At 38.5% G+C, this 144,179-nt stretch overlaps 2 protein-coding genes and 5 long non-coding RNA genes across 17 annotated transcripts in view; 2 read left to right on the top strand and 5 right to left on the bottom strand.

The window, feature by feature from the left end:
* Positions 1–21,695: 21,695 nt before the first annotated feature.
* LOC26514330 lies at positions 21,696–24,131 on the bottom strand. The gene is made up of 2 exons (XR_004310233.2): positions 22,585–24,131; positions 21,696–22,520 (listed from the first exon to the last, which is right to left on the bottom strand). It is a non-coding gene; the product is annotated as an uncharacterized LOC26514330 (long non-coding RNA).
* A 2,165-nt stretch (positions 24,132–26,296) lies between these two features.
* On the bottom strand, positions 26,297–27,999 carry LOC116655086. Its single transcript, XR_004310242.2, has 2 exons — positions 26,474–27,999; positions 26,297–26,409 (listed from the first exon to the last, which is right to left on the bottom strand). It is a non-coding gene; the product is annotated as an uncharacterized LOC116655086 (long non-coding RNA).
* A 2,214-nt stretch (positions 28,000–30,213) lies between these two features.
* LOC6501801 (polyamine-transporting ATPase 13A3) lies at positions 30,214–116,144 on the bottom strand. 11 transcript variants are annotated; one of them, XR_004310239.2, is made up of 10 exons: positions 115,844–116,131; positions 87,459–88,677; positions 69,811–70,099; positions 69,653–69,753; positions 50,538–50,899; positions 49,975–50,478; positions 49,706–49,906; positions 48,032–49,640; positions 30,391–30,653; positions 30,214–30,326 (listed from the first exon to the last, which is right to left on the bottom strand). XR_004310239.2 is itself a non-coding variant. In XM_044717664.1 (10 exons), exons 2-10 carry the CDS (start codon positions 87,874–87,876, stop codon positions 43,725–43,727), a joined length of 3,930 nt encoding a protein of 1,309 aa, XP_044573599.1. In that variant the 5' UTR covers positions 87,877–88,677; positions 115,844–116,130; the 3' UTR covers positions 43,239–43,724. The 11 variants fall into 11 exon arrangements, 9 of the variants coding, with proteins under 9 accessions (XP_044573599.1, XP_001967398.3, XP_032308044.1 ...); XR_004310240.2 differs by lacking the exons at positions 30,214–30,326; positions 30,391–30,653 and adding exons at positions 43,239–43,840; positions 43,905–44,180 and having other exon boundaries at positions 48,045–49,640; XM_044717664.1 differs by lacking the exons at positions 30,214–30,326; positions 30,391–30,653 and adding exons at positions 43,239–43,840; positions 47,638–47,703 and having other exon boundaries at positions 47,768–49,640; positions 115,844–116,130.
* Positions 35,420–37,867, bottom strand: LOC123257735. Its single transcript, XR_006507838.1, has 2 exons — positions 36,070–37,867; positions 35,420–36,005 (listed from the first exon to the last, which is right to left on the bottom strand). It is a non-coding gene; the product is annotated as an uncharacterized LOC123257735 (long non-coding RNA).
* LOC26513720 lies at positions 39,337–43,079 on the bottom strand. Its single transcript, XR_004310241.2, has 2 exons — positions 40,003–43,079; positions 39,337–39,938 (listed from the first exon to the last, which is right to left on the bottom strand). It is a non-coding gene; the product is annotated as an uncharacterized LOC26513720 (long non-coding RNA).
* LOC123257736 lies at positions 105,326–105,978 on the top strand. The gene is made up of 2 exons (XR_006507839.1): positions 105,326–105,465; positions 105,606–105,978. It is a non-coding gene; the product is annotated as an uncharacterized LOC123257736 (long non-coding RNA).
* A 17,631-nt stretch (positions 116,145–133,775) lies between the features above and the next one.
* The window catches only part of LOC6501808, an 11,450-nt gene continuing 1,046 nt past the window's right edge, over positions 133,776–144,179 (top strand). The window contains exon 1 of the mRNA XM_001967364.4: positions 133,776–134,080. Within this exon, the coding sequence (XP_001967400.1) occupies positions 133,936–134,080 (145 nt within the window). The 5' untranslated portion in view covers positions 133,776–133,935. The remainder of the gene's footprint in view (positions 134,081–144,179) is intronic.

A 144,179-nucleotide genomic window follows, 5' to 3' on the forward strand; every position in this document is an offset into this window, starting at 1 on the left:
TGCAGTACTCCCTTTGTTCGAATGCATTTCGGATTTCTAAAGTTATGCGATTGACTTGCTCGATGGTTCCATATTTTTCTCGAAAACCGAATTGATGAGTCATTTTGTTGTGTGTTCTGAGATATGGGGTAATATGTGCCAAGAAGCATTTTTCGAAGAGTTTTGATAGACACGTTAGTAAACTAATTGAACTATATGATGAGGCAATTATGCGGTCTTTGCCAGGTTTTGGTATCATTATGATGATCGACTTTTTTCATCTCTCTGGGAAGTATTTGGATTTGAAGTATCATGTCTCGTTATTGCATTGAAGAGCTGGCAAATAGCTCGAACTGCACAGAGAGGAAGTTCAATAATCATTTTTGGTGATGTTAGGTCGCATCGTAGAGATTTTTTTGGGTAGAGTTGTTCATGTATGATTTTGAGTAACTTATTTAGTTTAAATACAATTGGTGTTGATATCTAATGTTGCTGGCAATGAGATCCCGCTTGATGCTGTATTGGGCTGTATTGGGCTGAAATACATTTTGAAGATGTTCTGCAAATCTCTCGGCTTTTTCTCCGTCGCTGCGCGCCCAGTTGCCTTTGGATGTCCTTAATGGCCATGCAAATTCTAATGGTGCGCTGAGTGATGAGTGTGCTCTCCAAAGTGGTAACTTGGGGTTCATTGGGGATAACTGCTCTATGTAATGTTTTTGGAACCTTTCTTCTTCATGACGTAATGCAGCTGAGAGCCTCCGTGTAGCTAATTTAAACCATTGTTTTGCAGATGGTGATCTGTTGGATTGCCAGTCTCGCCGTGAGCGTCGCTTTGCTAGAAAAATCTTTTCTATTTCATCGTTCGTGAATCTATGATTGTACGATGTTTTTTGCATTTGTGCAGTTGACATGCGAGCTGCTGCGACAAAGACGAATTCAAGAGTGTTTGTGGATAAGTTGATATTAGCTTCGTCATTCAAACGTGGATTCAACTCAATATGCGAACTTACATAATTTTTTTACTTAAGCCAGTTGGTTTTATTCGTTGTTAGTCTGAATGTTTTATCTACCGCAACTGGATGTAGATTTAGTTGGAGGAGTACAGGCGAGTGATCAGACGATAAATATGATAAGGAGTTGGCGCTTATCTAGTTGCGTGGAATTTTTTTTTGACTACAAAATCTTTCAAGTCTGGCAGTTTTCTGGGATCTGTAGGCCAATATGTAGGTGTCTCAGGTGACACACAATCTAGCTTGTTGCTTGGTTTTATTATTGCATTGTACAGCTGCCTTCCCTTTGGAGTCACAAGTCGATATCCCCAGTGCGAATGCTTGACATTAAAGTCTCCTGCTACCATAAATTGTTCGCTCAGAGAGTTGATATAGTCCATGAATTGGGATTCGGATATTGTAAACCGAAGAGGACAGTATACGGCGGCACGGTTTAAGGAACGGTGATCCATCTGTACATCTATAGATGTAGCTTGCATGTAGTTAGTGGCAAAACTATTGAGGAAGCAGTGCCTAATGCGATTTCTAATCAGAATCCCGGTGCTTTCCCGTCTGGGTGATTCGAGTTATAGAAGATGTAGTCTCAAATTTGGAAATTGTATTTATTTGTATGATGAGTTTCTGCGAGTAGCATTAAATCGATATGGTTATTATTAAGGAATTAAGTTAACTCGAGTTTGAGCTCTGAGACGCCGTTGGCGTTCCACAGTGATATACGGAGTGGAGCCATTGATTACTTAGCCTGGTTTTGAGCAAAAAGGAGCTCAATCTAAATGTTTTGATTTTGCATATGAATGAAATTAAATCCATCATACTTTATTGAAGATTACATATTATTGTTTCAGTTTTGTTCGTAGCCTGTTCTCCTGATTGATGAGGGAAAACTGATGATCGGTGCTTGGTGGAAGCGATACTTTTCAGACCCATTATTAGAGCAGTTGCAAAGCTCTCGGGTTTGTCGGTGAACTCTTTATTAGCTGAAGAATAACGGCTGTAGGGGGAAAGACATCATGCGTAGATTTCATAGTTGTTATATGTGAGCGAGCAGTGGTCACTCTTTGGTGTGTACGACTTTTCAGTTCCTTGTAGACTGGTGTAATATGCACATATATGCACTATTAATATTATATATATATCGACCACCCACTGTACCAAGAGTACTTAAAGGGTACACACTGTAACACTTTGTCGCAGTGTTTATGTTGTCCAAGGTCTCGGTCATAAACCTAAGTGCACCGAAATATGAGTCGCCCGCTGTGCCTTTGCTGCAGGCCGAAAAGTGCATATGTCCGCATATACGTAACACGAGTGGACCTTATGCATGTCCACATACCTCCGCCTAAGCGAACCTAACATAAATATATATTCATATATAAATATTTAAGAAATACATAAACGTCTCTCCGCTGCCGCTTTGAGCAGCGCAGCTACGAGACTTTAGACCTCCTTAACTCATAAGTATAATTGTAAATCCAGAAACTCCCATGAGCTCGGAGCGGCAACAACGGCTGCTCCGAATAACTAAACATTGACACTGAATAAAGCAAACCAACAACCCAACTCAAATGATGTGCCTTATACTTATTGCAACATTACAACAAATCTGGGGAGCCCTTTGATGGAACACAACATGGCGACCGTGACAGGACTCTAAGGACATCAGAGGATCCCCTAACTGATATTTCTCTACTGGACACCATATCAACACATCCAGGATCAACAACATCAAAAAAAAACCATCGACGGAGACAAAAAAAAACAAACAACAACACACACAGCAGCAGCACCCTTACATGGAATTCCTACAAAAAAAAATATAGAATATCGCAGTAAGTAGAGTGTGATGTGTGCTAAACGTAGTGGCGTGGTTAAACGTTTAAAAGCCAGAAAGGCTGAATTACTGAAGCTACTAAATAGCGGAAGTAAATTAGAGTGGAACAACTCGGTGAAAATACATGCCGAAGTTGAACACATAAAAAACTTATTAACGCAAAGAAGCAATAAAACCACAGCCACTCACACATCCACCTACACTGCAATACCGAATAAATGCAAAGACAAAATAATATTCAAACCACCACCGAAACAGGAATTACCAAAATTAAAAAGGAAATGCCCCAATGACTGCAGAGGACCCATGGAATCACCGTTCTGTGAGCATACCTGTGCCAGCACCGGTGCCCCAACAACCAACTAGGAAGGAAAGCCTGTGCAGCCAGCACCGGCCCCGCTTAGCGCTCCAAGCTAAGCCCGGATCAGTGAACCGACAGCGCTACCAAGAGCGCAATATTTTTTTTCCCATGCACTGCGTTGCATATTTTTTTGTATTGCACTGCGATGCATATTTTTTTTCTTAATATAAAGAATCATTTGTAAAATTGAGCGACATTAAAGTTGCCCGATTAGCGTGTGGCCTGAAAACCATACAAAAAAATAGGCAGGTTTCTATGTAAAAAAAAAAAATAATGAACAATACAAGCCACGAGAAAATACGAGAAAAACAACTAATATATAAAAAAAATTATAGGCAGGTTTTATAAAAAAAAATATATATAAATGAACGCAATATGCATATAGCCAAATAAGACAAGTCCTTAAATGAGCCAAATTGAATGGCAAATAAATAATAAATTAAATAATACAATTTACAGAAAAATTTATATACCTATTCAAGAGAAAATACCCAAAATGGGGTTAGTAGATGTAAAACAAGTGGACTCCACAGCAAATGTAATAAATAAAATTGAGTCCAGCACTACTAACACCGAATTGACAAATATCCTTCTATCAATTATTGTATTTATTTTGATTGCATTCATTTTGTATAAAGCATACATTTTTCACAATAAATGTATAGCAAAAAGAGCGATTAATAAAAGCCAGGCTAACGATCTGGACAAAATATAAAAAAAATATAACGAAAAAAAAAAATAAAAATTAATTTTTATACGAGAAAAAAATAATAAAAACGCTCCATGCCAAATGCTGATATATTAAGAATGCACCTATGTTATATACAAAAAAAAACAAAAAAAAAACGATTACATATGTCTATGAATAATCCAATGTCTATGAATAATCTGTCTTTAGGTACAATGAAAATAAAATAAAAATAAATAAAATAAAGAAAGTTTAAAAGAAAATAATTCAAGTATGAGTACCCAAAGAGCTATAGAAAAAACATATGAAAAGGACCCCAATTTCACAGAAAGAATCAGGCAGTTAGTATCGACAACCCCAGTTAGTGTGTATGAACTAGAAATACTTTATATAGAAACATTTAACTGCCATGTTTCACCATTGTTTCACTGCACTGCAACCCAAAAAGGAATAGTATTAACAACAATTCCGGGTGTGCTAGTGAAATCAAGAATAGACGAGCATCTACTTTTAGGTAGAACAATTGTTATGATGGTTTCAAGAAGATAATCCACATCCATAATATAATGGAATGGAATGAATTATCAAAGGAACTATCAACCATTAAAGCAGAATTTGACAAATCTCATAAGTCACTAACACAAAATAGACCGATACAAAAAACAACGGTCAATAAACACGTAGAAATATTAGTCAAATGCTTTAATGAAGCTCGAATATTAATATATGAACACAGAGAAAAGTTAAATCCAGATCACTGGTCTCGAGTATCAAAGTTTTTGATCAGACTAAGATCTAATCTAACTTCTGTTAAAGAAAGGTTCAAGCTCGATATTTCAATACCTACTATTCTAAATACTTCAATAACAATTGAAGCTGGTGACGAACCAGAATCAAAAGAAGTTATTGACCAACAAGAAATAGAAGAAAGCGATATTAACAACCTTACAGTTCCGGCAATCCTTATTCAATCTGAATTATCAGACCAGGACTTGTCCGACTCTGAATTTAACGACAGCATTGTAGAATTAAAACCAACCACAATGACTGACGAGAGCATTGCCCAAAGGGCATACATTAGGGAAATATCGAATGCCATCCCTGAATTTAACGGGCAAAGGTTACACCTTCAAAGATTTATAACAGCTTTGAGGTTAGTTAACCTAACGAAAGGTACATTCGAGAATTTGGCTGTAGAAGTAATTAAATCCAAAATAATTGGATCAACTTTATACAGAGTCCAAAATGAACAGACAATAGAAGCAATAATCAAAAAACTACAAGACACTATAGTCGGAGAAACCTCTGACATAATTAAAGCCAAAATGGCGAAAACAACCCAGAAAGGCAAAACAGCAGAAAAATTCACGACGGAAATAGACAACCTAAGAAAGCTCCTAGAAGCTTCGTACATTGACGAAGGCCTATCGGCCGAACACGCTGACAAATTCAGTACCAAGGAGGCCATAACCACAATGGTTAAAAACTGTGAGCATGGCCGCCTCAAAACAATATTGGAAGCAGGCACTTTCATAACTATGAATGAAGCCGTCACAAAGTACATACAATGCAGTACTGAAATGACAGGTAATGCCAATTCAATATTGTACACCCAACGAGGAAATAATTATCGCGGTAATAATTTCAGAAACAATTATCGCGGTAGAGGTAATAATCGAGGTAATTATAATAATACCAGATATTACCAGAATAACGGTTATAATCAAAACAATGGCTACTACAGAAATAACAGTAACCAAAATAACAGTTATTACACAAACAACAACCGCGGCGGAAATAACCGTGGTGGAAACAACCGCGGCGGAAATAGCCGTGGGGGAAACAATAATAATAATAATAATAATAACAACCAAAATAACAATATAAGGATAGCCCAAACGAATTCGGAAAACTCCCAAACACCTTTAGATACACGTCAGTAAAAAATAACAAGATTCACACTATAAATCTCAGTCAAAGTACATTCGTTAGTTTCATAAACGCAGCAACAGGAAAAGAATTAATTTTTCTACTAGATACAGGTGCAGAAATTTCCATATTAAAGGAAAATTCTGATAATTTTCAAAACATTCAAGATGATCATATCATAAACATACAGGGTATAAGCCAAGAGGTTACCAAATCAAAAGGCATAACTTCTATTGAAATTCAGACTTCTAAATACATCATCCCACATGATTTCCATATAGTAAATGTGCAATTCGCTATTCCTTGTGATGGGATACTGGGAATAGATTTTATCAAAAGGTACAATTGCCAATTGGACTTCAAGCCTTCTGAAGACTGGCTTATAATTAGACCAAATAATCTAAAATATCCAATTTATGTTCCGATAACATACAGTTCTGGTAACAACTCCCTAATTCTGCCAGCGAGATCCCAAGTCATCCGGAAAATTAAGATAAATTCCGAAGAAAGTAGTGTATTGATTCCGAATCAAGAGATTCATAATGGTATCTATATAGCAAATACCATAGCAACAGTCCAGAATGCATATGTAAGACTATTAAATACCACAAATATAGATCAGGTAGTTGATATTAAAAATATTCATCATGAACCACTTTCAAATTACGATGTAGTAAAAACAGACCCCGAAAATCGTAAAAAAACTGTCTTATCCCAACTTACAAAAAACTTCCCGCCTCAATTCAATGATCAACTTACAAAATTATGCACCCAGTATAGTGATGTATTCGGACTAGAAACCGAAGCGATCACTACAAATAATTTCTATAAACAAAACCTGAGATTAAGTGATGATGAACCAGTATATACAAAAAATTACAGAAACCCTCATAGTCAACAAGACGAAATTCAAAGACAAGTTCAGAAACTCATTAATGATAAAATAGTAGAACCCTCTGTATCACCTTATAATAGCCCACTTTTGCTAGTACCCAAAAAGTCACTTCCAAATTCAGAAAATAAAAAATGGCGATTAGTAATAGATTATCGTCAAATTAATAAGAAACTCTTATCTGATAAATTTCCACTCCCTAGAATTGATGACATTTTAGATCAACTAGGTAGAGCCAAGTATTTCTCATGTCTCGACTTAATGTCCGGTTTTCACCAAATTGAACTCGAAAAAAATTCACGAGATATAACATCCTTTTCAACGAACAATGGTTCATATCGTTTCACGCGATTACCATTCGGTTTAAAAATAGCACCAAACTCCTTTCAAAGAATGATGACTATAGCTTTCTCTGGATTGGAGCCTTCCCAAGCATTCCTTTACATGGATGACTTAATAGTCATAGGTTGTTCCGAAAACCACATGCTCAAGAACCTAACTGATGTTTTCGAGAAATGTAGGAAACACAACCTAAAGTTACATCCCGAAAAATGTTCATTTTTCATGCATGAAGTCACCTTTCTAGGACATAAATGCACAAATAAAGGAATCTTGCCCGACGACAAAAAATACGACGTCATTCAAAATTACCCAGTCCCACATGATGTGGACAGCGCTAGACGATTCGTTGCATTTTGCAATTATTACAGACGTTTCATAAAGAATTTTGCAGAATACTCCCGTCACATAACAAGATTATGTAGGAAAAATGTAAAATTCGAATGGACAACAGAATGTCAAAACGCTTTCGAACATCTAAAAACAGCATTAATAAACCCAACTCTGTTGCAATACCCAGATTTTAGCAAAGAATTTTGCATAATCACAGATGCTAGCAAATACGCTTGTGGAGCAGTACTAACTCAGAATAAAAATGGATTACAGCTTCCAGTTGCATACGCATCAAGATCCTTTACTAAAGGTGAAAGCAACAAGAGCACTACAGAACAAGAATTAGCAGCTATTCATTGGGCAATAACATACTTCAGACCATATATTTATGGTAGACACTTCACTGTCAAAACAGACCACAGAGCACTCACCTATTTATTTTCAATGATAAATCCCAGTTCAAAACTAACACGAATGAGACTTGAATTAGAGGAATATAATTTTACAGTAGAGTATCTAAAGGGTAAAGATAATTATGTAGCCGATGCGCTATCCAGAATAACAATTACGGACTTGAAAAACATAAATTTAAATATTAAAATTCTGAAAGTCACTACCAGAAACCAAAGTAGACAAAAATCCTGCGCAGGAAAAGAAAAAATAGAATTGCATAAGCAATCCATAGAAAAAGCTTCAAAGCCCAACGTATATGAAGTCATTAATAATGATGAAGTACGTAAAGTAGTGACCTTGCATGTAAATGACAATATGTGTTTATTTAAGCACGGAAGGAAAATTACAGCAAGATATAATGTTAGCGATTTGTATACTAATGGAACCCTTGACTTAGGTCAATTCTTTCAAAGGCTTGAAAAGCAAGCCGGTATGCACAAAATCAGCCAACTTAAGGTGGCACCGTGGGAAAATATCTTTGAACATGTTTCAATTGATAATTTTAAAAATATGGGCAATTATATATTGAAATCATTAAGAGTAGCGCTACTCAACCCGGTGACCGTAATAAAAAATAATAAAGAAAAAGAAGCTATATTGTCTACATTTCACGATGATCCAATACAAGGTGGTCATACAGGCATTACTAAAACCTTGGCCAAGGTCCAGAGGCACTATTACTGGAAAAATATGTCCAAATACATAAAAGAGTACATAAAGAAATGTCTCAAATGCCAAAAGTCAAAAACAACTAAACACACTAAGACCCCATTAACTATAACTGAGACTCCACAAAGAGCTTTCGATAGAGTAATTGTGGATACGGTTGGTCCACTACCAAAGTCCAACAATGGAAACGAATATGCAGTAACACTCATATGCGATCTAACCAAATACCTGGTAGCGATACCAATACCAAATAAAAGTGCAAATACGGTAGCAAAAGCTATATTTGAAGATTTTATTCTAAAGTACGGTCCAATGAAGACGTTCATTACGGACATGGGAACGGAATATAAAAATTCAATTATTGAAAGTCTATGTAAAAATTTAAATATTGAAAACATAACTTCTACTGCACATCATCACCAAACTGTAGGTACCGTGGAGCGAAGCCACAGAACACTCAATGAGTACATTCGTTCATACATCTCAGTTGACAAAACAGATTGGGATGTATGGCTACAATACTTCGTCTATTGCTTTAATACGACCCCCTCGATGGCACATGACTATTGTCCATACGAGCTAGTTTTTGGTAAAACTTCAAATTTACCTAAGCATTTTAATAGCATAGAAAACATAAAACCTCTTTATAATATAGAAGATTATGCTAAGGAATCAAAATTCAGATTAGAACAGGCATTTAAGAGAGCCAGACTAATGCTAGAAGCTCATAAAATAAAACAAAAAATTATTTACGACAAAACTAGTTTAGATTTTGAGTTAAAACTAGGAGATAAAGTCTTATTAAAAAATGAAACAGGACATAAGCTAGATTTTAAATATACAGGCCCCTATAAGGTAGAACAAATAGGAGATAGGGATAATATAACTATAGTAGACAATAAAAATAAAAAACAAATAGTACATAAAGATAGATTAAAACTTTTTATTTCATAATCAATCAACATTCTATAAATATATCACGTATGGCCATACATAAAAAAAAAAAAAAAAAAAAATAAAACAAATAAAAAACAAAAAAAAAAAGAGAAAAATAAGCATACCAAATATAACACCAAAAAAAATTATTGTTAACATCATTTATTAAAGTTTGTACAATCTATGTTAGAAAATAACTTCATTATATTACGTTATTTTTCAAAAGGAGGGAGATGTAATATGCACATATATGCACTATTAATATTATATATATATCGACCACCCACTGTACCAAGAGTACTTAAAGGGTACACACTGTAACACTTTGTCGCAGTGTTTATGTTGTCCAAGGTCTCGGTCATAAACCTAAGTGCACCGAAATATGAGTCGCCCGCTGTGCCTTTGCTGCAGGCCGAAAAGTGCATATGTCCGCATATACGTAACACGAGTGGACCTTATGCATGTCCACATACCTCCGCCTAAGCGAACCTAACATAAATATATATTCATATATAAATATTTAAGAAATACATAAACGTCTCTCCGCTGCCGCTTTGAGCAGCGCAGCTACGAGACTTTAGACCTCCTTAACTCATAAGTATAATTGTAAATCCAGAAACTCCCATGAGCTCGGAGCGGCAACAACGGCTGCTCCGAATAACTAAACATTGACACTGAATAAAGCAAACCAACAACCCAACTCAAATGATGTGCCTTATACTTATTGCAACATTACAACAAATCTGGGGAGCCCTTTGATGGAACACAACACTGGACAGCCCCTGTAGTTAGCCGTATGGTTACCTTCATAGTTTCCACACTTTTTGCTGCTGGGATCCTCTTTATTTTTTGGGCATTTGTGGGAGTCATGAAGGTCTCTGCAAACAACGCATAGTGGACGAAGCGTGCAGTAAGACCTTGTGTGGCCGTATTCCTGACAATTATTACACTGCGCCAGCCCATTTCTTTTATGCGGCTCTTCTACGGTTATTCTGCGGTGTAGTAGGAACTGGAGAGTAAAAATTTGAGGCACTTCATTTTTTTCAGAGGCTTGGATTTGGTTTTGGGTTCAAGTTCTACCTTGAAAAGAGGTTGAAGCTTTCTTTCTCTATTCAAAATTTTAAAAACATTTTTTACATTAAAACCTTTCTCCTTCAGTGCTCCTGTAACTTCAGCTGGTGATACTTCCGGTTCAATACCTTTAAGTACTACTTGTACGTTTACAAGTTTTTATTGTTGTCATTTAAATACTTCGAAAAAATGTTGTAGTTTACTTCCGTATTAGTCTGAACTTTTGTTTCGGGAATATTTCCCTTTGTAAATGGAATTATGTGGAAAATGTCTGGTCCAATAAGTTTCAGTATTGAGTGCATATGCGAGGGCATTGGAACTTTTCTCTCGAATGTAAATCGGCGGCGGCTTAGGCTTTTTATTGTCCCCTACGATGTATTCAGGAGGTATATCATCGGATTAATCTGCCAAAATAGCAAGTCTGTTTGCTTCTAAGGGCTTCTCTGTTGTGGAATTTTTTGAGGTGCCGCGAGTTATTTTAGCAGAATTACCAAGTCTAGAGTTCTGCGAGCTGAGCTTACTTTTTATTTGTATATACCGAAGAGAGCGCTCTGGTGCTGCATTATTTGCATGCACAGCGCATTTCGTTGTTACAGTAGAAGGTATTGCGCGAGCAGTCGATACTATTGTAGTTGTTGTAGAAGTTGCCGTTGCAGTTGCTAGTGACGTCACTGTACTGGACACCGTGACTAAGCAGGTTGGTATGAGGGAAGGGTTTTGTGCGCTGGAGAGCAAGAGCGCGCCCTGCCTAGCGTTGTTGGATTGAGTTCATTACTCGGGCTTGGGGTTAATGATCGCGGTTGGTTAGTTTTTGATGGGTTTGCGGTCGCGTTGTCTTGCATCAACACAATTGAATGTATGCGTTGATACGTTGCAGAGAGAGCCGACGGTCGCCTTGCTGACGTTGGAGCACCGTATGAGTGTCGAATTTGCTCATAGCTTAATGTTTTAGATTTTCTTCTTGTTTATTTCACAAAAAGTACGAAGTTCATCGCACTAAGCGTCTTTTCACTGTGTGTTGTTGTTTAGAGCTTCGCTGCTTTTATTTAAATTTTCGTTGACGATAAGAAGACAGGAAAAAAACACGTGAACACGGGAGCTTTGGAAGATCTTCTGCGCCAAAGCTCTTGTTCTTAATTGTTATTCGGCATTGTTTTGGATCAGCCGCTGCATTTGTTTTGGGGTTAAATTGAACCAAAATAAATATTGAAATAGAAATTAAACCTCGTCTATTTAATTCGACCGCTATCCAAACGCTGACAGCGTTACATTTGGTGAAATTATGCTGCAGAGAAGATCAGAGGTGACCGGCCAGGAGTTGGAGGCGCTGCATCATAAGGTGAAGGCTGCGGCGCGAAATGAGGATTGCACTCCACACTTATTGACGGTGCCGTTGTCTCACCAATGCCATACAAGCCAGCCCCCTCCTTCCCACCGTTGCCGATGCTAACATTCAGCGGCGGCTATGCCGACTGGCCAGATTTCTACGCCCTTTTTGAGACTACGTTTGACGGCCATCCTCACCTAAAAAAAATGAAAAAGGTGGCTTATTTCATGCCTGCGGGAGTCAGCCTTGGAGACGGTGAGAGCGCTGGAAAGCACTGACGCGAACTACGAAGTGGCCCATGACCTATTGGGCAATCGTTTTAGTAATCGGCTTTTAATATTCCAGTCTCATATTAATATTATACATATACATATTTGACCTTGCGGGAGCTATCGGATCGGTTTAATGGGATCAGCTGCCGAGATCCAAGGGTGCTTGCTCATCCAGATTGTCCTTCAAAAGTTGGATCCGGAAACAACGACATCCGTCTTGGGAGTCCATGGCAATATTCTTGGAGCAAAAGTGCCGGACTCTTGAATGCGTCGACTTTTCTTTGACTGCGTATCCACCAGCTAACCAAGTGTGACGAGGTACATCTTCGAATAACCCATCTTCGTGAATGATTATTAACGCCCGTCCAGCTCTATGCGCCCTGTGTGGTGTTTTGGCCCACGCGTTTCCTACTTGTCCAAGCTTCATTGCCGTGCCAATTAGTTAACGGTACGGCGAAGTGCAACGACTGACCCGCTGTTTTGTATGTTTGGAGGATGGCCATTTTGCACGTGGATGTTCAGCTTCCCGTTGCCCAACGTGCAATCGCCGACGTCATGCCTTTTTGAACCATTGCAACAGTTTCTCATATTGCAATCATCTGGCCCAAGGGGGCCATGAGATTAAGCCAACATGGCAGGTGCTCACGTTAAACATATCAGACTTTCATGTCAGCCCAGCCTTAAAATTGATATTTGGCTGATTCCAACTTCCATAAACCGCAGGGTGTGAACCTGCTAATTGGAGCCAACCTATTCTTCAACCTTTTGTTCGTTGACCAAATCCATTTAAATAACACTATTTGGATGGGTGGTTTCTGGACGCAATGGACTACCGCGGGACAACAGCTTGGCAGTTTGGTTCAGCAGACTGTGCACCACAACTGATGCCAATCAATCGCCTGGTTCGTATATAAGCGGGGAGGCTGGATTGCCCTATACAGAAGGATAACCAGAGAATAATCAACGTTCTGGACCCCCTGCACTCGTTACGAGAACTCGATTCCCACATTGGTCTATTGGGGGGAACAATGCATGGTCAAAGGTCTTGAAGAATTTGGTGTGCCTGGTTCGCCCTGCACAATTCCTAGATTGGACGCATACTACTAATTAAATCTTCTTAATGAAACTACGCAACCCGTTGAATAATCCATTACAAGATGTGTCTAGTGCCCTTCCAGAATTGTTATTAAAGGCCCACCTTCAATAGGGGGGATGATGTTGGGCTAAGCAGCCACTAATAAAAATTTATTTAAAACAAGAAAGGAAAGCTAAATTCGGGCGGAGCCGAAGTTGATATACCCTTGCAGTTGTGCCATTTCCGATCGTTCAGTTATATGCCCGTTATTGGATATAGTTGGCCGATCCCTATGAAATTTGGCAGAACAGATTATTTTGTCCAAAATGGAAATGGAAGTCCCATCTTTCTAACTTAAAAAACAGCAAAGTTATGCCAATTCCGATTGTTCAGTTATATGGCAGCTATAGGATGTAGTCGGTCGATCCTTATGAAATTTGGCAGAACAGATTAGATTGCAAAAAGTGGAATCCGTAGAAAGTCTCATCATTCTAGCTTAAAAGACACCAAAGTTATGCCAATTCCGATCGTTCTGTGACAGCTATAGGATATAGTCAGCCGATCCTTATGAAATTTTGTACACAAGATGCGAATCTGGGAGAAACAAAGAATATGGAACAGCTGATAACGGGCAATTGGTGGACCGCTGCGGCTAGTTACACTGAGAGAATTAAATAGAAATAATTATGATATTTGATGCTGGCACAAGTCCCAACAGGCAGCTATAGGATATAGTTATATACTACCCGCAAGAAAAAGAAGGACGTGTGCAAAGTTTCAACTCGATAGCTTTAAAACTGAGAGACTAGTTTGCGTAGAAACCGACAGACAGACGGACCGACGGAAAGACAGACAGAAGGACATGCTTATATCGACTCAGGAGGTGACCTTGATCAAGAATATATACACTTTATAGGGTCGGAGATGTCTCCTTCACTGCGTTGCACACTTTTAACCAAAATTATAATACCCTCTGCAAGGATATAAAAAGATGGCCTAGTCAACTTTGAACCCGGGCCCATTGGGAATGCCCAATTCTTTGCTGTTCAGTGTTGCAAATATTCATTACACCCTAAAAATCTGTATTTGTTGAGAAAAAAAACATTTTTAACCATTAATTTAAAAATTGCAAGGTTGTGCCATTTCCGATCGTTCAGATATTTGGCAGGTATAGGATATAGTCGACCAATCCTTATAAAATTTGGCAGATCGGATTAGATTGGCCAAAATGGAATCTGTACCAAGTACCATCTTTTCAACTAAAAAAACACCCAGGTAATGGCATTTCCGATCAATCAGTTATATGAAAGCTATAGGATATAGTCGGCCGATCCTTATAAAATTTTGTAGGTAAGATATTCTAGCCAAATATAACATTTATGAAATCCTAACCCTTTAACTTAAGAAACAATAAAGTTGTGGCATTTCCGATCAATCAGTTAAATGGCAGCTATAGCATATAGTCGACCGATTCCGGCCGTTCCAACTCACAAACTGCCGGCAAACAAAAGAAGGATGTGTGCAAAGTTTCATCTCGATAGTTTTAAAACTGAGAGACTCGTTTGCGTAGAAACAGACAGACAGGCGGACAGACGGACATGCTCATATCGACTCAGGAGGTGATCCTGATCAAGGATATATATACTTTATAGGGTCGGAGATGTCTCCTTCACTTGTGACCAAAATTATAATACCCTCTGCAAGGGTATAAAAATGCACATGATAACTTCTTTAATACATTTATTTTAAAACGTCCATTCCAAATTCAGATAAAAGAACTTCACATTACCTTTAATCTATTTAATCATTCCATTTATATTATTTTATTTATAACCAAAAAACAGAACTTTTGTACATCATATCACCATGACCGAAGTACAACTAATTGTACTTCTGCTAGCAAGAATAATTTATGTGCATTGAAAGTTTTTAGTGCGCTTTTTTATACAATAAAATTTATATAATATACACATATTTCATTCGCAGCAATTTATATATAGAGTATAACAAAATTGTATACTTTAAATTATCTAAGCGACGATTCAAAAACCTGGAAATAAAGTTTTCTGCGGATCGTGGTTTTGTTCCGCCATTAAACTAATATATCTAGGCTGACCTTCTTCCCATGCAGGCGATTCGATCGGTTCATATTTTTCAGTTATGGGCGGCCAATTTCCAATTTGGGTAATATCATACTCCAAACGAATACATTTTTGTTTCGATGTAGTCCAACTTTGTTCACGCTTTGCTTGATACTTTTTGAATATCAGATATTCAACCAGATAAGACTCGACAAAAATATGGCATGCGAATGCAGCAATACCGTAAATAACTATAATATATCGAAATTTCATTGCTGGAGGTACTATGAGTTGAAAAAAATTTGATACCCATTCGCTGGGATAAATTGCCAAATAAACTGTGGTAATAAGATTAACAATAAATTCTAAGCACAGCGAAAAGTTTGACCACAAGGGTTTTCTGTAAGGGGCACCTTTGGAAAAAACAAACGCCAGAATTATGTACTGAAAACTAGATATGCAAAAAAAAGCCTTTAGAGCGGCGCAATCATTAGCCCCGTCACCACACATAGCTACACAGTAGTCAACATTTTGGAGTTCCATAACTAAAGCTTGTTTCTGCTCAGGGGACATACGTGCATAAATTGATCCGCGTGTTAATATAATTCCGAGTTCCTCGGGAAAATGATCTTTTACGTTTTGCCAGGTGTTTCCATCCATTGCAAATGTATATTTTTGCTGCCATTTACTTTCTTGCATAATGATTGTTTCAAGTTCTACGTGAACATCTGTTGTATCATTGTGAGTCCACGTATCTATGGTCTCTACACTTGCCGAACTATTACTTAAACGTACAACGCTTTCATTATAACTTTTATAAGATTCATTTTCGAAGGAATTATTTGACGTTATACGGGGAAGATTCATCGTACTCTCGGCGCTGCAGTTACTTGCAGTGCTTTCTTGTAAAAAAAATTACCATTATTAGATAATTGATGTGAAGCACAAATATTACTGCCCGTATCTAATGTGTATTGTAACTGGTATTGTCTATTCTGGTCGCTACTCATTTTAATATTATGACGGTTACTATCATCAGAATTGTGTTCAGATCTGTTAACCGGATCTGCATGGACAGTAATCACAGCTTGAGATGAGTTAACTATGCCACAATCACCAGTTCGAATCATTATAGTTCGAATCATTATAGTTCGAATCATTATAGGTCGAATCTTCGCCGCATTTAATGTACTGATTACTTCAGTTGTGTCTGGTTTTAAACGATTCTCCAGTATAACGAAACCAAGAAATTCAAGATCATTTTCCACATCTTCACGGGAAAACCGCTGAATTTTTGTGAAGTTAACTTTTGGGTCAAGAGCCTTGAACGCAATCGCAATAATTCTATATCCTTTCTTTGCAAATATAGACAATTGTTGCGAGTATCCTTCTAAAAAATACTTCTAAAAATCACTGCGTTGCACACTTTTGACCAAAATTATAATACCCTCGGCAAAGGTATAAAAATCGATTTCTTGAGCAGGCCACACGGGATGAGCCACATAAGCAATAAATAGACGAACAATGTAAAAACGGGTTTGTTTAATTATTTAATAATAGTTATAAATGATAAAAACATTTCATAAACAAGAAAGAAAAGCTAACATCGGGCGGAGCCGAAGTTGATATACCCTTGCAGTTAAGGTTGTTCCATATCTGATTGTTCATTTATATGGAGGCTATAAGGTAAAGTTGGCCGATCCTTATGAAGTTTGGCAGATCTGATTCGGTTGCCCAAAATGGAATCCGTAGAAAGTCCCATCATTCTGGCTTAAAAAACAGCAAAGTTATGCCAATTCCGATCGTTCAGTTATATGGCAGCTATAGGATATAGTCCTTATGAAATTTGGAAAATCAGATTATTTTTTCCAAATAGAATCTGTACCAAGTCCCATCTTTCTAACTTAAAAAATTCCAAAGTTATGCCGATTCCGATCGTCCTATGACAGCTATAGGATATAGTCGGCCGATCCTTATGAAATTTTGTACATAAAATATTTTAGTCAAATATAACATGTGTGGAAAGACACAACTCTCTAACTTAAAAAACACCAAAGTTATGGCATTTCCGATCAATGAGTTATATGGCAGCTATAGGATATAGTCGACCGATCCCGGCCGTTCCGCCTTATATACTACCCGCAAAGAAAAGAAGGATGTGTGCAAAGTTTCAACTCGATAGCTTTAAAACTGAAAGACTAGTTTGCATAGAAACCGACAGACAGACGGACCGACGGAAAGACAGACAGAAGGACATGCTTATATCGACTCAGGAGGTGACCTTGATCAAGAATATATAAACTTTATAAGGTCGGAGATGTCTCCTTCACTGCGTTGCACACTTTTAACCAAAATTATAATACCCTCTGCAAGGATATAAAAAGATGGCCTAGTCAACTTTGAACCCGGGCCCATTGGGAATGCCCAATTCTTTGCTGTTCAGTGTTTCAAATATTCATTACACCCTAAAAATCTGTATTTGTTGAGAAAAAAAACATTTTTAACCATTAATTTAAAAATTGCAAGGTTGTGCAATTTCCGATCGTTCAGATATATGGCAGGTATAGGATATAGTCGACCAATCCTTATAAAATTTGGCAGATCGGATTAGATTGGCCAAAATGGAATCTGTACCAAGTACCATCTTTTCAACTAAAAAAACACCCAGGTAATGGCATTTCCGATCAATCAGTTATATGAAAGCTATAGGATATAGTCGGCCGATCCTTATGAAATTTTGTAGGTAAGATATTCTAGCCAAATATAACATTTATGAAATCCTAACCCTTTAACTTAAGAAACAATAAAGTTGTGGCATTTCCGATCAATCAGTTAAATGGCAGCTATAGCATATAGTCGACCGATTCCGGCCGTTCCAACTCACAAACTGCCGGCAAACAAAAGAAGGATGTGTGCAAAGTTTCATCTCGATAGTTTTAAAACTGAGAGACTCGTTTGCGTAGAAACAGACAGACAGGCGGACAGACGGACATGCTCATATCGACTCAGGGGGTGATCCTGATCAAGGATATATATACTTTATAGGGTCGGAGATGTCTCCTTCACTTGTGACCAAAATTATAATACCCTCTGCAAGGGTATAAAAATGCACATGATAACTTCTTTAATACATTTATTTTAAAACGTCCATTCCAAATTCAGATAAAAGAACTTCACATTACCTTTAATCTATTTAATCATTCCATTTATATTATTTTATTTATAACAAAAAAACAGAACTTTTGTACATCATATCACCATGACCGAAGTACAACTAATTGTACTTTACTGCTAGCAAGAATAATTTATGTGCATTGAAAGTTTTTAGTGCGCTTTTTTATACAATAAAATTTATATAATATACACATATACACAAAATTGTATACTTTAAATTATTTGAGCGACGATTCAAAAACCTGGAAATAAAGTTTTCTGCGGATCGTGGTTTTGTTCCGCCATTAAACTAATATATCTAGGCTGACCTTCTTCCCATGCAGGCGATTCGATCGGTTCATATTTTTCAGTTATGGGCGGCCAATTTCCAATTTGGGTAATATCATACTCCAAACGAATACATTTTTGTTTCGATGTAGTCCAACTTTGTTCACGCTTTGCTTGATACTTTTTGAATATCAGATATTCAACCAGATAAGACTCGACAAAAATATGGCATGCGAATGCAGCAATACCGTAAATAACTATAATATATCGAAATTTCATTGCTGGAGGTACTATGAGTTGAAAAAAATTTGATACCCATTCGCTGGGATAAATTGCCAAATAAACTGTGGTAATAAGATTAACAATAAATTCTAAGCACAGCGAAAAGTTTGACCACAAGGGTTTTCTGTAAGGGGCACCTTTGGAAAAAACAAACGCCAGAATTATGTACTGAAAACTAGATATGCAAAAAAAAGCCTTTAGAGCGGCGCAATCATTAGCCCCGTCACCACACATAGCTACACAGTAGTCAACATTTTGGAGTTCCATAACTAAAGCTTGTTTCTGCTCAGGGGACATACGTGCATAAATTGATCCGCGTGTTAATATAATTTCGAGTTCCTCGGGGAAATGATCTTTTACGATTTGCCAGGTGTTTCCATCCATTGCAAATGTATATTGTAGCTGCCATTTACTTTCTTGCACAAGAAATGCCATGTATCATTGTGAGTCCACGTATCTATGGTCTCTACACTTGCCGAACTATTACTTAAACGTACAACGCTTTCATTATAACTTTTATAAGATTCATTTTCGAAGGAATTATTTGACGTTATACGGGGAAGATTCATCGTACTTTCGGCGCTGCAGTTACTTGCAGTGCTTTCTTGTAAAAAAAATTACCATTATTAGATAATTGATGTGAAGCACAAATATTACTGCCCGTATCTAATGTGTATTGTAACTGGTATTGTCTATTCTGGTCGCTACTCATTTTAATATTATGACGGTTACTATCATCAGATCTGTTAACCGGACGCATGGACAGTAATCACAGCTTGAGATGAGTTAACTATGCCACAATCACCAGTTCGAATCATTATAGTTCGAATCATTATAGTTCGAATCATTATAGGTCGAATCTTCGCCGCATTTAATGTATTGATTACTTCAGTTGTGTCTGGTTTTAAACGATTCTCCAGTACAACGAAACCAAGAAATTCAAGATCATTTTCCACATCTTCACGGGAAAACCGCTGAATTTTTGTGAAGTTAACTTTTGGGTCAAGAGCCTTGAACGCAATCGCAATAATTCTATATCCTTTCTTTGCAAATATAGACAATTGTTGCGAGTTTCCTTCTAAAAAATACTTCTAAAAATCACTGCGTTGCACACTTTTGACCAAAATTATAATACCCTCGGCAAAGGTATAAAAATCGATTTCTTGAGCAGGCCACACGGGATGAGCCACATAAGCAATAAATAGACGAACAATGTAAAAACGGGTTTGTTTAATTATTTAATAATAGTTATAAATGATAAAAACATTTCATAAACAAGAAAGAAAAGCTAACTTCGGGCGGAGCCGAAGTTGATATACCCTTGCAGTTAAGGTTGTTCCATATCTGATCGTTCATTTATATGGAGGCTATAAGGTAAAGTTGGCCGATCCTTATGAAGTTTGGCAGATCTGATTCGGTTGCCCAAAATGGAATCCGTAGAAAGTCCCATCATTCTGGCTTAAAAAACAGCAAAGTTATGCCAATTCCGATCGTTCAGTTATATGGCAGCTATAGGATATAGTCCTTATGAAATTTGGAAAATCAGATTATTTTTTCCAAATAGAATCTGTACCAAGTCCCATCTTTCTAACTTAAAAAATTCCAAAGTTATGCCGATTCCGATCGTCCTATGACAGCTATAGGATATAGTCGGCCGATCCTTATGAAATTTTGTACATAAAATATTTTAGTCAAATATAACATGTGTGGAAAGACACAACTCTCTAACTTAAAAAACACCAAAGTTATGGCATTTCCGATCAATGAGTTATATGGCAGCTATAGGATATAGTCGACCGATCCCGGCCGTTCCGCCTTATATACTACCCGCAAGAAAAAGAAGGATGTGTGCAAAGTTTCAACTCGATAGCTTTAAAACTGAAAGACTAGTTTGCGTAGAAACCGACAGACAGACGGAACGACGGAAAGACAGACAGAAGGACATGCTTATATCGACTCAGGAGGTGACCTTGTTCAAGAATATATACACTTTATAGGGTCGGAGATGTCTCCTTCACTGCGTTGCACACTTTTAACCAAAATTATAATACCCTCTGCAAGGATATAAAAAGATGGCCTAGTCAACTTTGAACCCGGGCCCATTGGGAATGCCCAATTCTTTGCTTTTCAGTGTTTCAAATATTCATTACACCCTAAAAATCTGTATTTGTTGAGAAAAAAAACATTTTTAACCATTAATTTAAAAATTGCAAGGTTGTGCAATTTCCGATCGTTCAGATATATGGCAGGTATAGGATATAGTCGACCAATCCTTATAAAATTTGGCAGATCGGATTAGATTGGCCAAAATGGAATCTGTACCAAGTACCATCTTTTCAACTAAAAAAACACCCAGGTAATGGCATTTCCGATCAATCAGTTAAATGGCAGCTATAGCATATAGTCGACCGATTCCGGCCGTTCCAACTCACAAACTGCCGGCAAACAAAAGAAGGATGTGTGCAAAGTTTCATCTCGATAGTTTTAAAACTGAGAGACTCGTTTGCGTAGAAACAGACAGACAGGCGGACAGACGGACATGCTCATATCGACTCAGGAGGTGATCCTGATCAAGGATATATATACTTTATAGGGTCGGAGATGTCTCCTTCACTTTTGACCAAAATTATAATACCCTCTGCAAGGGTATAAAAATGCACATGATAACTTCTTTAATACATTTATTTTAAAACGTCCATTCCAAATTCAGATAAAAGAACTTCACATTACCTTTAATCTATTTAATCATTCCATTTATATTATTTTATTTATAACCAAAAAACAGAAATTTTGTACATCATATCACCATGACCGAAGTACAACTAATTGTACTTTACTGCTAGCAAGAATAATTTATGTGCATTGAAAGTTTTTAGTGCGCATTTTTATACAATAAAATTTATATAATATACACATATTTCATTCGCAGCAATTTATATATAGAGTATAACAAAATTGTATACTTTAAATTATCTAAGCGACGATTCAAAAACCTGGATATAAAGTTTTCTGCGGATCGTGGTTTTGTTCCGCCATTAAACTAATATATCTAGGCTGACCTTCTTCCCATGCAGGCGATTCGATCGGTTCATATTTTTCAGTGATGGGCGGCCAATTTCCAATTTGGGTAATATCATACTCCAAACGAATACATTTTTGTTTCGATGTAGTCCAACTTTGTTCACGCTTTGCTTGATACTTTTTGAATATCAGATATTCAACCAGATAAGACTCGACAAAAATATGGCATGCGAATGCAGCAATACCGTAAATAACTATAATATATCGAAATTTCATTGCTGGAGGTACTATGAGTTGAAAAAAATTTGATACCCATTCGCTGGGATAAATTGCCAAATAAACTGTGATAATAAGAAAAGTTTGACCACAAGGGTTTTCTGTAAGGGGCACCTTTGGAAAAAACAAACGCCAGAATTATGTACTGAAAACTAGATATGCAAAACATTGTATATTTTCATAACAACCTAAATTTTCCTCATCAGTTTGTTGAAAAGGTGTGAACCATGGTTGTTGTTGTAGGTGAAACCAACCTAAAAAGACGAACAAATAAATATATTATATCTTATTAAATTAAAAGAAACAAAGGGCACCTACCCGTCACCTGAAAAATCTTGACGGCAGCAAGGTGAAGTAAAAGCGAGGCCAGGGGTGTCGTAGAAATTAAAGAGCTAAGCGGCACTTGCTTTACTAATTTTCCATCAAAAAAGATTCCGTTTTTCCAAAAAAAAAGGCAAATATCGAAATTAGCCCAAGGTCAACATAGAGATACTGTTTATCTGCCAAGTTAGAGTCGATTGAATACAATATCATTACAGATATGAACTGGACAAGCGAATAGGCGGCCATGTACTTAAAAATACCAAAAGATGTTACCAATGCAGCTCGGCCTTCTTTAATAACATTTATAACCGCTGAAATCGTAGAATTATGGGAAGTAAATGGGGATGCAATAGAGGATTCAGTTTCGCTAAGCGAAATACCAGCATGCGCAGCCTTTAGAGCGCCGCAATCATTAGCCCCGTCGCCACACATAGCTACACAGTAGTCAACGTTTTGGAGTTCCATAACTAAAGCTTGTTTCTGCTCAGGGGACCTACGTGCATAACTTGATCCGCGTGTTAATATAATTCCAAGTTGCTCGGGGAAATGATCTTTTACAATTTGCCAGGTGTTTCCATCCATTGCAAATGTATATTGTTGCTGCCATTTACTTTCTTGCATAATGTTCGTTTCAAGTTCTACGTGAACATCTGTTGTATCATTGTGAGTCCACGTATCTATGGTCTCTACACTTGCCGAACTATTACTTAAACGTACAACGCTTTCATTATAATTTTTATAAGATTTATTTTCGAAGGAATTTCTTGACGTTATTCGGGGAAGATTCATCGTACTCTCGGCGCTGCAGTTACTTGCAGTGCTTTCTTGTTAAAAAAAATTACCATTATTAGATAATTGATGTGAAGCACAAATATTACTGCCCGTATCTAATGTGTATTGTAACTGGTATTTTCTATTCTGGTCGCTACTCATTTTAATATTATGACGGTTACTATCATCAGAATTGTGTTCAGATCTGTTAACCGGATCTGCATGGATAGTAATCACTGCTTGAGATGAGTTAACTATGCCACAATCACGAGCAACACTGTTGTCGTGATAGCTGTTGTCACCAGTTCGAATCATTATAGTTCGAATCATTATAGTTCGAATCATTATAGTTCGAATCTTCGCCGCATTTAATGTATTAATTACTTCAGTTGTGTCTGGCTTTAAACGATTCTCCAGTATAACGAAACCAAGAAATTCAAGATAATTTTCCACATCTTCACGGGAAAACCGCTGAATTTTTGTGTAGTTAACTTTTGGGTCAAGAGCCTTGAACGCAATCGCAATAATTCTATATCCTTTCTTTGCAAATATAGACAATTGTTGCGAGTATCCTTCTAAAAAATACTTCTAAAAATCACTGCGTTGCACACTTTTGACCAAAATTATAATACCCTCGGCAAAGGTATAAAAATCGATTTCTTGAGCAGGCCACACGGGATGAGCCACATAAGCAATAAATAGACGAACAATGTAAAAACGGGTTTGTTTAATTATTTAATAATAGTTATAAATGATAAAAACATTTCATAAACAAGAAAGAAAAGCTAACTTCGGGCGGAGCCGAAGTTGATATACCCTTGCAGTTAAGGTTGTTCCATATCTGATCGTTCATTTATATGGAGGCTATAAGGTAAAGTTGGCCGATCCTTATGAAGTTTGGCAGATCTGATTCGGTTGCCCAAAATGGAATCCGTAGAAAGTCCCATCATTCTGGCTTAAAAAACAGCAAAGTTATGCCAATTCCGATCGTTCAGTTATATGGCAGCTATAGGATATAGTCCTTATGAAATTTGGAAAATCAGATTATTTTTTCCAAATAGAATCTGTACCAAGTCCCATCTTTCTAACTTAAAAAATTCCAAAGTTATGCCGATTCCGATCGTCCTATGACAGCTATAGGATATAGTCGGCCGATCCTTATGAAATTTTGTACATAAAATATTTTAGTCAAATATAACATGTGTGGAAAGACACAACTCTCTAACTTAAAAAACACCAAAGTTATGGCATTTCCGATCAATGAGTTATATGGCAGCTATAGGATATAGTCGACCGATCCCGGCCGTTCCGCCTTATATACTACCCGCAAGAAAAAGAAGGATGTGTGCAAAGTTTCAACTCGATAGCTTTAAAACTGAAAGACTAGTTTGCGTAGAAACCGACAGACAGACGGAACGACGGAAAGACAGACAGAAGGACATGCTTATATCGACTCAGGAGGTGACCTTGTTCAAGAATATATACACTTTATAGGGTCGGAGATGTCTCCTTCACTGCGTTGCACACTTTTAACCAAAATTATAATACCCTCTGCAAGGATATAAAAAGATGGCCTAGTCAACTTTGAACCCGGGCCCATTGGGAATGCCCAATTCTTTGCTTTTCAGTGTTTCAAATATTCATTACACCCTAAAAATCTGTATTTGTTGAGAAAAAAAACATTTTTAACCATTAATTTAAAAATTGCAAGGTTGTGCAATTTCCGATCGTTCAGATATATGGCAGGTATAGGATATAGTCGACCAATCCTTATAAAATTTGGCAGATCGGATTAGATTGGCCAAAATGGAATCTGTACCAAGTACCATCTTTTCAACTAAAAAAACACCCAGGTAATGGCATTTCCGATCAATCAGTTAAATGGCAGCTATAGCATATAGTCGACCGATTCCGGCCGTTCCAACTCACAAACTGCCGGCAAACAAAAGAAGGATGTGTGCAAAGTTTCATCTCGATAGTTTTAAAACTGAGAGACTCGTTTGCGTAGAAACAGACAGACAGGCGGACAGACGGACATGCTCATATCGACTCAGGAGGTGATCCTGATCAAGGATATATATACTTTATAGGGTCGGAGATGTCTCCTTCACTTTTGACCAAAATTATAATACCCTCTGCAAGGGTATAAAAATGCACATGATAACTTCTTTAATACATTTATTTTAAAACGTCCATTCCAAATTCAGATAAAAGAACTTCACATTACCTTTAATCTATTTAATCATTCCATTTATATTATTTTATTTATAACCAAAAAACAGAAATTTTGTACATCATATCACCATGACCGAAGTACAACTAATTGTACTTTACTGCTAGCAAGAATAATTTATGTGCATTGAAAGTTTTTAGTGCGCATTTTTATACAATAAAATTTATATAATATACACATATTTCATTCGCAGCAATTTATATATAGAGTATAACAAAATTGTATACTTTAAATTATCTAAGCGACGATTCAAAAACCTGGATATAAAGTTTTCTGCGGATCGTGGTTTTGTTCCGCCATTAAACTAATATATCTAGGCTGACCTTCTTCCCATGCAGGCGATTCGATCGGTTCATATTTTTCAGTGATGGGCGGCCAATTTCCAATTTGGGTAATATCATACTCCAAACGAATACATTTTTGTTTCGATGTAGTCCAACTTTGTTCACGCTTTGCTTGATACTTTTTGAATATCAGATATTCAACCAGATAAGACTCGACAAAAATATGGCATGCGAATGCAGCAATACCGTAAATAACTATAATATATCGAAATTTCATTGCTGGAGGTACTATGAGTTGAAAAAAATTTGATACCCATTCGCTGGGATAAATTGCCAAATAAACTGTGATAATAAGAAAAGTTTGACCACAAGGGTTTTCTGTAAGGGGCACCTTTGGAAAAAACAAACGCCAGAATTATGTACTGAAAACTAGATATGCAAAACATTGTATATTTTCATAACAACCTAAATTTTCCTCATCAGTTTGTTGAAAAGGTGTGAACCATGGTTGTTGTTGTAGGTGAAACCAACCTAAAAAGACGAACAAATAAATATATTATATCTTATTAAATTAAAAGAAACAAAGGGCACCTACCCGTCACCTGAAAAATCTTGACGGCAGCAAGGTGAAGTAAAAGCGAGGCCAGGGGTGTCGTAGAAATTAAAGAGCTAAGCGGCACTTGCTTTACTAATTTTCCATCAAAAAAGATTCCGTTTTTCCAAAAAAAAAGGCAAATATCGAAATTAGCCCAAGGTCAACATAGAGATACTGTTTATCTGCCAAGTTAGAGTCGATTGAATACAATATCATTACAGATATGAACTGGACAAGCGAATAGGCGGCCATGTACTTAAAAATACCAAAAGATGTTACCAATGCAGCTCGGCCTTCTTTAATAACATTTATAACCGCTGAAATCGTAGAATTATGGGAAGTAAATGGGGATGCAATAGAGGATTCAGTTTCGCTAAGCGAAATACCAGCATGCGCAGCCTTTAGAGCGCCGCAATCATTAGCCCCGTCGCCACACATAGCTACACAGTAGTCAACGTTTTGGAGTTCCATAACTAAAGCTTGTTTCTGCTCAGGGGACCTACGTGCATAACTTGATCCGCGTGTTAATATAATTCCAAGTTGCTCGGGGAAATGATCTTTTACAATTTGCCAGGTGTTTCCATCCATTGCAAATGTATATTGTTGCTGCCATTTACTTTCTTGCATAATGTTCGTTTCAAGTTCTACGTGAACATCTGTTGTATCATTGTGAGTCCACGTATCTATGGTCTCTACACTTGCCGAACTATTACTTAAACGTACAACGCTTTCATTATAATTTTTATAAGATTTATTTTCGAAGGAATTTCTTGACGTTATTCGGGGAAGATTCATCGTACTCTCGGCGCTGCAGTTACTTGCAGTGCTTTCTTGTTAAAAAAAATTACCATTATTAGATAATTGATGTGAAGCACAAATATTACTGCCCGTATCTAATGTGTATTGTAACTGGTATTTTCTATTCTGGTCGCTACTCATTTTAATATTATGACGGTTACTATCATCAGAATTGTGTTCAGATCTGTTAACCGGATCTGCATGGATAGTAATCACTGCTTGAGATGAGTTAACTATGCCACAATCACGAGCAACACTGTTGTCGTGATAGCTGTTGTCACCAGTTCGAATCATTATAGTTCGAATCATTATAGTTCGAATCATTATAGTTCGAATCTTCGCCGCATTTAATGTATTAATTACTTCAGTTGTGTCTGGCTTTAAACGATTCTCCAGTATAACGAAACCAAGAAATTCAAGATAATTTTCCACATCTTCACGGGAAAACCGCTGAATTTTTGTGTAGTTAACTTTTGGGTCAAGAGCCTTGAACGCAATCGCAATAATTCTATATCCTTTCTTTGCAAATATAGACAATTGTTGCGAGTATCCTTCTAAAAAATACTTCTAAAAATCACTGCGTTGCACACTTTTGACCAAAATTATAATACCCTCGGCAAAGGTATAAAAATCGATTTCTTGAGCAGGCCACACGGGATGAGCCACATAAGCAATAAATAGACGAACAATGTAAAAACGGGTTTGTTTAATTATTTAATAATAGTTATAAATGATAAAAACATTTCATAAACAAGAAAGAAAAGCTAACTTCGGGCGGAGCCGAAGTTGATATACCCTTGCAGTTAAGGTTGTTCCATATCTGATCGTTCATTTATATGGAGGCTATAAGGTAAAGTTGGCCGATCCTTATGAAGTTTGGCAGATCTGATTCGGTTGCCCAAAATGGAATCCGTAGAAAGTCCCATCATTCTGGCTTAAAAAACAGCAAAGTTATGCCAATTCCGATCGTTCAGTTATATGGCAGCTATAGGATATAGTCCTTATGAAATTTGGAAAATCAGATTATTTTTTCCAAATAGAATCTGTACCAAGTCCCATCTTTCTAACTTAAAAAATTCCAAAGTTATGCCGATTCCGATCGTCCTATGACAGCTATAGGATATAGTCGGCCGATCCTTATGAAATTTTGTACATAAAATATTTTAGTCAAATATAACATGTGTGGAAAGACACAACTCTCTAACTTAAAAAACACCAAAGTTATGGCATTTCCGATCAATGAGTTATATGGCAGCTATAGGATATAGTCGACCGATCCCGGCCGTTCCGCCTTATATACTACCCGCAAGAAAAAGAAGGATGTGTGCAAAGTTTCAACTCGATAGCTTTAAAACTGAAAGACTAGTTTGCGTAGAAACCGACAGACAGACGGAACGACGGAAAGACAGACAGAAGGACATGCTTATATCGACTCAGGAGGTGACCTTGTTCAAGAATATATACACTTTATAGGGTCGGAGATGTCTCCTTCACTGCGTTGCACACTTTTAACCAAAATTATAATACCCTCTGCAAGGATATAAAAAGATGGCCTAGTCAACTTTGAACCCGGGCCCATTGGGAATGCCCAATTCTTTACTTTTCAGTGTTTCAAATATTCATTACACCCTAAAAATCTGTATTTGTTGAGAAAACAAACATTTTTAACCATTAATTTAAAAATTGCAAGGTTGTGCAATTTCCGATCGTTCAGATATATGGCAGGTATAGGATATAGTCGACCAATCCTTATAAAATTTGGCAGATCGGATTAGATTGGCCAAAATGGAATCTGTACCAAGTACCATCTTTTCAACTAAAAAAACACCCAGGTAATGGCATTTCCGATCAATCAGTTAAATGGCAGCTATAGCATATAGTCGACCGATTCCGGCCGTTCCAACTCACAAACTGCCGGCAAACAAAAGAAGGATGTGTGCAAAGTTTCATCTCGATAGTTTTAAAACTGAGAGACTCGTTTGCGTAGAAACAGACAGACAGGCGGACAGACGGACATGCTCATATCGACTCAGGAGGTGATCCTGATCAAGGATATATATACTTTATAGGGTCGGAGATGTCTCCTTCACTTGTGACCAAAATTATAATACCCTCTGCAAGGGTATAAAAATGCACATGATAACTTCTTTAATACATTTATTTTAAAACGTCCATTCCAAATTCAGATAAAAGAACTTCACATTACCTTTAATCTATTTAATCATTCCATTTATATTATTTTATTTATAACCAAAAAACAGAACTTTTGTACATCATATCACCATGACCGAAGTACAACTAATTGTACTTTACTGCTAGCAAGAATAATTTATGTGCATTGAAAGTTTTTAGTGCGCATTTTTATACAATAAAATTTATATAATATACACATATATTTCATTCGCAGCAATTTATATATAGAGTATAACAAAATTGTATACTTTAAATTATCTAAGCGACGATTCAAAAACCTGGATATAAAGTTTTCTGCGGATCGTGGTTTTGTTCCGCCATTAAACTAATATATCTAGGCTGACCTTCTTCCCATGCAGGCGATTCGATCGGTTCATATTTTTCAGTGATGGGCGGCCAATTTCCAATTTGGGTAATATCATACTCCAAACGAATACATTTTTGTTTCGATGTAGTCCAACTTTGTTCACGCTTTGCTTGATACTTTTTGAATATCAGATATTCAACCAGATAAGACTCGACAAAAATATGGCATGCGAATGCAGCAATACCGTAAATAACTATAATATATCGAAATTTCATTGCTGGAGGTACTATGAGTTGAAAAAAATTTGATACCCATTCGCTGGGATAAATTGCCAAATAAACTGTGGTAATAAGATTAACAATAAATTCTAAGCACAGCGAAAAGTTTGACCACAAGGGTTTTCTGTAAGGGGCACCTTTGGAAAAAACAAACGCCAGAATTATGTACTGAAAACTAGATATGCAAAACATTGTATATTTTCATAACAACCTAAATTTTCCTCATCAGTTTGTTGAAAAGGTGTGAACCATGGTTGTTGTTGTAGGTGAAACCAACCTAAAAAGACGAACAAATAAATATATTATATCTTATTAAATTAAAAGAAACAAAGGGCACCTACCCGTCACCTGAAAAATCTTGACGGCAGCAAGGTGAAGTAAAAGCGAGGCCAGGGGTGTCGTAGAAATTAAAGAGCTAAGCGGCACTTGCTTTACCAATTTTCCATCAAAAGATTCCGTTTTTCCAAAAAAAAGGCAAATATCGAAATTAGCCCAAGGTCAACATAGAGATACTGTTTATCTGCCAAGTTAGAGTCGATTGAATACAATATCATTACAGATATGAACTGGACAAGCGAATAGGCGGCCATGTACTTAAAAATACCAATGCAGCTTTTATAATATTTATAACCGCTGAAATCGTAGAATTATGGGAAGTAAATGGGGATGCTATAGAGGATTCAGTTTCGCTAAGCGAAATACCAGCATACGCAGCCTTTAGAGCGGCGCAATCATTAGCCCCGTCACCATACATAGCTACTCAGTAGTCAACATTTTGGAGTTCCATAACTAAAGCTTGTTTCTGCTCAGGGGACATACGTGCATAAATTGATCCGCGTGTTAATATAATTCCGAGTTCCTCGGGGAAATGATCTTTTACGATTTGCCAGGTGTTTCCATCCATTGCAAATGTATATTGTAGCTGCCATTTACTTTCTTGCACAAGAAATGCCATGTATCATTGTGAGTCCACGTATCTATGGTCTCTACACTTGCCGAACTATTACTTAAACGGTCAACGCTTTCATTATTACTTTTCAGATTCATAAGATTCATTTTCGAAGGAATTATTTGACGTTATACGGGGAAGATTCATCGTACTCTCGGCGCTGCAGTTACTTGCAGTGCTTTCTTGTAAAAAAAATTACCATTATTAGATAATTGATGTGAAGCACAAATATTACTGCCCGTATCTAATGTGTATTGTAACTGGTATTTTCTATTCTGGTCGCTACTCATTTTAATATTATGACGGTTACTATCATCAGAATTGTGTTCAGATCTGTTTACCGGATCTGCATGGACAGTAATCACTGCTTGAGATGAGTTAACTATGCCACAATCACGTGCAACACTGTTGTCGTGATAGCTGTTGTCACCAGTTCGAATCATTATAGTTCGATTCATTATAGTTCGAATCATTATAGTTCGAATCTTCGCCGCATTTAATGTATTGATTACTTCAGTTGTGTCTGGCTTTAAACGATTCTCCAGTACAACGAAACCAAGAAATTCAAGATAATTTTCCACATCTTCACGGGAAAACCGCTGAATTTTTGTGAAGTTAACTTTTGGGTCAAGAGCCTTGAACGCAATCGCAATAATTCTATATCCTTTCTTTGCAAATATAGACAATTGTTGCGAGTATCCTTCTAAAAAATACTTCTAAAAATCACTGCGTTGCACACTTTTGACCAAAATTATAATACCCTCGGCAAAGGTATAAAAATCGATTTCTTGAGCAGGCCACACGGGATGAGCCACATAAGCAATAAATAGACGAACAATGTAAAAACGGGTTTGTTTAATTATTTAATAATAGTAATAAATGATAAAAACATTTCATAAACAAGAAAGGAAAGCTAACTTCGGGCGGAGCCGAAGTTGATATACCCTTGCAGTAAAGGTTGTTCCATATCTGATCGTTCATTTATATGGGAGCTATAGGGTAATGTTGGCCGATCCTTATGATGTTTGGCAGATCTGATCCGGTTGCCCAAAATGGAATCCGTAGAAAGTCCCATCATTCTGGCTTAAAAAACAGCAAAGTTATGCCAATTCCGATCGTTCAGTTATATGGCAGCTATAGGATATAGTCCTTATGAAATTTGGAAAATCAGATTATTTTTTCCAAATAGAATCTGAACCAAGTCCCATCTTTCTAACTAAAAAAACTCAAAAGTTATGCTGATTCCGATCGCCTATGACAGCTATAGGATATAGTCGGCCGATCCTTATGAAATTTTGTACATAAAATATTTTAGACAAATATAACATGTGTGGAAAGACACAACTCTCTAACTTAAAAAACACCAAAGTTATGGCATTTCCGATCAATCAGTTATATGGCAGCTATAGCATATAGTCGACCGATTCCGGCAACTCACAAACTGCCGGCAAACAAAAGAAGGATGTGTGCAAAGTTTCATCTCGATAGTTTTAAAACTGAGAGACTCGTTTGCGTAGAAACAGACAGACAGGCGGACAGTCGGACATGCTCATATCGACTCAGGAGGTGATCCTGATCAAGGATGTATATACTTTATAGGGTCGGAGATGTCTCCTTCACTTGTGACCAAAATTATAATACCCTCTGCAAGGGTATAAAAATGCACATGATAACTTCTGTTGGGCCAAGCAGCCACCAAAGATTGCATATAAAATGATAATAATATGCTAAGCTGCAGCTGTTGTTATCAGCATGTTTCGTCTCTGTTTTGTCCTCAGTTTCGCATGCGCTTTATTGTTTTTTGTAGCGTATGCGCTTTCTTTCGCTGAGCTTCTGCGGAAGCTCTTGGTTTGGCGTTTTGTTGTGATTTGGAGTTGATTGGAGCCGCATAGATTTGGGTTAAATTGAACCAAAAATAAATATATTGAACCCTGATTTGAAACGCGTGTATTTATTCGGCTGCTATTAAAACTACTAATAGCATAACATTGGTGACCCCGACGTGATCTCATCCCGGTTTAATATTGTGATCAGCATTAAAAGTGCAAAGAAAACGCCCTTGTTGTTGTTGCTACAAGTTGCATTTTAATTGAAGAATGGAGTCTGGAGCTGAGATTATTAGAGCTGCTGCAGCAAACCGGGAAAGGATGCTGCGGAGAAGAGCAGAGGTGGCCTGCCAGGAAATGGAGGCGCTGCATCATAAGGTGACGGCTGCAGCGCGGACTGACGATTCTTCCATTATGGCGCTGGAGTCGGTGGAGAGGCGTTTGCGTGAGCGGTTCACAGCGCTTCAAGAAGAGTTGGAGGAGCTTAATTTTAGCGAGATCGGGAGTGATCTGTATTGGAAATTCTCGCAGCTGGCGACTGAGGTGGAAGTGGAAATTCAGGTGGAGGTTGCCAAGCGCTCCATTAGAATCGCTGCCCACTCCACACTTCTCGACGGTGCCAGCGTATCGCCAATGCCATACAAGCCAGCCCCCTCCTTGCCACCGTTGCCGATGCCAACATTTAGCGGCGACTATGCCGAGTGGCCGGATTTCTGCGCCCTTTTTAAGACCACGATTGACAGTCATCCCCACCTAACGAAAACGGAAAAGCTCCGGTGGCTCATTTCATGCCTGCGCGAGTCAGCCTTGGACACGGTGAGAGCTCTGGAAATTACTGACGCGAACTACGATGTGGCCCTTGACCTATTGCGCAATCGTTTTAGTAATCGGCGTTTAATATTTCAGTCTCACATTAATGAGATCCTGCAGCTTCGTGTGGTCGAGCCAGGGTCTGTTGCTACGTTGCGGGAGCTATCGGATCGGTTCAACGGGCATATGCGGGCTCTTATGAGTTCCGGATCAGCTGCCGAGATCCAAGGATGTTTGCTTATCCAGATTATCCTGCAGAAGTTGGATCCAGCCACAAGGGCCAAGTGGGAAGACACTCTTGCCGGAAGCAACGACAGCCTTCCGTCTTGGGAGTCCATGGCACGATTCTTGGAGCAAAGGTGCCGGACTCTTGAATGCGTCGACTTTTCTTTGGCGGCGTATCCACCAGCTAACCAAGTTGGCCGTGGTAGATATTCGAATAACCGATCGTCGTGCATGGTTATTAACGCCCGTCCTGCTCTATGCGCCCTGTGTGGTATTTCGGTGCACGAGCTTCCTTCTTGTTCAAAGTTTAGTGCTTTGACAATTGAGGAACGGTACGACGAAGTGCGGCGTCTGGCTCGCTGTTTTGTTTGTCTGGAGGATGGCCATCTCGCTCGCGGATGCTCAGCTTCCCGCTGCTCGACGTGCAATCACCGTCATCATTTTCTGTTGCACCCTCGCGGGCAGGTTTCACCCGAACGAGTCTCACGTCCCATCGGTGCAGTTGCTGGTGGGAACCCATCCCGCTCAATTAACACTGTTGTGACCCAGGATCGCAATGCCGAGCTAGTGCTCCTGCCAACAGCAAATGTACTCGTTCGTGGTCGATCTGGAGATTTCCTGCCTTGCCGAGCGTTATTGGATTCCGGTTCACAAGTGCATCTCATCTCGTCGCGGCTGGCGAATGAACTTCAGCTTGGCCGCTCCAAATGCTCCACAACGGTGGCCGGTTTCGGCGGCGCTGGATTTGAAACAGATGGAGCATCCGTTAATGTGTGCTTGAAGTCCCGCATTAGCACATATTCAGTGGAAATTGAGGCTGTTGTGGCTTCACATATAACGGACTATCAGCCTAGCCAGGACATAGATGCTTCGGGCTGGAAGATTCCTGGCAATATGGACCTAGCTGACCCCAACTTCCACAAAACGCAGCGAGTGGACCTGCTGATTGGAGCCGGCTTATTCTTTGACCTGTTGTCGGCTGGCCAAATCCAGTTAGGTCACGGACTCCCAGTTGCTCAGAACACTCGATTTGGCTGGGTGTTTTCTGGCCACGGTGGACTATCACGGGATGTGTCGGCGCTCTGTGGTAGGGAGGACAACCCATGGAATAACCTCTGCAATAATGTGACTGCTGCCCCTTCCAAAATTCTTATTGAAGGCGCACCCTTCAATGGGGGGAGGATGTTGGGCCAAGCAGCCACCAAAGATTGCATATAAAATGATAATAATATGCTAAGCTGCAGCTGTTGTTATCAGCATGTTTCGTCTCTGTTTTGTCCCCAGTTTCGCATGCGCTTTATTGTTTTTTGTAGCGTATGCGCTTTGGGGAGCTTTGGCTGAGCTTCTGCGCAAGCTCTTGGTTTGGCGTTTTGTTGTGATTTGGAGTTGATTGGAGCCGCATAGATTTGGGTTAAATTGAACCAAAAATAAATATATTAAACCCTGATTTGAAACGCGTGTATTTATTCGGCTGCTATTAAAACTACTAATAGCATAACAACTTCTTTAATACATTTATTTTAAAACGTCCATTCCGAATTCAGATAAAAGAACTTCACATTACCTTTAATCTATTTAATCATTCCATTTATATTATTTTATTTATAACCAAAAAACACAACTTTTGTACATCATATCACCATGACTTAAGTACAACTAATTGTATTTTACTGCTAGCAAGAATAATTTATGTGCATTGAAAGTTCGCTTTTGCGCTAGTGCGCTTTTTTATACAATAAAATTTATATAATATACACACATTTCATTCGCAGCAATTTATATATAGAGTATAATAAAATTGTATACTTTAAATTATCTAAGCGACGATTCAAAAACCTGGAATAACTATAATTATCGAAATTTCATTGCTGGAGGTACTATGAATTGAAAAAAATTTAATACCCATTCGCTGGGATAAATTGCCAAATAAACTATGATAATAAGATTAACAATAAATGATAAGCACAGCGAAAAGTTTGACCACAAGGGTTTTCTGTAAGGCGCACCTTTGGAAAAAACAAACGCCAGAATTATGTACTGAAAACTAGATATGCAAAACATTGTATATTTTCATAACAACCTAAATTTTCCTCATCAGTTTGTTGAAAAGGTGTGAACCGTGGTTGTTGTTGTAGGTGAAACCAACCTAAAAAGACAAACAAATAAATATATTATATCTTATTAAATTAAAAGAAACAAAGGGCACCTACCTGTCACCTGAAAAATTGTGACGGCAGCAAGGTGAAGTAAAAGCGAGGCCAGGGGTGTCGTAGAAATTAAAGAGCTAAGCGGCACTTGCTTTACTAATTTTCCATCAAAAAAGATTCCGTTTTTCCAAAAAAAAAGGCAAATATCGAAATTAGCCCAAGGTCAACATAGAGATACTGTTTATCTGCCAAGTTAGAGTCGATTGAATACAATATCATTACAGATATGAACTGGACAAGCGAATAGGCGGCCATGTACTTAAAAATACCAAAAGATGTTACCAATGCAGCTCGGCCTTCTTTAATAACATTTATAACCGCTGAAATCGTAGAATTATGGGAAGTAAATGGGGATGCAATAGAGGATTCAGTTTCGCTAAGCGAAATACCAGCATGCGCAGCCTTTAGAGCGCCGCAATCATTAGCCCCGTCGCCACACATAGCTACACAGTAGTCAACGTTTTGGAGTTCCATAACTAAAGCTTGTTTCTGCTCAGGGGACCTACGTGCATAACTTGATCCGCGTGTTAATATAATTCCAAGTTGCTCGGGGAAATGATCTTTTACAATTTGCCAGGTGTTTCCATCCATTGCAAATGTATATTGTTGCTGCCATTTACTTTCTTGCATAATGTTCGTTTCAAGTTCTACGTGAACATCTGTTGTATCATTGTGAGTCCACGTATCTATGGTCTCTACACTTGCCGAACTATTACTTAAACGTACAACGCTTTCATTATAATTTTTATAAGATTTATTTTCGAAGGAATTTCTTGACGTTATTCGGGGAAGATTCATCGTACTCTCGGCGCTGCAGTTACTTGCAGTGCTTTCTTGTTAAAAAAAATTACCATTATTAGATAATTGATGTGAAGCACAAATATTACTGCCCGTATCTAATGTGTATTGTAACTGGTATTTTCTATTCTGGTCGCTACTCATTTTAATATTATGACGGTTACTATCATCAGAATTGTGTTCAGATCTGTTAACCGGATCTGCATGGATAGTAATCACTGCTTGAGATGAGTTAACTATGCCACAATCACGAGCAACACTGTTGTCGTGATAGCTGTTGTCACCAGTTCGAATCATTATAGTTCGAATCATTATAGTTCGAATCTTCGCCGCATTTAATGTATTAATTACTTCAGTTGTGTCTGGCTTTAAACGATTCTCCAGTATAACGAAACCAAGAAATTCAAGATAATTTTCCACATCTTCACGGGAAAACCGCTGAATTTTTGTGTAGTTAACTTTTGGGTCAAGATCCTTGAACGCAATCGCAATAATTCTATATCCTTTCTTTGCAAATATAGACAATTGTTGCGAGTATCCTTCTAAAAAATACTTCTAAAAATCACTGCGTTGCACACTTTTGACCAAAATTATAATACCCTCGGCAAAGGTATAAAAATCGATTTCTTGAGCAGGCCACACGGGATGAGCCACATAAGCAATAAATAGACGAACAATGTAAAAACGGGTTTGTTTAATTATTTAATAATAGTAATAAATGATAAAAACATTTCATAAACAAGAAAGGAAAGCTAACTTCGGGCGGAGCCGAAGTTGATATACCCTTGCAGTTAAGGTTGTTCCATATCTGATCGTTCATTTATATGGGAGCTATAGCGTAAAGTTGGCCGATCCTTATGATGTTTGGCAGATCTGATTCGGTTGCCCAAAATGGAATCCGTAGAAAGTCCCATCATTCTGGCTTAAAAAACAGCAAAGTTATGCCAATTCCGATCGTTCAGTTATATGGCAGCTATATGATATAGTCGGCCGATCCTTATGAAATTCGGCAGAACAGATTATTTTGCCAAAAATGGAATGTGTACCAAGTCCCATCTTTCTAACTTAATAAACGGCAAAATTATGCAAATTCCGATCGTTCAGTTATATGGCAGCTATAGGATATAGTCCTTATGAAATTTGGAAAATCAGATTATTTTTCCCAGATAGAATCTGTACCAAGTCCCATCTTTCTAACTAAAAAAACTCCAAAGTTCTGCCGATTCCTATCGTCCTATGACAGCTATAGGATATAGTCGGCCAATCCTTATGAAATTTTGTACATAAAATATTTTAGTCAAATATAACATGTGTGGAAAGACACAACTCTCTAACTTAAAAAACACCAAAGTTATGGCATTTCCGATCAATCAGTTATATGGCAGCTATAGGATATAGTCGACCGATCCCGGCCGTTCCGCCTTATATACTACCCGCAAGGAAAAGGAGGATGTGTGCAAAGTTTCAACTCGATAGCTTTAAAACTGAAAGACTAGTTTGCGTAGAAACCGACAGACAGACGGACCGACGGAAAGACAGACAGAAGGACATGCTTATATCGACTCAGGAGGTGACCTTGATCAAGAATATATACACTTTATAAGGTCGGAGATGTCTCCTTCACTGCGTTGCACACTTTTAACCAAAATTATAATACCCTCTGCAAGGATATAAAAAGATGGCCTAGTCAACTTTGAACCCGGGCCCATTGGGAATGCCCAATTCTTTGCTGTTCAGTGTTTCAAATATTCATTACACCCTAAAAATCTGTATTTGTTGAGAAAAAAAACATTTTTAACCATTAATTTAAAAATTGCAAGGTTGTGCAATTTCCGATCGTTCAGATATATGGCAGGTATAGGATATAGTCGACCAACCCTTATAAAATTTGGCAGATCGGATTAGATTGCCCAAAATGGAATCTGTACCAAGTACCATCTTTTCAACTAAAAAACCACCCAGGTAATGGCATTTCCGATCAATCAGTTATATGAAAGCTATAGGATATAGTCGGCCGATCCTTATGAAATTTTGTAGGTAAGATATTCTAGCCAAATATAACATTTATGAAATCCTAACCCTTTAACTTAAGAAACAATAAAGTTGTGGCATTTCCGATCAATCAGTTAAATGGCAGCTATAGCATATAGTCGACCGATTCCGGCCGTTCCAACTCACAAACTGCCGGCAAACAAAAGAAGGATGTGTGCAAAGTTTCATCTCGATAGTTTTAAAACTGAGAAACTCGTTTGCGTAGAAACAGACAGACAGGCGGACAGACGGACATGCTCATATCGACTCAGGAGGTGATCCTGATCAAGGATATATATACTTTATAGGGTCGGAGATGTCTCCTTCACTTGTGACCAAAATTATAATACCCTCTGCAAGGGTATAAAAATGCACATGATAACTTCTTTAATACATTTATTTTAAAACGTCCATTCCGAATTCAGATAAAAGAACTTCACATTACCTTTAATCTATTTAATCATTCCATTTATATTATTTTATTTATAACCAAAAAACAGAACTTTTGTACATCATATCGTACAACTACTTGTATTTTACTGCTAGCAAGAATAATTTATGTGCATTGAAAGTTCGCTTTTGCGCTAGTGCGCTTTTTTATACAATAAAATTTATATAATATATACATATTTCATTCGCAGCAATTTATTTATAGAGTATAACAAAATTGTATACTTTAAATTATCTAAGCGACGATTCAAAAACCTGGAAATAAAGTTAAATGCAGCAATGCCGTAAATAACTATAATATATCGAAATTTCATTGCTGGAGGTACTATGAGTTGAAAAAATTTGATACCCATTCACTGGGATAAATTGCCAAATAAACTATGATAATAAGATTAACAATAAATGCTAAGCAAAGCGAAAAGTTTGACCACAAGGGTTGTCTGTAAGAGGCACCTTTGGAAAAAACAAACGCCAGAATTATGTACTGAAAACTAGATATGCAAAACATTGTATATTTTCATAACAACCTAAATTTTCCTCATCAGTTTGTTGAAAAGGTGTGAACCATGGTTGTTGTTGTAGGTGAAACCAACCTAAAAAGACAAACAAATAAATATATTATATCTTATTAAATTAAAAGAAACAAAGGGCACCTACCCGTCACCTGAAAAATTGTGACGGCAGCAAGGTGAAGTAAAAGCGAGGCCAGGGGTGTCGTAGAAATTAAAGAGCTAAGCGGCACTTGCTTTACTAATTTTCCATCAAAAGATTCCGTTTTTCAAAAAAAAAGGCAAATATCGAAATTAGCCCAAGGTCAACATAGAGATACTGTTTATCTGCCAAGTTGGAGTCGATTGAATACAATATCATTACAGATATGAACTGGACAAGCGAATAGGCGGCCATGTACTTAAAAATACCAAAAGATGTTACCAATGCAGCTTTTATAATATTTATAACCGCTGAAATCGTAGAATTATGGGAAGTAAATGGGGATGCTATAGAGGATTCAGTTTCGCTAAGCGAAATACCAACATGCGCAGCCTTTAGAGCGGCGCAATCATTAGTCCCGTCGCCACACATAGCTACACAGTAGTCAACATTTTGGAGTTCCATAACTAAAGCTTGTTTCTGCTCAGGGGACATACGTGCATAAATTGATCCGCGTGTTAATATAATTCCGAGTTCCTCGGGGAAATGATCTTTTACGATATGCCAGGTGTTTCCATCCATTGCAAATGTATATTGTTGCTGCCATTTACTTTCTTGCATAATGATTGTTTCAATTTCTACGTGAACATCTGTTGTATCATTGTGAGTCCACGTATCTATGGTCTCTACACTTGCCGAACTATTACTTAAACGTACAACGCTTTCATTATAACTTTTATAAGATTCATTTTCGAAGGAGTTATTGATGTTATACGGGGAAGATTCATCGTACTCTCGGCGCTGCAGTTACTTGCAGTGCTTTCTTGTAAAAAAAAATTACCATTATTAGATAATTGATGTGAAGCACAAATATTACTGCCCGTATCTAATGTGTATTGTAACTGGTATTGCCTATTCTGGTCGCTACTCATTTTAATATTATGACGGTTACTATCATCAGAATTGTGTTCAGATCTGTTAACCGGATCTGCATGGAAAGTAATCACTGCTTGAGATGAGTTAACTATGCCACAATCACGAGCAACACTGATAGCTGTTAAAATGTTGTCACCAGTGATCATTATAATTCGAATCTTCGCCGCATTTATTGTATTGATTACTTAAGTTGTGTCTGGCTTTAAACGATTCTCCAGTATAACGAAACCAAGAAATTCAAGATAATTTTCCACATCTTCACGGGAAAACCGCTGAATTTTTGTGTAGTTAACTTTTGGGTCAAGAGCCTTGAACGCAATCGCAATAATTCTATATCCTTTCTTTGCAAATATAGACAATTGTTGCGAGTATCCTTCTAAAAAATACTTCTAAAAATCACTGCGTTGCACACTTTTGACCAAAATTATAATACCCTCGGCAAAGGTATAAAAATCGATTTCTTGAGCAGGCCACACGGGATGAGCCACATAAGCAATAAATAGACGAACAATGTAAAAACGGGTTTGTTTAATTATTTAATAATAGTAATAAATGATAAAAACATTTCATAAACAAGAAAGGAAAGCTAACTTCGGGCGGAGCCGAAGTTGATATACCCTTGCAGTTAAGGTTGTTCCATATCTGATCGTTCATTTATATGGGAGCTATAGCGTAAAGTTGGCCGATCCTTATGATGTTTGGCAGATCTGATTCGGTTGCCCAAAATGGAATCCGTAGAAAGTCCCATCATTCTGGCTTAAAAAACAGCAAAGTTATGCCAATTCCGATCGTTCAGTTATATGGCAGCTATATGATATAGTCGGCCGATCCTTATGAAATTCGGCAGAACAGATTATTTTGCCAAAAATGGAATGTGTACCAAGTCCCATCTTTCTAACTTAATAAACGGCAAAATTATGCAAATTCCGATCGTTCAGTTATATGGCAGCTATAGGATATAGTCCTTATGAAATTTGGAAAATCAGATTATTTTTCCCAGATAGAATCTGTACCAAGTCCCATCTTTCTAACTAAAAAAACTCCAAAGTTCTGCCGATTCCTATCGTCCTATGACAGCTATAGGATATAGTCGGCCGATCCTTATGAAATTTTGTACATAAAATATTTTAGTCAAATATAACATGTGTGGAAAGACACAACTCTCTAACTTAAAAAACACCAAAGTTATGGCATTTCCGATCAATCAGTTATATGGCAGCTATAGGATATAGTCGACCGATCCCGGCCGTTCCGCCTTATTTACTACCCGCAAGGAAAAGGAGGATGTGTGCAAAGTTTCAACTCGATAGCTTTAAAACTGAAAGACTAGTTTGCGTAGAAACCGACAGACAGACGGACCGACGGAAAGACAGACAGAAGGACATGCTTATATCGACTCAGGAGGTGACCTTGATCAAGAATATATACACTTTATAAGGTCGGAGATGTCTCCTTCACTGCGTTGCACACTTTTAACCAAAATTATAATACCCTCTGCAAGGATATAAAAAGATGGCCTAGTCAACTTTGAACCCGGGCCCATTGGGAATGCCCAATTCTTTGCTGTTCAGTGTTTCAAATATTCATTACACCCTAAAAATCTGTATTTGTTGAGAAAAAAAACATTTTTAACCATTAATTTAAAAATTGCAAGGTTGTGCAATTTCCGATCGTTCAGATATATGGCAGGTATAGGATATAGTCGACCAACCCTTATAAAATTTGGCAGATCGGATTAGATTGCCCAAAATGGAATCTGTACCAAGTACCATCTTTTCAACTAAAAAACCACCCAGGTAATGGCATTTCCGATCAATCAGTTATATGAAAGCTATAGGATATAGTCGGCCGATCCTTATGAAATTTTGTAGGTAAGATATTCTAGCCAAATATAACATTTATGAAATCCTAACCCTTTAACTTAAGAAACAATAAAGTTGTGGCATTTCCGATCAATCAGTTAAATGGCAGCTATAGCATATAGTCGACCGATTCCGGCCGTTCCAACTCACAAACTGCCGGCAAACAAAAGAAGGATGTGTGCAAAGTTTCATCTCGATAGTTTTAAAACTGAGAAACTCGTTTGCGTAGAAACAGACAGACAGGCGGACAGACGGACATGCTCATATCGACTCAGGAGGTGATCCTGATCAAGGATATATATACTTTATAGGGTCGGAGATGTCTCCTTCACTTGTGACCAAAATTATAATACCCTCTGCAAGGGTATAAAAATGCACATGATAACTTCTTTAATACATTTATTTTAAAACGTCCATTCCGAATTCAGATAAAAGAACTTCACATTACCTTTAATCTATTTAATCATTCCATTTATATTATTTTATTTATAACCAAAAAACAGAACTTTTGTACATCATATCGTACAACTACTTGTATTTTACTGCTAGCAAGAATAATTTATGTGCATTGAAAGTTCGCTTTTGCGCTAGTGCGCTTTTTTATACAATAAAATTTATATAATATATACATATTTCATTCGCAGCAATTTATTTATAGAGTATAACAAAATTGTATACTTTAAATTATCTAAGCGACGATTCAAAAACCTGGAAATAAAGTTAAATGCAGCAATGCCGTAAATAACTATAATATATCGAAATTTCATTGCTGGAGGTACTATGAGTTGAAAAAATTTGATACCCATTCACTGGGATAAATTGCCAAATAAACTATGATAATAAGATTAACAATAAATGCTAAGCAAAGCGAAAAGTTTGACCACAAGGGTTGTCTGTAAGAGGCACCTTTGGAAAAAACAAACGCCAGAATTATGTACTGAAAACTAGATATGCAAAACATTGTATATTTTCATAACAACCTAAATTTTCCTCATCAGTTTGTTGAAAAGGTGTGAACCATGGTTGTTGTTGTAGGTGAAACCAACCTAAAAAGACAAACAAATAAATATATTATATCTTATTAAATTAAAAGAAACAAAGGGCACCTACCCGTCACCTGAAAAATTGTGACGGCAGCAAGGTGAAGTAAAAGCGAGGCCAGGGGTGTCGTAGAAATTAAAGAGCTAAGCGGCACTTGCTTTACTAATTTTCCATCAAAAGATTCCGTTTTTCAAAAAAAAAGGCAAATATCGAAATTAGCCCAAGGTCAACATAGAGATACTGTTTATCTGCCAAGTTGGAGTCGATTGAATACAATATCATTACAGATATGAACTGGACAAGCGAATAGGCGGCCATGTACTTAAAAATACCAAAAGATGTTACCAATGCAGCTTTTATAATATTTATAACCGCTGAAATCGTAGAATTATGGGAAGTAAATGGGGATGCTATAGAGGATTCAGTTTCGCTAAGCGAAATACCAACATGCGCAGCCTTTAGAGCGGCGCAATCATTAGTCCCGTCGCCACACATAGCTACACAGTAGTCAACATTTTGGAGTTCCATAACTAAAGCTTGTTTCTGCTCAGGGGACATACGTGCATAAATTGATCCGCGTGTTAATATAATTCCGAGTTCCTCGGGGAAATGATCTTTTACGATATGCCAGGTGTTTCCATCCATTGCAAATGTATATTGTTGCTGCCATTTACTTTCTTGCATAATGATTGTTTCAATTTCTACGTGAACATCTGTTGTATCATTGTGAGTCCACGTATCTATGGTCTCTACACTTGCCGAACTATTACTTAAACGTACAACGCTTTCATTATAACTTTTATAAGATTCATTTTCGAAGGAGTTATTGATGTTATACGGGGAAGATTCATCGTACTCTCGGCGCTGCAGTTACTTGCAGTGCTTTCTTGTAAAAAAAAATTACCATTATTAGATAATTGATGTGAAGCACAAATATTACTGCCCGTATCTAATGTGTATTGTAACTGGTATTGCCTATTCTGGTCGCTACTCATTTTAATATTATGACGGTTACTATCATCAGAATTGTGTTCAGATCTGTTAACCGGATCTGCATGGAAAGTAATCACTGCTTGAGATGAGTTAACTATGCCACAATCACGAGCAACACTGATAGCTGTTAAAATGTTGTCACCAGTGATCATTATAATTCGAATCTTCGCCGCATTTAATGTATTGATTAGTTCAGTTGTGTCTGGCTTTAAACGATTCTCCAGTACAACGAAACCAAGAAATTCAAGATAATTTTCACATCTTCACGGGAAAACCGCTGAATTTTTGTGTAGTTAACTTTTGGGTCAAGAGCCTTGAACGCAATCGCAATAATTCTATATCCTTTCTTTGCAAATATAGACAATTGTTGCGAGTATCCTTCTAAAAAATACTTCTAAAAATCACTGCGTTGCACACTTTTGACCAAAATTATAATACCCTCTGCAAAGGTATAAAAATCGATTTCTTGAGCAGGCCACACGGGATGAGCCACATAAGCAATAAATAGACGAACAATGTAAAAACGGGTTTGTTTAATTATTTAATAATAGTTATAAATGATAAAAACATTTCATAAACAAGAAAGGAAAGCTAACTTCAGGCGGAGCCGAAGTTGATATACCCTTGCAGTTAAGGTTGTTCCATATCTGATCGTTCATTTATATGGAGGCTATAGGGTAAAGTTGGCCGATCCTTAAGAAGTTTGGCAGATCTGATTCGGTTGCCCAAAATGGAATCCGTAGAAAGTCCCATCATTCTGGCTTAAAAAACAGCAAAGTTATGCCAATTCCGATCGTTCAGTTATATGGCAGCTAAATGATATAGTCGGCCGATCCTTATGAAATTCGGCAGAACGGATTATTTTGCCCAAAATGGAATGTGTACCAAGTCCCATCTTTCTAACTTAATAAACGGCAAAATTATGCCAATTCCGATCGTTCAGTTATATGGCAGCTATAGGATATAGTCCTTATGAAATTTGGAAAATCAGATTATTTTTTCCAAATAGAATCTGAACCAAGTCCCATCTTTCTAACTTAAAAAACTCCAAAGTTATGCCGATTCCGATCGTTCTATGACAGCTATAGGATATAGTCGGCCGATCCTTATGAAATTTGGCAGAACAGATTAGATTGCACAAAATGGAATCCGTAGAAAGTCTCATCATTCTAGCTTAAGGGGACAGGATGGTTTCAGAGGCTGAAGAAAAGCAGATTTTTTTTTTCATTCCTAAGTGAATATAATTATTCAATTATTTTACACGATACATGGCTATATTTGGAGAGTATCTGGGAATTATTTTGTTAAGAAATAATTATTATTTATCCCATGACGGGCAGTCGGCCGGAGTCGCTTCAAAAAATTATTGTCTTGCGGTGCGTAAAGTCTGGCCTTACAGTGTTATCGGAAATAAAAAAATTGAATTGATTTACTTAAAATATTAGTTTCTTGAACGAAACCATTTTTAAAAATATGCGATTTTGAATTTTTGGCGCGGTTTTAAAGTCGGAGGTACCATTTTTACATAAAATTCCGGCATTTCCGATCAATCAGTTATATGAAAGCTATAGGATATAGTCGGCCGATCCTTATGAAATTTTGTAGGTAAGATATTCTAGCCAAATATAACTTTTATGAAATCCTAACCCTTTAACTTGAGAAACAATAAAGTTATGGTAACAATAAAGTTATGGCATATAGTCGACCGATCCCGGCCGTTCCAACTCACAAACTGCCGGCAAACAAAAGAAGGATGTGTGCAAAGTTTCATCTCGATAGTTTTAAAACTGAGAGACTCGTTTGCGTAGAAACAGACAGACAGGCGGACAGACGGACATGCTCATATCGACTCAGGAGGTGATCCTGATCAAGAATATATATACTTTATAGGGTCGGAGATGTCTCCTTCACTTGTGACCAAAATTATAATACCCTCTGCAAGGGTATAAAAATGCACATGATAACTTCTTTAATACATTTATTTTAAAACGTCCATTTCAAATTCAGATAAAAGAACTTCACATTACCTTTAATCTATTTAATCATTCCATTTATATTATTTTATTTATAACCAAAAAACAGAACTTTTGTACATCATATCACCATGACTTAAGTACAACTAATTGTATTTTACTGCTAGCAAGAATAATTTATGTGCATTGAAAGTTTTTAGTGCGCTTTTTTATACAATAAAATTTATATAATATACACATATTTCATTCGCAGCAATTTATATATAGTGAATAACAAAATTGTATACTTTAAATTATCTGAGCGACGATTCAAAAACCTGGAAATAAAGTTTTCTGCGGATCGTGGTTTTGTTCCGCCATTAAACTAATATATCTAGGCTGACCTTCTTCCCATGCAGGCGATTCGATCGGTTCATATTTTTCAGTTATGGGCGGCCAATTTCCAATTTGGGTAATATCATACTCCAAACGCATATATTTTTGTTTCGATGTAATCCAATTTTGTTCACGCTTTGCTTGATACTTTTTGAATATCAGATATTCAACCAGATAAGACTCGACAAAAATATGGCATGCGAATGCAGCAATACCGTAAATAATTATAATATATCGAAATTTCATTGCTGGAGGTACTATGAGTTGAAAAAAATTTGATACCCATTCGCTGGGATAAATTGCCAAATAAACTATGATAATAAGATTAACAATAAATGCTAAGCACAGCGAAAAGTTTGACCACAAGGGTTTTCTGTAAGGGGCACCTTTGGAAAAAACAAACGCCAGAATTATGTACTGAAAACTAGATATGCAAAACATTGTATAATTTTCATAACAACCTAAATGTTCCTCATCAGTTTGTTGAAAAGGTGTGAACCATGGTTGTTGTCGTAGGTGAAACCAACCTAAAAAGACAAACAAATAAATATATTATATCTTATTAAATTAAAAGAAACAAAGGGCACCTACCCGTCACCTGAAAAATTGTGACGGCAGCAAGGTGAAGTAAAAGCGAGGCCAGGGGTGTCGTAGAAATTAAAGAGCTAAGCGGCACTTGCTTTACTAATTTTCCATCAAAAGATTCCGTTTTTCCAAAAAAAAAGGCAAATATCGAAATTAGCCCAAGGTCAACATAGAGATACTGTTTATCTGTCAAGTTGGAATCGATTGAATACAATATCATTACAGATATGAACTGGACAAGCGAATAGGCGGCCATGTACTTAAAAATACCAAAAGATGTTACCAATGCAGCTCGGCCTTCTTTAATAACATTTATAACCGCTGAAATCGTAGAATTATGGGAAGTAAATGGGGATGCAATAGAGGATTCAGTTTCGCTAAGCGAAATACCAGCATGCGCAGCCTTTAGAGCGCCGCAATCATTAGCCCCGTCACCACACATAGCTACACAGTAGTCAACATTTTGGAGTTCCATAACTAAAGCTTGTTTCTGCTCAGGGGACATACGTGCATAAATTGATCCGCGTGTTAATATAATTCCAAGTTGCTCGGGGAAATGATCTTTTACAATTTGCCAGGTGTTTCCATCCATTGCAAATGTATATTGTTGCTGCCATTTACTTTCTTGAATAATGTTCGTTTCAAGTTCTACGTGAACATCTGTTGTATCATTGTGAGTCCACGTATCTATGGTCTCTACACTCGCCGAACTATTACTTAAACGTACAACGCTTTCATTATAACTTTTATAAGATTCATTTTCGAAGGAGTTATTTGACGTTATACGGGGAAGATTCATCGTACTCTCGGCGCTGCAGTTACTTGCAGTGCTTTCTTGTAAAAAAAAATTACCATTATTAGATAATTGATGTGAAGCACAAATATTACTGCCCGTATCTAATGTGTATTGTAACTGATATTGTCTATTCTGGTCGATACTCATTTTAATATTATGACGGTAACTATCATCAGAATTGTGTTCAGATCTGTTAACCGGATCTGCATGCACAGTAATCACGGCTTGAGATGAGTTAACTATGCCACAATCACGAGCAACACTGATAGCTGTTAAAATGTTGTCACCAGTGATCATTATAGTTCGAATCTTCGCCGCATTTAATGTATTGATTACTTCAGTTGTGTCTGGCTTTAAACGATTCTCCAGTATAACGAAACCAAGAAATTCAAGATCATTTTCCACATCTTCACGGGAAAACCGCTGAATTTTTGTGTAGTTAACTTTTGGGTCAAGAGCCTTGAACGCAATCGCAATAATTCTATATCCTTTCTTTGCAAATATAGACAATTGTTGCGAGTATCCTTCTGGTAAACTTTGAGGTTTGCATAACTGTTTTATCATCTCAGGAGAACCTTTGGTGTACACGTTAAATAAATTAGCACTAAGACATCGAGTGATAACAGACATTCGTTGTAAAGTCGATGTAAAGGGAAATTCTCGAACAATTCCATGATCAAAATGCTTCTGAGCTTGTGTGAGACCAACTGTGGCAAGTAAATCCTCTACAGAAGATTGTCGGGAAATTTGATGTCCAGTACTAACGTTTAATTCAGGAATATTATATATACAACTCTTCGGTTGCCGCAATATTATTGGATAAATAATTCCATATTTTTCTTTTTCTGGAATGTTTTTTGAATCTTCTAGACTCCATCCTGTAGACTGAAATATTTTGAGGTCCAGCGGATCACCCATCATTATGCCATTAAGAATGGTTATTGAATGACATGTTACCATACCAAAAAGAAAATGATCATACGGAAGACGAAGGACATCTCTCAATGGTATTTGAAATTGATTTGTAGACGATTTTGGAACAACACCCCACATGTCAAGGCCATCTTCGGTAAGTGTTCCTGTCTAAAATATAAAATTGCATAACTAATTTTAAACCTATAAATTATAAATAGGAAATATATCCTAACCTTATCAAAGCAGCAACAATTGATACTCCCAGCTACATTTATTGATCTTGGAGAAATGCAAAATATATTATTAGCCTTCAAACGCTTTTGTGCGTAGAAGCGACCAACAGTCATTGCCGCCGGAAGTGCTGGTGGTACGACAATTGTGATAAGATCCAAAGACTCTACAGCTATTTTAACAGGATCCGTTCCACGCAGTATCTAATATAAAAATAATAAAGCATGTCTTAAAGTACCAATTTTACTTAAGCAATATTTTTTCAATTTACCTTTGATATCAATGTATAAATGAACCCAAAACAAGCTATTATTGCCAGAAATTGTATAAATTTATACGAATCTTGCTCAAACTTGTAATCCACTGGTGGGGGATAAATAATAGACCGTATTAGTTCGCCTTTTGCTGTAATATTTCCTGTGTTGATAACAAATGCTAATACTTTCTTGGATCCAATATAGCGAGTCTGAATAACTTTCGTTCCGCAAAATAGTGTATGTCTAGCATGCTCTTTCTTGTCAAAAATTAAATCACGTTTCGATGGCAGTGGCGTTTTTGTAATCGGGACACTTTCTCCTGTAAGCATTGATTCATCTATTATGCAGCTGCCTGACAATAATACTGCGTCACATTGCATAGTACATCCTGATGATGGTATTTCGATAATATCGCCAGGCACTAATGCTTGCGTTGGGAATTCACTGGATACGCCTTTATTGTTAATAATCCAAGCTGTTCCTGTGTTGGAAACAGTTTTATACAGTACGTCTTGATTCTAAATCACAAAAAAAATATTATTTTTTTTTTATTTTTTGTTCAGTGTATGTATGTTACCTTTTTAGTTTGTAAAATTGAGACAGTAATTCCAAAGAATGACATTAGAAGTATAACACAAGCATAATAGTAATAGTCATAAGCGAACCACAGGATAACCGAGAATATTTGGAAAACATAAAACGGGTTCAAAATTTCTAAAAAAAGCAAGGTTTTAAAATCACGTAACGGAATAGTTATTTGATTGTCTCCATATACAATGCGCCTTGATATTTGATCATTTGAACTCAATCCGCGTTGTTGGTGATAATATGCACATGGAATATTTACATCCAAGCCATTAATTTTTTTGAAAGAATGAAGGGAATTATCCCACGCATATACCAACTGTTTGCACCGAAAAATTCGTATAGATGAACATTCTAAAAAGAAAATAAACAATTAAGTATGAAACATAGGTTACATTTTTTACTATAATTTTTTCTGTGATTTTCCATTACACATAAAAAGCTACAAGGGAAAAAAAACATGAAAGGAAGATCATTCTAACTTCAAAGTAACATCATTCTTATTAAAAAAACACCAAAGTTATGCCAATTCCGATCGTTCAGTTATATGGCAGTTATAGCATATAGTCCTTATGAAATTTGGCAAATCAGATTATTTTGTCAAAAATAGAATCTGTACCAAGTCCCATCTTTCTAACTTTCGATCGTTTTTATAACAGCTATAGTTTTTACGAAATTTTCTACATAAGTAATTTTGGCGAAATATAACATGTGGAAAGTCACAACCCTCTAACATAAAAAACACCAAAGTTAAGGCGTTTCCGATCAATCAGTTATATGGCAGCTATAGCATATAGTCGACCGATCCCGGCCGTTCTAACTTAGAACCTGACTGCAAACAAAAGAGGAATGTGTGCAAAGTTTCAACACGATAGCTTTAAAACTGAGAGAGTCGTTTGCGTAGAAACAGACAGACTGACGGACATGCTCATATTGACTCAGGAGGTGATCCTAATCAAGAATATATATACTTTATAGAGTCGGAGATGTCTCCTTCACTGCGTTGCACACTTTTGCCCAAAATTATAATACCCTCTGCAAAGGTATAAAAAAAAGGGAAACACGGATGGGACTTTTTTAGTGAAAAAACTTGAAAAACTTTTTTTATTTGGGAAATTCTTTTTTTTTTCTTGAATAACTTTTGAAAGAAATATCGGATGGTTGGGATACCAATCGATGGGAATTTGGGGTCGGAATGTTTATAAAGAAAATTATCTCCCTATTATCCCCCATTTGGTGAATCAAATGTTTTTTTTAATTACACAAATTTCTCCCAAGCCGTTTGGCTTTGGCAAATGTTTAGATACAATTTATCTGATAAAAACAACACCTTTCATTTTGTATATCATAGACTTCTCCACGAATGTACTCCATTTTATGTCACAAGAAGAAAGCACATTTTCAGTGTGCTCACTTCTAGTGATAACAGTATATGGTTGTACTTTTCGTAAGTGTACTACATTAGTGTTTTTTTAACACTTAGTACTGCTTGTGTCATGGATTTCTTGGAATCATGGATTTCAAGGAAAACGACGCTCGTGCAATAAACGCACAAGCGTTCATATTCTTTCTATGACATATTTACATACAAACAATACATGAACTATATATGTTTGTATGTACCAGTAATGAAGTTTCAATCACTTTACAGTATATCAACAGTACACCAAAACACTGTACAGTTCTTTGACTACTGGACATGAATTTTGCTGTACTCATAAACAGCTGTACAACTATCGAATGATTAAGAACACTGTCAATTCTACCCAACTCATTCACACCAAAATATACTGTACAGAAAAAAAAAGTGTACCCACTTCTAGAATAAGTAATTCATTTGTCGTTTTGGATGCATTCATGCAGAAGTCTAGTATATCACTCATTCAGATCGAACGCAACCAGAAAATTTTGTATTCTTCGGCTTTATATAGTGTCTTCCCGCGCTAGCTACAAGGTAAGGCAAGAGTGTCGACACCTAGCAGTCTGCCGTCATTTAAACAAAAATTATATACAAACAAGCAGTGCCATAGAAGATGCTCGACAGTTTCTTCCTCTTCTTCGTCCCTGCAGCTGCGGCAGTAGTCATTGTGGCGTGAGTTCATTTGCCTAGCATGTGTTCCCACTAGCAAGTGCGTCGTGATTACTCTTATAGACGTGCTGATGCCGGCTCTGTCCATACTAAGTAATAGGGCCTTTCTATGAGATTTTGGGTTGGAGTTGGCGGGCCAACCGGAAGATGGGGACGGTGTCCCAGCTGAGCTGGTTTTCTTTCTTGTTGCCTTCCCTAAGTTGGAGCTTGTATGAGGCTATTGGTACACCGGTACCCTCCAGTTCTTCCTGCAGCGGTATGGTGGTGACCCAGATGAGACTTACTGGTTAGCCATCTCGTGGAGAGATGATTGGCAGTCTGACACTGTTTTGGAGTTACTGGTGACCGATCTGATTGATTTTATAGCAGCTGGGCTATCACTGAATATGTTGATTCTTTTTTGTGTGTTGTGGTATTTTAGATATTTTTAGGTATTTTAGTGCTTTCCTTATAGTTATCATTTCAGCTTGAAATACGCTGCAGTGATTGGGTAGTCTAAAAGAGGCTTTGATACCTTGTTGTTTAATGTATATTCCTCCTCGTACTCTATTGTCTAGTTTGGAGCCGTCAGTATAGAAGCTTAGTGCGTTCTCTGCGCCATGGTGCTCCATTGCTGGGTTTCCCTTAGGCTGATTGCCGCTAATTTTGCTAGTTCTATTCCAGCTAGGCCTGTATTGAATATGCTTACTATGGCATTTAGGGTTTCGTTTGGGATAGATCGTAGTGTGGCGCTGATACATAGTGCTGCTGCTCGCTGTATTTTTTCTTAAGGGCGTTCTTCTTTTTGAGGGCTGGCCACCATACCAGCACTCCATACAGTAGTATGAGTCTGCCTATGACAGTGTAGATCCAGCTTACAATATAGAGGGACATGCTCCACTTGATTCCTATGGCTTTCAGAAGGTGAAGAGGGCTACAACAGCCTTTTTTGACATTTCTTCCATGTTGGAGTTCCACTTTAAAACTGTTTTCCAGTTCCAGTTTTAGCCAATCCAAAATAAGCCCTATGGCGCTATGGCTGAAGGAGGGTCTTTGGATGTTTAGTCTAGGGGGGGACGATTGGCGGGAATTTGTATTTCCTGTTGAAAAAATCCAGATTGAAATAGTTTACCATCAAAACTTCATTGGGCGTGGGTATATAACAAACAAAACAATCCCTTTGCCGGGTCGAGCATCCACCGGAAAGTTAGGCCGCAATAATTTATTGAATTTGTTTATCTTTTCTTTATCTTTGTCTCTATTCGGGTCGCCCGCTCTCTTGCATTTGATCGGCCACCTGCATCTGCCGTCATACGCTATCGTTGTCTCGCTCTCTCGCGGTATCTCTTGGTCGCTCCGCAGCATCAAGCGTTGAGCCGCGCTCCCGCGTCTACTATTCTAATTCGGTCAACCCTACGCAATCACATACATATGTCATATGTTCTATATATAAACCAAATAATATAAATAAATTATAATCATACATAGAAATCTAAACGTCCTTTTTTTTATAAGGCCTAGATTTGGAACATTAAATAAAGCTCCCTAAAACTCTCTTCCTGCAGCTCTACCTTGGTAACTGAACACCCTTATATTTTGTAATTGTCGCACTGTCTCTCTCCTTAAAAATTTTTATAAATTCGCAAATTTTTATAAGAGCGCAAACTTGCGAATAGGTCTATACCACGTTTTTGTCTAAAAATGTATATGCCAGCTACAGGATAAGTCGTCCGATCCTTATGACATTTGGTAGATCGGATATATTGCCCAAAAGGGAATCTGCATGAACTTCGAATATAACGTCTTAAAAAAACACCAAAGTTGTGTCATTTTCCATAGTTTACTTATATAGCAGCTACAGGATCCTTATGAAATTTTGTAAATCTGATACATTTTACCAAAAGGGATTCTATATAAAGTCTGAACATTCATTCTGAAAAAACACTTAAGTTATACCATTTCCGATCAAACAGTTATGTATATGACAGTTATGAGATTTAGTCAGCTGATTCCTATGAAATTTTGTAAATATTTCATAGAATTTTTTTCAGCCAAATACATTTCAGCATATACTGAAGCATGTGTGCAAAGTTTCAAGTCGATAGCTTTAAAACTGAGAGTCTAGTTTGAGTAGAAGCCCAATTTCTTGGTCTCAAGTTATTAAATGAATCTCCAAGGAGAAAAATTCCGAACAACAACCCGATGGCGGCCAATTTATTGGGCACCCCTGCTTCTCATGCGATTCATTCGGATACATTTTTAACGCCTAGTACTTCATCGCCTACTGTTCTTCCTGAGGCAGTGATCCATTCACCAAGACAGCCAATGGAATCGTCAAGGTGTCTTGGTCCACCTTTTGTCTTGGATCCTCCATCGTTGAAAAACCTGCAGGTTCCTGTGGCACCGTCTCCTAGGCGTCTCACTGGTGTGGCGACTGAATTAAGATCCTCTAGGCTTTCGCTTAGAGCTGTTGCACCTCGTAAAGCTATATTTGTATCCCGCCTTATGCCAGATGCCACTGTGGATGATGTCAGGAGTCACCTCTTAAATCATCTTAAGAAAGCTCCTAATGAATTAGCGGTCTTTAAGTTTAATTTTAAACAGAGGCGTAGCATATCTTCTTTCAAAATTGGAATTCCGGAATCCTACTTTGAAAAAGCACTTGATCCGTCAGCCTGGCCTGAGCACAGTATTATTCATGCATTTTTAGCCAAAGACTCTCTAAATCCCAATGCAGGGATCTATGCCGATGCAGCTCCAAAAAAACTAAGTAATAATGTATTTTCTTGCTGCTGAGCCAATTTTTTACTAAGAGTGCTTCTTTTGATTTTGATGCTATTGCACTATGAAACCTGGCTTAATTCCTCTGTCTCTGATTATGGAATTTTTGTTCCAAAGTACACTGTGTTTCGAATGGATAGGTCACCATTCGCAGGCGGTGTCCTCATTGCTGTTAATAATAAATACTCAGCTGAACTAATCTTTTTCCCGAATCAGTTTGGAATCGAGTTCATCGCTGTAAAAATAGCTGTTGGTCCGTCTTATATTTTCCTGACCAGTTCCTATATACCTTCTTCGGTTGAGGATACTGTATATTTTCCACACGTGGAGGCTATTAAGTTCGTTTTATCAATAGCACAGGCCAACAGCAAAAAATCTCCACGCATAATTTCACCTGCTCCATAACCTTTAAGCTCCACTGAACCAAAGTCTAGAACAAACATAGGTTCTATCACCCACAGTTTCCGCGGTACACCTATGAGAAGAAATTGATCAAATTTTACCATATATTGAATTATGTAGGCCGCGTAATGCCGATGACCATCATTGTTTCTAGTACATATTATTTTTGAAATGTATGTGTACCAACTAAAATTAAAAAATGGTATCTAGCAGTTACCATATCTTTGGAATACTCATCCAAAGTTGAAATCTCAGATTTTCTACATTAATTTTTGGTCTTCTATGATTTTTCCCCAAACATTTTTCTATGGAAGATTTTTATTTTCTTATTGAAATCAGTAGATCATACCATGTTTTAATTTTGGATTTAAGGAAAAACTCGAAATAGTTTTATTGAAATTATTATAGGTGGTTAAACAATATTTTCTTTTAGTAAATTGGAGTTTTTAATCTCATATTTTCTAAAAGTCATGGCTATCTACAACTTCTGTAAAGCTTTACGAAACAAGCTGAACCTGCAATAGATACGTTTTGAACAAAGAAACAGTTTCAGATAGCCATGACTTTTAGAAAATATGAGATTAAAAACTCCAATTTACTAAAAGAAAATATTGTTTAACCACCTATAATAATTTCAATAAAACTATTTCGAGTTTTTCCTTAAATCCAAAATTAAAACATGGTATGATCTACTGATTTCAATAAGAAAATAAAAATCTTCCATAGAAAATTGTTTGGGGAAAAATCATAGAAGACCAAAAATTAATGTAGAAAATCTGAGATTTCAACTTTGGATGAGTATTCCAAAGATATGGTAACTGCTAGATACCATTTTTTAATTTTAGTTGGTACACATACATTTCGAAAATGATATGTACTAGAAACAATGATGGTCATCGCCATTACACGGCCTACATACTTCAATATATGGTAAAATTTGATCAATTTCTTCTCATAGGTGTACCGCGGAAACTGTGGGTGATAGAACCTATGTTTGTTCTGGACTTTGGTTCAGGGGAGCCTAAAGGTTATGGAGCAGGTAAAATTATACGTGGAGAAAAAAAAAAGTTGGAAATTGTCGGCCTGTGTAGTCAATGACTCTGATTTTGTCCTAATTATGGTCTGATTTTGTTCTATTTCAACCTTCCCCAAATCTCCTGCATCCCGTATTCAGATGACAATTCCTTGCATGCCAGTTGTCACAACGGCTTTATTGATGAATTAATTGAAATTGCTCTTTTCCCAATTAACCCCATCCTTAACACACTTAGCATATCTCTAGACCATATTTTCTCTAATATGATATCCTCTGTGACTGTAAATCGGTGTTCACCACTATCGCTTCCTGAGGACTTACACCATCCTACACTATTGGTTTCTGTGTTAATTGATGTCCCTAATATTCATGCTAACTATAAGGCTCAGCATCTTACTAAATGTTTCCGATAATCGGATTACAATGCTGTTCGCAATCATTTAGCTGGAATTGACTGGGAATATCTTTCATCTTTTAACTCTATCGATGCTGCTGCTGATTCTTTTTATGATGTAATCCACAACGAGTTGGACAAATTTGTTCCTGAAGTTTCATTGTCTTCATCAACGAAACCGCCTTGGTTTAATAAACACATTTCTAGACTTAAGAACAGGAAATCAAGAGCTTACAAAATGTTTCTTAAGTCTGGATCTTTGTTTCATAAGACAAACTTTCTTTACATTGGCAACCTTATTATTATTTTTAATAATCAACATTATAAGCCTTACATCGTGAATTGTAAATCAAACTTCCGAAATGAAATCAAACTTCAATATGAAACGTAAATACAGTCTTTTTCCGCCTTCCCTAACTTATAAAAATAATTCTGGTTCTTCAGAACAAGGTATTGTTAATCTCTTTGTCTTATTTCTTCAATCAACTTATTCGTCCGATTCTTATAATTTAAATTCTACATACCTTTATAAAATTCCGTATATAAAAAATATTTACTTGTCTAAATTTAATCATCTCGATGTTTCTAATGCTCTTTCAACCTTGGATATCTCATTTTCTGCTGGTCCTGATAATGTCCCTAGCTGTATTCTCAGGCACTGCTCCGATATCCTATGCTACCCTCTTACTACCCTATTCAATTTATCTTTGGACCTTTCATGCCTTCCCAAGAGATGGAATGAATCTTTTATTATTCCATCTTTTATTATTCATAAGAAAGGTTCTAAAATATTTATAGAAAACTACCGCGAAATTGCTAAACTTTCTGCGATTCCCAAGCTGCTGGAGAAACTGGTTCCGTCGCAACTGCAACATCATTGCAAAAGCATAATTTCCTCCACCCAGCATGGTTTTGTCGAGCATCGTTCTACAACAAACAATCTGCTGGAATTAACTTCGATCGTCCACAAGGGTTATATAAAATGAATGCAAAGCTTTCGATTGTGTTAATCATCGTCTCCTTCTCCGGAAACTATCTTATGGGTGTTCCTCTTAATATCATACAGTGGATGACTTTATATCTATCGAATCGTACGCAGCGGGTTTTGTTCAAGAACATCACATCTCATGTTATAAAAGTTACATCTGGTGTTCCGCAAGGCAGTCACTTAGGACCCCTTCTGTTTATCCTCTTTGTTAATGACTTACCTAGTGTCGTAAGCTATGCTACTACACTTATGTATGCTGATGATGTCAAGCTCTGTTTTTCTTTCGCTGACCACTTCCTTCATATACATCTGCAATTTGACCTTGATGAAGTATTCTTGTGGGGCTCTAATAATCTCCTCTCACTAAACTGCTCAAAATGCAAGGTTATGACGTTTAACCGTAGCACGCCTCATGTCATCTCGTACTCACTTGGGAATCACTTTTTAGATAGTGTTTCCTTAATGAATGATCTTGGAGTTCTTTTCGATCACAAGCTGTCGTTTAATAAACATATTTCTGTAAAAGTTAATAAAGCCAGAGGAGTACTTGCTTTTATCAAGCGTTGGTCAAAAGAGTTTGATGATTCCTTCACCACTAAAACGTTGTATTATATATCTCTTTGGTTCGACCGATCCTGGAATACTGTTCATGCGTTTGGAGTCCGCAGTATATGGTTTATAAAAGAAGTATTGAATTGAAGCAGTTTCTTTTATTTGCCTTAAAATATTTAAACTGGGACTCTGATGGTCTCCTTCCACCATATCGTACGTCGTACTTGTGCTGGAGCCATGCTCCCATAAAATCATTCTCGGTCAAGTTGACTCGAAACTTTAACTGGAAAAGATACTTTGTTATGTTCCAACCAGGTCCTTCCGACCATTTGGTTATCAATTTGTGATCTAATTTTGCGGATCATGATCCTTTTCGCGTTATCTGTAAAAATTATACCTATTGTCACATTTATTTTCCTCTGAATTAACCCTAGATGTACTAAAATCTAAATTTATTGTTTTTCTATTAGGAAAATTTAGTCTAACTCTTAATTATAATTAATTGAAAACATTTAAAAAACAAGAAAGGAAAGCTAACTTCGGGCAGAGCCGAAGTTTATATACCCTTGCAGTTCAGTCGCAGTCCGATAGGTGGCGCCACGCATCTATATTATTAGATATACAGCGGATCGTATATAGTCGGCCGATCCTTATGAAATTTGGCATATCGAATTATTTTGACCAAAGAAGCATACATTGAAAATCCCATCCTTCTAACTTGAAAAACAACGAAGTTATGCCATTTCCGATCAATCAGTTATATGGCAGCTATAGGATATAGTCGACCGATCTTTATGAAATTTGGCAGATCGTATAAGTTGGACCAAATAAGAATCCATAGAAAGTCCCAACCTTCTAACTTGAAAAACAACGAAGTTATGCCATTTCCGATCAATCAGTTATATGGCAGCTATAGGATATAGTCGACCGATCCCGGCCGTTCCGACTTATGTACTACCTGCAAAGGAAAGAAGGGTGTGTGCAAAGTTTCAACTCGATAGCTTTAAAACTGAGAGACTAGTTTGCGTAGAAACAGACAGACAGACGGACAGACAGACAGACGGACAGACAGACAGACAGACAGACAGACAGACGGACAGACGGACAGACGGACAGACGGACATGCTTATATCGACTCAGGAGGTGATCCTGATCAAGAATATATATACTTTATAGGGTCGGAGATGTCTCCTTCACTGCGTTGCACACTTTTGACCAAAATTATAATACCCTCTGCAAGGGTATAATAACAGTTAATTGTTCTCAACTCAACTTAAATAATAATTATTCAAGACGGAATTGAACGATTTTTTCTCAGCTTATCACTGCTGGCTTTGTGAAAACGTTAAGCATGCAAAATGTACCAGGCTTACGTTTTGAATTCCTGTAGCTCTGGTTTGCCTTTTTGTTGTGTTGGTAAACGGACTATGCAGGACGAAATGAGATTGTTTATGAGACAAACTAAAAACGGATTTAATTCCGAATAATAACCAGTTTTTTAACTTTTTTTAACCTTCATTGCTTTACAGGGTATTCAGTAACAGTTTACAGTTACACAGTTTAGAGGGTAATAAAGTTTACAATGTTTCCACCTAACACAATTATACCCTTACACTTTTAATATCCAATCAGCCAACCTTATACTTTTGACACTTTTGACCAAAATTATAATTCCCTCTGCAAGGGTATAACAAAAACAAAACCTTTAATTCTCGTTTTGGCTCCATTTTACAAAAAAAAACTTACAACAGAATAGAGTCTAGAATATGTTGGACCCACTGACAAACTTCATCCTCCTCGGTTACAAAAACTAACTTCTTCATTAAACCTTTGCTATACGACAAAATACTGAGGTTTTGCGTACCGACCCCCCTAAACTGTATTCAGTTATTTCTCTTCATCCCACATTCCACATGTTCTTTACAAAAACCTGGTTAAGGCCGAAGATCTTGAGCTCCGAAGTTTTCCCGGATAAGTAACTGCTAACCTTAAGACGCAACCGACGGCAGCGCATGTGGGAAGAAATTCAAATTTCTGTAGGATCCGCTTCTATTTTTTTTTAGGTTACTGTTGGGACTATTTGAATATATGTTTGGCTTTTATTTGGACAATTTTCTTCTTTTTCCAACAGTATGTTAAGATCCGTGGGGATGTGAGTGTTGCGAATGTATCAGGACGTTGCGCTTATAGTCCTTAGAGCATTTGACTGTGCTTTAGTGGTAACCGTAGTGGGTGATAGTTTATTAGCCAACGTAGATTCCGGGGTATGCTTTAATTGTTCGCGCTTCGCTTCTATGTGATTATTTTGGGTGAGGCGTCTGCCTAGTTTCTAACCTTTCTCCGTAACCATTTGGCCTCTACGGTTCGAGCACTATATAGACTTTTTGCTAATAGTCTTGAAAAAGAGCCACTCCAGCCACACACTTTTTCAAATGCCTAAGAGACGTCTAGGAAGATAACACTGCAGTACTCCCTCTTTTCAAGTGCCGCTCGAATTTCGGAAGTTATTCGATTCTCTTCATCAATGGGTTATCTACCAGTTGGTGATCTTGGTTGATGTTGCGTTCTGTTAAATTTGGCATAAGATGTTAAGGAATTAGTATCTCTAAAAGCTCTCTATAAGCTTGGGAGGAAACTAATACATAGATCTGTATAACCACTAACTATAAATTTTTGCGTCCATTTTCGTTGTATGAAATGAGAAGTATATATTGTATGATTAGTGTATAACGAAGCCCAGTCAAAACATTTGTTCTGGTACTGCCTTCGGGATCATGATTATTTCATACTTCTTCACTTTTCTAAAAATTTTAACTAAATTATTGCACAAGCAATATATTATTGCACATTATTGCAAAATTAATTAATACGTTTTCTGGTGAAACTTATTGCCCAAGAAATACAGCTTAGGAGTGATTTGGTCTAACCCAGGAAACTTATTTGGCTTTAGATGTTCTTTGATGACCTTGGAGAATTCAGTGTTCTGGAATGAGATCTTTGTGGTGTGATCTTTGGTTGTTGATTCGTTTATGGCAGGTACTGTGAACGAGCCTACAGCTCCATTTGGTTTGAAGACGTTGTACTGGTGTTTCGCAAGATCCATCTTGATTTCGCAACGGTATTTCAACTGGAATCGGTGAGCTTATATAAGAAAGAGCAGAAAGCTGGTCGGACGGACCAGCTAATATCGACTAAACACGCCCCGAAACTTATTATGCGATTGCGCCCCTCGGTCGGTTTGGCGAGAGGGGGCAATGCTAAGAGTTCGGCTGGAAGAACTGAAATGACTGGTGACAGATATTAAGGCCATACATAGGGAGCTTGCTAAACTATAATCTAATGAAGCTCAGGAGCGAGTTGTTCATTAAATTCAATGGCTTGGCAAGGGAGGTGAGATTTTTCATTGACGAGTAGGTAATCCTTCGCTCCACTTTTCTGCCCTGTCACTCGACGGCAGTGAATGCGAACCCCGCAAATAATTCAAACACATTCGACCGCAGTTTCCAAACTTTGCCGCTGTTGCGACTTCCTACATTTAGCGGAGTCTTCGCCAAATGGCTTGAGTTCATGTCAATGATTTTAGCCATTGTAGATACTAACCCATGGGTCAGGTTTAGAAACTTCAGCGCCTTCGGTCCTGCTTGCGGGATGCCGCATTAGAAACTGTGCGCTCACTGGAATTACGAATATGAATTATGATGTAGCTTTGAAACTCCTAAATAAAAGGTTCAGCTAGCGCTCTGATTTTGGGATCTGCCAGAGGCCCATCTACGGGAGCTGTCTAACAAATTCAACTCGCATATGCGGGCCTTCGGTAACATGGGCACCGCTCAATTAATCGCCAGATGCATCATTTCACAGGTGCAGCTGCAGAAGGTGGGCCCTCCTACTCAGGCTAAACGGAACGAGATGCAGGCTGAACCGGAGGCGATGTTTCTTGGAGCACGTCCACCCATGTGGAAGTCCAATATCCTGTTGCTATCCTGTTAAAAAGCTATGGGAATTTTGTTCTCTATCGAGCGCTTCTCAATTCCGGCTCTCAGGTAAATCTTATAAACCAAATCGCCGGTGTTCCTATCTGGAAGCGGTGTCACTGGAATTAAAATAAGCGGCCTCGCGGTAAACCTCCATCTACAGTCACAAATGTCCAAAATACTCCATCTGGAAAGAAATGGGATTCTCCGCGAAGAAGAATCTCAGTCTTTCGAGGTGGAGTATTTGCCACCTAGCTTGCCAGTTAATAAGCAGGGCCTGCTTTCCCTTCGAGAATATGTTCAAAATCCAGTATAATTTAGAACAAAGATAGGGTGCCGGGTATTGTAGCCATCTATAACTAGGGCCAACTTAAACCAAGCAATGCTACAAAACAAATTGCAGGCAAATCGGAATTTTTAGAGGAATTATAGACTTTTTGCTTATCTACTAGACTGTTTGAGTTATTTCAAAACATGCATACATGAAAGTATGCAACACAAAATTTTCTATATGACCAAATATTTTTTGAAAGGTTAATTTTAGTTCGTTTCATTTCGTGAATGATTTCTTTCAGTGTAGCATGTTTTATTGTAATATGTTGCTGTTTGAATTTTGGAGCTGGAAGCTCGATTTTATGGTTATCCTTGTTGTTCGTAAATATTGTTTGGAAGTGGCAACGGTATCAGCTTTCTTTTTGTTTCTTCTTGCCCACTGTACCTTATTTTTATTGGAGGGTTGTGTTTTTGTGAGTTTCGCTTTCTAGAGGCAGTAGTTTAAGTCCATTTTCATTTCGAGGCTGCTCAGGTGAGTTCATTTGTTGTTGTGTATAGTTTATTTTTTTCGCCTGGATGTTTAGAGATTTTCCATATTTTCCTCAGATTGTATTTTTGTTTTATTTTATGCAGTCAGGAGATTTATTAAGTATTGAGTTGTTAACTGTTTGTGTTTGGCAACTGATTTTATTACTTTATTGTTAAGGTTGCAGAGTTAAACTATTGCAGAGTTAAGATTCGTAGTGAATTGAGAAGGGGTCTCTTGTTACCATGAAGGATATTATGATATAGTTTGTTTACCTTTGGTAGTAGTTATCCTGTCCTCAATGAATTTTAAAGAAATCTAGGTATTGATAATTTGTGTAATTAAATTTGGGGGGGCAATAAACAGAAGAAATATTTCTTGATCCAGCTGATGTTGTGTTTCCTATTGTAGTTTCCATGGCTTGTTTTATAACTCCTTTTCCATACTTTTTATACCCTTGCAGAGGGTATTATAATTTTCAAAAGTGTCAAAAGTGTGCAACGCAGTGAAGGAGACATCTCCGACCCGATAAAGTATATATATTTTTGATCAGGTTCACCTCCTCAGTCGATATGAGCATGTCCGTCTGTCCGTCTGTCCGTTTCTACGCAAACTATTCTCTCAGTTTTAAAGCTATCGAGCTTAGACTTGGCACACACCCTTCTTTCTTTTGCAGGCAGTATATAAGTCGGAACGGCCGGGATCGGTCGACTATATCCTATAGATGCCATATAACTGATTGATCGGAAATGCTATAACTTCGTTGTTTTTCAAGTTAAAAGGATTGGACTTTCTATGGATTCTAATTTGGACGTATTATGAAACGTATACGATCTGCCAAATTTCATAAGGATCGGCCGTCTATATCCTATAGCTGCCATATAACTGATTGATCGGAAATGCCATAACTTAGAAGGATGGGAGTTTCAATGGATTCCTCTTTGGGCAAACTAATTTGAAATGCCAAATTTCATAAGGATCGGCCAACTGTATACGATCCGCTATATATCTAATAATATAAGATGCGTGGCGCCACCTAGCGGACTGCGACTCAACTGCAAGGGTATATAAACTTTGGCTCCGCCCGAAGTTAGCTTTCCTGGTCTCCACTTTTTCTGTGACGGTTGTCGTACTGTTCGAACGAAATGGGATCGTTAATGAGGCTGACTAAAAGTGGATTGAAGGAGTTGATTTTTAGTAGTCTTCAACATTTTAGGAGTCTTCAAATTAGTCTCCAAAGCGTAAGAAATCCTCTTTTAGTGATGTGCTTATTGCCAGCCTGCTCAGCCGACAACTATGCAGCCGCTTATATCTCTGGCCACCCCAAAAGCCGGACCTGACAAAAATTCGGCTTCCGAATATCTTAGAATTAAGGAGCAATTGTCAGATGTGGCTTCGCTTCAAGTGATCCCAGACCCAATAATTCAAACCCCCGTAACAGTCGCCAAAGAGGGTAATCAACCGTCCGGACCCCCGGTACGTACTGATGCCGCAGTATTAGTTATGGCGGCACCAAAACCTCTGCAGCTGATCCTACCATCGAACACATTTTTGTTTCCCGGCTTGGCCCTGATACTTCTGAGATTGATATCTCGGCTTACATCAAAGCCAAAACAAAAGTCGACATTAAGGTGGTGGATATTAAAAAAATTGAAATATTAATACACCAGGCACACGTCATCTTTCAAAATACGTGTGCCCTTGCAGATGTTCAAGACGATTTGTTCCGCCAGCTTTCGGCCAGAGAATATTTTCGTCCAAGAACATCAGCCAAGTACGGTGAAAAAAAGGATGGGGTGTAAAACTCCAACATTCCCACAACTCCCAACCTTCCACCTCATATTCCTCAGTTTCAAAAAACTAATGTCTTCACTAACACTTACCTATCAGAATACAAGAGGGTTACGTAGTAAACTTCCCAAACTGTATTCTGATATTTCTTTCTTTGCATCTCACATTATTGTATTTACAGAAACTTGGTTAAAACCGGAGATCTTAAGCTCCGAAGTTTTTCCTAGTAGGTACACCACTTTTAGATGTGATAGAACTCTGCGAAGAGGAGGAGGAGTGTTAATCTCTGTAGACTCCAAACTCGCTTCTGAAGAGGTAAAATCACAAGAGTTTGGTGACATTGAATTCCTTTGCATCAAAGTCACTTTGTCCGATCAATCTTTGTTCGGACGAAGGTGGTATGTAAGAACAGGTAACATTACATACCACCTTCGTCCGAACCGCCAACATACTGGAAACATTTGTCCGCTATTCGTTTGGTTTTCGATCGTCTGTCTGATGGTGACCAGCTGATAGCTCTGGGTGACTTTAATATCCCAGTCAAATGTTAAAAATTCACCGTCTTTACAGCTTAACTCCCACCACGACTTCCCTGTGGGCATGTTTGACATGTCACTCGGGCTGTTAAACTTATGTTTCATTTCTGATCCTGATGGAATTACTCTTTCCAGAACTTTGCCCCTTTCTGACCTTGAGGATCCATATCATCCCACTCTTGAGCTTTCAATTGAAAACAACTCCTTAATTCTCCTTAAGGAGTCCATAATTCTCCTCAAACTACGTATTCACCTAGCAGCAGCTCAGCTCAGCCCTACACTTATGATATCCAATCAGCCAATCTTATATTTCGCCCATCTTTCGATCAAAGTGGTGTGTTATCGAATCTTCTTAAAGTCAAGCCCGTGTATTCGCCAGGCCCTGAGGGAGTACCAGGCTGTGTTCTGAAGAACTGCGCCGAGGCACTGTGCAAACCACTTGTTAAACTCTTTAATCTATCGCTTGAAACTTCGATCTTTCCCCTTATGTGGAACGAATCTTTCATTATTCCGCTGCATAAAAAAGGGAAAAAATCCGACGCTGCAAATTATAGAGGCATCTCTAAATTTTCTGCAATTCCAAAGCTTTTTGAAAAACTTATCACTCCACATTTGCAACACCTATGTAGTTCAATAATAACTCCGTGCCAGCATGGCTTCATGAAGCGCCGCTCCACCACTACCAACTTATTGGAGCTAACATCTTTTATCACGCGTAGGTACCGGAATCTCTTAAAAACAGATGCCATTTACACTGACTTCAGTAAAGCATTCGACTCTGTTAACCATTAGCTTCTTATAAGTAAACTCAGTCTTTTGGGATTCCAAACTGATTTTCTTATATGGATTTCGAGCTACATATCTGGGAGAGCCCAACGTGTCTTCTTTAAAGATGATACCTCACGTTAATCCCGCGCCACATCTGAGGTGCCCCAAGGAAGCCATCTTGGACACCTACTTTTTACACTGTTTAGTAACGACTTGCCCCTTGCCCTAACTAATTCACTTGTACTTATGTACGCTGATGACGTTAAGCTATGCCTTCAGTATAAATTCTCTAGCGCCAAGTCCAGACTTCAATCCGATTTGGATAAACTTCAAAATTGGTGTTTAGCAAATAATCTAAAGCTTAGGACGATTAACTCAGGTTAACGATATAGGTGTCCTATTAGATTTGACACTTAAATTTACCGACCATATATCTACCATGGTTAATAAAGCTATGGGTGTGCTTGGTTTTATTAAAAGATGGTAACTAAAACGTTATATACATCATTGGTCCGTCCGATTCTTGAGTATGGATCGTGTGTCTGGAGTCATCAATACGAAGTACATCAAGATCACATTGAATCTGTACAAAACGACTTCCTGACTTTCATTCTTAGGGGACTTAATTGGGATGCAAATCTTTACCTCCCCTCTTATCGTAGTAGACTTTTACTAATCAACTTAACATCATTAATAAACCGTAGAACGATGCTGGGTGTCATGTTTCTATATAATCTTATTTATGGAAATGTAGACAGCCAGTATTTACTAACACGCTTAAGTTCCTAGTAGAAGGACTAGAAACTTTCGTCCTCTACTCCTTATCCATTGTAGTTCGACATCTGCCCAACACGAACCGTTCAGGGTATTATGTGCGGACTACAATGGTCTACCACATCTTGTCACTTTTCTCTACTAACAATCTTAAACCATTCCTGGTGATATCTTTCTCCTACTCGTCGCTATTCTCTATTATACTCGTCGCCGCGATTCGAGCCGTAAGTTACGCGGCAGTCTCCCTCACTCGGTTGGACGGGAGGTAGGCTGTACGTAAGCAGTGTGAACCGCGCAAAAAAAAAAAAAAAAAAAAAAAAAAAGTACTTGTTAAGCTGTTCTTGTTATATTAAGGATATATATTTTTATATCGAACGTGTTTTATATGTTTAGCTAAAGTTTTAGTAGCGACTCCACAAAAATCACCAATTAAATTGTATACCAATGTGTTCGCCTGGCTCTAAAGGTAATACATGTGTACAATTTTATACCAAAAATTTGTACATGTGCTTAAAATTGTAAAAATTCGAACACCGTCTTACCTTTTTAGAGTCAGTTTTGCACTACAAACATTTGTTTTCGCTCGTGAGCTTGTTGTTCTGTTTCTTTGTCTTCGTCTTTTGAGTTTGGGACTATTATCGACTCAGGAGATGATCCTAATCAAGAATATATATACTTTATAGGGTCGGATATGTGTCCTTCACTGCGTTGCACACTTTGGACCCAAATCATAATACCCTCTGCAAGGGTATAAAAAGAAGTGAAAATCTGATTTTTGGGACACCTTTTTGCAAAAAAATTCAAATTGTGATAAAATTTGTTAAACATTTTTTTTTTATGATTTTGTGATCAACGAAAAAAAAATCTTTCTCGATACAAATATGAGTAAACATCAATTTTTGCTTATTCTTAGTTTTGATAATAGTAAGACTTTCTGCAACTTACTACCAAGATACGAAAAATTTCTGGCGGGGATTACATATGTGAATTATTTGTGGATTACGATTTAGCCAACGATTGTATTAAGAGGTCAAATATTTAATTTAGTCTAGGAAAAAATTATTTTATGAATAGGCGCGTCTTTTCCGTTTGTATCAGAGCTGTACAATACAATTTTTTACAGTGTGTTTAGAATATTTTTATAGAATTGGGCAAAATTTCATTGCGATGTCACCACAAGAAATATTTTTGGCCGCGGCTCCATACCCAACCACTGTGGTATGGTGGCTAAAAATGTGAAGATGCTGTTTTAATAATTTATTTTCGCAGGTTCGAATCCTAGCCGGATGAAAAATTCATTGCTAAATTAAACAAAATACAAATAACGATGAATTTAACAACAAATAGATAAGAAAAAATTTAGTCATAAATAAAGATATAAAATGTCCTCCGAGCTCTATCCCAATGGTCTACCACTCTACCACAAATTGGGGAAACAATTTGAACGACTATTGGACAACAATAGAAGTAACACAAAAAAAATTAAGAAGCAGAGCAGAGCTATGCTTGGAAGATAATTATAAAATGTATTAATTTACCTCCAAATATACCACTGCCCTCGCGAATCTATACGAATATTTGGATATAAAAAATTGATTTAAAAATATATATACAAATATAAATAAACATGGGTTTGTTTATAAGTTATAAAACAATAAGATTCAATAACGAGAAAGGAAAGCTAACTTCGGGCGGAAATTCATATACCCTGCAGTTAAGGTTGTGCCATTTCCGGCGGCTATAGGATATAGTCGGCCGATCATAATGAAATTTGGCAGAAAAAATAAGATTCCAATCATTCTAGTTTAAAAGACACCAAAGTTATGCCAATTCCGAACTTTCAGTTATATGGCAGCTATAGAATATGGTCGGCCGATCCTTATGAAATTTGGAAGATCGGATTACATTGGCCAAAATGGAATCCGTAGAAAGGTGGACGCTCGAGGTCAGGTATAGGCAGAGCGCAAAACCTTAAAACGCGCTTTTCTCAAAATTATGTTTTCAAATTCAAGATTTCGCGTAAGGCCGTTTTTTGCCCCAGGAAACCGCTGTAACACCTTAAGTGTTTTTGGCCATATTAGCTTGTAGTACATAGTTGAAGTTTAATTTTAACTAAAGCTCCTGACTAATAACATTAAGCTTCAACTGAAAATATAGAATTATCATTGTTATACGAATAAACATTGAATTCAAAAATAACCATATTAACTTAATTTACGGCACATAATATAAAAATATACATACTTATAAATTTTCCTGAATTAAAATGAACTGACAGTTGTAAACCGTGATCATTAATTCCTGGATTTATGTTTTTTAAATCTGTTTCCATAAGGCATAGTGATCTGTTATTAAAAAACGGTAAGATTATTTTTTCTTTGACACATTAAACGTATAAAAACCTTGGATTATTCACATTTAAAGCACAGATATTTTTTACGTAATACTGCTTGTGCTTCCCTTCAAAGTCTTCTGTAACCAAAACCTTTTCTGCCTCATCTAAAGGGCATTGACAGCTAGTAGCAAATAAATGCCAATGACGCCACCAATGCAGGACGAGGCGTAATATACCACCTGTCAGGCAAATACAAGTCCAGCAAATTATGCATCGTAAATAAGAATGGCGATATCCTTTTATAGTCATTTGGTCTTCCTGATCTGGATTTAAAATTCCAGTACATGGTTTAGCATCTGCAAAAAGAATTAAGAAAATTTTGTTTAGAAAAAACACAAAGATCCTTTCATTTAAATAAAAATGCGTACCCTTTGCATCCGTGCAATTTATCATTACTGTTACAATTTTATAGAATTTCTTCAGAAAAGCTTGGTTAGGTTTAACCTTGATTAAATAAATTTAAAAAAAAAACCTAATTGCTTATCCTTGACGTACCGAAGTTTAAAGTCATCTAAAACTGTAGGCAATTTTATTTGAAACGAGGCGTCATTGAACGAGTACTAACAAAACAGATGAAGACTACTTCAACGGGCTGTAGTGGTCGCCACGAGCTTGAAACTCACTACACATGTTCGTGCACACAAACATATGTATACATTTATGTACTTAATCGACAAGCAACATCTATAGATAAAAACAGTATGATAAGGCCGCGGACCTTAAACTTATACTTGTTATTAATAATAGTTCATAACAGCTGGAATACATACATTTGATTACAATATCCTTTGTTTAATTTTTCCAAAAACAACCTCGTTTTTAAGTAATTCAAACATGAAAATTAAAGAATATTTATGATTCTTTATTTTATATGTACATTGTATGTGTATTATTAATTATTTTTTACACGACCAGTAACTTAATTTTAAAATTTATACATACATTTGCACTATATGTATTTAATGCATTTATGTAATGTACATATTTGGATGTGCATATGTATGTATGTATGTACATGCTTATGTAAATATCAACGATCGTATTTATATGAACATAAAAATCATGATGAAATTATCTACATGGTATATGTGTATGTATGTACATATATATTTCTTATACCTTTTTTAAAAAATGTGCATACATAAATACATACATACAAATGTATACTTATTTGTGTTCTTAAACATACACATATGTATGTATGTTCGTTTGAATATGGATATTCTTAATGGCACTGTATACAGTATAAATATACAGTATACAGTATAAAACGTGATTAAGAGTTCACACGTACATATGTATGTATATATACACATACATACATATGTACGTGTGAACTCTTAATCACGTTCTGTTTCCATTAAAAACAAGAAAGGAAAGCTATCTTCGGGCGGAGCCGAAATTCATATACCCTTGCAGTTAATGTTATGGACATAGTCGGCCGATCCTTTGGCAGAACAGATTAGATTGCACAAAATGGAATTCGTAGAAAGTCTCATCATTCTAGCTTAAAAGACACCAAAGTTATGCCAATTCCGATCGTTCTATTACAGCTATAGGATATTGTCGGCCGATCCTTATGAAATTTTGTACATAAGATATTTTAGTCAAGTATAACATGTGTGGAAAGACCCAACTCTTTAACTTAAAAAACACTTATGGCATTTCTGATCAATCAGTTATATGGCAGCTATAGCTTTTTTCAACTTGATATCTTTAAAACTGAGAGACTAGTTTGCGTAGAAACAGACAGACGGAAAGACGGATGCTTATATCGACTCAGGAGGTGATCGTGATCAAGAATAAATATACATACCTTATAGGGTCGGAGATTTCTCCTTTAAGGCGTTGCACACTTATGACCAAAATTATAATACCCTCTGCAAGGGTATTAAAATCCCAACCCTGAACGTACATACATACATATGTATGTTAAAAAATTAAATAAAAGGTTTTTTGTTATATATGTATGTATATGGATGTACATATATGTATGTTGGATTACAAATACACTAGTCAGCAAACAAATAATGAAACCTTATATCTATTGATTTTACTTAATCTTGAAAAAAATGCAAAAACTACGCGAAAAGCAAAAATGTTCTATATATTTGGCTATCAAAGGTCCCCTAGGTAAAATACCGATCCCGTAAACAACGCGCAAAATATTTGGTCAAAAGTATTAATAAATACCCTGTGAAAGGGTATAATAAATAAAAGTAAAAATATGTATTTCATAATCGAAAATTTATCCATGGTATTCCCAAATTCACTTCCCAAATGAAAAAGTTGTCTAGTTTGTCCATATATGTGTTTGATTTGTTCAAATTAAAAAACTCATAACTTATAACTAAAACAATAAAACTAATTATACATTCTTCACATTGTTGGTTTTTCATATCTTTACCACTGTCCTTTAGACTAAACATATATGTACATAAATTGTAAGAAAAAAAATACACAGAAAAGAAATTTTTTTAAATAGACTTAAACGAATTGATTATTTTTAATTTTGGAGATAGCCTTTGAGATACCGCAACTTTAGATATATCGTTTATATCTGGAATATATCGCTTACTGAAGATGTCGCTTACTGAGTGCAGCAACCACTTATCACTCAAATTAGTTGCGGGAAAAACGCACATGTGTGTAACATTTGCGTAAGCAGCGAAAAACAATGAGATTGATACAATGAGACGTATATCTGGAATAATCCGCTTATTAAATATATAGCCTAGATGTCTGCACGAATGCACTTAATTTTCGGTTACTTGAGTTGTTTTAGATATATGCGAAATGAGTGAAATTTAATCAAAAGCGTAATGGATAGAATGAGTGAATGCAGAGTAAAGGTTTTGAGTACTGGGATGAAATTTTGGCATTCTCGTCGTTCATGGCTTGCAGAGCAGAAGCATGAGCTGGGGATCTTGCAGGAAAGAGCATTTTCAGATGCTAGAAATTTTATTTCAGAAGAACGATTTATTATTGCTAACAATACAGATACAATACACAAAATTATGTTTCTTTATATAAATTATATAATTTCTGCATTTAGTCATTGAAAAATAAAATAAATTAATTACATATATACATATTTATATGTAATGTCTGCGTAATAATTATGTATATTTAATAATTAATCCGTGTCATTCTATTTTTCTATGTCTTGTTTTGAAAAGCAAAAGAAAACGAAAAAAAAAACACGACCAGTTTGACGTCGATAATGCACACTTAACCGAGTACACGTTCGTGAAACTCATTCGTGCTTTGCTTTGTCGTTCGGATACGGTAAATTTTTTACTCATACCTTCACCACATTTGCCAAATCCGTTTTACGCAATGTCCACTCAGTCAGTGCGAACTTTGAGTGAGAGTACAAAATACTGCTTTGACTGTATTCATGCACCTCTAAGTCTAATATAGTCTGATAAGTGAACTTAGCCATTTTATGCAGCCGCCTGCGAACTGCTTGGCGTTATATGCACTGCTTGATGTTTTAATTATATTTGACGTGTTCTTTTCAACATGAATTGGATATTAGGCGAAGGTTTACTTTAATCTTTTACATATTCATATTAAAGTTTTTATACCCTTGCAGAGGGTATTATAATTTTGGTCAATAGTGTGCAACGCAGTGAAGAAGCCATCTCCGACCTTACAAAGTATATATATTCTTGATCAGGATCACCTTCTGAGTCGATATGAGCATGTCCGTCTGTCCGTTTCTACGCAAACTAGTCTCTCAGTTTTAAAGCTATCGAGTTGAAACTTTGCACCCATCCTTCTTTCCTTTGCAGGCAGGTACATAAGTCGGAACGGCCGGGATCGGTCGACTATATCCTATAGCTGCCATATAACTGATTGATCGGAAATGCCATAACTTTGGTTAAGTTAGAGGGTTGGGACTTTCCACACATGTTATATTTGACCAAAATATCTTATGTACAAAATTTCATAAGGATCGGCCGACTATATCCTATAGCTGTCATAGAACGATCGAAATTGGCATAACTTTGTTGTTTTTTAAGTTAGAAAGATGGGATTTGGTACAGATTCTATTTTGGGAAAAACAATCTGATTTGTCGAATTTCATAAGGATCGGCCAACTATATCCTATAGCTGTCATATAACTGATTGATCGGAAATGCTATAACTTCGTTGTTTTTCAAGTTAGAAGCATGGGAGTTTCAATGGATTCCTCTTTTGGCTAAATAATTCGATATGCCAAATTTCATAAGGATCGGCCGAATATATACGATCCGCTATATATCTAATAATATAAGATGAGTGGCGCCACCTAGCGGACTGCGACTCAACTGCAAGGGTATATTAACTTCGGATCCGCCCGAAGTTAGCTTTCCTTTCTTGTTATACCCTTGCAGAGGGTATTATAATTTTGGTCAAAAGTGTGCAACGCAGTGAAGGAGACATCTCCGACCCTATAAAGTATATATATTCTTGATCAGGATCACCTCCTGAGTCGATATGAGCATGTCCGTCTGTCCGTCGGTCCGTCTGTCCGTCTGTCTGTTTCTACGCAAACTAGTCTCTCAGTTTTAAAGCTATCGAGTAGAAAATTTGCACACACCTTTTTTTCCTTTGCAGGCAGTATATAAGTCGGAACGGCCGGGATCGGCCGACTATATCCTATAGCTGTCATAGGACGATCGAAATTGGCATAACTTTGTTGTTTTTTAAGTTAGAAAGATGGGATTTGGTACAGATTCTATTTTGGGAAAAACAATCTGATTTGTCGAATTTCATAAGGATCGGCCAACTATATCCTATAGCTGTCATATAACTGATTGATCGGAAATGCTATAACTTCGTTGTTTTTCAAGTTAGAAGCATGGGAGTTTCAATGGATTCCTCTTTTGGCAAAATAATTCGATATGCCAAATTTCATAAGGATCGGCCGAATATATACGATCCGCTATATATCTAATAATATAAGATGCGTGGCGCCACCTAGCGGACTGCGACTCAACTGCAAGGGTATAACAACTTCGGTTCCGCCCGAAGTTAGCTTTCCTTTCTTGTTTTTAAATAAAATACTGAATTATTTGGGAAAGAATTACATGATTTTTGTATATATTTATGGTTTGTGGTTTTTTGTTTGGTTCAACAAGGGCACACTTTTGACCAAAATCATAACACCCTATGCAAGGGTATAAGAAGCTAAAAAGACTAGCGTTAGCAAAAAAAAATATCTGGCCAAGTCAAAGAAAACTTGAACGAGGATTTTGTCGACAAACGAAAGCTTATTTCAACAAAAAATACATTATACTTCAGTTCCCAAGGATTTAAAAGAAAAAACGATTCCCTGCGTTTGAAAGGCTTTCTTCGTTAAAGCTGTAATTATAATAGATGCTTTTCGATACAATTTTAGTTGATCTTATTAAACTCTCCCAAGCTCCTTTCATGTGACCGCCTGGAGTGTTTTTTTTTATACCCTTGCAGAGGGTATTATAATTTTGGTCAAAAGTGTGCAACGCAGTGAAGGAGACATCTCAGACCCTATAAAGTATATATATTCTTGATCAGGATCACCTTCTGAGTCGATATGAGCATGTCCGTCTGTCCGTTTCTATGCAAACTGGTCTCTCAATTTTAAAGCTATCGAGTTGAAACTTTGCACACACCTTTTTTTCCTTTGCAGGCAGTATATAAGTCGGAACGGCCGGGATCGGTCGACTATATCCTATAGCTGCCATATAACTGATTGATCGGAAATGCCATAACTTTGGTGTTTTTTAAGTTAGAGGGTTGAAACTTTCCAAACATGTTAAATTATATTATACCAAAATATCTTATGTACAAAATTTCATAAGGATCGGCCGACTGTATCCTATAGCTGTCACAGAACGATCGAAATTGGCATAACTTTGGTGTTTTTTAAGTTAGAAAGATGGGATGTGGCACAGATTTCATTTTGGAAAAAAAATCTGATTTGTCGAATTTCATAAGGATCGGCCGACTATATCCTATAGCTGCCATATAACTGATTGATCGGAAATGCTATAACTTTGGTGTTTTTTAAGTTAGAAGGATGGATTCCTCTTTTGACAAAATAATTCGATATGCCAAATTTCATAAGGATCTGCCAACTATATACGATTCGCTACATATCTAATAATATAAGATGCTTGGCGCCACCTAGCGGACTGCGACTCAACTGCAAGGGTATATAAACTTCGGCTCCGCCCGAAGTTAGCTTTCCTTTCTTGTTTTTTTAATTATTTTATTAAGTGCAGAATCTGTACATCAAATAGGTACCTTAACATCATAAGAAATTTATATACAATGTAAGCCTAACAAAAATATAATACATATAACATTATGAATTTCTAATGTCTGATTTATGTTCTAATTAAGTCGCGCAAGTACCAGGGACAGCCTGTTATGGTTCTTAGCATTCGGTTCTTTAACACCTGAATGCGTTTATAGTTCGATTTGGCTGCGATACCCCAAATTTGTATACCATAAAGACACATTGGCAGGATGCAATGAACATATACGGCCCTTTTGCATCTTAGCGGCATGGTGCTTCTTTTACTTATTAGCCAACGCAGCTGCTGAACCCTTACCTCTAGTTTCCCTGGCTTGTGGATCATCATAATCGCAGCCAATTTCCAAGCCAAGCCATTATGATGATCCACAAGCCAGGGAAACCAGAGGTTGATCCTGAGTCATATCGTCCAATTAGTCTCTTACCCTATTTGCCTAACTGTGGGAGAGTGCAAATCGGGTTAAAAGGATTATGATTGAAAACAATATCTTGCCAGATCATCAATTCGAGGCTTTCGAGGAGGACACGGCACCGTGGAACAGGTACACAGACTGGTGCAACATATCTTGCAGGGGAACATTTGGATCCTAATAAATGCTATGAAAAGGATCGCTTTTGTAGGCAAGGCATTAGCCTGCTCCATTTTTTTTTTTTGCCAGTTCACCATCAGGACATCGGACTGAACTTGTCTAAAAGGTTGTCGTTTAAGCGATTTTGTGCACTTCCATAGTGAGTAGTTTGCGTCAACGGTATAGTCCATTGAGGACAATTTTTTCTCGAAAAAATCGCTTCGGAGTTCATCTAAAACAGTTCGTAGTTGCCTCTCTGCCTGGTGCCATCTATTTCGGTCCAAAGGATCTTGAGAACGAATTGCTCTTCTTCGAAGGCGCCTTTTTCTCTTGATAAGCTCGCTGGCTTCCCTTGTAAGAAGAATGCCATAGCTTATAGGACGAATAACAGGTTCTGGTGGCGTTGAAACAGTAGCAGCTCTATATATATTATTAGTAAGAATGTCAACTGCATTCTCGATGTCTCCTCTGGAGTTCAGAACAGAATTTAGTTGAAAGGAGCTCTCAAGATGTTGTTTGAAAGTATTGAGATCAGTTCGGATTGTAATTAAGCGAGGGCTTGGTCTGATCTGTACACCATTTGTTTGCAGATTAACAACGAGAGCTATGTGATCCGAGTCCAAATCCCAGTTTTGCCCAATACTTATTTGAGAATCCAGTATCCCATGGTATAATGCAAAGTCTATGCAAGAAGCTGTGTGGCCAGGTACATAAGGGTATCTAGTTGGTGAACCAGTGGCAAGAATTTTCGCCCCTGTTACTACAGTGGATTCAGCTAGCTCGCGTCCTCTTGGTGAATGGTAAGTGCCGCCCCACATTCAATGTCTAGCATTCCAGTCGCCACCGACCAGATACCTCTGACCACAAGAAGCAAGTATGTCAGTGAAATGCCTTTCTTCAATTCTGTTTCTTGGAGGACAGTCTATTGCGCATACTACCATGATACCCAAACCTGTGTCAACTTTGATAGAGAACATTAGAATGGTTTGTGGGAAATGACTAAGAGAGCTCCTTACCAATACCGCCGCTCCTCCGGTGCCGTGATTGTGCCGTGCTGGTTTTTATGCTGGATAAAAGGAATATCCATAAATTTTGACAATTTCTCCTCGATTGAGCCTTAATTCACTTAAGAGTAGGATATCAACATCGTTGGTGTATCAAGTGTTTAATTTCTCTGGCTTTACGTAAAATGCCATTGTCGTTCCAAATGAGAATTTTGAGTGTGTTCATTGTGAGGCTGAAGCGTTGTTGTGAAGCTGGAGAAGTGATTTATCTCCAGTCCATTGCTTGATCGAGTTGGCCATTTCAAAAAACATATTTTCAAGACGTTCAAGTCGTTGACTGTTTAGCTTGCTTTGCATTTGATGTTCTTGATTTTGCTGCCTTAGCCACATAAGGAATTGATGCTGCTGCTTTTCTTGGAGTTGTTTTTGCCATTTCATAAATAGCTGTTGCTGTTGCTCTAAAATTGTCTGAACATCAGTCGCATATTGTTGTTGCACATTTTCCTTCGATTTGTGTACTTGTGACTGCGCATGGAGATCATGTAGACGGCGTGTAAAATGATCTTCGCCACATCGAGCAAAATTTGTGTGTCGACGACAGTACTTAGCTGTGTGGTCAAATTCTTGGCATCGCGAGCATTGAGCAATTTGTGATGCTTTGCTCAAGGCTTAATATTAATAAAAAATATGTTTAATTTTACATCATGGTTCGACCTTGATCTTGGGTTATGCACCTGAAGAGCATCGAAGCCAAATGTTTTAAAATTGGCAACAATTTCAGTAGTTAGTGTGCTATGATGAAGTCCTTTAACTACGATTCTGTGAGGCTTCTCTTCCTTCATTTGCTATGTATGGAATTCAATTTTCATTCTATCAAAATGGTCGACAATAGGTCTATAAGTTGTAGAGTCCTTGGGAAATTGTTTGGATATTGTTGTTTTTTTAAGGAGAACCTAATTTGTCCTTGAATGCTTTCTTTGCGCTACTTTGAAGGTCCTTTCCTTGGATAACTATTTCATCGAACAACGTTTTAACGATGATTTCTTCTCGACATTTCGCTTCCAGGATTTGTACACACATGATAAAAGTCGCTGTGGTACGGTAAAGGCGTTTCCACTGCATCTTGTAGTCCGCCGCATTATTATCCCCGACGAATGAGCTTTACAAGAGGCACGCAATACAGACCCCTTTAGGAATTGCGTTCGCACATCGACCCACTTTTCTTTATTCTTATCTGGTGAAACATTTCTGCTATATCACTGCAGACTGCTATCTTGCCGGCTCTGAAATTCATCAAGACGTCAGACAGTTGATATTGAAGATACGGACTAGTAATCATGAAGTCGTTTAAAAAGGCGCCATGAGATTTAGCTGCGGCATTCCACACCAGTCATGAAAATTGTACGGTAGCAATTACGGTTCTGGTAAAACTAGTATGCACTTGAATGCGATGGGATCTTTCCACCTTTCCTTTATGTCCAAAATATATAAGGTTGTCAAATATCTCCCTTCAGCTTTTTTGCTCTTTATTCAATGCTTTATAAAAAGTGTTACAGTGATCTGATTTAGTTCAAATATGCGAAGTTTTGTTCGATAATATGTTTCCATCTAGACGGTAACTTCATAATACCTCCCTCGTAGAAGCCCCCCTCCTTATTTGCGAAGAACTCGGACAGCCACTTTTCACAAGCCTCTTTTGAGTTCAACTTTACACCACCAAGGGCGTTCCCCATGGACAGGAACAGGTGGTAATCACTTGGCGCTATGTCCGGGCTATATGGTGGATGCGATAAAACCTCCCATCCGAGCTCCCGTAGCTTCTGACGAGTCATCCGAAGCCACGAAGTGTGTGGTCTGGCGTTGTCCTGGTGGAACACTACACCCTTCCTGTTGGCCATTCCTGGACGCTTTTGGTCGATCGCCTGCTTCAAACGGTCCAGTTGTTCGCAGTAGATGGTAGAATTAAGCGTCTGGCCATATGGGAGCAGCTCATAGTGGATGATTCCCTTCCAATCCCACCAAACACACAGCAAAACCTTCCTCGCCGTCAATCCCGGCTTGGCCACTGTTTGGGACGATTCACCGGCCTTCGACCACGACCGTTTTCGCTTGATATTGTCGTATGTGATCCATTTTTCGTCGCCAGTCACCATCCGCTTCAAGAATGGGCCGAGTTCGTTCCGTTTCAGCAGCAAATCGCAGGCGTTGATTCGGTCCAGATGGTTTTTTTGCGTCAAATCATGCGGCACCTAAACATCAAGCTTTTTTTTGTATCCAGCCTTCTGCAGATGGTTTAAAATGGTTTGGTGACTAACTCCCATCTCCTGGGCGATGTCACGAGATGCCACATGCCGGTCTAACTCGATGTATTCCATGATTTGATCGGTATTTGTCGTCACAGGTCTTCCGCCAGCTGGCTTATCCATGGTGTCGTTTTCACCGGCTCTGAATCGTCGAAACCATTCCTCCGCGGTTCGAAGTGATAGAGTACCATCCCCCAAAACACCATTAATCTCACGGAACATTTCTCTAGCGGATTTGCCTTTAACGAAGGAAAACTTTAAAATTGCGCGAATTTCGGCGTTGTACTCCATGTTTACATGTTTACACGTCTATAACTGTTGAACGCAATATCCAAACTAATCATGCGGTGTTATTCAATTTTTTTAACATTTTTTGCACAATACTTGTCGGAGGGGGGCCTCATAGCCTAGTGGTTAGTGTACTAGCTCGCTAAGCGTGAGGTCGTGGGTTCGAGCCCCACTTGTGTCAAGTGCATGGCCCTGCAAGTTTTTCGGCGCTCGCGCATATGATGTAAGTAGCGAAAAGCTCTCGTTGGATTCTCGCTATTTATAATTATGTGCATGAGACCCGAAAAACCGGCATTCTCAGATGTCGTTAGGTGGCAAGCCCACTTCTGAGATAGGTTGCACTCGGCTAATCACCGGATCGACTGAACAATAACGATTACAGAAACAAACACATGATTAGAAAAAAAACACCCACACCCCCAGCCCGATGACGACCCGCCGCTTTTCGCAACGGACACGAATTGGACAATGGAATGTGAGGACCCTAATGGAGCCATCCAGAATTGCGCAGTTTGAATAAGGAGATGGGCATAGTTAGGATTGGAACCCTGGAGTGGAACCCGCAAGGAAGAAGAAGAGTGGGACGCCCCAAAGCTAACCTGGCGCCGATCTACAATACGCGAACTCGCAGACAATAATACATCACCTGGGGACTTGGCAAAGAGAACAGAGGGTCCGGTGGAATACACATGTGGATGCCCTAAGCTCCCAAGCGGAGTAATAGAAATAAAAAAAAAAACAAAAAAAAAAAAAAAAAAACTTGTCGGAGGAATATTTTGTAATTTTTTTGTTGAGAAATAAAAAAAAATTATCAAAGATATAACGAATTTTGTGTGACTCCTAAAAAATAAGTCTTTCAATGGTGGACACAATAAGTCCCGACAGGGTCATCTATTAAAATATTTCAATAGTAGATTAGTTCGTTTAGTGCTTGGACAAGGCACATTTTGAGATATTTTTTTTTCAATTTTTGTACGGTACTTTGATTTGAAAATTATGATTTTTTCTTAAAAAATGAATCTTTTTGTTTCTTTTGAACAGATTGTACGTGCTTTAAGAAACACTTTGCTTCGTTTTTGTGAAAGATGAGTGCAACATTTCAAAACTCTAAAACGTTGGCTCTAGGATTCAGACTACCTTGGACGTTTACATTTTTGAAGTAATTTTGGGTTCAATATAGAAGTTGGCAGTGTACATTTTTAACTGGACAATAGTTTTCTTCTCCGAGCGGGTTAGTTCGGTGTGAAAAGACGATGCTATGATTCGCAGGCGATGCAATGGGTTACTGCGGCGTGGCAAACAAACAAACTTCCCCGCTTTCATATGGTCAGACATGGCTATATTGACTCGGCTGTTGATGCTGATCTAGATTATATATGTATACTTTATGGGGTCGCAGAAAATGTGTGCCATTTCTGATCGTTCTGTTATATTGTAGAGGATATAGTCGACCGATCCCTATAATATTTGGCAAGTCGGATTACTTTGAACGGAAAATCCAAAAATGGAATCTGTACCAAGTCCCATCTTTCTAACTTAAAAAACACCAAAGTTATGGCATCCAGTGCCACCGAATCAGTTATAAGGCAGCGATAGGATATAGCCGTTCCGACTTATAAATACTGCCTGCAAACAAAAGAAGGATGTGTTTAAAGTTTTAACTCTATAACTTTAAAACTGAGAGGCTAGTTTGCGTAGAAACAGACACACAAAAACAGAACAGCTCACATCGACTCAGGAAGGGATCTTGATCAAGAATATATATACTTAACGAAGATGTCTCCTTCACTGCGTGAAGGAGGATTATAACACCCTCTGCAAGGGTATAAAAACTTATTATTTTGATAACAATAATGTTTTGTTATTTTTTACAATCTTAGTAATGGGTATGTAACGGTATCAGCTTTTTGATAGCGGCCGAATTAAACAAATCTAATTTCGATTCGATTCAAATATTTATTATGGGTGAATTTTACCCCAAAACAAATGCAGCGGCCAGTCCACTCAATGGCCGAACATACAAGTGCATAAATTAAGAGCTTGCGACGAAGCTCTACAAAAGCACCAAAAGTGCTTGCGTTACAAAGAACAAAGCGCAAAGTGCTCTTCGCACCAAAAACTTTTCCCTGCTTGCTGCAACCGAGGAACTAGCTAACGTCTTCGGACTCCATTACGTAAATTATCGTGCAAGGTGCAAAGTAATGGAAACAAAAGCCAAAAGTTTTCCTTTACAAGTTTTCTTTTAAGCACTTTAATGATCACAAATCAAACCGGGCGCGATCACTTCGGGGTCACCAATATGTAACGCTGTAAACTTTTTGATAGCGGCCGAATTAAACAAATCCAGTTTCGATTCGATTCAAATATTTATTATGGGTCAATTGAACCCCAAAACAAATGCAGCGGCCGGTCCTCTCAATGCCGAATATACAAGTGCATAAACTTAGAGCTTGCGCGGAAGCTCTACCAAAGCTCCCAAAGTGCATGCGCTACAAAGAACAAAGCGCATGCGAACATGATGTATTGAAAATAATAATAAAACTTCATGTTTTATTCAATAAATGAAGTTGAATAAAATAAGAGGGTACTCTTTAATTGGGATTGAAAATGATTATTAATTATTTATTGTTATTCAATACAGTTAATATTAAATTATAATCACTCAATGTTGCCAAAGAAATTTAGGTGTGTTTCTAACGACAAAGGGTCAATTTTAAATTTTTTACCGCTCCACAAAGTTCAAATCCAATCAAATTATTCTTCGCGTGCGCTTTGGGGGATCTAATGTCGCGTTTCGAAATTAAACAAAAGTGAATCGCGATCTCGAAAAAATTTCAGAGTCACAAATTGTAATAAGCCATTAGTAGTACTGTTTTTTAATACTGTTAATTAATTTATTTGGTCAGCTCCGCGAAACTTAATTTTAGCTATCACAGCTAATTTTTTTTAAGTTTGAAAAATTTTAAATTTTGTCACAAAAGAAGTTTCTGAACGCAACAAAAAACAAGAAAGGAAAGCTAACTTCGGGCGGAGCCGAAGTTGATATACCCTTGCAGTTCAGTCGCAGTCCGCTAGGTGGCGCCACGCAAGTTTGAAAAATTTTAAATTTTGTCACAAAAGAAGTTTCTGAACGCAACAAAAAACAAGAAAGGAAAGCTAACTTCGGGCGGAGCCGAAGTTGATATACCCTTGCAGTTCAGTCGCAGTCCGCTAGGTGGCGCCACGCATCTTATATTATTAGATATATAGCGGATCGTATATAGTCGGCCGATCCTTAGGAAAATTGGCAGATCAGATTGTTTTTCCCAAAATAGAATCTGTACCAAATCCCATCTTTCTAACTTAAAAAACACCAAAGTTATGCCAATTTCGATCGTTCTATGACAGCTATAGGATATAGTCGGCCGATCCTTAGGAAATTTTGTACATAAGATATATTGGTCAAACATGACATGTGTGGAAAGTTCCAACCCTCTAACTTAACCAAAGTTATGGCATTTCCGATCAATCAGTTATATGGCAGCTATAGGATATAGTCGACTATAGCCGTTCCGACTTACTGTATATACTGCCTGCAAAGGAAAGAAGGATGTGTGCAAAGTTTCAACTCGATAGCTCTAAAACTGAGAGAAACAGACAGACGGACATGCTCATATCGACTCAGGAGGTGCTCCTGATCAAGAATATATATACTTTATAGGGTCGGAGATGTCTCCTTCATTGCGTTGCACACTTTTGACCAAAATTATAATACCTTTGCAAGGCAAAAACAACAGCTGGCAGTACGAAGTCTGCCGGGTCAGCTAGTTTGTAATAAAAATATAAGGCAAACGCGGACGTGCCTTTTTTTTAGGAGAAAAACTTGAACTCCATAATTTGGAAAGTTATTTTAAAATCGATTTTACTGAAAAAATTTTGAAAGAAATGTCGGATCGGGATGATACCAATCGACGCGTATTTTCGAGCCAAATCTGTGTATATAAAAATATGTTGTCTGGTGACACCAGTGTCCCCACTATCTCCAATTAAGTGATCAAAAGTGTTTTACACTTACGAAAATTTCTCCCAAGCCAAACTACTTTTGGCAACGCCTATTGGCATACCTACGAAGAACGCGCATCGCACGCCCAATATCTAATATTAATTTTGCTGACGAAAAACTCCAATGGTTTTTTGAGAAACTTTTGACCCATTTGATTGTAATTTGAATTGCAAATAAATTGGGATCACAAAATTAAACATTTTAAAATATTTTTAATCAGCAAGAGACTGTTAAATATTTTTTTTGTATTCCTCTTTATAGACATATAAGTGTTGTATTTACAAATATAAAAATGGGTATTCAAAAATAAAATTGTATGGATATTATGTATACATAGGATATTACGATTTTGTCCGAAAGAAAGGTTTGTGAAAGAAAGATATTCTGAAAGAGACAATAACGGTTGTGAATTTATAATAGCTACAATCAAATCCAGCTCCTCAAATCCAAGGACTGAGGGTCTAACCGCCCAGAGGAGGAACAATCGCGGAAATCAATCGCGGAAAACTCCAGCAGAGGCCGATAAAGAGAGATGCTTATCGCTTCCGTGGGAGCAGTTCCTATAGATCGTTTTTAGCTTCAACAAACGGCTATGGTGGCAAAACAAATGAAAACGCTCACATAACATTTTACATTGCGAGCTTCTGGCTTATAGTGAAAGGGCCCACAAAAATTCATCTCAATGACTCCAAAGACCTGGCAGCCGTTGACTCTTTGATCCGGGAGACTATCAATATCCAACGTCGAAATTTGTAAGCTTCCGACCAGTGAGTATTCCAGAGACCAAACTTGTCCAAAGCAGAAACCTTGCACGCAACTCCAGAGTCGATCGTTCAGATGAGACCGGGGTTAGTCACTCATAGGGTAGCTTTATCTATAGACCCACCTCCGGAAACTAGATCATCAATCGCGACGCAACATTTCACCAGCCTTTGGAAACATAGACTGCTCATCCTCTACCAACTTATGTATTGCTTGAACAGATAAAAACCAGACCGTCTTTACTGCATAAGTGACAGTATCCAGTTTCATAACCTGTAATCAGGAAAAACTCTGACACATCGAGAAATTTTGCAAAAATCTCCTGCAATGGCCACGCTACGGAATCTTACTTTGGATGGATAACCGGAAAAGACATAAAATTTAAGTCAGCTTCACAATTGGCTTGCAGCACGGTCCATTTCCCAAAACGGTCGCAGTAGACAATCTAAACATCCTTAGAAGCAGTGGCCTCGAGTGACCAAAGAGGCTAGCTCCGATAAGCAAATGTGAAAAACTCAGGATCAGCCATGATTAGGTGACCGGAATATTCCACTGGAAACATCAATACTGAAGCTTCGCTGAAGGTGCGAGATATTGACAGAAATGACAGCGTTAATAAGCGCCGAATATTCAGAGCGTACGAGAACATCAACAGAGACTCTGCATGTTGTAAAGCCGATATCGCCAATTCCAGACATTTCGTCAGACATTTTCGTCATAGACCTAGTAGCTTAGCCAAGCCTAGCCGGCAGTCAGGGGCAACCACACAATAATATACAAGCAGAGAGAGGTAAATTAATTATAATGAAGGACCATTCTATTGTTATTTCCAACTCAACGTCTTCCCACCTGAGTGTCCACACCCACAGCCTCTAAAGTCCTGCATCGCTGACCGAAAATACCAAACGGAGTCCAATGGAAGGCTCTTGTAAAAGTACTAAGGTCCCAAAAGGAGGAATAGGGAAAAAACAGTCATATCGACTGGGACAGAGTTAGACGGCCTTAAAAGGAGAATATTGGTGGATTGGGGAGGTTATTGCGTCGTAGGCGGGATCTGTTAAAACCAGAGTCAATCCCTGAGTGAGAGAATGGGGTGTGCATCTGGAGCGACTTATGCAATACCGCGATCGTCAGCTAACGTGGACTTTGTTAGTAGTTCGATCCGCAGTATATAGAGAAGGTTCCCCATGAAGGAAACTTCATGAGGCGATGCTTGGGGCTGTTTCCAACATTTTTATTAGAAAATGGATTTGATAGTTTGATTTGATTGAAATTTTCATAAGATCTATTAAAAACAAAGAATTGTTTTTTAATGCAAAAATTGTGTTTTCAACTGTCACAATCGAACAATGGAAATTTTGAAAGTAAATTTTGGTATAAGGGAAGGTATAAAAAAGAAAGCACAGCTACCGAGTTTTGGGAGTTGAGTTTTCCGAATATGTCATACCCAGTACTTTTCTCTTCCACCCACACCTCTTCTTTTAACAAAACATTTTTAATTTAACTAACCTTTCAGATTGCATACTTCTGAATATTTATAAAAAAACAAATTAAACAATCTGAATTAAAACAAGAAAGGAAAGCTAACTTCTAGCGGAGCCGAAGTTGATATACCCTTGTAGTTAACGTTGTGCCATTTCCGGCATCTATAGAATATAGTCGGGCGAACCTTATAAAATTCGGCTAATCAGATTATTTTGGTCAAATTGGATTATATTTATTGGCCAAAATAGAATCTGTACCAAGTCCCATCTTTCTAACATAAAAAACACCAAAGTTATGCCAATTCCGATCGATCTATGACAGCTATAGGATATAGTCGGCCGATCCTTATGAAATTTTATACATAAGATATTTTGGTCAAATATACCATGTGTGGAAAATCTTAACCCTCTAAAAAAAACCAAAGTTATGGCATTTCCGATCAATCAGTTATATGGCAGCTGTAGGATATAGTCGACCGATCCTGGCCGTTCCGACTTATTACTGCCTGCAAACAAAAGAAGGATGTGTGCAAAGTTTCAAGTCGATAGCTTTAAAACTGAGAGACTGGTTTGCGTAGAAACAGACAGACAGACGGACATGCCCATATCGATTCAGAAGGTGATCCTGATCGAGAATATAGGGTCGGAGATGTCTCTCCAAAATTATAATACCCTCTGCAAGGGTATAAAAACAGAATAAAAAGTCTATAACTCCTCGAAACATGGTTCGATATTTTATTTAGATATAAAATAACCATTGCAATGTTTAGGCCTTAAAAGAGAACGGCCCCTATATTGGTTCTATATAAATATGGCATTTGTGGTTTCTATAGTATTAACAATATAATACACATTCACATTGAAATAACAATTTTTTAAAATTTGAAACATGTTTAACAACATGATATACGTACCTTCAACAAGTCTATGTGAGTCTTTCACGTCACAATCATCGATGCCTGCTTCCAATACTGGTTCTTTTTTCTTTTCTCCCATCACGCCTTGAGTTCCAGAAAATATGGAGTTAGATTTTGACTGCAGTGTAGTAGACACCGTGTTGTTATTTTCATGTTTATTAGAGTTCTCGCCCTTTTCAGGTTCTTTTCTTTTGGATTGTGTTAATATTGCTTCTACATCCTGCAATTGATGGGTCGAATGCCACCAATTAAGCTTCAAAATTTTGTTTTTGGTAGCTATACGAGAGGACTGAATATTTTCATCTATATCTAAATACGAAGTTTCCACTTTTTTATTTACAGGTCTCCTTGATTTCAAGTTTAATGCTTCACAAGAAGATGGATAGCCAGAAACTGTGTCCTGACTATTAAACATATTTATTGCTGGTTTAAATAATCAAAGGACTATTTATTAGAAATATAGGTTTTGAATCCGTTAATTCCAACACTATGTCATCTGTACATATTCTCCGATTTATCAACCATTACGGAAGCCGCGAGCAAATTTCTATTCCACATTATCAATGACATTTTAAAGTAGAAAAACTTTATACGCTTGAAAGCAACGAAGGTAAAGAAGGTATTAAATTTAAGGAATATATATCCGGTTAGAATATCTGATATCAAGAACTGATATCTCTACAATATACAATTGGTTATATATTTGCCAATCCGAATTTTCCTGATTATCCAACTCTCCTTAATTATTGATATCAAGTTCCTCCGCTACCAACACGTTTTTCAAAGAAGAACTGCTTTATATATTCTTTCTGTAGAATTTTATAGCTTGTTGTGGTTTTGGGCAGTAAGCTACCTGTCAACCAGTTAATAGTTTGAATTATTATCAATAAACTTATGTATTGCTCGATAAACTCAATTATTAATAGCCCAATATTTTTCTTCAGTTTTTTTAACACTTTTAATAGAATTCATTGCGACGTAATCAATTACATATATTTGTCGGGAAGGTTTCCTTTCAACGTTGAATAGAATAGTGAAATCCAACAAATTCTATAATATATTTTTTTACTTTGCAGTGTATAAGTTGGTTTAATAGGAGCCCTCTTTTCATTGTCAATGAAGTTTAGTTGCATGTTAAAACAAGACATCCAGTTGCTTTATTGTTATTTGTTATTTTTTAAAATTTAAATGTCTCTTTATGTCGATAAATTAAATTCTAGAAAAAAGGTAATATATATATAGCATTATATGTTATCTAAAGTACAACAACCCAGAAAGGAAGCTAACTTCGGCCGGATCCGACGGTATCAACCCTTACAGTTAAGAAGCAGGTTTTATTATTAAATTTATATTAGATCGGATTATAGAGCCGACCCTTATGAAAATTTCGCAATTAAAACAATTTTATAATACAAAAACAAGATAGGAAAAGATAACTTCGGGCAGCGCTAAAATTGATATACCCCTGATGTTAGGTAGCAGCTTATATTATTATATATATTTCGAATTTTATATAGAACACCGTTTGACCTTTTTGAGATTTTCACCATCAGATACAGACGAACGGACGGACATACTTATATCGACTCAGGAGGGCGATCCTTATGCAATTTGAAAGATGGTCCAACATATAATCTGTATAAAAAAAAATTATATATATGGCACGTGGGCCAATAACAAATAACGCAAAAACGCATTTCGCAAAAAGAGTATACACATTTTTTTTATGATAACACTAGTTTACAAATTTAAATGTAATCGAGTGAACCTTAAAATTGATGATTGTTTTATAGTAATTTGGGGTCGGAGAACACGAAAATGACATCCGTTTATTTTTCTTAAGAACCGTTTTTGAGATATTTTTGAAAATCGTGTTTTTGAGGTCCTTTTTCAGTTTTTTGGTAATATCTCATGAAAAAAACTGTTTACAAACAAAAAAAAGGATATTGATTGACAGGTATTGAAGTAACGTTTACGTGGATATATAATATGTGCAGATTGAATCAAATCTCTGTAATGCACAAGCGAACAAAGTACAAAAATAGTGTCATTTTCGACCAATTTTGAAAATTTCAATTTTTCAGATCGATTTTTGCCAAAAAAAAACAATTTTTTTTCTAAGGTTTCAATATTTGAGGGAAAAGATTTATTATTTACCAACAATTTAAGCCTAAGATTATCCAAATTGAGTAAGAAGTTTAAAAGTTATAGTAATATTAACATTTTGACACTTCATAAATTAGGTCGAAAAAAACATTTATCACTCAAATTTTTTCGTTTGTGATCAATTTTCTCTTCACGCACTTGTACTTTGTTCGCTTGTGCATTACAGAGATTTGATTCAATCTGCACATATTGCACATTTGTAAACAGTTTTTTTCATGAGATATTACCAAAAAACTGAAAAAGGACCTCAAAAACACGATTTTCAAAAATATCTCAAAAACGGTTCTTAAGAAAAATAAACGGATGTCATTTTCGTGTTTTCCGACCCCAAATTACTATAAAAAACACTTTTTTATGGAGGTTCATTTTTGGTGTAAACTAGTGTAATTAAGGCCGACTATTTCCAATTTTTTTTCTTCCACGCATAATTTCAACTGCAGAAGATAGAAGGGCAGATAGAAGTTACTTTTTCAAAACCCATTTTAAACTCTGATTTCAGCGAAATCTGGTGGAAAATTTGTGTGCAATTTATTGATCGTAGTAATTCTTTTTGTTTTACTTAAAAATATTTTAGTTTTAGTTTTTTTTTTTAATTCAATTTTATTCACTCGCGAAATTTTCTTCCATCATCAAAGGGAATTCGATATTGTAAATTAATTAGGACTTAATTTAGAGCTAAAAAAAATAAATGTAGAAAATATAGTTTTCAAGCTAAACAAAAAAGTTTTGTTTGGCTTAATGTCCCACGCGTTAATGAAAGAAACTGAAAGGTTTTTTTAAATTTTAGTTTTAATTTTTGGTTATCAGCCGACATTAATAATAGTGAATATCAACGCATTTTAACTCTCTATGAAAATTATCTAAAACATATCATGCCACTGAAATGTTGAAAACTGAAAATCCGCACATTTGAAACTTTGAAATATTTCAATTGAAATATTGAAATGAGAATAAAAATATATTAATTGAAATGAGAATTAAAATATTCCAATTGAAATGAGAATTTAAATATTTCAATTTAAATATTGAAATGAGAATTGAAATATTGAAATAACAATTGAAATGACAATTGAAATATTTCAATTGAAATATTGAAATGACAAAATAAAAATACTATTAAATATTTTTTTAAAATACTATTAAATTAATAAAATTTAAATTTATAAAATTTGTCCCTATGAAAATATGTAAAAAAAACATACTATTATTGAATTTGAATTTTTTGGTTGTGGTTAACCTTTCTGAAGAATTACCCATATATAGGTTCCATTATTCGCAGTTTCCGCAGTAAACTTAAGACAAGAAATTGCACATGGAGGTTATGGAGAAGGTGAAATTGTTTGCTGTCGGCCTGTGTAATTTATATATTGTCTAGCCTCAACATATTTTTGTTGCAATTTAATTGTTTCAATATATGTACGTCCAATGTCGACGATGTTTAAATAACATATAAACAATAATATAAAAATAATGTATTCTTAAAAATATGGGTCGAAAAAATTATTTAATTGAAACAATATCTTTCGATTGATACATGATACAAATTCTATGTTCTTCTTCAAATATATTTTCTATGTTCTGCTTGTGCGGATCATGAATGGACGTGTACAGTGACGATATCACTACACATTAGCAATAAGACCTTCCAGCACATTTTTATACTCTTGCCGAGGGTTTATAATTTTGGGCAAAAGTATGCATCGCAATGAAGGAGAGACATCCCCGACTATGTGAAGTATATATACGATTCATATGGGCAAGGGAAAGACTGACTTATTTGGATATATTTCTCACGTATTGAACGAAGGTCTTTAATTTAAAAAAATTTTTTCTACAATGTTCTATTTCGAAAATGTAACGCCAAATTTGTTGCAAAAAAATTGAAAGAAATTTATGGTTAATCTATTTTGTCAAAAATGATTACAGAATTCTGCTATTTTTGCTAAATAAAGATAATTTTTTACCCATTATAACCAACATTTATCAATTATCTATTAAGAATCAACCAAATTTATTGGATTTGTATAATCCTAAACTATGACTAAATACTAAACTATACTGATACTAAACTATGACGGTTTTGTATATGCTGGCATCAACGGGTTCAACAAGGGGAATAAAGCGTGAGTCTGTGTACTCCGCTGTAACTGTGTACTCCGCTGGTAGTGCAACTATACTCTCCTTGTGAGGGCGACTGGTCACAGATCCCGGTAAGGGTCATCATGTCTCTGCATCATGTCTCTAATTGTAGTCGGGCGGGGAGAAGAATACTCTCATCTTCAAATCACCTCAATCAAAGGTGGAACAGCATATGCCGAGGGATGCATGTCCGGGTCGGTGCACGGCCGTTAATATGCGGACTCTGAGGGACCGGCCGACCCCTCAGTTTCAACTAGGCTTCCCAGTCGGACTTTTCGGCGCAGCGGAATTTTTCAGTCGCATGGCGCTAGAATTTTCAGCACGAAATCAGCACCGAGGAAATTCGTTCCCTTTACAAAGCAAAGCTCTGAAAAAATGGGACTTAGAAAATTTGCCCACTATTTTAGTAATTAGTGGGCATCGAATGTATGTTAAAATAACTTAAGTCGAAACGGTCACATTGGGTTCGTAATAGTGCGTCGTATTCGTTTATTATTGTGAAATGGTAAGTTTTTTGCAGTTTTTATAAAATTATTCATGTTTTAAGTAGTTTATAATGATCAATTAAGTAATTTTTTAATGGAAAATATTTCCAGTTCTGGCAGTAGTAGGATATGGGACGTCTTGAAAGAAGTCAGCAGAATGCGTTTCCCTGTGGCCAGAGAAAGTGGCCAAAATTGATCGAATTTATTGCAGGTTTTGATGAAATTAATTTAGAAATTAATAATTTTTACGTTTTAAAAACCCTGTTGAAATGTAATTTCGATTTTATTCATTAATATTTGTATTTATTTTTATTTCTTATCTTTTCAGTTTTTTTTCTTATCTTTATTTTTTTTAAATTGTATTTTGAAATAAAAAATTTATATGTAATTTTTAGATTGACTAATAAAAAAAAAACAATAGCAAAAGCAAAAAAATTCTTTTCTTTCATAACAATTCCCTGTCGCCTATCGGTCACTTTTTCTGGAGCAACCTAGCTCTATCTTTTTCAGCCGTGAGGCGGTAGCGATTTGATGCACGTGCTGAATTTCCGGCCACGCCAATGTAATTTGGAATGCTACTTTTCCTATGTTGGGAAGCAGCGGCGACCGCTAATTCAGCACGCTTTCGACGGAAACCCGCGCTCTATTTCCGACTGAGTTATCATGATAAGCATGATCATTATAAGTCATGGACAAACCCTTCGCCGCCTACTCGCGGGTCCAAATATGAATTCAAATAAACTACAAAAAAAAAAAAAACAGTGGAGAACGGAACTCCCGGAAATGGGATCATAGATTCGGGATGTGCCGGCGAGAATGCCGCGGGATGTGCCGTTCTTGGGGGGATGCCAAGGCATCGACCTCTAAAACGTGGCTCACTATGGGACCACCGAACGGGGTGGGGTGTAAGATCCCGAGATCGAGCACTTCACAAGCCGGCGGTGTCCCCAAGGAAATCCCAGGTCCAGCTGCAAACCACTCCTTATAGCGGAAGGGCTCCCACAAGGATAGGAGGAGAGCGCCCTCTATTCTGATGAGGGCGGACCCGTCAGCGGAATCCAACCAGGTCGAGATTATCAAATGAGCAAGAGAGATCCTGCCCGATTTTCAACCGGAAAAGGCGGGTATTAGGCTGGATCCCAAGAAGTCGATGGGAGTAAACACCTCTGACAAGAAGATAGCAACGAGTGCGAAAAGGTCGACTGAAGGTTGAGCCACCTAAGAGGGTGGTTCATGAAGGAGATGCTCAAGAGCAGAGGACCTCCACCTGATTGCGAAGACGCAGGGTGAAATTTAGGTATCATCAAGGTGATAGCGTGCCAAGATGCGAGGTCAGTAAGCCTCTACAAGCGCATGATTGCGTCGCTGGGAGAGGTTTACCCAGGTTCCAGATTGAGGGCGGTAGACTGGGAAAACCCACCTTTCCACGGCGGACTGAAAGGTCGCCAAAGGACGGCGGACTGAAGGGTCGGAGAAAGCAGGTTGGCAGGTTGCCTTCACACTCAACGAAGAAACCGCGAGGATCCTTGAAGGTGCCGGCAACCGGATCAAATACAGTTTCGAGCACGTAGCAGTGAGTATCTATATGTCAGATGCGTGGTGTAAATCAGGAGGCATCAACTTGGAGATAGACATCCAAGATTCAGACTTGCAGGAGCCGACTAAAGAGGGGCGCCCTGAAGGAATGTCAGATGTGGAGGAGGACATTCTGAAGGGGTATATCTCGGAGGAAAGCGACATGACAAGGGCACTTGGAGGCGTCGTTATGGAGCAGAACTAGCTGCTGGGCTCCGACACCGAGGCGGAAATTACTGTGGTGGAGAATCTTACGGATTCCCATGACACTCCTCCACATCAATCTCCACCACACTAAGGAGGGATCTACTTCCCTCCTGCTCCACCTCGCTGAGAGTGGAGCTAATGTGGTCCTCATCCAAGAACCCTGAAACCACGGAAACACGATTTTTGGTTTGGGGGCGTCAGAGTTCAGGCTTTTCACAGCCGATGTAACAAGTAAAAAGCGAGCTTGTATTCTCGCAAAAAAAAAACCCTAATATCTTCTTGCTACCAAATTTCAGCAATGAAGACCACGTCGCCGCAGCTCTAGAGGGCCCAGGCGGCCCTCTTAGAATATGATTGGCGTATATGGGCCGCTAGGGGTGAGTCAATCTTCGATCTCATTCTAAGCTCAAAACTCCAAATGGGTAACAGAGGCTCATAGCCCATCTTTATCGTCAAGAATGGGAGAGATGTCCTTGACATAACCCTATACTAGTACTCCTCAACTGACGATGTCACCAGCTGGAGGGTCCTTGATAAGCACTCCTTTTCGGACCATCGCTACCATCGCATCACCAATGCTAACTGGGAGCTGTATAGTAAGATTCTTGATAGATCTCGAGGAACCACCTTCAGGGATTGTCGAGACTTATGAGGGACTTAACGCCATGGTAGAAACACTAAGAGTGGCATGTACCAAGGCGTACCATAAGCCTGTCCCAAAAAGAGAATGGGCAGCAGCAGATCGAAAAAGAAAGGAAAGCTAACTTTGAGCGGAGCCAATGTTGATATACCCTTGCAGTTAAGTAGCAGATTCTATTATTTTTATATATTGGATCGTATATAGTCGTCCGATCCTAATGAGAATTTCCGAATCAATTTTATAATAAAAATGTTGGAAACAACCTTAGCATCTTTAAAAATAGCAAGGTTGTGCATTTCCAATCGTTCAGTTATATGGCAGGTTTATGATACAGTCGACCCATCCCGGCAGTTCCGACTTAGAAACAAAAGAAGGATGTGTGCAAAGTTTCAACTCGATAGCTCCAAAACTGAGAGACTAGTTTGCGTAGCAATTTTTTAGGGTCGGAGATGTCTCCTTCACTCCGTTACACAATCTTGACCTAAATTATAATACCCTCTGCAAGGGTACAAAAAGCCACCTTGGTGGACCTTGGCGCAAGCACCCTTCAAGAAGAATGCACCTTCAACCACGCTTATGGCACCAATTCGGACGAGGCATTTGAGACATATTTTTCTGAACTCAGGCGGTTCAGGCGGATTGGAAGCTCAACACCGTAGATAGGGTAAATAAAGCGGCAATTGCGCGCTTTACCTGCCCCAAAAGGTACAGACTTCTGTATCCCCGTCGATCAACTCACTATAAACTACAAAGTCGCCATCCCCTCTAGGGAGGAGTGGGATACGCAAACCCCGGGACCAGAGGGTTCCCTTTACATCTACACAGATGGATCGAAGCTCAACTGCGGGGTGGGAAGCGGATTCTTTTGTAAACGTCTGTGCCTAAATGAGTCATTCAGACTCCCCAACCACTGCAGTATCTTCCAGGCTGAAGTAATGGCCATTAAAGAATCGCCAAAGTCTCCAGCACTTTTTTTTTTTTGCGCGGTTCCCACTGCATACGTACAGCCCACCTCCCGTCCAACCGACCGAGGGACGCTGCCGCGTAACGTACGGCTCGAATCGTGGGAATAGATCCGTGATAAATAAGCGAAAAGTAGAAGAAAGATATCACGAGGAAGAGTGTTGCATAGATAAGGCGGTTAATATAAGCGATTTAAGATTGTTAGTAGAGCAAGGTGACAATATGTGGTAGAGACCATTGTAGTCCGAACATAATGGCTGAGGAGTAGAGGACGAAAGTTTCTTGTCCTTCTACTAGGAACGTTAAAATTTAAGCGTGTTAGTAAATGCTGGCTGTCTATATTTCCATAAATAAGATTGTATAGAAACATGACACCCAGCATCGTTCTACGGTTTGTTAATGATGGTAAGTTGATTAGTAAAAGTCTACTACGATAAGAGGGGAGGTAAAGATTTGCATCCCAATTAAGTCTCCTAAGCGCAAAAGTAAGGAAGTTTTTTTGTACAGATTCAATGTGATCTTGGTGTACTCCATAATGAGGACTCCAGACACACGATCCATACTCAAGAATCGGACGGACCAGTGATGTATATAACGTTTTAGTTATGTACGGGTCATTAAATTCTTTTGACCATCTTTTAATAAAACCAAGCACACCCATAGCTTTATTAACCATGGTAGATATATGGTCGGTAAATTTAAGTGTCAAATCTAATAGGACACCTATATCGTTAACCTGAGTTAATCGTCCTAAGCTTTAGATTATTTGCTAAACACCAATTTTGAAGTTTATCCAAATCGCATTGAAGTCTGGACTTGGCGCTAGAGAATTTATACTGAAGGCATAGCTTAACGTCATCAGCGTACATAAGTATAAGTGAATTAGTTAGGGCAAGGGGCAAGTCGTTACTAAACAGTGTAAAAAGTAGGTGTCCAAGATGGCTTCCTTGGGGCACCTCAGATGTGGCGCGGGATTAACGTGAGGTATCATCTTTAAAGAAGACACGTTGGGTTCTCCCAGATATGTAGCTCGAAATCCATATAAGAAAATCAGTTTGGAATCCCAAAAGACTGAGTTTACTTATAAGAAGCTAATGGTTAACAGAGTCGAATGCTTTACTGAAGTCAGTGTAAATGGCATCTGTTTTTAAGAGATTCCGGTACCTACGCGTGATAAAAGATGTTAGCTCCAATAAGTTGGTAGTGGTGGAGCGGCGCTTCATGAAGCCATGCTGGCACGGAGTTATTATTGAACTACATAGGTGTTGCAAATGTGGAGTGATAAGTTTTTCAAAAAGCTTTGGAATTGCAGAAAATTTAGAGATGCCTCTATAATTTGCAGCGTCGGATTTTTTCCCTTTTTTATGCAGCGGAATAATGAAAGATTCGTTCCACATAAGGGGAAAGATAGATTAAAGAGTTTAACAAGTGGTTTGCACAGTGCCTCGGCGCAGTTCTTCAGAACACAGCCTGGTACTCCCTCAGGGCCTGGCGAATACACGGGCTTGACCATAAGAAGATTCGATAACACACCACTTTGATCGAAAGATGGGCGAAATATAAGATTGGCTGATTGGATATCATAAGTGTAGGGCTGAGCTGAGCTGCTGCTAGGTGAATACGTAGTTTGAAAAAACCGTGCAAAGAGATCGGCCATTGCCTGATCAGTGTTCGCATAATAAGTTTTCAAACGTAAGCAGTGGGGAAAAGATACATGTTTACGCTTAGTGTTTACAAAACTGCTTCGGATCCTGAGTAAACTGAATCCTGCAGTGGCGAATATAACTCCTATAACATTCTGCGTTATGCACGGTGAAATTGGACCGGGCTACTAAGTATCTAGAAGCCAGTTTATACAAAAGTCTACTCATACTATTCTTTAAGTTGTTAAGATGCCTTGTATACCAAGGCGGATTCGTAGAAGCGGACGGATATTTCCATGGCACACAAACGTCCAAAAATGAGTTTACAGTGAAATAAAATTTTTGTAATGCGATGTTTATAACCTCACATGCCAGTAAATCAGACAAATCAAATTCAGAGATTAGCTTATTTAATTTCATAAAGTCAGCCTTAGGAAAGAATCGAACTTTATGAGATTTAAGTGTAGACTTAAGGTCAAATAAGGAGTTGTTTTCAATTGAAAGCTCAAGAGTGGGATGATATGGATCCTCAGGGTCAGAAAGGGGCAAAGTTCTGGAAAGAGTAATTCCATCCGGATCAGAAACGAAACATAAGTACAACAGCCGACCTAAAGAATTTCTAACGTGGTTAATTTGCCCAAGTGACATGTCAAACATGCCCACAGGGAAGTCGTGGTGGGAGTTAAGCTGTAAAGACGGTGAATTTTCAACATTTGACTGGGATATTAAAATCACCCAGAGCTATCAGCTGGTCACCATCAGACAGACGATCGAAAACCAAACGAATAGCGGACAAATGTTGCCAGTATGTTGGCGGTTCGGACGAAGGTGGTATGTAAGAACGGGTAACATACAAAGATTCATCGGACAAAGTGATTTTGATGCAAAGGAATTCAATGTCACCAAACTCTTGTGATTTTACCTCTTCAGAAGCGAGTTTGGAGTCTACAGAGATTAACACTCCTCCTCCTCTTCGCAGAGTTCTATCACATCTAAAAGTGGTGTACCTACTAGGAAAAACTTCGGAGCTTAAGATCTCCGGCTTTAACCAAGTTTCTGTAAATACAATAATGTGAGATGCAAAGAAAGAAATATCAGAATACAGTTTGGGAAGTTTACTACGTAACCTTCTTGTATTCAGATAGGTAAGTGTTAGTGAAGACATTAGTTTTATGAAACTGAGGAATATGAGGTGGAAGGTTGGGAGTTGTGGGAATGTTGGAGTTTTACACCCCATCCTTTTTTTCACCGTACTTGGCTGATGTTCTTGGACGAAAATATTCTCTGGCCGAAAGCTGGCGGAACAAATCGTCTTGAACATCTGCAAGGGCACACGTATTTTGAAAGATGACGTGTGCCTGGTGTATGAATATTTAAATTTTATAAAGTCCACCACCTTTATGTCGACTTTTGTTTTGGCTTTGATGTAAGCCGAGATATCAATCTCAGAAGTATCAGGGGCAAGCCGGGAAACAAAAATATGTTTCGATGGTGGGATCACCTGCAAGGGTTTTGGTGCCGCCGCAACTAGTACAGCGGCATCAGTACGTACCGGGGGTCCGGACGGTTGATTGCCCTGTTTGGTGACTGTTACAGGGGTTTGAATTATTGGGTCTGGGATCACATGAAGCGATGACACAGAGGACATATCGGACAATTGCTCATTAATCCTGAGATATTCGGAAGCCGAATTTTTCTCAGGTCCGGCACTTGGGGTGGCCAGAGATATAAGCGGCTGCATAGTTGTCGGCTGAGCAGGCTGAAGATTATTCGCCACAAGCACATCACTAAAAGAGGATTTTTTACGCTTTGGAGACTCGTTTAGTAGTTGAAGACTAACTAAACTGTGTATCGAGCGCACAGAGTTGGTCATTGATTTTTCGAAAACCACTAATCAACTCCTTGAATCCGCTTTTAGTCTGCCTCATGAACGATCTCATTTCTTCCTGAACAGCACGACAACCGTCACAGCAAAAGTGGAGACCAGACCTACGTGTGATTGCATCCGAAACTGAGGCCGTGAACCCGACACACTTAGCGTGTAAAACGTTTTCACAGAGCCACCAATGGATGGTAGGCTGGGAAGACGAAATTGTCTTATTACAAGACTTCAATGCACAGACCAATTTAAATTCCATAATTATTAAAAATTTAAATAATTAATTTATTAAAAATTATTAAAATTTCAATATTTAATGTATTAATAATATTGATGAACCTTGTACCACTGTACCAGGGAAACGAAAGGGGGAGATTGAAGAGAGCAGTTAGTGCGAGTTAGTAAAATGCAAAGAATAGAGATAAGAATCTCTATTGAGCGAGAGATAGGAGCAATAGAATAGAAGCAACACTGTAAGAGATGAAGAAGAAGGGCAGGGCTATGTTTGGAAGATAAATTTATAAAATTAATTATTTTACCTCCAAATATATCACTGCACATGCGAAGCGATACGGATCTATAAATTGCAATATTTTATTATTTTTATTTTTTTTTAAGTGAATAGAAATAAACACCGATTTTTTATGCAAATCTAATAAGCAAATTTTATGACAACGCAGTGCGCACAAAAAAAACACGTCCGTCCGCTTTGAGATAAAGAGAAGAAGTGACTTATGGGCAATCAGGACATCGTATGTATCTATTCTGCCAGTCAAGCAGCACTTAAGGCACTTGACGGTTTCTCATTCAATTCTAGGACAGTCGATGATTGTCTCAGATCTCTTAACGAGATGGCGGAGCAGTATGAAATTCACCTCAAATGGTCACCCGGAGATAACGAGGGAAATTGCGCCGCGGATGAAATAGCAAGGGCAGGGAATACAAACCCGCTTCCTCCGGACAAAGAACTAGTAGGCATCCCCTTAGCTACTTGCAGGCTCAAATGTAGGAAGTTTTCAACCTGGGAGCCGTTAGGAAATAAAGGAATCTCCATACCTGGTGGTTCGCGTTTGAGACTTCATCGTCGAGACTTATCGCCCTAAACAGGACAGATTATAGACCTGCGGTAAAGGCAATTACCGGGGACTGGAGTGTGTGTGCCTACACACGCAGCACGTCTGTCAGTACCCCACAACGACCACTGCAGGAGATGCATGGACGAGGAGGAAGAAACAGTTAACCACCTCTTATTTGGATTTGTTTATGCCTTATATTGTAATACCCTTATGGTGCCCCTAAGCTCAATTAATGAAGTCCACCGCTAAGGTTTGTGCACCGCTATGGACTCTGGCATTTTGTGCTTGGTCAGCGGGCTGCCACGGGCATCCCTCCATGCTTCGACTTCCGACATCGCTGTTATCTTTTATTAATTCCTACATATACAAGGTGCTCCAAAGTAAACAGGACTTTTTGAATCTACCGCCCTCTAGTGCCGCCATCTATAAGTGAGGTTATTGCGTTTGAAGTGTCAGTATGTTTTTGTCATCGGCACGGTTGCCATTCCAAAAAAATTTTTTGTACCAAAATTTTGAAAAAATGTACCAATTTGGGCAAAAATGTACCAAAAATTTTTCTCGGTATTTTTTAAAACTAAAATTTCTTAACGTTTTTTTTAAATGATCTTTTATTATTTCACGTACTTATTATTTTATGTATTTCACAATTTATAACTGTTTACGTAGTGATGGACCTTACGTTGGCGCATACATATTTTCTCAATTTCAGACGGAACATCGCAAATCGACTGCATGCGATATTTTTCAGTGTTAGTAATGGTTCCATTTCTAACTGATACAAAATTTGTGCTTGGTGGAACAGAGCCATTTGTTAAAATAATATGTGTGAACATAAAATTTTTTGAAAAAAGACCAGGCATATTGAAAATGTAGCAAAATGAAAAAAAGTGATCCAATGTACCAACGCATAAAAAATGTACCAGTTGTGGTACATTTGTACCAAAAATGGCAACCGTGGTCATCGGTGCGAAAATGAGCTTCAAACAAATTCCATCGAAACTGTGCGTGAATTCATAAAAAATCATCATTGAAATTCGTTGAAATAGAATTGAAAATCTCCAAAACATCGATTTATCGCATTTTGACCGAACATTTGGGCTTACAAAAGGTGTGTGCACGGTTTGTTCCGCACAAATTGACTGACGTCCAAAAATGGCTGAAAATTCAACATTCGAAGGACATCATTAAAGAGGCAAAAAAAAACCCGAACTTCCTTTACAAGATTGTGACTGGTGGCGAAACTTGGTGATTTAATATGATCCCGAAACGAAACGCCAGAGTGGTGAATGGAAGGCGCCGGACGAGCCGAACCCCAAAAAATCGCGCCTGGAGAAGTCAAAAGTGAAGACAATGCTGATTTGTTTTTATGATTCCAAGGGTATTGTCCACAAAGAATTTGTTCCACCCGGCCAAAACGTTAATGCGGTATTCTACCATGAAGTTTTGAAGCGTTCGGTGCGCCGTATTCGACGTGTTCGGCCCGAATATCGCGAAGATGGAAGTTGGCGTTTGTTGCACGATAAAGCGCCGTCTCATCGATCGACGCTTGTGACAACCACCATGTCAACCACTCCCCGTATTCACCTGATATGGAAAAAAATGCATTTGCCGATGAAAGGAAAGCGTTATGCAGACGTAGAGGCCATTCAAAAGGCTTGCACCGGCATACTGGCGGCCATACCGGGCAACGAGCCGAAACACTCGTTCGACATGCTTTTAGACCGTGCAAAAAGTTGTATTAAAGCAGGAGACTATTTTGAGTAAAATAAATTGATTTTACCGAAAAAACAATTTTTTGTTTTTTTTAAGGTCCTTTTACTTGTATTCCTCCTTTTCTGAAGCTAGAAGCTAAGTTACTAACATTTGTTTAGTTCTTTTCTTCTTTCATTTCATTCATTCTTCTTTCATCAAGAGCGAAAGGCGGCGTAATCATCACTTTTCGACGATCACATTGTAAGCTTTCCTTCAAATAGCGAATGTAATTCTTACCAAACACAAATGGAGAATATTTTCAGTGTTTATTATTATGACTAAGTGATTAAATAGTCATATGATCGATAGCGGCGCTTTATGAAACTACGGTGCAATGATTAAGGTACAAAGGTGTGGCAAATGTGGATTGATTAAAGTTTTCAAATAGTTTTGGAATGGCTGGTAGTTTAGAGATGCCTCTATAGTTAGCCGCATTCATTATATTGTTTCGGGGCCTGGATCTTATTTTGTTCACAAAGATCTCCATCGGGGCCTGGCGAATAAACCACTTATCCATCTAAATTTCCGATAACAAAATACTTCGAGAAACGGAAGGACTGAAGGCAAGATTGACTGATTTAAAATTATATGCGTATGGCTAATCAAAATTTAAGGCGGTGAATAAATTGGCTGAAAAAATTTTACGAGTAGCTCGGCAGCGGCCTGATCGGAATTCGTTTAGTGTTTACAAACTTATAAAGATTCTTAAGATCCTGAATAACAGAACAGTCGTGTTTTTAATGGCTTTTTTAATTATTCTCTTTATTATAAAATAGATATACGAAAAGACGCTTATAGGCACTCATAAATAAGATTGCTTAGTTTTATATATAAAATATACAATCAAATACTAAAATTGAACGAAATGTCAACGAAGACGACAATAGCTGGAAATATACAATAAAATTTGGCGCCCGATGTTTTCAACAAAGTGATTGAAAAGTTCAGCAATTTGGATTCCCCGTACCCAAAAGACTCAAAAGACCAAAGTAGGCAGTCAACGAAAAAATTTTTTTTTCTCTTTCTACATTTCAATAGCACAGAAGAGTTCAACAAATCGATCTTCCCTGTGGCGCCCAGCATGCAAAACACCCCCTGGCACTCGCCAATAGCTCTGCAAAAAAATTGCCAAAACAATGCAACTAAGCATAAATACACCCGCTGGGTCATTGTCATTACACCGTTACAACGGTTCCACTTTCACAATAACTTTAACAAAAAGCTCAGCGACCTACACGTCATTCTGCAAATCTAATAAGGATGAAAAGCAGTCAGAAATAGCGGCAATTGCGCAGGTAACCGCACTGGAACTATATAGATACCTAGTATAACAACACCTTAAAAGAACGCCTGATTTCGAAAATTCAAATTAATTCCCCCCTGAACTACAAACTACACCAACTAGCGCACCTGCCGATATCCCCCAGTATCCTTAATTATGGGCCACCAAGACGCAGGATCAAAACCCAGAAGTGTCATTCGCTAACGTTCTTCGGTGGCCAGGGGTACTCCAATTTCAGCAACAGCACTAATCGGTGTATTGCGACACAGCCTCTTGAACTAGTGAGGAACCAAAATCAACTGATACAAATTCTTAAAAACCCGCAAAATAATTGATGTCCGTCCTTAGAATTTTTTTCTGGAATTAAAACTGAATTTCTCAGAACAAGCCAGAGCTGTCGCAGTTTCTACACCAGACGGAAATTGACTTCATGTTGTGCTCAGAATCTTATCTCACAAGCAAAAACAATTTCCACATAAATAACAATGTATCAGGGGCGCACGCAAGGGGGGTTTTGAGGGGTTCGAACCCCCCCCCCCCCCACATGTTGAAAAAATTGCAAAATTAACGGGAAAACAAAAATATAAATTTCATGTTCATTCAAAAATGGCGCCATGCTCATAGTTCTGGCAAATACCACGAGAGCGCCACTTACAAAATGAGTAACTATATTGACATATTGATAACCTATAAAATAATGTGACGTTTATTTACGACCTGCCCAACAAAAATGTCTAATGCAAAGATAACATCATTTTTCAAACCAAAATGCGCCAATTTTGGACCCTAATATTTTAAATACTCCATTTCCCGAACAAGTTCAAAATGAAAATGAAAAGGCCATGAAAAACACTGCGAAAAGACCCAGATTAGAGGATTCAAATTCTTTAGATCCAGCACGTCACGCACAGAGCGATGGAGTAGCAAAAAGAGTGAGAATAAAGCATATTAATAATTTGTACATTCGAAACACCCCAGCGTTAATTATTCACTTTTGAGGGTTGCAGTTAAATGAACGTAATAAATGAAATTGATAAATCTGAAATCAATACCGAATAAAAAAACAACGGGGATAAAAATAAAGAAAAACATTTAAATTGATATTTAACAAAATAAAATGAATATGGAACAAGAAAGGAAAGCTAACTTCGGGCGGAGCCGAAGTTGATATACCCTTGCAGTTCAGTCGCAGTCCGCTAGGTGGCGCCACGCATTTTAAATTATTAGATATATAGGGGATCGTATATAGGCGGCCGATCCTTATGAAATTTGTCATATTGAATTATGTTGCCCAAACAGTAATCTGTACCAAGTCCCAGCTTTCTAACTTAAAAAACACCAAAGTTATGCCAATTCCGATCGTTGTATGACAGCTATAGGATATAGTCAGCCGATCCTTATGAAATTTTGTATACAAGATATTTTGGTCAAATATAACATGTGTGGAAAGTCCCAACCCTCTAACTTAAAAAACACCAAAGTTATGGCATTTCCGATCAATCAGTTATATGGCAGCTATAGGATATAGTCGACCGATCCCGGCCGTTCCGACTTATATACTACCTGCAAAGGAAAGAAGGATGTGTGCAAAGTTTCAACTCGATAGCTTTAAAACTGAGAGACTAGTTTGCGTAGAAACCGACAGACAGACAGACAGACAGACGGACAGACGGACAGACGGACATGCTCATATCAGCTCAGGAGGTGATCCTGATCAAGAATATATATACTTTATAGGGTCGGAGATGTCTCCTTCACTGCGTTGCACACTTTTGACCAAAATTATAATACCCTCTGCAAGGGTATAATGATGTTGTAACAAGTAGAATATGAATAAAAATCATAGAATGTGCAAAAATAATCATCTAAAAGTTCTCCTGCTTCGCAAAAGAACTTTTGGGAGAAATTGCGAAGCAATTTTTCAATTGATTTTTATTATTTGTAGGGTCTACCTAACGACGTTGAAAAGTTTTGTAGAAGACGATAATGACGAGACGATAATTAGATGATAATGAAAAGTACGAGCTCCTCGTGAATGTGTGGACACCAGTTGTTTCTTTCACATTCCCATCATCGGGTAACAGAAATCTTAAGTTTCAACTTTCTTGGCTGCGAGCATTCCCCTGGTTGGCTTATTCAACTGTTGAAGATGGAGCTTATTGTCGACTCTGCTTATTATTTGTGCAAAAAAACATCGGTAAAGGAAACCATGAAAACGTTGAACGCAATTAAATAAAGAACGCAATTGACCTGGGCAAAAAACATGTCCAACAAGAAAACAGACAGAAATTGAAACCCATCATTCGCACCATTTTACACCAATTTTTCTAATTACAGAAAATGTTCAAATCTTTCCAAAGAGAAGCCCATAAAAACATTCATTGAAGCTTTGGACGTTTGCGATGAAACATTCTATCCAACGGTATACCGATTTCTTCAGATCGGTGCAACACTGCCAGTTACAGTGGCTTCGAGCGAACGGTCGTTCTCTACACTATGAAGATTGAAGACATATTTACGCAATAAGACTGGAGAGCAAAGATTGAATGGATTGGCGCTTCTGAACATTCACCAGGATCTGGAAGTAACCTCTGACGCAATATTGAGTATAATGGCCCAAAAACCAAGAAAGATCGATATTACATTGTGAATTATTCATGAATAAATTATAAATATTCACATTCAAACTTAACTTACCTAACCCCCCCCCCCCCCCCCCCCCCCCCCAAACCTATTTCCTGCGTGCGCCCCTGCAATGTATGGTAACAATATCCCTTATGACAAAGTCAATGGTGGTAAAAAAAAAACGTATAAAAGCGTATTAAATAACCTTCCTACAGCCAACAACAAGCATAAACACAAACGGCGGTGACACCTCTATAGCCGCTGTCTATTGCCCAACCAAAGTTTCATTTATATTTGCATAATTATATGAAGTTGCATTAGGATCGGCAGACTATTTTCTTTAGGTGCCATACCGAAATATTCGATCAACTTCAATGATAATATATATCGATAGGTGCCAAACGATGCAATAAATCAAATTTACTAAAGGTTAGGTTATACAAATTGTGATATTCCATAACATAAGAAGTTAGATCCAATAAGTGGATGCGGAGCATGGTGATTGGATCTAATGCGGAGCATGGTGAAATTGTTTAACTACAAAGGCGTTGCAAATGTGAAGTAAAACATTTTTGGAATTGCCTCTATAATTGGCTTCGAAACTTTTTCCTTTTTTTTATGCAGAAGAATAATATAAGATTCGTTCCATAATAGGGAAAAGATAGTAAAGAGTTTGGGGAGAGGCTTATACAGAGCCTCTGCACAGTTCTTTTGAACACAGCTGAGAACTCAATCTGGGCTTGGCGAATTCACGGTTTTTATCCTCAGATCAGAAAACAAAAAGAAAAAAAAAAAACAGATCAAAGCTCGCAGATGAGTTCTCAAACGTAAGCAAAGAAGGAAAAAAAACATGTTTTTTCCTTAACTTTTTTTCAAAACGCTAATGTTTACAAAGTTATAAATCAGCGACAGCGACGAATAGGATTTGTCCTTTAACAGTCCGCGTTATTCACGATGAAGTTAGACCAAACTCATGGGTATCTTAAATTTTACAGTCAGTTTTTTTCGCAAAGTAACTTATTTAGTTTCGCAAACCTCTGCGCAATGAAAGGAAGAAAGTGTGCAAGCTGATACCTTTAAAACTGGGTGTTTGGTTGGCGTAGAAAAAAAAGGACAGACACACTTTGAGAGCTTTGTAGGTGATCCTGGTCAAGAATGTATGGTGGGAGATATGCCTTTTACTGAATTACAAACTTTTGGTTTCTTTAGTCTCGTACAAATTACAAAAAAAAGTTTTTATTTGTTTTTTTTAGTGTTTTTTGGATTGTGTTTCTTGCCAATATTTGAAACTTGATAGCTTTAAACTGAGAGTTTCAACTCGATAGCTTTAAAACTGAGAGACTAATTTGCGTAGAAACGGACAGTTGGACATGCTCATATCGACTCAGGAGGTGATCCTGATCAAGAATATATACTTTATATGGTCGGAGATGTCTCCTTAACTGCGTTGCACACTTTTGACCAAAATTATAATACCCTCTGCAATGGTATAATAAAAATGCTTCTTAAAAGTAATCAATAAAAATAAGTAAAATCATGTTTTTCTCTAAATCCACTTATTTCTGGAAACGACGCAGGCGAATACAATTTTGTGTCAAAATTGTGCAACGCAGTGAAGGAGACAGGGTCTTTGACTTTATAAAGTACATATATTTTGGTCAGGATAATTCCATTTTGGGCAAACTAATCCAATCAGTCAAATTTCTTCGGAAATTTCGTCAAAATGACACAACGTTGGCATTAGATGGTATTAAGGAATGCTTCGGGCTTTTTCCAAAATTTTTATCAAAAAATTGACCTGATCGGGAAGTTTTATTAAGGATCGACCAACTATATGCAATCGGTTATATATCTAATAATATAAGCTCCTACTTATCTGCAAGGGTATTTAATCTTCGGCTCCGCCCGAAGCCAGCCTTCCTTTCTTTTTTTTTTGTTCATCCTGTTATCACCTCACGGAAGCCAAAATTATTAACTCAAAAAAAAAGTAACTGAACACACCTAAATAATGGCACGGCTTTGGTATAAGGGCAGATGGTACAGGAACTGTAATGAAACAAGGACAAACATAATAGGCTTATTTTGAAGCCTCTTAATTTATTAGAGCAAATGAAGGAGAATTCCTGATAGAGAACAAAGTGCAGGTACCAAGGGAACGTTTACCGTAATGAGTAAATCTTTTATTTTATAACAGTAGCATTGAGCAAGCAGGAGATGATATTTATAAATTTTATGAATAGGAGCGGTCTTAAGGAACTATGATAAAAGAGGTAATGAATTTTATAATGTACGGCTCGAATGGCGGTAATATATCTGATTTAGAAATAGATAAAAAGACTATAAAGATAACGAGGAAAATTTCAACCAACTTAGGTTCTATCACCCACAGTTTCCGCGGTACACCTAAGAGAAGAAAATGATCAAATTTTACCATATATTGCATTAGGAAGGCCGTGTTATGATGACCATCATTGTTTCTAGAACATATCATTTTTGAAATGTATGTGTACCGACTAAAATTAGAAAATGGTATCTAGCAGTTACCATATCTTTGGAATACTCATCCAAAGTTGAAATCTCAGATTTTCTACTTTTAATTTTTGGTCTTCTATGATTTTTCCTCAAACATTTTCCCATGGAATATTTTTATTTTCTTATTGAAATCAGTAGATCATACCATGTTTTTATTTTGGATTTAAGGGAAAACTCGAAATAATTTTATTGAATTTATTATAGGAGGTTAAACAACTGGCTGTCTCCATATACCATCTGTTAACCTTTATTAATAATTGAGGAGATATGGTCTCACTAATTTGTATGTTAAAAAACCTTTTTTATTATTATTTTGCAGTTGTCTGCCCAGCTGGCTGTGTCAAAGTGTTTAAGGCATTAGTTTCGGATGCCCTTTCCCATAGAGTTAGCCATAAGTAACACTGTTATCTATAACACTGTATATCTGTTAAGGGGTTAGGTGCGTTTGCGGGGCCAAAAAAAGGGCTATTTTCAAAAAAATTTTTTTTATATAAAGAATGAAATATTTTCTTGGAACTTTTAGGTTTCTTAAATATGCATGTTTAACAAGAATTTAAGAGAATTCAAGAATTTCTGAAAATTTGAGAAAAAAATATTTAACAGTTAGCCATTGGTGAAATTTTTCGAACATTTTTTTTTTTTAAATAGTAATCAACGAAAAATAAAATCCTTCGTTCAAGTTCTATATAATCGTATCTCGAAGGCCTGTGCAAAATTTTATTAAGATCGGTTGAGTAGTTTCCGAGAAATCTTGACAACCGACTTCGAAAACACAGTTTTGAGAAAAACGCGCTTAAAGTTTGCGCTCTGCTTTTACCTGACCTCGAGCGTCCACCTTTTCAGGGCTGTATCTCCGAAAGTTTTATTCAAATAGACTTGATTGAATAATAATTGATTGATTTGGGAGATTATTCTTAAGATTCTGTAAAATTTTATACAAAAAAAAAAAAAAACTATTTTTTTTTTGCCGCCAAACCTACCTAACCCCTTAACACAAGCGCTCTTTGGCAACTCCCTCGCTCTATCTCCTTTACCAGCTCTTGCCTCTAGTTACTTTTTATTAACCATATTGGTACAGTGGTTGAAGGATAATTTGTATTAGAAATTATTTAAAAACAAGAAAGGAAAGCTAACTTCGGGCGGAGCCGAAGTTTATATACCCTTGCAGTTCAGTCGCAGTCTGCTACGTGGCGCCACGCATCTTATATTATTAGATATATAGCGGATCGTATATAGGCGGCCGATCCTTATGAAATTTGGCATATTGAATTATTTTTCCCAAAATAGAATCTGTACCAAATCCCATCTTTCTAACTTAAAAAACACCAAAGTTATGCCAATTTCGATCGTTCTATTACAGCTATAGGATATAGTCGGCCGATCCTTATGAAATTTTGTACACAAGATATTTTGGTCAAATATAACATGTGTGGAAAGTCCCAACCCTCTAACTTAAAAAACACCAAAGTTATGGCATTTCCGATCAATCAGTTATATGGCAGCTATAGGATATAGTCGACCGATCCCGGCCGTTCCGACTTATATACTGCCTGCAAAGGAAAGAAGGGTGTGTGCAAAGTTTCAACTCGATAGCTTTAAAACTGAGAGACTAGTTTGCGTAGAAACGGACAGACGGACAGACGGAGGTGATCCTGATCAAGAATATATATACTTTATAGGGTCGGAGATGTCTCCTTCACTGCGTTGCACACTTTTGACCAAAATTATAATACCAAATACAAAAATATAATAAAATGTTAATGGAATATCATATTGTCTACTCGATAAAATCGCGCAACAAGCCTATTTCATCGCCCCAGGTCAGCATTTATTCTTGAGTGGGTGAAAGTTTCTAACTGTCTCCGATGCTTTTCTTGCCTTGTTAGCACCTTAGAGCCGGATTTATAACGCTTAGGAGACTCATTCAAAAGCTGAAGGCTAAAGAGAATCTGGTGAACCTTGCCGATGGTTGATTTTTCAAAAACTAACTATCAACTTCTTAAACCAATTATTGAAGGCCAACCCGGCAGGAAATATCATACAGTGAGCCCAGCCTATTTGGAATGTTCTCACCCAAATATGGCACTGCACAAACCGTTGCAATAGGGGTATAGGTTTATAATTTATAAAAAAAAAAATGTGTTAAAAACCCGTCTTTGATACAAAAATAAATTATTTCAAATGGAAGCGCACTAAAAACCACCACCGTTACATATAAGAGAATGGATGTAAACTTATAAACAATATTTTTCATCCGGAAATCTGCACTTTTTTTAAATCTAATATTAATTCTTCCAAAAAGGACTCAATTCTGCCTATTTTAAATATATTTTCAATAAATTCTGAGATTAAAAGCAAATTTCACAATATTCCAATATTCACCTAATAAATTGGGAAAATATTGAAAATACTTCCAAATTTTGGTCGGAAGTGAAAAGGTATCGGGATTCTGGTGGAAACAACCCCTATAAGGACGTGGTGAATTTTGCTCTCAGCCTGTTTTCATTGCCATGGCCAAATGCTGAGGTAGAGAGTTTTTAGCCAACTTGGTCAAAACCAAAATAAGGAACCTTTTACAGGTTAAATGACATTTTGGCAATCAGGTCATAATTATAATTTGCCTAAAAAGTATCTCCAATTAATTGGCTCCATGGCTACTTATGAGGACAGAAATAATGACGAAGGAAAAATAATCAAAGATGCCTTTAAACTATTATCTTAATAATAAAAAATAAACAGGTGTTAATCGACGGAATAATGCAAAAGAAACAATATCTGCAAATTTTTCTACTAAAAATGCATTTTTCAGCAAGACAATGACCCAAAGCATACGTCTCTGTTGGTCAAAAACTGGATTTTAAAGCAAAAGTTCCTGTCCACGAAGTGTCCACTCCAATCTCCGCATATGAATCCAATTGAAAATTTGTAGAGCTACTAATTGAAATCGCGGTTGGCGAAATATGCAGTCGAAGTGAAATAATGGAGCTGTGGGAGAAGGCAAATTATTTCAACAGTATGTCAAATCGTATAGAACTAAAAAAGGCGAAAGGGTTGTGGACACATTAGTAAAAAAATATTTATAAAATGTTTTGTTTATAATGTATCTACAGTGCAAAACTGTAACATCTGACTTTCTTTACAGTTTTTTTTTGTTCATTTTTAGTCTTTACATATCAAATTGCACTAAACTTAGAAAAAAACAAGAAAGGAAAGCTAACTTCGGCCGGAGCCGAAGTTGATATATCCTTGCAGTTGAGTCGCAGTCCGCTAGGTGGCGCCACGCATCTTATATTATTAGATATATAGCGGATCGTATATAGTCGGCCGATCCTTATGAAATTTGGCATATCGAATTATTTTGCCAAAAGAGGAATCCATTGAAACTCCCATGCTTCTAACTTGAAAAACAACGAAGTTATAGCATTTCCGATCAATCAGTTATATGACAGCTATAGGATATAGTTGGCCGATCCTTATGAAATTCGACAAATCAGATTGTTTTTCCCAAAATAGAATCTGTACCAAATCCTATCTTTCTAACTTAAAAAACAACAAAGTTATGCCAATTTCGATCGTTCTATTACAGCTATAGGATGTAGTCGGCCGATCCCTTTGAAATTTTGTACACAAGATATTTTGATCAAATGTAACATGTGTGGAAAGTCTCAACCCTCCAACTTAAAAAACACCAAAGTTATGGCATTTCCGATCAATCAGTTATATGGCAGCTATAGGAAATAGTCGACCGATCCCGGCCGTTCCGACTTATATACTGCCTGCAAAGGAAAGAAGGGTGTGTGCAAAGTTTCAACTCGATAGCTTTAAAACTGAGAGACTAGTTTGCGTAGAAACAGACAGACGGACCGACGGACAGACGGACATGCTCATATCGACTCAGGAGGTGATCCTGATCAAGAATATATATACTTTATAGGGTCGGAGATGTCTCCTTCACTGCGTTGCACACTTTTGACCAAAATTATAATACCCTCTGCAAGGGTATAAAAACAACTGATATCATATAAAAAAACCTCTTGACGAGGTAAAGTACCGGTGACGAACCTGCATGCGAAACCCAAAATATCTGATATCAATTTTAGTGACGATAATATGCTATATAGGTGTACAAAATTGCATATAAAAAAAATATTCTTGTTCGGCACGTGCAAGAAAAACAAAAAAAACAAGAAAGGACAGCTAACTTCGGGCGGAGCCGAAGCTTTATACCCTTGCAGTTGAGTCGCAGTCCGCTAGGTGACGCCACGCATCTTATTAAATATATAGCAGATCGTATATAGTCGGCCGATCCTTATGAAATTTGGCAAATCAGATTATTTTGTCCAAAAAAAAACACCAAAGTTATGCCAATTCCGATCGTTCTATGACAGCTATAGGATATAGTCGGCCGATCCTTATGAAATTTTGTACATAAGATATGTTAAGATATGTATATGTCCCAACCCTCTAACTTAAAAAACACCAAAGTTATGGCATTTCCGATCAATCAGTTATATGGCAGCTATAGGATATAGTCGAGTATAGAATATAGTCGGCCGATCCTTATGAATTTTGCACAAAGATGTTTTGACCAAATTTAAAATGTGTGGAAAGTTCAAACCCTCCAAACTTAAAAGTCCAAACTTAAAAAACACCAATATTAGGAATTTCCGATGGATCAGTTATATGGCAGCTATAGGATATAGTCGACCAATCCTTATCAAAATTTGTCAGATCGGATAATTTATCCCAAAGTGGGATCCATAGAAAGTCCCATCCTTCTTACTTAAAAAACAAAAAAAAAACAAAGTTATGGCATATCCGATCAATCATATAATAAACATGTATTACATATAAAATAAATGCGCAAAATTAAAAAAATAAAAACGTTTTTCCAGTTTTTCTAGTTAAACCAATTGTTGAATGTAACACTTTATTATGGGCGTGCGATATAAAATAATTAATATTAGAAAAGTATTGGCGGAATTGGTTCGCCTAGTTTTTTTTTAGCCTTTAATCCATGATTTGGCCCAAAAACGGTGGTGGCTGTAATTTAAGTAAAGCAGTGTTTTATTTATATGCATTATATGTTCAGTGGGGGCATATGCATATAAACCTTTTTACTCGTAAAATTGTGCATTTGTGAGTCTTCTCATTAAGACATGAGACACTGAAACACAAAGCAGAATTACATCAAAATTTTTCACTAAGCGGCAAAGTTCGAGGTTGGCCGAGTGGGGAGCGTCGTGGTTCCTAACACGGAGGGCCTGGGTTCGAGTCCTAATTGAGTCAATGTTTATGTTATACTTCTTAAGTACTTTTTTTTTTTTTATTTTATTTTTAAATAAATAAACTAAAAGCTGAAAAGATAAACTCTATATTTTTTAGGGTATTGACCAAATATATTCAGACTCCAAAAAGCAAAGTTACCAATATACATATGTATAAGTAAATGCAAGCTTCACAGGAGGCTGCACAAAATTGGTAGCTGCACTTACAGTACTATATCTTGAGTTAACGGATTTTGCCAGATATGAGCAATATATCAAAAGTTGCGTCATCTCAAAAGCTATATCCACGTGCAATATAAAAAGGATCAATCGAGCAAATTTTGAAAAATATTTTTTTTTCTTTAAAAAAAAAGTTTATTTGCAGTGTATTTTTTTTTTGTGTACTATATAGACGTTTGGTCCCAAAGAAAGTGAAATAGATATTTAAAAAACCCTTTCAACGGTGTAAATGGTTTTTTTTTCTTTTTAATATCTCTTTTAATTATAAAGTTATGTATTTTTTCATTAACAAAGTTTTTTTAATTTCTTGACGTAAGCTTAAGGTATTTCAAAAAGTTGTAGAACAATAGTTGCTCCTATGATAGTAACAAACATTTTCCAAATTTTTTTCAGGATTTTTAAGAAAAAAATAGTGCAAACAGACAAACCGACAACTGGCTTCATTTTGAAGAAGAAGAAAAAATCGAATTTTTCGAATAACTTCTGAATGAAATGTCGGATCGGGTCGGGTCGAATATATGTATAAAAATATCTGCTCACATCTATCTGCTCACTAAAATGTGTCCCCCAGCCCCACTTTAGTGTTAAAAAATTTTTTTATTTTGACCCTAATTTCTCCCAAATCAAATAACTTTTGGAATTTGTTTCGACAAAAATTATCTAATTGAAACAATACCTTTCGATTGGTATATAATTCATTTAGATCAGTTGCCTACAGAAAATTTTTAATTCTTCGGCTATATATAGAGTTTCCTCGCGCACGCCTAGGCATGCAGGTCGTCACCTCGTGGACTTCCGTCCACAGTGATAAACTGCTACCTAACTGCAAGGGTATCTCCATTTCGGAACTGACCGAAGTTAGCTTTCCTTTCTTGTTTTGTAATAAAATTCCGCCCCGGAAAACACCTAAATTTCTAAGGACCAGACCTAATTATCCATATTTCTATAAGTCCGTGGACTGAAATACATGGTACTTTATTACCATTTTATTCGATGTACATACATACATACATATGTATTTGGTTTAAATATCTTGTTTTACACACATTTTATTGAAATCCATTTAAAAAAATAAATGAAATATACAAAAAATTGATTAGCTGGATAAGTTAAAAATACAAATGAGCAAAAAACTGTTTTTAATGCATACAAAATAAATTAGAACTAAATGAAGGCCGTATAAAATACTCATGGGTTGAATTGGCACGATCTATTTACGTATGTACATACATATATCAACAACAGGGGCAAAAATAATTTAGAAAATAATAAGGATTGATGCAATTAAGCAGTGTCATCATAAACATATCTTTTGCTTTTCATTTTTTTTCTCAAAATACCAACACTAATATTCTCTTAAAATGACAATATGAAAGTAAAAGTCTCCTTTGCAAGGGACATGAAAATTTTATACATAAAATATTTTTTTTTTTATTTTATGTGTATATATTTTTTTTTCATGCATACATACATATATGTACATATGTATGAAAATAAACGCACATATACCACGTAAAATTTTGTAAAAAATAAAATTTGATAAATAGAAAATCACATGATACTCGCGGTTTATTAATATTATACTAATTATAACATTTCTTGGAAGTCACCTCTGCTCATTTTTATGTACATATATGTACATACATTTCCCTTTTCTAATTTTAAAACAATATCACGTTAAAAGGTGACATAATTTTATTACATGGGTCCATATTGCTGAGAATACTCCTTTTATATACATATGTATGTATATCTAAACAATATGAAAGAGGCTGTTTACATTTTTGTTATCATATCAATATCAAAAATAATTTTTTTTTTCATAATTTTAATAGCACCATCCATAACTAATGTAATGATTCAGTAACACATCATAAAAACAATTTAATAACATAACATTAAAAATATCACCTTGTTTTAAAGACATGATACTTTTAACATTATTCGATGATAAAAACATATAGGAGTCACAATTCCCACAATGTTATATCGTTTTTACACTAGACTGTCAAAATGCACATGCTCGTAGACTTTTTTCACTTAAGTAGCGCGACTAACGAATTTAATTTAACTGAATTTTTGAAATATTTTAAGCTAGGTTAGGTTAGATTACAGCTTAACGCCAATGGTCGAAGCGGTATTATTTGATTTGTTTTTGCTTCACGCGGCACAACATTTTTTCGATTAGAAAAAAAAAAGGATAGTATCTAAAATTCCGACGTTTAGTTTATATAGTGTTTACACTAAATACATTGCATTTAAAACAAAAGTTTTTCGGAAAAATCAATTTATTTTATTCAAAATAGTCTCTCTAACGAGTTCGAGTATTCAAAGCATGTCGAACGAGTGTCTTTGCTCGTTGGTCATTATGGCAGCCAGTATGACGGTGCAAACCATTTGAATGGCCTCTACGCCTGCATAACGAAACAGAAGATGCCATACTGCACTTAATGCCATATCACGTGAATTCTTCGAGTGTTTAATGGTTGATGTGAATGTGATTTTTGATATGTGAGTAATAATCGGTCACAATCGTGGAACGATGAGATTAACGTTTTGACCGGATGGAATAAATTCTTTGTGGACAATTCCCTTGGAATAATAAAAAAAAATCAGCATTGACTTCACTTCTGACTTCTCGAAGCGCAAAATTGTAAAGGATATTTTTCTCTTTTTGACCTCTTTAATAATGTCCGGGCCCAAATGCTCGGTCAAAATGCATTAAATCGATTTTTTTAAGATGTTCAATTCTATTTTTATCAATTTCAATGGTGATTTCCGTTAATTTTTTATAAATTTACTCACAGTTTCGATTTAATTTTCGGTGATGACGAATTTCGATTGGGCCAAATATAGATAGTCATTTTTGTCCTCACGACCACTTTGTAAACTTGGAACTACTCGTGAACTCTGTTACGGGATAGGCAATCATCGCCATAAGCGTGTTTCATCAATTAACACATTTTGGTAAACGTTTTACCAATGTTAAAACATAATTTAATGTTGGCTCATCGAAGCTTATTTTTGCACCGATAACACAAACATACTCACCCTTAACTTTACATGCCAATAACTATACTTGAAAACAATGAAATGTCATGAAATTGTCACAGCTGAGAAATTCACCAATAATAGCATAGAATAGCATTTTAACGCACCAGTCGATGGCGCCACCAGGGGGCGCAAAATTTAAAAACTCCAGTTTGTTTTGGAACACATATTGTATCAATGTTAGATCATGCTCGGATGGCGGCACGGATCGTCTTCACTTACAGCTATCGCGAACTCTGGAGGCACGATACTAATATATACTCGTTACAAATGTATGCGCTCAATAAATAAAATACAACCAAGTGAATACTGGAACTCACAAGAAAATCCTGAAAATGGGATCAACGATTACTCAACCTCCACTGCAAACAGAGGAAAAGGGTTTGCTGGGATGGTGATGTTTCTCAAAGAGGGACATCATCCGAAGGGTACCAAGGCATCAACCTCCACAAAGCGCTCCCTAGGGGACCACTGAATGGCGTGTCGAGTAAGTTCTTAGAATACTTCATAAGCCATAAAGCATCGAAACAGTAAAAAAAAATATACCACAAACACATAATAAAAACCACACAAAATTTAACTCACTCAAAAAGTTTTAGTTTTTTTTGCGGAAAATTGCTGAATGAAATTGATTATTATTCACAATCATGTTACTTACCATTGGAATGGCTGTCTTAGACTGTTGATATTTTCTCTCACTTACACGTTGCGTGTGTCGGCAGCGCTGCAGCGGAATTGGTGGTCCTATACTCGAGAGTTATAAAAAATGAGTGTGGTACAGTGTGGTAAGATAGTGGTAATATAGAGGTCGTTAAATTCTTTTGACCATCTTTTAATAAAACCAAGGACACCTTCAGCTTTATTAACCATCGTTATAAGTTGATTCAAGTTGGCTGTGTTCATGGCATTAGTTTCGGATGACCTCTCCCATAGAGTCAGCCTCGATATTATATTTGTTGAAGAAATTAAGAATTCATTTTTTTAGAATAGAATTTAGAATAAGAAATTTAAAATATATTTGTATACCCTTTCAGGAGGTAATACCTTCTTGGTCAAAATTATGCAACACAGTGAGGAGTCATACCTGACCTTATAAAGTATACATTCTTAATTAGGATCACCTCCTGAGTCGATATGAGCATGTCCGTTTAGCTGTCTGTTTGTTTCTACACAAACTCTGTCTGTTTCTACACAAACTAGGCTCTCAGCACACGCCCTTCTTTTATTTGCAGGCAGTATAAAAGTCGGAACGGCCGGGATAGGTCGACTATATCCTATAGCCATTAATGATTGATCGGAAATGTCATAACATTTAAGTTAGTGAGTTGGGACTTTCCACACATGTTATATTTGGCCAAAATGTTATGTACAAAATTTCTTAAGAATCGCTTTTTTGATCTAGTACAAAAAATCAAGTTTGGTTAGTGTTGGGTTAAGCAGCCGCCGGAACGAAGTTTGGTCGGCAATAATTTATTGAATTCGTGACGTCACTTTCTTATATATTCATGTTCGCGTCGCCCGCTCTACTCTCGTCGCCCGCTCTCGTACATTCGATCGGGCACCTGCATCTGAGGGATCTCTCGGTTGCTTCGCAGGATCAAGCGTTGAGCCGCGCTCCCGCGTCATTATTCTAATTCGGTCGTCAACCCTACTCAGTCACAAATGTAAATCTATCATTTGTAGAAACGCCAAAACAAATCTATCTGTATCTATAAATCGAACTGTGCTTGTTTTATTAAAGGCGATATTTAGAACACAAAAATAAAGATACCGAAAACGCTCAGTAACTAAACATTTGGTAAACCCCGACGCGACATTGCTAAATTTGTTAAATTATTTTGCGGCGAAAATTTGAGCTGCGCGGCTTAAAATATATAAACATAAACAAATTAAAAAAAAATGTTCGGGTTGTTATTTGTGCGCGAAATATTAGCATCTGTTGACATACATACATACGCAGTTAGCAGAGTGCTACAATCGCTCATACATATATTACGCCGTTATATAGTAGTTGCACAGTGGGTCGTGAGCTGACAATAAATAAACGAACTAAAATAATATTTTTGTTGCGAAAATGAATCCGTTTTTCGATTGTGCCTCTCCTGGAAGGAAAGAATTCCTGAGCCAAAGTGCAATTGTCCTTTTTGAGGACCTTCAAGGATTGCTGTCCTCCTTGAAAGCAGTGGAGAAGTTTCCCGAGGCGATGATAAATGTGAGGCTTAGCGAATTGGAAGGCATCGTCGTGGATTTTAAGAGCGCACACAGGGAGCTGTCCGAGCTGGATGTCTCGGAACTCAGGAGCGATCTGCGCGTCAACGTCAACGATGCAGCGAGGGTGGCACGATCAATCCTGGACCAGGAGATTAGGCGGCGCTCCAGTTTGTTGCCGGCGAGTTCGACGCTGATCAACGGTACTGCTGCCCCCAATTTTGATGCGTCGTTCGGCAGATCTTTCCAGGCTATGCCGCCAATGACACTTCCCACTTTTAGCGAAGGTTATGCGGAATGGCTTGAATTTCGGTCACTATTCTCGACCATGGTGGACACAAACCCACCATCTGCCTTGGAGACTGTTCGATCGTTGGAGCTCACGGACAAAAATTATGAACAAAAATTATAAACAAAAGGTTTAGTAATCGCAGGCTTATTTTTCAAGCTCATGTTAATGAGATAATGCATCTGAGGGCTGTAGAATCCGCATCGGCGACGAGGCTTCGCGAGCTTTCGGATAAATTTAATTCGCATATGCGAGCCCTGTCAAGCATGGGCACAATGAAGTAGATGCATCATAATCCAAGTGCTGTTGCAGAAGGTTGATGATGCCACGCAGTCTAAGTGGAAGGGAATGCAAGCTGACTCGGATTCCTTGGATTCCATTCCAACGTGGGAGTCCATTGCCAGTTTCCTTAAAAAAAGATGCCGGACTTTGGAGAGCATGGATTTGCCGACGACATCACATGCACCAAAATTTGCGGTAGGACAACGTAGACCCTTTCATCCAGATAACTCTGCATTTATGATTACAAACTCTTCCGCATGCATGATATGTGATGGCCATTCTCACGTGATAAACTCCTGCCCAAGGTTTTTAAGCTTGTCGCCTGAGGATGGTCTAGGCGAAGTTAGGCGATTGGATTTATGCCGTAAGTGCCTTGGATCTGGGCACCTATCTCGGCAATGCAATGCGTCAAGTTGCCGTGCGTGTGAACGCAAACATCATAGTCTGCTGCATTTTGGTGGCAATTCGCCAGCTCAAGGCCAACACCCCTCTCCCGAGGTTTCCACATCTAGCCACGCTGTTTCTGGTTTAACGTCCGCCGCCGTCAATTCTCTCGTCGCTAAGGATCGTTTTGGTAATGTGGTGTTGCTAGCCACTGCCAATATTCTGGTTAGGAAACGCTCCGGAGATCTACTGCCCTGCCGAGCGCTGCTCGATTCTGGCTCGCAGGTGCATCTAGTCACTTCAAGGCTGGCGGACCAGCTGCAGCTGCGGAAGATAGGGAAGGGTTCTCTACAGATGGGTTTTCTGTGCAAGTCAGCTTGCAATCCCAATGTTCTGACTACTCTGCGCAATTAACCGCGATCGTAGCCTCCTACATCACTGACCTTCAGCCTACTTTTACATTGGACGTAAGCTATTGGAAAATTCCCGCCAATATAGCGCTAGCTGATCCTCATTTTCACCAGCCTCAGCCAGTTGATTTGCTAATTGGAGCTGGATTGTTTTACGAGCTGCTTTATGTGGGCCAAATTCATCTGTCTCCTGGTTTGCGCTCGATCCAAAAAACTCGGCTCGGTTGGATTGTTTGTGGAGGCGGAGGCCCTGACGATGGTAAGGTCCTCATGGCAGCTGAGCAGTCAGAGTGGCTCGTCCAGCCTCAGACGGAGCCGGTGAAGGTGGAGTCTCATCGCAGTTTTGTTTCCAAGCCAAAGAATAAGCGGCTTCGCTGCTGAGCTTACCCGCAATCAAGCAGCCGCCGGAAAGAAGTTTGGCCGGCAATAATTTATTGAATTCGTGACGTTACTTTCTTTTATATTTATGTTCGCGTCGCCCGCTCTCGAGCATTCGATCGGCCACCTGCATCTGTCGTCATGCGCTAGCGTTTGTCTCGCTCTCTCGCGGGATCTCTCGGTCGCTCCGCAGCATCAAGCGTTGAGCCGCGCTCCCCCGTCTTTATTCTAATTCGGTCGTCAGGCCTACTCAGTCACATATGTAAATGTCGGGAAATGGTGTTGGTTTTCCCCTGCCATTTTGTATTTCACCATGCGAGTCGCAATGATATTCTTTTACGTCCATTCACTTCTGATGGCTGTCCTTGATTGCCTTCCCTTTTCTTTTCCTCCTTTCCATCATTGTGCCACGCTCGGCAGGGCTTTACTCTCCTTCCCTACCGCGTTCTTATTCAAATAAGCTTCTCTCTCTTCATTCTCTCTTCATTTGCAATGCTCATTTATTTCCTCTTTGACTATACACTTAACTTATGGTGTGAATAATATTTGAAATTAAATCTAACTTATCTCCGACACGGCCTTCCTGACTATAACACGTCCTCGTGTTGCTTTGCATAGTACAATACTTATCAGAACACATCATTGTCAATATCCTATATTACTTATCTTATCCCTATGACTACAAAGCTTACTTATACTTCAAAACAAATTCAATTGCACTTCTTGTGCCTTCAAGCGTTAGTTTGACGGGATAACACTTCTCAAATTCTCTAGAGTACAAGCTCTCTTCCGTACAAACCCAACCACTTGGATATCCATCAGAGATTAGCTTAGCAGGATAACTTTCTTCTCTTTTATATATCTTAGAATACACTCTCTCTTCCGCTCAAGTTCAATCATCTGGTTACCATTTCACTCATTATCAAATCATAATTTTAGCTGGCTTCTCTCATACAAATCAGAGTACTATGCTCTCTTCTGCATAAAATCTTTCCTCTGTACCCCTCTTAGGTCACAGATCTCTTGCTTGCACGCACTATTTCCGTCGTCAAGCTCTGCTCATCAAAGTCAAGAATCAAGCTTCTGCTAATTCCAAAGTCTCTCAATCTTTAGGCACACTACGCACACTATCATGTGGATATTTATACACTCTTCTAGTCGTCAATGACTTTAACAAATATCGGTCACCATCTAGCAACTGCACAATTTCAAATGGTCCCTTAAATTTTGGATCCAACTTCGTTTGGTGCCGCACTTCGTTATTCAGTAATACATGATCGCCAATTTCTTTCACTCGTCTCTACAGCCGTTAGCATGCCCTTTAGCACACTCATGACACGCTCCATCTAACCATTTGCCATACTGGCACCAGTTGCTACTACATGGAGGTCAATTTTGTTATTGGATTCGAAACTCCACTCCACACTCCACTTTCGAATAATCCACTCCACACTCTACTTATTATATCCCTACAAAATCAGAAGTGGGCCGATCTCATGCCAAATAAACAATTAACTAAAAGAAAATTGACATTGATCAATTGCGCAATTAAAAAAGTGGTTAAGTGTGTTACGGCTACCAACAACGGGAACAAAGCGCGAATTAATATTGCGTTTGGGTATCTTATTATCTGGAAATGATTATTAATCAAGAAGAAGACAGCGATGGAAGCAACGGTGAAGAAGAATATGAAGAAGACCTGGAATTAGAGAACAACGAAGATGACAACGATAATGGCGACGAAGAGGGAGTCAAAAACAACGACAAAGCTGGAGGCGAAGGAAACGACAAACACGGAGGTGAAACTAAAGGAAAAGATGGCGATAAAAATGAGAGCAAAAGTGGCGGCGATCGAAGCGAAAAATACGGAGGCAAAAGGAATAGCAAAGATGGAGACGAGCGCAGCCGCAAAGACGGCGGCGAAAAAAACAACGACGACGGCGGCGAGGGAGAAGACAAAGATAAAAATTATGCACGCAATGACAGGAATGAAGCCGGCAGCAGCGGCGCAAAAGCAGGCGCCAGTGAAGAAATGAAAAAAGGCAACGTTGCGAAGTCGAAGCTTCTGGAATTTCACAACCCAAGCATCGAAATTTCTTTGGGCATGGCAACACAGGTTGTGAGTGAATTTTCGGGCGAAACTTGCGCACGAAAATGGATTACACAAATGAATAATATTGCAACCATTTATGGAATTAGCGGACGATATATTAAGCCTTATTCAGGTCTACGCGCTCTTCCTCATTTACAGTGAGCATTCCCAAGGGCCTCGCTTCTTTGCCAATCATCAGCTCTAATGCACTATGGTTAGTTACCCGGTTCATGTAGATGTTGATGATTAGTAAAATCAAAGGAAAAGAAAACGTGTGGCTACATGCAAACTCTGAACGCATCATGCTACCGTCATCATGCTACATTGGAGGAGTTAACCGCTGAGCTAATTTCGATGTTTTCGGATAAAGTTTCGAAGTTAGAGGCAAGGCGTCAATTTGAGAACCGTAGATGGAGTTCCGGTGAAAGTTTTGGAAGTTACGTGGACGATAAAGTGATGCTTGGTCAAAGAATCAACATAGATGCAGAAGAGATGATTTTTCATTTTTCCTCACTTTTTCTTAAAGCGAACGGACGTGTTTTTTTTGTGCGCACTGCGTTTTGAAAAATCTTTATTTATTATAATAATTATAAACAATCCGGTGTTTATTTTTATTTATTTACATAAACCCGATTCTTTTCATCCCAAACATCCGATTCGCTTCGCGTGTGCAGTGATATATTTGGAGGTAAAATAATAAATTTATTAATATTCTTCCAAACATAGCACTGCTCTACTTCTTCATCCTTTACGGTGTTGCTTCTTTTGTCTCACACTAGATTCTTATCTATATTCTTTGCTCTTATACTAACTCTCACTAATCGCCCTCTTTATTCTCCCTTTTTCGACTCTTTGGCACAGTGGTTCACGGTACGTCAATAATAAAAATAATATATTCATAATGGAATTTAAACTTGTCTGTGGTTTGAAGTCTTGTAATAAGACAATCTCTTCATCCCAGCCTACCATCCACTGCTGGCTATGTGAAAACGTTTTACACGCTAAGTGTGCCGGGTTCACGGCCTCAGTTTCGGATGCCATCTCACGTAGGTCTGGTCTCCACTTTTGCTGTGACGGTTGTCGTGCTGTTCAGGACGAAATGAGATCGTTCATGAGACAGACTAAAAGTGGATTTAAAGAGCTGGTTAGCGGTTTTCGTAAAATCAACGACCAACTCTGTGCGCTAGATACACAGTTTAGTAGTCTTCAACTACTAAATGAGTCTCCAAAGCGTAAGAAATCTGCTTTTAGTGATGTGCCCGTGGCGAAAAGTCTTCAGCCTATTCAGCCGACAACTATGCAGCCGCTCATATCTCTGGCCACCCCAAGGGCCGGACCTGGGAAAAATTCGGTTTCCGAATATCTCAGCATAAACGAGCAATTTTCCGATATGTCCTCTGTGGCATCGCTTCAAGTGATACCACCAGACCCAATAATTGAAACCCCCTTAAAAGTCACCGAACAGGGCAATCAAGCTTCCGGACCCCCGGTACGAACTGATGCTGCCATACTCGTTACGGCGGCACCAAAACCCTTGCAGGTGATCCCACCATCGAAACACATATTTGTTTCCCGGCTTGCCCCTGATACTTCTGAGATTGATCTCTCGGCTTACATCAAAGCCAAATCAAAAGCCGACATAAAGGTGGCAGATATAACTAAATTTAAATATAACTACACCAGGCATACGTCATCTTTCAAAATACGTGTGCCCGCGCAGATGTTCAAGACGATTTGTTCCGCCAGTTTCTGGCCAAGTACGGTGAAGAAAAAAATGACCAAACCTGTGGGAGTGAAACTCCCACATGTTAGAGCCACTGACCAACCTTCCACGTCAGCTTCAAAAAACACTTACCTATCAGAATACTAGAGGGTTACGAAGTAAGCTTCCCAAACTGTATTCTGATAGTTCTTTCTTTGCATCTCACATTATAGTCTTTACAGAAACTTGGTTAAAGCCGGAGATCTTAAGCTCCGAAGTTTTTCCAAGTAAGTACACCACTTTTAGACGTGATAGAACTCTGCGAAGGGGAGGAGGAGTGTTAATTTCTGTAGACTCCAATTTCGCTTCTGAAGAGATTAAATCACAAGAGTTTGGTGACATAGAATTTCTTTGCATTAAAATCATATTGTCCGATAAATCATTATACGTTACGTGCTCCTACGTACCCCCTTCGTCCGAACCGCCCACATACTGGCAACATTTAGACGCTATTAGGTTTGTTTTTGATCGTCTGTCTGATGGTGACCAGCTAGTAGCTCTGGGTGACTTCAATATCCCAGAACTCAGGTGGTCCAATGTTAAAAATTCACCGTCTTTATTGCTGAATTCGCACCATGACTTCCCGGCGGGCATGTTCGACATGTCACTCGGGCAAATTAACCACGTTAGAAATTCTTTAGGTCGGCTGCTGGACTTGTGTTTCGTTTCTGATCCTGATGGAATTACTCTTTCCAGAACTTTACCACTTTCCAACCCAGAGGATCCATATCATCCCACTCTTGAGGTTTTAATAGAAAACAATAACGTAATTGGCCTTAAGCCTACACTTAAATCTCATAAAGTTCGTTTCTTTCGTAAGGCTGACTTTATGAAATTAAATAAGTTAATTTTGGAATTTGATTGGTCCAATCTACTGGCATGTGAAGATGTAAACATTGCCTTAATTAAATTTTATTATACTTTGAATAAATTTTTCGACGTTTGCGTGCCATGGAAATATCCGTCCGTTTCAATTAATCCGCCTTGGTATACAAGGCACCTAGTAAATTTAAAGATCGTTATGAATAGACTTTTAAATAAACATAAAATATCTGGCTGTACAGTTAGTTATTCAAGATACTTAGTAGCTCGGTCCAATTTCACCGTGCATAACGCTGAATGTTATAGGAGTTATATACGCCGCTGCCGGATTCAGTTTACTCAGGATCCGAAGCAGTTTTATAACTTTGTAAACACTAAGCGCAAACATGTATCTTCTCCTCCTATGCTTATGTTTGAGAACTCATATGCGAACACTGATCAGGCAATGGCCGATCTCTTTGCACAGTTTTTTCAAACAACATACTCACCTAGCACCAGTACAGGTCAGCCTTACACTTATAATATCCAATCAGCCAATCTTATATTTTGCCCTTCTTTTGATCAAAGTGGTGTGTTATTGGGTCTTCTTAAAGTCAAGCCCGTGTATTCGCCAGGCCCCGATGGAGTACCAGGCTGTGTTCTGAAGAACTGCGCCGAGGCTCTGTGCAAACCGCTCCTTAAACTCTTTAATCTTTCGCTGGAGACTTCGATCTTTCCCCTTATGTGGAAGGAATCTTACATTATTCCTCTTCATAAAAAAGGGAAAAAATCCGACGCTGCCAATTATAGGGGCATTTCTAAATTGTCAGCAATTCCGAAGCTTTTTGAAAAACTTATCACTCCACATTTGCAACACCTATGTAGTTCAATAATATCTCCATGCCAGCATGGCTTCATGAAGCGCCGCTCCACCACTACCAACTTACTGGAGCTAACATCTTTTATCACGGATGGGTTCCGGAATGGCTTACAAACAGATGTCATTTACACTGACTTCAGTAAAGCATTTGGTCACAAATGAATTTTATTGCAGAAGATCTTGCTCAACGCTTACAGATCCGTAGGGAGGAATCGTGCATCAACTTGCTTGGAATTGGTCAAACTAATTCACAAGTTAAGAAAAAGATACACACCGTGGTGAAGTCGAGAGTCAATGGTAGCGAGTTTCCGTTCGACTTTTGGGTTTTGAAAACCATTTCAGGCTATCACCCTGACCAGTCAGTGAACGTAAAAGATTGGACCCTACCAAAGAACTTGCCGTTAGCAGACCCATATTTTTACAAACCTCAGCGGATAGATATGCTAATTGGAGCTGAGTCATTTTTCGAACTGTTGTCCGTTGGCCAAATAAAACAAGGTCCGAACCATCCCATCCTTCAAAAAACTCTCCTTGGGTGGATAGTATCGGGAAAATATCTGGCAAATTCCTCAACTCCTCCACAGCCGGTCTCTAGTCTGAATTGCCAAGAGGAAATATTAGAGTCAATAGACAAAAGCTTAAAAAAATTCTGGTCGTTGAAGGAAGTTCCATCTTCTAAAAAGATGTTGTCGCCAGAACAAGAGCTATGTGAGGAATATTATCGGAAGACTTCTAGAATACTGCCTTCAGGTCGATTTGAAGTTAAACTTCCATTTAAGTCGGATCCAAGCGTTTTGGGCAATTCATTCGAGATAGCCAAACGCCGATTTCTGTCGCTCGAGAGAAGATTATCTCGAGATCCGAACTTAAAGAAAATGTATTTGGAATTTATGGAAGAATACGAATCCCTAGGCCAAATGTCCCCTGCAAGCAATGACGTTCTTGCTTCTCCACACTACGTCATACCCCACCAGTGTGTCTTGCGGCCACAAAGTACAACGACCAAACTTCGAGTCGTTTTCGATGCGTCCTGCATGACATCCACACAGAAGTGTTTAAATGAGTTGTTGATGGTGGGTCCAACAATTCAGGAAGAGCTTTACTCAACTCTTCTCAGATTTCGGCTAAACAAATTCGCTCTGGTAGCCGACATAAAAAAGATGTATCGTCAAGTGATGGTAAATGAAGCAGATCGACGATACCAGTTGATAGTGTGGAGAAAAGACCCGTCTGAGTCCTTGAAATTGTGCAAGCTCAACACCGTTACTTATGGCACTGCACCAGCCCCATTCCTGGCCATAAGGTGTTTGAAGAGGTTGAGTGAATCCGCGCAAAATTCATTCCCTCGAGCTGCTAAAGTTATTGGGTCTGACTTTTACGACGACGACATGTTAACGGGTGCTGGTTGCGTGGAGGAGCTAAAGATAATTAAGTCTGAAGTAACTCAGGTTCTTCAAACGCTGGGTTTGAATTGAGCAAGTGGTTTTCAAACTCGCCTGAAGTTACTGCATCCGAGAGCACGGTTAAGCCAATAACACTTTCGGACTCAGAGCTGACAAAAACATTAGGAATCGTTTGGGTTCCTAAAGATGATGTATTTAAATTCGAAATTGATATGTCAGTCATGGGTCAAAGGGCGACTAAGCGGAATATTCTTTCGGTGACGTCAAAGCTTTTCGACCCTCTTGGCTTATTAAGCCCGATCCTTATTAAAGCAAAGATCCTGTTACAGGAACTTTGGCTCAATAAGCTAGATTGGGATGAGTCCATTCCACTGCACTTGGAAACCGCATGGAACAAAATTCAGCTTTCCTTGACCAATCACCAATTGAAATTCATGCCTTTTCTGACGCATCGATGAGAGCCTATGGAGCCTGCGTCTATATCCGTTGCAAATCTGCAGAAGGTAGTAAAGTCTCATTGTTGACAGCAAAGTCGAAAGTAGCGCCGCTTAAGACAAAGACGCTCCCCCGTCTTGAGTTATGTGCCGCTCACCTTCTCGCGGACCTCTGTCGCAAAATAAAACCTCTTATCAAAGCACCGAAAGCACCGAAACCTCTTATCAAAACACCGAGTGTATATTGGTCAGATTCGGAAGTTTGTCTTCATTGGATTCGTTCCCATCCATCGTCGTTGTCAACGTTCGTATCAAATAGAGTTGCTGAGATTCAAGAGTGGTCAGAGGATAGCACGTGGCGGCATGTACCAACTAAACAGAACCCGGCAGATATTGTGTCACGAGGTGGAGACGTAAAGGAAACGATAGAATCAATTTGGTTCACAGGTCCATCGTTTTTAACGGAGCCGGAAGATAAGTGGCCAACGAGCCCTCGATTTGATCCGTCACCAGAGATTTTGCAGATGGAAGCAAAGAAGAGTGCGGTCGGACTGACTGCAATGGTCTCTACCTCATATTTGTTGGAAGTGATAGAAGGATTTTCCTCTCACTTAAAACTGCTGCGAGTGTTCGTTTATATGGTCCGCTTTATAAAGAAGTGTAAAAAATTAGTAGTTCCTTCTGATAATGTACCTTCCCCTGTCGAATATCGAAACGCGTTTAATAAAATTATCCAGATAGTCCAAGACCACGAGTATCAAGAGCAAATTAAAAATGTTAGAAAAAATCTTGTTGTTAGCCCAAGCCTACAGAAGCTAAGTCCGTTTGTCCATGAAACCTCTCAGGCTGGGCTTACCTTTTCGTTGTTGCGGGTCGGGGGGCGACTAGCTAATGCTCCTATTTCGTACGATGCCAAGTTTCCAGTATTGTTGACGAAGCGCTCTCAATTTGTTCAGAACTACGTCCGATACTTGCACGAGTCGAATTTTCATGTGGGTCCACGAGCACTAGTGAGTCTCTTGCGACAGCGCGTTTGGATAGTAAACGCGCAGGAAGTCTGCAGTCAGATAGTGCGGTCATGCATACGATGTTTTAAATGCAAGCCTCATCTGATGACTCAAATCATGGGAGATTTACCCCTAGATCGAGTTCGTGCTCTCCGCCTATTTTCCATATGTGGCGTGGATTTCTGTGGCCCTATTGAGACGACCTTGAAAATTCGTGGTAGGCCACCATACAAGTCCTACATTGCCCTGTTTGTTTGTTTTTCGTCTAAAGCAGTACATTTAGAAGTAGTTTCCGATTTGTCAACTGATTCCTTTCTATTGGCTTTTCAAAGGTTCGTTAGGCGCCGAGGATGTCCGCAGATCGTGCACTGCGACAACGCGACGAACTTCGTCGGAGCGAGTCGCCACTTCGCGGCACTGCGGCACCAGATCGAGAGCGAAGCGGACGAGCTGCGGCAATACGCATCAAAAAAAGGATGCATATTTGCGTTCATACCGCCGCGGGCTCCACACATGGGCGGACTATGGGAGGCAGGTGTGAAGTCTGCAAAGCACCTACTCCTACGAGCGGTGGGCAGCGCAAAGTTGAACGCAGAGGAGCTGCAGACCGTCCTCGTTGGAGTCGAGGCCGTCCTGAACTCGAGGCCCCTGGGCGCCCTCAGTCAGGACCCAAGCGACGGCGAGGCGTTGACTCCCGGGCACTTGTTGACAGGCGGGCCGCTCATCGCTCCACCAGCACCGCGGACCCCGGACCAGCAGAGTCTAACGTGCTTGCGGCGATGGCAGCTTGTCTCGTCAATCAAGCAAATGTTTTGGCAGCGTTGGTCCCGGGAGTACGTCTTGGGCCTACATGCGCGGTCGAAGTGGCAGCGGGAGCAGGAGGACGCCAGGAAGGGCGATCTGGTTCTGGTCGCCGAGGACAACCAGCCGCCCCAGCAGTGGATCACCGCCAGGGTCGTCGAGACTCACGCCGGCGCGGACGGAAGGGTCAGGGTCGCCGACGTCAGGACGAGTAGAGGAGCATTATTTCGGAGAGCAGTCCACAAGCTGGCAAGGTTGCCAATAGTTGAAGCCTAAGGAAGGCCTTCAACGGGGCCGGTGTATAATTAATGTAGATAATTAAGTAGAATTTTATGAAGTCTAGTATAAGTTAGTTTGGGGCGGAGCGGGAGCGCAAGTGAAGCTCTCACTTGCGCTCTCCCATGAATTCGCCCCGCTTCGCCGCACTAGATAAGCTAGGCTTAAGTTTTTGTTGATTGAATATAATCGAATTTATAACGTTGAAAAGAGTGCACGCATTTTCGTTTTCGTTCGTTTTTTTGCAATTTAATTTAATTCTACAGCCACCTTTGTTTCCTTTCGTTTGCGCGACGAGATAAAATAATCTCAATTAACAACGTTTTTGAGCCCGCAATGAGAGAGATAAAAGACTTCAAAGCCAGTGTGGTTTTAAAATCGACAGCAACACCAAAGTTTTATAAAAACTCAAATTCGTTTTGCACTAATCGAAAAATTTGCAAAATCCAAGCAGGAATTTGGAAACCGGTGAAGTTGTTAAACTACTCCCCAAGCATCCCCAATTTTTCTCGTACCGAAGCCAGGTCGGCAATTCAAATTTGTGGTGACTTTAAGCAAGCAAGCGGTGACGCACAAATTGACCTCGAGCAGTACCCGTTGCCTACAAGAAAGATTCTATTTCACATCATTCGTCGTGGCTAGCAGTTCAGCAAAACAGATCTTGAAGATGCCCATCTACAAGTGTAATTGGATGATGAGTCCAAAAGTATTATGGTCGTGAACACAACGCTGGGCCTTCTTCAATATCTACGCCTTCCATATGGAATAGCCAGCGCCCTGGCAATCTTTCAAAGATATCTAGAACAACTCCTAAAAGGAATTGAAGATTGTGAAATGTATCTTGATAACATCATCTCAGCACCGACTAGGGAAGAGAATTTAAGACTTGATCAAGTTATTGGTATTCTTCAGGACAACGGTATTAGTTGCAAAATGGATTCCCAAATATTTTTACCACTGATACTAGACACTGATGCTGCAGCTTTTGATATCGGAGCAGTGCTTTCTCATTTTCAGAACGATGAAACCGAAAGACCAATAGTTTTCGCTTCATAAATTTTTGATAAGCACCAAGTAAAATACAGTCAAATAGAAAAATAAGGACTTTCCATATTATTCGGAGTGAAACGATTTCACCAATATTTATATGGAAGAAAATGCATTTTGATTACAGATCACAAGCCGCTTGTAACTATTTACAATCCAGGCAAGCACCTCCCTATGATGACATCAAACAGACTATAAGTCCAACGCTGGGCCATCATTCTCGTGGCATACAGCTTCGACATGAAGTATCGTACCACAGCAGCGCATGGCAAAACCGAATTGAAGCGCCAATGCCAGGATACGAGTGACAGAGAGGAGGCATCAGGCAGAAGGCAAGACGCAGTTGGGTATACGGATACAAATGCATACTTTTGCAAGCATACCAGACTTTTTGACTTTCTCCAAAATGGTTAAAAGTTTCTGTGGAAATTCGGTTAACTTTTGGGTTTTAGATCAAAGAAGTCTATTATTTTATAGTTTTATAGTTTCTCGGAAGTTGATATACCCTTAAAGTTAGTAGCAGCATATATTATTAGACATTGGGTCAAACCCAAGGTTATATCATATGTCATTATTTAATCAACTGTACCCTGCCACGCTTCTCTGTGGCGTATTGTGGTTGGACGTTCAAGAAATGAAAAACATGACATATACGCTTTTTTGTGTGCCATGGTACATTCATCCCAAACAATGAGTTTACATGCTCGCAGAATTTTTCCCATACCTGATGCTGAAGTACATTTAAAGAAATTTATATTAACTGTCTGGAAACGGGAGTAGGGCGCCAGCTTTGTGATAGATTTTCCCTTTGATTTTGAAAGTTGGTGAAACATGAATTGGTGAGTTACAATTTCCACACCAAATGACGTCATTTGGAAGCAAGAATTATATCTCCTAATGTTTGATAGGAAATGCTTCGATTCAGCAGTGGTTCCAGCGAGCAGAGTTCGCAGTGGCTCTGGTGGTGTTTCAAGTTGAGATAATTTGATTTTTCCGCCAGAACAACACATTCCTTTCGTTTCATTATTGAACTTCAGATCAAGTGCAGACATGGCTCATCTGGCTAATGACGATATGGCGATTGGAACTATAATTAAAAGCTGGATCATATCGAAATGCATGACGATTGTATTGCTGATTTCGATCTACTGTTATCTGTGCCCAGAATTCAACAGACCTTCGTTTGTGACTGAAACTTTAGGACAAAAACTGTCAATAATATTTTTAAATATGAAAAGCATACTGCGGTCGGTGCATAGAGAATCGTAAAAATTATTTTATTCGCGATCGCGGGTATATAATTACCTTGAAAATTAGATAAAAACCAAGCCCAAACCTGACTCTATAGTGTTTAAAAATTTGAGGTTGAATAGTTCAGTACTTTTTAAATTATAGAAGTCGGAGATATGGGCAAAACATTCTTATATATATAGATTTTAATAAAAAAAATCAACGGTAATAGTTAACTTTGATACAATATATAGTCTTTAACCCCTGTTAAAATATGACGTCTTTATTAAGTCAATGTGTATAGGCTCTTGGTAATTTTTCTTCTCTTTCCGATTTCTGCTTTTTGTTAGAGTGATTCCAGCAGAACTTGGCTTGACTGCGTTTTACAGAGAGAAGATCTATTACGGCGAATTCAATCTAGTGTGTATCGACAGAAGAAGGATGATGAAATAATGAAACATGCGACATTCGACAAAAGGCACTTTCCACAAACAGACGCAGAATTTTACAGCCAAGGAAGCGTATGGCTCGCGCCAACAATGCAGAGGCGCCATCAACGGATTCTGGGAATGGACGACATATTCATAAAAGAGCAAGAGCTCTTCCTTAAAAATTTTCTCCTTTCTAAAATTTTCTCCTTAAAAATTAAATAAATTTGGGTTCAATAAATTTGAAATAAAAAAAATTTTGATTATTTTTTATTGTTTTTATCAAAAAATAAAGATGAATGATTATGATTATTTCATGATTTTTTTTATAAAATTCATAATGATTTAAGTTTCTGGATTCAAAAAATCTAATTAGAATCAAACCTTTTGATAGGCGTAAAGTTATTCATATCTGACGCACACGGAAAATTTTTAGTTCTTGGGCTACATATAGTAGCCTCCTCACACCAAGGCATTTGTTTCGTCACCTATGTGGACCGCAGTCTCTACTGATTTAGTTTGTGTGTATATGAAAAAACAAAATACACACATACAAAAAAATAGTTGTTTATCATCGCCAAGTTAAACCGGGCTAAAGCACAAAGCTCGTCTTTTCAATTAGGGCTAAAGCCAATCTTGGTAAAAGCTTTGCTTTGAATTCTGTTGCATATATACATACATACTTGAATAAGAAAAGGTGTGTCTTCGGAGCAAGATTTCATTTAAATTCAACTTTCGCTTGATTTAGACTAGTTAAGAATTCGCTACCACTTCGATTGATCTACAGTGCTAATATCTATTTCCCATTTAATATCCCTATGTATTATTAGGTCTATTAAAATGAATGTTATTTTTGGTTTTTTTGTCCTTACAATAACCAGCCCATTAATTATCGTGGCTGATAAAAAGCTTGAGAAAGATGAAGCCAGCAATAGTGATGAAATAAGAATTTACAAACGTCTTATTCCTGCTGATGTGCTCAGAGGTTAGTAAATAGCCTTTAATAAATGTATTTTTTTTAATTTACATTATGATTCTGTATAAGTTCACACCATACTTTTACCATAGAAAAATATTTTTTCATAGGAAAAATTTATTTTTAAAAAGAATATTCTATACTACTAGAATATATATATTTATTATGTGGTTTTAATAAGCATATAAAAGTCTTAACTTAACTAATGGGCTTTTTAATCATATAAAGATTTTTCTTTTCAACTTTCTTTTTATACCCTTGCAGTGGGTATTATGATATTGGTGAAGAGTGTGCAACCTAGTGAAGAACACATCTCCGACCCTATTTATATGTATATACATGGGACTTTCTATGGATTCCATGTTAGGCAAACTCATCCGATCAACCAAATTTCATAAGGATCGGCCGACTATGTTCTACATCTGCTATATAACTAAACGATCGGATATAACCCAACCTCGGTATTTTGCATTTTTTTTAAATATAAAAATGGGATTTTTTCAACATTTGTGTTAAAAAAATTGATTTAATAGTGACTTTATACAATCAATGCACAAATCCTTTTTGAAACGAAATTTCTCATGGCGCGGTATGAGGTTGGCGGAGGAGGGCTAGCCGAGAAAAACCGTAACGTAACATTAAACGGCTCTCCGTCTTCTTCTCCTTCGTAGAGTGGATTTTCTCTCTCTCATTCTCCCTCTCTGTCTCTTTTTATCTCTTATTTGAAGTAATGCGACAGACATATGATTTCGAAATTGTAATTGATATCTTCAGTTTTCATTGTCAACCTCAATTTTTGCAATATTCAATTTTCAGTTTCAATTTTCATATCAGTTTTCAATTTTCAAATTCAATTTTCAATTTCAATTTTCAATTTTCAAATTTTAATTTTCAATTTCAATTTTAAATTTTCAATTTCAATTTTCGATTTCAATTTTCAAATTCAATTTTCAACTCCAATTTTTATTTTTAATTTTCAATTTCAATGTTCAATTTTCAATTGCATTTCATCTGTTTTCGCATTATTTCTCATTTATTTTTATTTTGTGATATTTTTGTCCTGTAATATTTTAACGTACTAATTAGATTTATACACCTAGAATAAATAAGTAAAAGTAAAAATCATTTTTGTATAAATGTTGTAAATTATTGATGTAAATTATTTGTCGCCTTCATTCATTCCTGTTTCTCCTTCATTGACCTCCATCTCGTCATGCCTGCTAAACGAAAACATGCCAAAGGAACTTCGTTCCTCACGGGTGGCCCTAGCCACACACTGTTTTTTTGTTTGCAGGCAGTATATTAGTCTGAATGGTCGACTATATACTACAGCTGCCATATAACTGATTGATCGGAAACGTCATAACTTTTGTTTTTATTAAGAGAGAGTTGGGACTTTCCTCACATGTTATATTTGGCCAAAATAACTCATGTACAAAATTTCATAAGGATCGGCCGACTGTATCCTATAGCTGTCATAGAACGATCGGAACTTGCGTAACGTTGATGTTTTTTAAGTTAGAAAGATGGGAATTGGTATAGATTCCATTTTGGGCCAAGTAATCCGATTAGGATCGTCCGACTAGATGCTATAGATGTCATATAACTGAACGATCGGTATTGGCATAAATTTGGCGTTTTAATACCCTTGCAGAGGGTATTATAATTTTGGTCAAAAGTGTACAACGCAGTGAGGGAGACATCTCTGACCCTATAAAGAATATATATTCTTGATCAGGATCAACTCCTGAGTCGATATAAGCATGTCCGTCTGTCCGTCTGTCTGTCTGTCTGTCTGTCGGTTTCTACGCAAACTAGTCTCTCAGTTTTAAAGCTATCGAGTTGAAACTTTGCACACATCTTTTTTTTCCTTGCAGGTAGTATATAAGTCGGAACGGCCGGGATCGGCTGACTATATCCTATAGCTGCCATATAACTGATTGATCGGAAATGCAATAACTTTGGTGTTTTTTAAGTTAGAGGGTTAAGAGTTTCCACACATGTTAAATTTTACCAAAATATCTAGTGTACAAAATTTCATGAGGATCGGCCTGAGGATATGCTATCCGCTATATATCTAATAATATAAGATACGTGGCGCCACCTAGCGGACTGCGACTCAACTGCAAGGGTATATAAACTTCGGTTCCGCCCGAAGTTAGCTTTCCTTTCTTGTTTTATTATATTTTTTTCTTATTTTATATATATATATATATATTTTTTTTTTTTATTTCCCCTTTTTTTTCATTCGTGTTTCTGTGGTTTATGCCTGCGCCGACTCCTGCGCTTGGACTTTCAGCTCACTCCGGTGGGCCCTCTTTTCTTTCCTTGTGCCAGCGTGCCGTAGCACAGAAATCACTGGCGACACAAAGTTCACCACCGTGCACGGCCCGTCGTAGTTTGGCGCTAACTTTGCCGCGAATCCTCCGCCTTGGACAAATGGTGCTCTTTTGCCCACACTGTGTCGCCGATCTTCGGGCGCCACTCCCGCCTCCTCAGATTGTAGTGCCGAGCTTGCTCCTGCGCCGCGCGCTCAATGTTTCTGGCCAGTGCTTGTCCCATGTTCTTTGGTCCTTGCCTGCAAACTGGGCGATCATCAGTTGGTGTCAGTCACCAACACCTTTGGCACACCATATTTAGCGATGATCCTTTCGCGGATTGCCTTTTGCAGCGTCTCCGTTGTGGCTTTCCGCACATACCGTCGCCCACGGCTCCTCCGGGACCCGTGTCAGCATTTTCCCTGCAGCATGCATCTGGCTCGGTTTATACCGCATGCATTTCTCGCATTTCCTGACAGAAGTCTTTACGTCCCTTTGCATCCCTGGCCAGAAGTACCGTGCTGCTACTTTCGCAATCGTTTTCCTTCCGCCTAGATGTCCCGCTGTCGGTGCGTCGTGGTTCTCCTTCAGCACCTGTTGCCTCATGTCCATCGACACACATAGTTTCCACGATGGCACTTCCTCGCTCCCGGCTCTGTGTGGAACATGTCGGTAAATCAGGCCTGCCTCCTTAACGTATTCCGGATACTTCTGTGGGTTTTCCTTTATCTTCTTCTTCAGTGAGCCTATCCAAATGCATTCCGTGTCTTCGATTGCTGTGGCAATCCTCTGCTTCTCCACGATCGGCTGGCGGGAAAGTGCATCCGCGACTACGTTCAGCTTGCCTTTCCTGTAGCTGATAACGTAATCGTACTGTTGCAATTCGAAGACCCATCTCGCGATCCTTCCAAGTGGGCTCTCTATATTGTTCAACCACTTCGGCGCCATGTGATCCGTGATCACGTCGAACTGGTACCTCTCCAGGTATGGTCTCATCTGCCGAATTGCCCATATTATTGCCAGGCACTCTTTCTCCGTTGCCGAGTAATTCTTCTCCGCGCCTATTAGCGTTCGGCTGGCGTAAGCGACCACTCGCTCGCCCTCATCCGTGTCCTGCGTCAGCACTGCACCTACGCCGTAGTCGCTGGCATCTGTTTTCAGCACAAACTTCTTCGTAAAATCGGGGCATGGCAGCACTGGATCCTCTGCTAAACGCGATTTTAACTTCTCAAACGCCTCTTGGTGTCTTGCCGTCCACTCCCACTTTGTTCCCTTCCCGATGAATTGCCGTACCCCTTTCACGTCACTGGTACAGAACTTTCCCTGGTACAGTAAAGGCCGTGTATTTCCGGCTCTCTTCCACAAGTGGGATTTGCCAATAGCCATCCTTCAGGTCGAGGCTGCTGAAAAATTTTGCCTCCCTCAATTGCTCCAATATGAAATTTATTCTTGGCATAGGGTACGCATCTTTCACTGACTTTGCGTTTATTTGTCGGAAATCTTCACCATGACAATGGTGAAGAAAGAGTGAGCTGTAGGCGCTATTTGAAGGTTCGATGCATCCCTTCTCCAGCAGTTCTTCCACTTTTTCATTGACTTCCCCCTGTATTTTGGGGTTCTTTGGGTAATACCTTTGTTTTATTGGGATGTCGTCCTTCATCGTGATTCTATGCTGGGTTAGGTTTGAACAACCCTTTTGGTTTGTAACCCTGCGCAGTTGATTGTTGTGCCGAATTCTGCGAAGAAATCCCATCCAAGCACCGCGCTGTCTCCCATGCCTGGCAACACTAACATATTCAAATCCTTTTTCTTGTTGCCAAAGCTTACTGTTGTTAGGAGTACCGTTTGAGTCTCTAAGTGGCTCCCGTTGGCCAACTTTACTAGTCTCCTTGTTGCTTTCCGTTCTCCGGCGATTCGCGGGTCCTCTGCTAGCTTTTCTGAAATGAAGCTAGCCGTTGCCCGGGTGTCTACCATGGCCCTCACTTCTGCACCTCCAACATTGATGACTGCAGTCAATTGCTGATCGTCTCCTGTTAATCCTCCAACTAGTTCTGAGAGCTTCTTCCTCTCTACGGCTGAGATCGCTGCACGTTTCCCGCTCTTTGGCAGCACTCTGTGCTTCTCACCCCTACTGCGCCGCACATCCTGCAGAACAAGATTCTGGGGTTCCTGCACCCGCTGGCCCAATGGCCCATGCCGCCGCAACTGTTGCATGCCTGTGCTGGGTTTTCTACATGTCTCTGTCTAGGCGTCGCTGCCCACTGCATGATGTCTTTGACTTTGTCTTTGACTTTGGTTTGCTGCCCATCGTTGACTCGGCTGCTGTTGCCTTGGGCCTGTCCATTGCTGGCTCGGCTGCTGTTGCTGTGGCATTTGGTGATGCTCCTCTTCTGTCTACCGCGGAGGCTTGTCTATTGAAAACCTCTTCTTCCAAAGTCAGCTCCTCGAATTCCTCGGCTAGACCCATAAACTCCTCGAGCGATGCAAATGCGTTTGGCATCATGAACATTTTCATGCGCGGCATGCAGTTCTCCACTCGCCTTTCAATGACCTCCTTCGTTGACTTTCCTAAAGGCTTCATTAGCGTCTGAAGTTCCACCATATATTCTTTGAACGGTTCTCCTCGTTGCTGTTTCCGCTGCCAAACCTGGTCTGCCAGTTTCTCAAAGTATCCTTTTGGCAGCAAAAAGGCCTCGAAGCTCTTCTGAACTCCTCCCATGTGGGCCACTCCTCATCGTTTATTAAGAACCATTTTTGCGCTCTGCCCTGGAGTAGTTCTGGCATCGCCCGCGGGATTGTGTTTATTTCCATCCCGTACGTTTTGGCGGACCATGCTACTCGGTCCACGAACTCGAGAGGATCTCCTGTTCCGTCGAATCGGAACGACCACTCTCGGACTTGTTTCGCCACTTTTGCGTAGTCAACCTGTACCGGGACTGGCTTCCGCACTTTTGGCTCCATGCTCCTTATACTCTTCATTTCTGGCGCTGCCAGACTTTGAATTAGCTTTTCTTACTCGCTCACCGCTCTCTGCCTCGCCGTGGACCTCTGCGCGTATTTCTCCTCGAATCCCCGCGTGATCGCCATCACTTCGTCGTCCTTCGTCTCGTTGACCCACCTTGCAACAAGTGCCCTCATGATCTCTACAGTTCCATCCGCTGGAAGACCGAGCTCTCTGCACACTTCGCACAACTCTTTTTTGCGAAGCGCGTAAATCCAATTCTTCTTCTTGAAGCTGTGCTACTCCCAGACTCTAAAGCAATCACGAAGTTTGGGCGCCAGGTGTAACGAACTGTTTTTGCTATATTTTGTTCGCAACAAACGCCGCGACTAGCTCACAGAGGTTGAGGGTACGTTCCACCGAATTTATAGATTCGACGTGATTGCCCGAGCCCAGAAATAACACGGACTGCTTCGTTTCAATCAAATCCCCTTTATTTTCTTTACTTTACAAAAAAAAGGGAATCGCACCGGCTGTTTGGCTCAGCCGACCGACCGCTCGCCCTCCCCGATCCCCGATCCCCGCTCCGGGTTGGTGCCAATACACACGCCCTCCCAAAGCTTGCGCCCGGCAGGTCCTGTGGTCTTGGTGCCTGGCACCGAAACGGCTCACGGTTCCCTTCGTTCGGACTTACGGACTCTGGTTGTGGGGCTTGTGTTGTTGCTGTTGTCTTCTGCGCTGATCTTCTGCTGCCGCTGCTCGTCCGTCGCCGCCGCTTCCTCGTCGTCGCTGCTCTTCTGACGTTGCTGCTCCCTCGTCGTTGCTGCTGCTTCCTCGTCGTCGCCGTTGCTCCCTCGTCGTCGCCTTTGCTGTTGCTGCTCCTCCTTTATGGGTGCCGTGGACCTTCGGAATTTTTGGCTCGCTGGTTTTGCCCTTTCGCCGTGGCCGGCACCTAATCCGTGTTAACAGACCGAGTGGCTCACCTCCCAGGCATACGCCAGGCAGGATATGCTCCTCGCTGCTTAGCGGCCGGATCAGGGCACGAAGGGCCTACCTACCGCACAGGACACGCCCCCGGTCGCGTTCGCCACTCGCCTCCAAACACCTGCGTGCCTACGCCCCACAGGATCTATGGTAGGCCAGAGGTTTGGGCGTCGCGTCTCCTTTAACTCCAGGTGATACGCTGTGCATACGCTCCAGCGCTTGGATCAGGATTCTACTGACTTTCCCGGGCTTGAGTTCCCGAGCTGGCTATCCCTTGCGTTACAGGATCACACCTGGTTCGAACGGACAGGAGCCGGCAAGGCGTACGCCAGGCTGATCCGTCGTTGCCTGTTGGGTCCGGGAATAACTCAACCCGACTCGTTTACCCTTGGGCCTCAGTTTTGCCGCGGATCCTTGATCCCTGGCAAAACTTGCTCCTTGCTTGACTCGCGTACCGCCGCCGGACTTACCCACAGGGTGTCCTTAAGCTATTAATCGAAGATCCTTGCTCACTCGCTTTAAAGCCCGCACTTAAGACTGTCGGACTTACCCACGGGGGGTCCTTCAGCCTGTACTCCTAATTCCTCCAAGGAAACTTTCCTACTTGAATGTCAGACTTACCCACGGGAGGTCTTTCACTCAACTCTTGCAGCTTCCCTTGAAGACTCGGTCCCGATTTGCTCCAGGGGCCCTCCTTATAAAGTGCCAGAGGCGCCCGTTAATCCTTGCAAATCTACTTCCTGCCGTTAATCCTCCGCTGATTTACTTTCTTCGTTAGCTTCCTCCAATTCCCGCCGCATTTCTATCGGCGGGCTTTCTTTACTTGCCCCCCCGTTTGCCCCGCTCGGGCCTCCGATCCGTATTGTTATTGTGCAGGTCAATACTCCAGATATCCCCGCACTCCCCCCCCCCCACTTTGGGCATTCCCAAAATGCATTTCTGTGTTTTTTCTGCATTCTTCTAAACACAGCTGCCCATCGCGGCCGCTTCATTCCGCGCCCGCTCTCTCCTATCACCTTGGAGCGCGGCCGCGGAGGCCCGCCCGGGACCGTTACGTTCCTCGGTGATTCCTCCTCCTCCTTCTTTCGTGCGCGACGCCGTGCGAGTTCCTCTTGCCCCCGCTGCTGCCCTCGCATGGCGTCTGTGCTCGACGCATTTCTCCCTTTCCGTTTTTCTAAACACAGCAGCGCTGGCCCATCCGACACTGCCGTGCTGACTTGCTTGTTCCCCCCACGCCACTGCCACTCTTGCCACCTGTCTTGGCGTGTGGGAGATCAATCTTCTCACAGAATGAAGACCCATTTAATGCCTTCATCTGCCAATGTCTGCGAGACTCGATCCTTATGCTGTGAAGATCCCAGGAGTTGATTAGCTTCGTAATGTGGTGTGCCTTAGGAAGTAATATCGGGTGTTTGACTTCTTCTGGTAATTGAGATTGCCTCAAACGGCCTCCAACTCGTAGCAGACCATCTTGTCCAATGTACGGGGTTAGCTTGAATAACTGCGGCCTGTTTCGCAGTGGTTGATCCTTTTGTGTAAGCCTTCTGTCATCTCCAAAGCACGCCTGTGCATTCCGCAGGCATACTATTTGTGCTGCCTTGATTTCTTCAAAAGACAGTATTGTGGATTCGACTCGTTTTCGTGGTTCTTTCAGTCTTTAAATAAAACGTAAAACATAGCCCACGGAATGTACCAGCCTTTGCCAGGATGAGGCGCGGTGGACTAGTTCGTCAAATTCTGATAATGAATTGTCCATCTCCTTCAGAGTGAGCATGGCTGTGGTCTTCAATTCGTCTTGTGGATGGCTTTCTGAAATATTCAAAGAGAGTTCTGAGTTTTGCATTTTGGCTGTGTACTCATCTTCATCGTGTAGCCAAGTTGGTCCGTTCCACCAGAGGTGAAATTCCATGACCTGTGTAGCCGTCATTCCCCCCGATGCACAATCTGCGGGGTTTTCCTTTGAGCTTACGTGATGCCAGGCGTGTCGTAGCAACGTTTCAAGATTTTCCGATGTGCGATTTGCGACAAATGTTTTCATCTTTGATGGTGGGTATGATAAATAGGCTAATACAATTGTTGAATCACACCATGCGTAAACTTGTATATCTTTGTGTCGTAAACCATCCTTGAGTGATCGTACCAGGCGACTTAGCAGCAATGCTCCACACAGCTCCAGCCGTGGTAGTAATTGTTGTTTCAGTGGTGCTACCCTAGTTTTGGCAGCCACCAATGAAACCGAATGTGTTCCGTCTTCATGTCGGAACCTACAGTAAACAGCAGCAGCATATGCCTTGGTTGATGCGTCGGAAAAGGCGTGTAGTTCAATCGAGTCCTCCCTGTTGGGAACAAATCGTGATACTCTCAGCTTTTTTAGTGTGTCTGCTTAGATCTGCTCTGCACTTGAGCCATGGTTCGGCAATGTTTGGTGGAAGATTCGTGTCCCAGCCCAGGTCCAATAGCCATAACTGTTGAAATATGATTTTAAATTGAACCACAATCGGCGATAATAAGCCAAGAGGGTCAAAGATACGCGCAACATCTAATAGGATTTGCCTTTTAGTACAATTCGGATTTGATGTCAAGCCTGTCTTGTACATCAGCTGATCGTCGATTGAATTCCAGTAAATTCCAAGTACCTTTACTGCTTCTTCTTCTCGTTCGGTGCTGGATTCGCGTCTGCAGAATCGTGATGAATTGGACACCCACTTGTCGAGTTCCAATTTGGCATGTGACATGAGTTTTAATAACTCATTCCTAATAGCTATTAGCTCATTCTCGTTGTTCGTTCCAGTAAGTGCATCGTCTACGTAGAAGTCCTCCAAAAGGATTTTCGATGCAGTAGGATATTGCTCCTTGTGATCATATGCCAGTTGTTCTAACACTCGTACAGCCAGGTATGGTGCACAAGCGGTTCCATAAGTTACAGTGCCTAATTGATAGTGCGTAAGAGGCGCTGATGGATGCTCTCGCCAAACAATACGTTGATAGTTTTGATGATCGGGGCTTACCCAAATTTGGCGAAACATTTTGATGATATACGTATCTATACATTCCGAAGCGTAGGCATACGGAAAAGAGATTGCGTTGAATACTAAGCCCAATGTGTAATACGTCATTTAGTGCAACTCCGTTGGCGTCCTTAAATGACCCGTCGAATACGACCCTAAGTTTTCGCCCAACTATAGGGTGATGCGGCAAATAGAAGAAATTGTCTGAATTGAAGATTGGTGTTCTGATTTCGTGCATATGGCCAAGACTGATGTATTCCTTCATAAACTTGATGTACTTTTCTCGTAAATCCTGATTGCGCTGAAGTCGTCTTTCTACAGCCATGAAGCGGGATTGCGCTCCCTGGAACGTGCTGTTCCAATAATGAAAACACAATATGGCGTGGTCTGTCATACCTCTCATTTAAACGCGACACTGCTGTTTCATATGCGCTGTCAGTAATTGGCAAATGTGCAATTAGATTCGCTGCTTCATCGGTCAATAGTGATTTCAAATAGTGAAACTTCTGTTTATCTGATAGTTGTCGCTTCTAATGGATAGTGCTTTTATAGATATCCCAAAAAGCCGGCCATTCCTTGTATTCCTCCCGATAAACGTTTGATTTGAATTTTCGGTAGTTCATTATGCGTTGCTACCGCGTTCATTGCGTCATCTTGTGAAATAGGTGTACTTGCTGCTTCAGAAACAGCCATTCGTTCTAGCATCTGTTGTTGTTGTTGTAGTAACCGGAAAAGTGCATCTCCATTACCCGGCATTGACTCATTGCTTTGAGTGCTTGTTTGTGGCTCCAGTGAGCGCTTTCCTGAGACAAGTAACTCCCTTGCCCTATGTTACTATGGTCAGAAATGAAACTGCT

This window comes from Drosophila ananassae (assembly GCF_017639315.1).
Source record: "Drosophila ananassae strain 14024-0371.13 chromosome 4 unlocalized genomic scaffold, ASM1763931v2 tig00000054, whole genome shotgun sequence".
Taxonomy (NCBI): Eukaryota; Metazoa; Arthropoda; class Insecta; order Diptera; family Drosophilidae; genus Drosophila; species Drosophila ananassae.

What these genes read in the sequence shown, in the direction of transcription:
- LOC6501801 (XM_032452153.2), bottom strand. Translation starts at nt 87,876, where the DNA reads ATGTTTAATAGTCAGGACACAGTTTCTGGCTATCCATCTTCTTGTGAA. An exon ending in TAATTCAGGAAAATTTATAA is followed by an intron (nt 50,900 to 69,652) that starts GTATGTATATTT and finishes TTTTCTTTTTAG; the next exon opens with AATGTTCATCTATACGAATT. An exon ending in CACAATTTTTCAGGTGACGG is followed by an intron (nt 47,704 to 47,767) that starts GTAGGTGCCCTT and finishes TTGTCTTTTTAG; the next exon opens with GTTGGTTTCACCTACGACAA.